This window comes from Octopus sinensis, unplaced genomic scaffold, assembly GCF_006345805.1.
Source record: "Octopus sinensis unplaced genomic scaffold, ASM634580v1 Contig13644, whole genome shotgun sequence".
Taxonomy (NCBI): domain Eukaryota; kingdom Metazoa; phylum Mollusca; class Cephalopoda; order Octopoda; family Octopodidae; genus Octopus; species Octopus sinensis.
This window is the reverse complement of record NW_021833024.1, coordinates 222,039-349,644: the sequence shown is the minus strand read 5'-3', so window position 1 is coordinate 349,644 and position 127,606 is coordinate 222,039. Positions and strand designations below refer to the sequence as shown.

At 35.5% G+C, this 127,606-nt stretch overlaps 7 protein-coding genes, 1 non-coding gene and 1 pseudogene across 8 annotated transcripts; 3 read left to right on the top strand and 6 right to left on the bottom strand.

Moving 5' to 3' along the window:
* Window positions 1-16,904: 16,904 nt before the first annotated feature.
* Trnar-ccg lies at window positions 16,905-16,977 on the bottom strand. Its single transcript has one exon. It is a non-coding gene; the product is annotated as a tRNA-Arg (tRNA).
* Window positions 16,978-21,659: 4,682 nt separating this feature from the next.
* On the top strand, window positions 21,660-37,938 carry LOC115229745 (spermatocyte protein spe-8-like). The gene is made up of 7 exons (XM_029800051.1): window positions 21,660-21,971; window positions 36,110-36,260; window positions 36,352-36,371; window positions 36,554-36,753; window positions 36,846-36,943; window positions 37,571-37,641; window positions 37,879-37,938. Exons 1-7 carry the CDS (start codon window positions 21,660-21,662, stop codon window positions 37,936-37,938), a joined length of 912 nt encoding a protein of 303 aa, XP_029655911.1.
* Window positions 37,939-56,999: 19,061 nt separating this feature from the next.
* Window positions 57,000-60,829, bottom strand: LOC115229744 (annotated as a pseudogene).
* Window positions 60,830-61,050: 221 nt separating this feature from the next.
* On the bottom strand, window positions 61,051-62,778 carry LOC115229743 (acetylcholinesterase-like). The gene has a single exon (XM_029800050.1). It carries the CDS (start codon window positions 62,776-62,778, stop codon window positions 61,051-61,053), a length of 1,728 nt encoding a protein of 575 aa, XP_029655910.1.
* Window positions 62,779-66,854: 4,076 nt separating this feature from the next.
* LOC115229742 lies at window positions 66,855-67,421 on the top strand. Its single transcript, XM_029800049.1, has one exon. The coding sequence runs from the start codon at window positions 66,855-66,857 to the stop codon at window positions 67,419-67,421; it is 567 nt and encodes a 188-aa protein (XP_029655909.1).
* Window positions 67,422-72,742: 5,321 nt separating this feature from the next.
* On the bottom strand, window positions 72,743-76,131 carry LOC118761444 (axonemal 84 kDa protein-like). Its single transcript, XM_036499328.1, has 5 exons — window positions 75,952-76,131; window positions 74,370-74,490; window positions 73,789-73,838; window positions 73,521-73,757; window positions 72,743-72,912 (listed from the first exon to the last, which is right to left on the bottom strand). Exons 1-5 carry the CDS (start codon window positions 76,129-76,131, stop codon window positions 72,784-72,786), a joined length of 717 nt encoding a protein of 238 aa, XP_036355221.1. The 3' UTR covers window positions 72,743-72,783.
* Window positions 76,132-88,082: 11,951 nt separating this feature from the next.
* Window positions 88,083-96,721, top strand: LOC115229741 (acid sphingomyelinase-like phosphodiesterase 3a). Its single transcript, XM_029800047.1, has 3 exons — window positions 88,083-88,421; window positions 88,523-88,579; window positions 95,997-96,721. The coding sequence occupies exons 1-3, from the start codon at window positions 88,145-88,147 to the stop codon at window positions 96,719-96,721; spliced, it is 1,059 nt and encodes a 352-aa protein (XP_029655907.1). The 5' UTR covers window positions 88,083-88,144.
* Window positions 96,722-109,830: 13,109 nt separating this feature from the next.
* On the bottom strand, window positions 109,831-110,503 carry LOC115229740 (ribosome maturation protein SBDS-like). Its single transcript, XM_029800046.2, is given in 3 exon segments — window positions 109,831-110,216; window positions 110,252-110,373; window positions 110,375-110,503. Coding segments are annotated over 3 exon segments (585 nt in total). The 3' UTR covers window positions 109,831-109,882.
* A 4,144-nt stretch (window positions 110,504-114,647) lies between these two features.
* LOC115229739 (probable calcium-binding protein CML34) lies at window positions 114,648-115,371 on the bottom strand. Its single transcript, XM_029800045.1, has 2 exons — window positions 115,060-115,371; window positions 114,648-114,725 (listed from the first exon to the last, which is right to left on the bottom strand). The coding sequence occupies exons 1-2, from the start codon at window positions 115,369-115,371 to the stop codon at window positions 114,648-114,650; spliced, it is 390 nt and encodes a 129-aa protein (XP_029655905.1).
* Window positions 115,372-127,606: the final 12,235 nt, after the last annotated feature.

The window sequence follows — 127,606 nt, the reverse complement described above, 5'->3', positions numbered from 1 at the left end:
AGTATCTGTTGATTATACTCAAAAAAATAACCCAGGAATTATTTTCATTTTTGCAGAATATCGCCTAAAATCGACAAGATCTACGATATATCGGTCTCTTGATCCATAAGCCATGATAGGTAAAATTACAGGTTTAGTCGCAAACATTCGTTTAGAGTAAACTTGTTAAACCAATGATTAACCTGACAATAAACGCATTTAGATACCACAGTACCGACTTCACTACGTATTGCATCATAAATCGTAAGTGACAATTGTGTTGAGCCTAATTTACATCACTGAATATCAAATTTCAATATATTTTAGCTTTAATTCAGCTTCCTCAATACAAAAGAATCCCAACTCTAAACCATTTTTAGTAATATAGCCTGCGGATTCTTTGAAAGTAAAAATTTGGACATATCGTTTGATTTTTTCCTTTCCCTCCAGTCAATAAATTCGTCGAGTAGTCCGGATTTCGTGAATTTTTTATTATTAATAATTTTTTCCAATGAAAAGTTGTCTGCAAAAAATTTTTTTGGTATTTTAAGCATTGACATCACCGCCCTGGCGTCTTGCCGCTCTGGACTGTGACATTAAATGTCACCGGTTTTTGCTGGGACCCGGCATCTGCTGGGACCGCAAGCGTATTTTCAAATAAAAAATATAGAAAATAGTTTATTAACAGTCATAAATACATATTTATTAATTATTTTTAAAAAGAATATTACTTTTATAAAATTAAATTGGCACGTGAAAAATGGGTTTACTGGTTTTGACTAGAAAAACTTTGTCAAAAATCAAAAAATACAAAGAATCCCAGAATTTGGATGAAGTTTTGGATAAGAAGGAGAGATATAAAGTCAAACAACATGCAGAAACCTTTTCTTTTGCTGATGGAAATGTTTATATACGAAGAAATGGCCTAAAACTACGATTTTTTTGTATTTAAGACGCGAAATTTTGGCTTCTGTAAAGATATTATAAGGAATTGTTTACGACTATAATCGTTCACGACATGCAACAACAAAGCATATTCCTTTCAATATCTTTATGGGAGTAAGAGGCATTTATGCACCAAGTGATGAAGAAATGGAAGCTCTCTGCGCGTTTAATGGAGAAGATGCTGATGCTGAAATTCAATTTGTTGAAAATTAAGTAACTGATGATGAAAATATTGCAAAAAAAATTTGTTATCAACATACGAGAATCTAACGAAAGCAGGAGAACAAATGAAAAACAAGCGGAAATGGAAATTCGACGAAAACGACATTAAGGTTGTATATCACGATACAACCTTAATGTCGTAAAGTTGGAGATAGATTATGGTTGGGGCTTGTGTTGGGGTTAGGGATAAGATTAGGGTTAGGGATAAAGTTAGGGATAGGATAAAGTTAGGGATAGGGATAAAGTTAGGGTTAGGGATAGGGATTAAAGTTGGGGTTAGGGATAGGGATAAAGTTAGGGTTACGGGTTAGGGGTTAGGCATAGGGATAGGGTTAGGGTTAGTGGTCAGAATAGGGATAAGGTTAGGGTTAGGGATAGGGTTAGTGGTTAGGGAGAGGGATAAGGTTGAAGTTAGGTTAGCTTTTAGGATAAAGTTCAAATTTTATCACGGGACAAAAATAAAAATGTATTTTATCACGGATTAATACTTTTTGTGTTTTTTAATTTAATTTTTATTAAAAAAAATATAAATAGTTCTAATTTTTTTCGACTGGTAACCCAAATATTATTTAAATATTTAAAGTTCAACGATGTTAATAACGAATGTTTGAGTATGTTGGTTTTGTACAAGAAAGAAATTTCAGTAAATTGGAATCTATCATCATTTTAAGGTTAAATTTTAACTATTTAATAATTTTAGATATAAATAAAGAGATTTAGTCGATTTTAGGGCGGTCCAAGGAGATGCCGGGTCCCAGCAAAAACCGGTGACATTAAATTTTAATTTGTCCCATTAAAATAAAAAATCCAATTAATTATGGTCAATCGAATCGACATAGTGATTATATTCCTCAGAACGTTGTCCTTTGCACCCCTCACTACGCTTTAGAATGGACAATGCTTTGTAAACCCGTCTTAATTCATCTACATGGAGAATTTCCGATACCGAACTATGGAATCTGACTTTTTCACAGAAAACAACTTCGTGCCCTAAATGGCGTACTCAGAAAATCAATAACTCATTCTCTACAGGCTCAGCAACTCAGCGCAAATCACCCGTGACATTATAAACGGCTGCTGGAGCTATTTGGGCACATCCTAAGAATGGACTCAACTGCACCTGCCTACAAGACCATGGAAGAATACTTCCTGTCAGATGGACCAAAATTTCGTGGACAACGCCGAATAACTCTGCCGGCCGTCTTGTAACAAGACCTAACTTGAACGGGGAAAACCCTAAACAACTGCGATGACCTGAAAGAACTGTGCAGGCAGAGCCAAAACCGCGGAGAGTGGAAACAATGGTTAAAAAGATCGTATCGTGTGTGTGACGTGTAGGAATATGACTTATTCTGTTCATGTTCTAATGGGAAGTGTTATAATAATTTTGAAGGAAACCAAAGCTCAATTTCTGACAGAAAAGTGTTATTTTTATTCTGATCTTAAAAATTGTTTTTCGTAAAAAATGAATATTGTGGGTTTTGAAAGAAGATAGTAAAAAATATAAACGCGCACGGGTTAATCAGTTCTCAGAAATAAATGTAAACAAAAAATTACAAACATATATGAGTAAAAAATCAATAAACTCAATTTTCATAACATCATAATAGTACTTATGAACGTGGGAATTGCATCCAAAGAACTCCTTAAGTCAGTAAATGTAAAAAAACTGCACAAGTACGGTTTAGTTTTTGGAAAAATGCGCAGATCCACAATGAAAAAGTCAGATATCTCTATTTTATTGACATTGAATGTGACCGGCTTGGCCGAGATAGACTTAGTAGTTTTTTTATTTAACCCAAGAATCACCAACAGTTAATTAGGGTAAATACTTAGGTGATTTCAACAATCATCAAGATCAGCGGTTCTCAAATGCGGCCCCCAGGATTTTTTTGCGGCCCCTCTAGAGTAACTAACTTTTTTAATTTTTACCAAAGACAAAGTAATTTTCGATGAACTTTACGATGAAAGATGGATTGCCGATTTGGCTTTTTATGTTAATTTAACCACGCATTTGTCGGATCTCAATGTTGAATTACAAGGAAAACTCAAACTCTGTTATCAGTTATATGAATATATTTCTTCGTTTATCGAAAAATTATATTTATGGATGACTTCACTTAAAGACAGAGATACATCTCATTTTTATTCACTATCTGAAAACAACGAAGGCGCTGCTTATGAAAAATACATATCCATAATTGGTGATTTAATTAATCAATTTGAAGCACGTTTTGGGGTACATTTATATAAATTTAATTTTTAGAATTTTAAAGAATTCCTTCCTTAATGAAAATATTCGCAACTCCATTCGTCCTTCCTTTTGGCGATCTGTTTTTGTTGGTTTGTTTTGTTGTCTATCTGTTTTTTAGAAGTCATTAAAACCATTAAAAATAGATTTCAAATTGGACTTAGAAAAAAGTAAGATACTTTTTATATAGACGTAATTGATATTAATGAGATTTTGATGCAGTCCATTAATATGCCGAATTCATTAATGAGCCGGTGAAATGAATAATGTGATGAACAATATCCAGTCAATTCTACAAACGAGAAAAAATAAGAAAGTATGGCAATTAAACACAGGAATGGCTTGAAATAGAAAATTATGACGATCAAGTTGTCGCGACAATGAATAATCTTATCACTAAACAAGAACTACAAATGTTAGTTGATTTACCTAAAAAGTCATAATCCTTCATGAAGAAAAAACGAAAAACTACGAAAAATGACTAATACCGAATGATCACTATAATTCTACAATTTAAAGATGTAGTCTCTTTAAGTATAAATACTTGTCAAATTATAACATAGAAAAAGTACATCAGTGCGGAGACTGGAAAAAAAATAAGGAATGTCCAGAAGACAGTGCAAAACAATCCTCATGTGGATGCCATGCACAATTCAGAATTTTTGACTCAACTTTAAATTCGTCAAAGGCATCCTCCCTTTTCTTCCGGAATGGGAAATTTATGGTTTTTACCGGCCTAATTAAAACGGGACGTCCACGGGGTGGATTTCCGTTTATATTCGTCTGGTAAACATGGTCTTTATTATTTCGCCTGTCAAATATACGGAAGTAATTATTGTAAGAACCCGTCAGCACAAATCTGAATAAAAAATGCACATTTTATCAACCTGTCATTGTGGCTGCTCACGACTTGGAACTTGTCATAAATCGAATCATTTTGATAAAGAAAATTCAACTTGCCCTTCAAATTATCACTCACTCGGAAGGTCTCCACTGGCCGACTTTCCATGGAAAGGTCCCAAATTTTGATGGAGAGATAATCCCGGGAAATCACAAACTTCCCACATCTACTAAACTTGATGTCCGATATGGTCCCCGTTATCTCGTCGTAGATCGAACTCGTCCTTAGTGAAGGATTATCTCCAAATACTACAAACTTCAAAGCAAAAAAGCCACGTTTAGAATGATGGTCGCAAAGCGCGTTTTGTCTCATGTCACATAAACGAATCAGTCCTTTGGTACTTCCGTAGATAAAAGAATGTGAGAAGAAATGGTGGAATTGAGCACATGTTATCACTTCCGACACATTTTCTGAATATTGCGGCTTCTTGTCCACCACATCTAAATATTTCGTCATTGTGGACTACTCAAAGCTCGATTGGGATATTCAATGTTCCAAATATTTATTCTCAGGTCATCTCCCGATAGAAATGTCTCCATGTCACAATTCGGACTGAGAGAATTTATTTGGAACATATGAGCCCCCACATATGACCTCTTTGGACTATTCTCCACGACCCTCTCCCCCAAAGTGACCTTCGGAAACCGCAAACACCCCCCTTGAGGCCCATCGTGATCAATATCAAACAATTTGACATTTTTTTCACTCATTTTCCATAATTTAATACATTTGTCTGTTTATATGAACAGTTGGAGATAACCATTGGTGGACAATAAAAAACGTGAGTGATTCGGTTGTGGTAGCCAACAAATCGTGACTATTTTGGGGTCAATCACCACACTTTTGAGGCAATCAAATTCATTAATATGACTCTGGAAGCCACTGTAGAGCGAATATTGGACATCTCCTGACTAAAAGAATTAGATTATTCAAATTAATAACGTTTGCCTCATTAAAGACAACGATTTGTCCTCGTTTGTTTCCCACAGCCAGCATATCTCCATTCTTACTGTATTCCAGGGTAGTGATTTGATCGCCTGGAATTTGATTAATATGGGATACTCTCACAGCTGCTATCGTCCCTCAGTTCATTTATTTGGGAAGATACCAATTCATCAAATCTACTAAAATCCGGATTATATAATCCAAAATAACTAAATATGTTATTTATTTAAAATTTAAATAAAAGGTTAACTATGATTTATATAATCAGAATCCTACCACACCTAAAGTATATATCTTACGCGAATTTATTATACTGAAAAATTGTAAATAATTTATTATTAAAAAAATAAGTTTTTTCAAGTTTCTATGCAAATTTTAGTAAAAAGATAATTGAACTATAAACCGATAGCATGGTACGTTTTAAGTATTTATCAAACCACTTGTTTTCAATTCTGGTAGATATTATTAAAAAAATTAAATAACTGTTAAATCTAGTTAGAGTTTTTAATTTAGTAAATATTAAATGTGGAGGTTTCAATATGTCATTATTTCGAGTCAAGTCGGCAATTAAGGTGTCAATCTGTCACATATAATGTGGTTTAAAGCGTGATTAATAAATTTGTACTATATTTCTCACAATTTTAATAAGAAACTCTTATTAGATTAAAATAAACGTTTTGAAATGTACCATTTTAGAACCAAAGTCGATCACATAACAACCCCTGTATTTTGTTTTTAAATTTTTTTCTCAGATTTGATGGCTTTACAATCGGTTGGTTTTTCTTCCACTCTAGAGCGAGTCGGCCTTTTCTGGAGCGACAGTAAGCATCCCGACGGATGCGACTCTTTCCTATGCTTTCTAGAGTCCTATGCTTTCTAAAGTCCTTTATAGAACAACAGACTAAATGTAGTTCTTGTGGCTTTATCAATCGATAATTTGTCCATATAGTTTTTTAAGTATCTCGAAACAACGCCACCCAACGTCAAGACCAACTGGGATAATCTTTACCTTTGCATCATAAGTATCGAAAGTTCGTTTGCGAGCAGATCATATTTGTGAATTTCTCGATTTTGATTTGTTATAGTAATAGTTTATAAAATAAATTTAGTCTCTGAAAGCATAATACATGTCACAGGCTTGAAGGGACCCCCAGGCTTGAAGGGACCCAGTTTGAATAAAAAAGGCAAAAGTAAATAGCAGACATAAATTATATGTAAAAAATTGTATTTTAATGTTTTAGCAGAGATAGACTTGAATTAATATTTACATATAATTTAGCAAAATTGGCAATTACTGTTTAAACAAAACTTGATCTTTCAGGTAAAACTTAATGATTTAAACTTACCTCACATCGGTGGGACCTTCACTTTATTGCTAAAAAAGCAAAATCGATGTAACCGCCTTAACATTTATGGTCAGAAAAAAAATTATATTAATCCCCAAAATCGTTATCGTCTAAATGAGATAAAATTAGCCTGCATACTGATTTTATCCGCGGGCTTGACTCCCATTTGACTTTTTTTGTTGAAGAATTTACTTATCCAGACTCGACAATCTCGTCCAAAAATTTTTAATATACCATCTCAATTCGAGGTTCACTAATGACAGTTTTACCCACGGCAGCGTACCTACACGTCTTTGAGAATTGGGATTCGCTTTTGTGAAGTCCAGCGTCTGAGTTTGTTTTTCAGGCGATTTTTCTCATTGAGCATTGGCGTTTGGACTAGTCTTCCACATATGGCAAACACGTGGCTTGGTTTTGTAGGAGATCCATAAATTTGTTTAGCTTATCATTCAGGGAGTTGATATCAAGAACAGAGCTGTAGCCGTCAAAGTGACAGTTGTCGTGCAGGAATGCATTCAAGTAGTGCAGCCAATTGATCTTTTAAGAGGCTGTATTGAGTGGATTGGCGTTCTTGTTATTCAATGTCCGTGTAGATTTTATCCGTGTACCGTCACTCCCAATTTCATCGAGCACTGTGGACTTTTACCATAAGATTCGCGACAGTGTGCGAGCAGACGCTCAAACACAAGTTGTCCCAGCCGTTGGGCGAGTGTTAGTTTGGAAATTCAGAGATCCTGAAAGAGCTTTTTTAGTGATCTTCTTCAGTGTAAGACGTCATAATTGGTCATCCGACAGTCAATGCAGCTTTATGTCTGTGTTGTCCCACAGAGAGTTTTAAAAGGAAACAGGGGATATAATATGTCGCGTCTCATACGAGGTAACCATCCCGTGGTTGCTAAATGTCGACTGAATCTATCATAATGCCTGTCACAGTGATTGTCAAAATTAATTCATTGGTTTCTAATCATAACTGTTTCAACAATAAAGAATTCATTAAAATTCGGCGTTTATGTTTTTTTTATTTCCCCGAACTGAAAGCCCGAACCTATCAATTATTCACTAACATACTTTATTTTAATTGAAAAATCGTATTTCGATTGATGAACGTTTATTTTTTTATTCATCCGTTTAAAATACGGTGAATTAAATTCGATGGAGATTTATTTTTAACTGCTTTACAGATTGCATACTTACTGTAAACATCAATGACGGTGAATATCCATTGTAGCCATCATTTGGATCATTAAATATTTTAAAATCTATAAGGTCTGTTGAAATCGTTCATTTGGTCTTTTGACTATCACATGGAATGAAGGTCGGAACCTGCATTAATTTTTTAATTTTATACTTTAAGTGGAATAGAAAACTTCAAATTGAGCATTCTTTGACAAATAGTTATATAACTTTTTGCTTAATTGTAAAATAAAAGTGTAAACATTCCTTTTGGAGTTTACAAATTCCAGAAAGGCTATTTCGATGAATAGAATCTGCAATAGTTTGCATTTTATTCTCATTATTCATGAAAATGACTAGTTTGTGCTTTTAAAATCTTTTGTCTTTGAGGTATAAGCAGTCATCAATAACAATAACTTTGTTAGATTTTTAGTTATATATTTTATTTGCTCTGAGGATGTCTATACAGGTTCTCCGTTTAAAATACTCAGGATAGATTGAGCTATTGATATTTTGAGATATTTTTCACAAAACCTATTATTGTATTTACAGGGAAAAACATTTTAATGAGGACACTTGAAAATTCTGAATCGATGGGCACACTCATCCATCTCGCAGGGCTGGCCTCTTTTCTGGTCGTTCTCAAGTTCGACTCAATGGTTTTACTCGGAAAAGGTTCCTCAGTTGTTCTATTTGTAAACCGAGTCCTGCGCGATCATTCCAAACTTATGTTCTGCACGCATACTTTCCAATGTTTTCAGAATAACTTAAGCTCGTATGGGTTCTTTGAGATTAACTGAGCCGGAATGATGTTTATAGAATTTACTCACATTATCGTCCCATATTAGTATCAATGTTACTGTCGTTATTATGGTTTTATGGATTAGTTCCAATTAATTGGCAAGTAGGTCATACTTATGGCGTTTTTCCACCTCAACTTGTTTCAGGCCTTTTGAGAAGTGATCCGATCTCTATGATTGTAATTTTGTTCTTCATTTTGTCAAGTAAGAGATGCCCGGTTCGTTACTTTTGACTTTCGTGAGAAGTATCGGTTCACTTTTATGGAAAGTGGATACAAGTCCTCTCCCGTGTTGGCCACTTGGAAAGTAGAGTCTTTTTTTGTTTGCAAGTTTCAGATGAATTCGATGGTGTACGCGGATATTGCGTACATTTTTGTCAATTTGTTAAAATTCGGGCTGTTCAATATCGACGAGCCCAGTTTTGACCTTTTTTCCAATCTGGCGGTTATGCAAATATTTATAGGTCATGCATAAAAATAAGTGATTTGTCGTATATGTGATACAAACATGATCTTGGGATATAAAAAATAATTTTCAAAAAATATAAATTTTTGAAAATAAAGACTTTAGATCTTAAAAATAATTTTATGAAACGCGGCATGCACAGAAAATTGTGAATAAGCATGATCATAAACATCCCAGACTGTATTATTAGTTCAGTATAAATTTTAACTTTTATCTCAAATCAAAAATTCAAATATTGAGGATCACGAAAATATTATGAAAATTGGCGAACTTCTTAGAAAATTAAACAAAAAAGATAAAATCTACGATTTCTTTGAAAAAAATAATTCTATTATATTTATTATTTATATAAATGAAATTTTAAAGATTTTATAGATTTTAAAGATCTTAACTTTTAATTAGAATTAATTATTTAAAATTTAAATTGTCTCTCGAATCCGCCGATTTTTGAACATACCATTACTTTTGAATACACTTTCTTTGTAACATTTGATTGCAGAAATCAGCAAAACTTTATTTTTGTTTTCAATATTTTCTAGCGAATCATTTTCAATCACATGTAGCCTGAAGGCGATCTCATTTGTGGTTTTTGACATCAAATATTCTATTTCTTCATTGTTATTTTCCAAAGTTTTATCTTGAGAATTTTTACACGTTTGCATTTTTTGATTGCATTATTTCTGCAAGTTTATAAAAAAATCCAGTTTCTATTTTTTGGATGTTTCATGAATTGTATGAGAAGTGAGTTTTTATTTCTTGTCAGTTTTTATTTCTCCATATAATTGCTACAATCCGAATCAATGCCGTTTTTCGAATTTATGAGGGAACTATTCAAATTTTAAAATCATGGAGCTGTATATCATTTACAAATACACTTGACCCTCGAAAATTGGCTTAGAATTTTGTGATCAATTTGAAAAATGAAATAAATAATTAAAAAAACAATGAGCAAATAATTTTTTAAATGGCCTAAATTAATCAAAAAAGTATTTAAGTTTTATTAAAATGAAATTTGATTCCTAATTGTTTTTTTTATTTCTTTCAATAATACTCGCTTTGTACTTTCTTATTAAAAAACTTAGGGAAGTTTCATGTTCATTCTCAACATTGGCTAAGAGTGTCTTCTCTATTCCAGTTAATCTAGTTGCAATATTTATTTTGCCCAAATACTTTGTTTTCTGAGATTTTTGTTTACTATGTCACGAGCTGAATAAGCTACCGAGCCGGACGCGTTACACCTGTGGACTTAGAAAAAAATTGACCATAAAATTCTCAGGTGATTTTGTCAATAAAAAATGTATAAATTGACAAATAGAGACAAGACAAGTTTTATTTCCCAACAAACCCATAAATTAAAGTTAGGGAGAAAGCCAAGAGCAGAACAAGAAACTAATTAACGTGGGTTTGATTTCATTGTATAGGGTCATTTTATGAGACACCACATGTCTCTTCTTCGCATATACCCAAAAGAATTACATCATAATTTCCATAAGTGACGTAACAAATCTTCTATCTTTTTGACTTTAGCGTCATAAGCATCTTCGATTTTTGAATTTAAGTTCAATCCAAATGCCAATTTAATAGCAAATCTTCTGGTCTTTTCCAACTTTTTCACAAAAATGCTACTTTCTTCGGACCTATACCATCCTTGATAGCCATATATCAAGAATGGCTCAATACATGTAGAATACACAAAAAGGAAAATTTCAGGCTCCAAATGAAATCGAGTTAAGGATTTCAACATTCCTGTAGCTTTCTCTCTTCGTGTTTTGATATGATCTTTAAAAGATCCTCTTCGGTCTATCGATACTCCGAGATACTCCAATTTTCCAGAATCTGATAAAAATAAATTTTAAAATTTTCTACCTCCTTAGATCTATCAAATCTATCTGATATCTTTTATTTGGAAGATTTGCAACAATATGATTTTGCTCATCGCCAACTTTTAATGGTGTGGAAAAACGACACACTGCACAATCTGACACTACTTTCCGAATAATTTCCCTTTTTATTCCGAAGTAACTTCGCATGCAATGGTATTCCAAGCTATTGTGTCCACAATGCGATATGTTGTGGATCTGCTTCGCGACCAAATACATCTCTTGAGTGTTGTCTGTGGAAATAACCAGCTTATGATCTCCATACGGTTGTCTCAGATAAAGTCGTCCATTAATAAGAATAAATTTTTCCGCCTTCTTTCTCAATCGGTAATTACGCTGTCTAGATTTATGAGAACATGTTTCAGAATCCAAAATTCGACACAAAAAGTCGTATTCTTCGGAATTTTTGATGAATGAACGAGACATTAACAAGATAAATACACGCTTATTTTCTTTATTCATTCTTGGATTATAGGCTAGCCAAATAAATAATATAATTTATTTGATTTATTAAAATTAGTTATAGTATTTGACAAGAAATTAACAAATTAAAGATTAAAAAAAAATTTTAACAGAAAAAAACACAGGTGTAAAGCGTCCGGCTCGGTAACGCGCCGGGCTCGTGACATACTATTTTCTTAATCTTCAAAGAATTTTGATTTTCAATAAATGTTTCATTTTCCGTGTATTGAATGCTTAAAAAATTTTCAACTTTGAAAAGATCGAGAATGCCTGTTTTTCTGATTGTTGTATTATTAATATTGATTTCAAGTTGTCAATCAATAGTACAATTCTTTTTTTTCTTTTTGAGCTGAATATTAAAAATTGATCAACTAATCCATAAATATAGAATTAGCCATTCAAGCTCATTGTGAATTATAATACTAAATTCCCGTTTGAGTTCGGCAAGTCTCTGTTATGGGATGCGACGTGTTCAGACACTTTCTCGGAGCTCAACTTCCTTCTTCAGCTGTCGAGCCTGGCTCAGTCTCTCGCAAAACCGAGAAGATGAAGATTGGAAAGTACAAGGAGCTCTCTGAACGGTATCTGTTCACTCCCATCGCCGTCGAGACTTCCGGCGTCATCGGCGAAAAGTCTCTTTCCTTTCTAAAAAAGCTTGGCCGCATGATCTCCATAAACGGGGAGACCCACGCGAGTCCAAGTGGCTTTTCGGAAGGATTTCCTTGGCCATAGTACGTGGAAACTGTGTTTCCATTTACGATGCCGGGAATTTAGTTAGTTAATAACTATTTGTTAATTACATATAAAAAAAAAAAAAATACTAAATGAAGCATTTATAGTCATAATGTCAAAAACATCACGGCATTTTTGATCTGAAATCACAACTGATTTCAACTTATGGATTCCGCTTATATTTGAGGACAAAATCCGAACTCTTTTGAGTTCGTCCCCACCTTGTCTTTGAAACCTCAGGAATTGTCGGCAAGACCGCGATTCAACTTTTCACTGACATTGGTAGAAGAACTGACTCTTTTAGCGAATCTCGGTTTCCCTAGTTTGCGGAAACTCCTACTCAATACGCATTGCGGTGTCGTTGAGCTGACCCTTAGGCTCTCGACTATTCTTTTAACTCTAGCTAGCATCTAATCTTTTCTATTTATCATTATTTAATTTAAAAAAATTCGTAAATGAAATAATACTTTAGTTGCGTATTTTCATGTCATATTTTTTTCTAAGTCAAGAAAAGAACTATTGACTCAGTGTTGATAAAAAATTTGAACGACTAGTCATTAGAAATGAGGAAAAGATTAGATTTTACATTGGATTAAAACTTGAAAAAAATTATTTTATAGATTGATTTTTTAAGTAAAAAATATAGTAAATATAAGACGATGTTTCAAATTGTTTTATCCATTTAAATCGTACATTTAAACAACATTTTTCTAATTGATGTCTACTGGACTCACTCAGTCAGTCACTTTTCAGTCTCAGTCACTTTTCAGTCTACTGCTTCAAAGAAAGACAAATATCAACAAATTGTTTCTATTTCAGGTTGGCTCTGTAGCTACTGCATTACAATACAAAAAGCTTTAAAATGAGCTATGGTCTTTTTTTGTGACATTTTGTTTTGAAGACAATTTTCAAGAACCGCGTCAACAGATAATCATTAAATGAAAAATATGAATAAAAATTATTTAAATTAAAGGTAGTTTTTAAAGAATTGAAATCATAACAGTTTTCAGAGCTGCCAGGGTCTCCATATTTTTTTTGTTTCTCGTTTTACACATGTTTGCAAGTTTTCCACAGTTCTATGCATAGCAGGCTAATGATTACGTAATGTTGTTGGGATATTTATGCAAATCTCGAATAAACCTCATGTATGTTACAGCGTGCTCTAACAGAACTGCTTTTTCGATTTTCCCACGATATTTTTGCTAAAATAAAATATTCATTTATACACGATAAGGACAAAGGTCTGACAATATTCTTCCCAGTTCAACGATGCTGCGATTAACCCGTGCCCTTCTTTTTCTCTCTACCAAATATTTTTCGACTTTGACTTTGTCGGATTCCATCGAAGAATTGAAATTATTTCCCATAAATATTCGGCAAAAAACGTCAAAATAAAACAAAACACTTTATTGGTTATTAATTGCTCATTGGCACGTTCATTTCATGGGAAAACAGTAATCAGTTAATTATCGGCAATTTATTGACTAATTAATAGAACAGTTCCCGTATTTCCCATAAATAATTATAAATTTACGTTAACAAGCATTAAATTTTTAGTAAGAGTGCTTTTGTTAAAATACTTTTTGTTATAAATTTTCTCCGATGGAAGTTGGGTAAAAATATTCATTTATAAATTGGACTTCAAAAAATACGCTAAAATTTTAGTTTAAAAACGACAATTTCATGTTATAGTAAATTATTCTTGGTTTATAATAAGTAAAAAATGTACAAACGTCAATCACTGTGCCGCTAGATGTTAAAAGATGTTACATGTAGATCATATTAAGAGACACGATAAAGTAGTTAGATGAATTCACTTTCTTTTGCGTCAAGAATTTGGACTCAAGTTGGGATAAAATCTTCCCAAAATTTACAGCAAATGGAGATTGAAAAATGAGAAAATATCACATTTTATCTAAAGAGCCAGAATTGATTTATCATGCAAGAGTAAAGTACGTATTGTATTAACATGAAATGGACTTGTAACTCAAAAATTCCGACAATATGCACGATCGCTTGACATCGATAAGAAAACATAATTTTTCTTATTAAAACAGAGTTAAATCGTGAGAAAGAACTTTTGAATCGGACAAAAGTATACAAAGTAAACAAATGCAAACTCTATATATATCAAATAAAGTCTTGATGTGGTTCTAAGGCACATTTGAGTTTGAATATCCCCTTCACTAACAAGATAGAAGAAAATTTTCACGAACCATTTCACAAAATTTGATGACAAAGAAATAGATGTTGAAAAAAATTGTAATAGTACAATCGAGTAAATTCTTTGAATATGAGAATTGTATCTTATTCTTTATTAATTCCCGTTGTTCCAAAAAATTACAATCATGATTTTGATTTGTCTGTATTTTATAATTACAAAATATTATTTTTGAACAGAGTGCATATTTATGCAATGCAATGTCTCGCTACAATATCTGGAAAATATTTCTTAATAAGAGTACAAATTCGGAATGAAATGACCAATCAGTGAATTTAAAGTCTGTCCTTCAGGCTCCAAACAAAATAAAAACTTGTCAGCAATATTTTCTTTAGGAATTCAACTGAATCGCTCTTGAACATTCACTTCGACGAACATGGTTGGCTCCACGCATTTGGTACGCTTATGGACGACAATTGTGTGAAAATCGGTGTTGCACAACGTTTGGGTTTGACGTTTGTAAGGAACACAGATGCCGGTGCATTACAAGCATTCCACAACTAACTATGCACCGTTCAAATTGATGTTTGGTGCATCTGTTGAAGAAACTATAAACGATCATTATACGAATTAGAAATAAATGAGCTTTTTAAAGAAATAGATATTTGGAACGAAGAAGAGCTAACAGATATCGACAATTATCTTGAGTGGTTTTGGGGATCATATGATACAGCGATACAAATAAAAAACGGAACACTCATTTTCTCGATTTGTTTCTATTGAATGATTGATTTATTTTAACAAAAATAGAATTTTTAGAAGACAAACATAACTTTAGCCTTTAAAAAAATAAAAACAACTTATATTTCGGACCGTAATTAAATCCAGTTTTGTCCAAACAAAATAAAAAAGAGAACAAAATAAAATTCTCTATTTTTACAGTTTTTTAAACCATTTTTTATTTTATTACACGTGTTGATTCTTGTTACATGGTTTTACAACTTACATTACAACAAAAAGCAGAAATTATTACGTATTATAAAGTCGGAAAGTCATATAGGAAATAAGAAATTTTACCGGAAGATCTCTGAGTGCCATCTCGAGAGTCATTCGAAACTTCACCATGAATGATTCCTTCCAGAGAAAAAAAGGCTCAGGACGAAGATTTAAACTTAACTCTGATGATCTCGGAATAATTCAACGTGAACAAAAAACTGACGTTGATTTCAATTCCGTAAAATGTTCGGATCCAAAGCACACATGCAAAGTGGCTAAAGATTTTTTTAATGAACACCGAATTGAGTTATTACAATGGCCTCCTCAAAGTCCCGATTTGAATCCAATCGAGCACATGTGGGCCTTCATGAAACATAAAATAAAAGAGTGACCTATTTGAGGAATTAAAAAATATTTGGAATGATCTTTCAATAGAATATGCGACATCCCTTGTTGGAACAATGCGGAACAGAATTTTAGACGCAATTAATGCTCAGGGGGGTCATACTAAATTTTGAACTACCATTGTTCTCTTTTTTATTTTGTTTGAAAAAAATTTGGTTTAAATACATATTAAAATCTTTGACGTTTGGATTTTTATAAAAGGCAAAAGTTAAGATTATTTGAAATTCGATTTTTTATTAAAAGAAATTAAGCATTATATAGAAAGAAATTGAGAAATTGGCTGTTCCGTTTTTTATTTGTATCGCTGTATAACAAAAGAAAATGGCATTGCATACCAAACAAAAAATGTCGCCGAACAAAAAATGTTAAAAAAGCGAATGTTCTTTAATGTAAAAGTATGATGTGGACATTGTTTTGGTGAAAGAAACGAAGCTCTCATTTAAAAACTGTTTGCCCGTTTTCCCCGGTTACTCATACATCCGGAAAGACAGACCAGACTCTGTAAATGGCGGCGATCTTTTAACTCTTATCAAAAAACTAATCCTTTTCACTAACTCTACTTCACGAGCCTAGTCGCTAATCAATAATGACCCAGTGATTGAGCTGACAGCTATAACGGTCTCAACTAGAAGACTGATCAATATTTACATGAACTCGAAAAGCTCGATTGGACTAAATTAAAAAGGATTTCTTCTACTTGATCAACTTGATGGCCTAGTCATTGTCAAGAATTCCAAGTTCCTCAAAGTTCCTCTTATCCTGAAAAATTACGGATGGTATTATTCCATTTTTTAAAAAAATTATTAAGTCATTTTTTTCAAGAGTCAGTAAAACAACTTTATAACTACGAATTAATATAACTGAAGCGGCAGTATCAAAAATTATTTTTCTCGGATACAATCATGCGTAGGAACGCGCAAGCTATCATTTTGAAGAGGATCTAACCCTTCTCTGGTAAAGCTCGCAGATCGAGATCGTCTTTCATCATAAATCTTATGAATAAATTTTTTCAAAATTCTAGAAAACTTTAAAGTTTCTAAGAACGCGGTTTAACGACCGGAGGGAGACGAGCTGGCTCTTCCAGCGAATCTCGGTCGCGGTGCTCCGCGGAAACTGCCACTCGATACGCAGTGCGGCGACTTTAAGCTGACCTCCAGGCTCTTTATAAAAGAACGCGGTTGAGAAACGCAAAGTGAGAGCAAATAGTTCAAATAATGAGTTTTATATAAAAATGCATAAAGCGACTCTAGTGGGACTCGAACCCACAACCTTCGGCTCCGGAGGCCGACGCCTTATCCATTAGGCCATAGAGCCTGTTTTTAAAAACTATTATTTTCTGGAAATGCAGCGAAGCGTGTGAAAATTAAATAACAAGTTCTTTCGAACCATCAACTTTTTCTGCCAGTCATATTCAAATCTCAGGGTCTCTGGGAATCTCAAGACGGCCTTCACCTACAATATTAAGAGAAGGGTAGCTTCTCTTGAAATGAGCGACAGTAATCATCATAACTCTGGAAAAGAATTTCGATTTCTATTCTCCACTGGAACAGTCAAACAATTCTTTTTTCAGCTTGGAGATTAAAAAACTAAATAAGGTGAGTAAAAATGTTTATTGTTTTACTAATTTGGACAAAATATATTTTTATAAGCCTATTAGTTTTGATAAAATGTATCAGATGATCATATATCAGATAAGATTTATTAGACCACCAAAATTCCATTATTATTGTCCATCCTAAAACATTTAAAGAAATTTGCTTTTTAAAAAAATTACTATAAATATAAAAGATCTCGCACCACGGTTAGGAATTGTTACTTTAAATTACTTGAAACAGAATTTAGTATTTTTTCTCAATAAAAAAATTATAAAATTTTGATTAGTAAGAGAAATTTTTTATTTATAATTTTAAAAATATTTTGTGGTTAATTTTGACGGTTTTAGTGACTTTATGCTGAATGAAAGTGATTTAATCGATTTGAGTATCCGGGAGTTTAACGAAATGCTGAAATCTATCCCACCAGAAACTGCTGATCACCTGAGGTACCGACGGAGAGTCCTCAAAAATAGAAAATATGCATCAGATTCTCGTTCGAGAAAATCCGAATTCATTATCGGCCTTGAAGCACAAAAATATTCTCTTTTAAATGACATTTTAAAGTTGGAACAACAAATTGAAATGCAAAAAATGAAAATTAATTTTTTAAAGGGAATTTTAGATAAAAATAAATATTAATTCTTTTTTATATACAAAATTTGTTAATTTCGCTGTCAATTAAATATGAGATAAAAATCTCGTGTTAATAAATAATATATAGTCATCATCCATTTTCATTGATAAATAAAAATTAGTTTTTATTTTTGAAAGATGGAATGATTAGTCAACTGTCAGAAAAAATTACGGTCTACTCGAAATGATATTTTAGAATAATATTTCTTATTTTTTAATCCAAATAATTGATCCCATCAAGATTTACTATCAATTCTTAAGTATTTGCCAATTTCATAGACATAAAAATTAGAATGATTTCAATCAATGTTGCTGATATTATAACCAAAAAATACATCCTCAGTGAAAACTGTAACTGTTCGTAATTTTATCGTTTGTGGAAGATGGTGACTTCCCAAGTCATTTTCAACATAAAGCCGGTCACACAAATCACTTAAAGAATTTGCAACAATAAGCAATCCTAATAGATCACCATTTTGATGCTGAAAGTCGTTAAGCTCCTCAGACATTCAAATTTGAAGATTTTTTAATCTCTAATAAGCAATTTCCATCATGATTTGACTTCCCCACACATAAGCAGTATGCTTTGCATTTAAGTCTCCAACAAGAATTAGATTTTCATTTCCTTTCATAAAATTTTCGACAATCGACAAATAGTCTTTCAAACCTTTTGGTTATCTGTCCAATATAAGTTTTTAATTAATTAATGGCAATTCACAATTATCCTGTTGTCCATCGAACACTGGAGTCTCTCGTAGAGGCAAATGGGGGGGATCGTGGAAATGGACCACAAACCATTCATCGTACATACAGAAAGTGTGTGGGGTCACGGTCTGAACATCGTGAAAAGATGGCTCGACTGTTGAGAAGTGTCGGAATCACCTGAACACGTTAGTTAATGGTTAAGACGGTGATTTTGTTTGGCTTAAATAATAATAATAACAATCATCCTGTTCAATTATTCTCGGAATTAGAATATCAATAGACTTTTTGTAAAATATTGATGTTCCTGTGCAAGTGTTAGCACCAGGATGAGATACAGTTTCTAATTCGACTTTGAAATTCAGTAGAAAATCGTGCCTTCTTGATCAATTTCATGTTGCATAATGTGTTGAAATCTTAATAGATCTAGTCGAAGGATTATTAGCTTTAAGCACAACAGTAATTTTCATGTGGTGCTATTTTGTACCACATATTTGTCAAATCCGTATAAATGTTAAATTTGGCCTAGATCTTGAAGTCGTTTTCGACAAACCACATTGTGTTCACCTAAATTATAAATGAAATAAAAACCAGATAGTTCATGAATCACAGTGTTAAAAAAGTTTTGTCTAATTTTTAGTTCTTTCTTTTTCCATCAGCCACACCACTTGTCAATGCTTGATTATATAAAAATCTAACGAATTATGATGTTGTGAAAAAAGGAAACACCAGACTACAAAACAAACGCCTTTTGATTTCTTATTCGGCATAGATTTAGGGGAACGAAATAAAAATCTAACAAATTCCGAAGTTGTGAAAAAGGAAAATAACCATGCAAATATTAGAAAATCGGGAGAAAAGATGAAAAAGCAGAGAAAATGGAGATATGACGAAGTTGAAAGTGGCGATAAAGTTTTAATACGCCATGATGTGGATTCAAACTTGAGTTATAGAAAATATTCATTATACGGCGAGATATTTGCACAAAAATATATTGTGAAAGATAGGGATCAAAAACTCGTAACGATAATTGATGAAGAAGATAAGAAAAATAAATATTTCAAAGTGAAATTAGGAGGAATGCGCCACGAAGAAAATTGACAGACCTGTTAAGGTCACACCATAAGTTAAGGAGGGGATTAATCTTATATGATCTTCTTATAACGGTGGGGTTTTTTCAATCCAGGACGACGTGCGTTACTGTGTGTCGTTCGTCATGCCAGATTGGACATGACGGATTAATTCCCTTATCCAGTTTGTTTTGATGGTAGAGGAGTAAAGGGTGATGCCCACAGCGAAATTTTGCAAGTTCGACCCGATCTTTGTGGCTGAGATCTTTTTCAGCTGAATTTATTTTTAAGGGTGATTGATGAGGATTTTGTTTGCGGTTAGTGCGTTCAAAGAGGATTTTGTTATTAGTTCTTTTTTGATAAAGAATGAGTTTAGGATAAGGCAGTATTGGCGTGTTGGTGTGTTTTTGATTTTTTCTGTCAGGGGTTTGTGTTGTCGTGAGATTGTGACTTGGTGGTTTTTGATCATACCAAATATAAGAGCTATTTATCTGGTCAATCTAAGCGCTCTAATGGAGTCGCCAGATCGTATCTACAGAAGAATTTCCCCACAATAGTCCCTCGGGGTAAGACTTCCAGCAGCGACGGCTAAAAGCCGGCAGATCTACAAGGATCACACCATGTATGCATATGTTATCTCACTTATGTTAATCGAACGTGCAAATGTAGTTATTTTTGAGTTACAAGTCCATCCCATGTTAATAAAATGTATATTATTTTTACCCTTGCATGATAAATTAATTCTAGCTCTTTAGATCAAAGGTCATATTCTCAATTTTTACTTGCTGTAAATTTTGGGAAGACTTTAACTCAAATTCATCCGAAAAAATTTGATTCCTTATTTTTCGAAAACAAAAAATAGGGTTTGTTATGTTATAAAATGTCAGACAATAAACGTGCTCACTCTGATTTCAACTTTCTCATTTGCAGATTCTACCGAATGTGTTTTGAGCTTTTTATCTTTCTTGAGTCCAAATTCTCGACACAAATGAAAGTGAATTTCAGAATTCTATGCCTACGTCACCTTGCACTCGGCCAGAATCGCATCTCCTTTCCACATTGTTATTTTGTCTAGCCATGCTCTTTACTTGGCATAAACTGAGCACCTTGCAGCAAGTTAGTTTAAACAGCATCACTGACAATATATTTTTAACTCCATTAGCTCTCGTGGCATTATGAGGTCCCATAGAACACGGTTCTCTCTTTTTTAAACTATATTTATTTGGAAGAAGACTCATAGGTTTCGCTTTCCTTAAGTGTTTGAAAACGTACATGCACACACACCAAAACAAGTAAAACTTTCTTAGGTTTTTTAAGCTGCTGCTGACTAATTGTACTAAAAACTAACCACAAATTTATTCGCCTCAATACTCTCTCCTTAAATGAATAATTTACCGAAAACAATATTTCTGCTTGAAAATGGGGAATTCCAAATCAAAAACGCAGAACAGTATTCGAACAAGTATTTATATTTACTTATTCTTAAGATAGTGAAGATTTCTTTCAAAATATTGATAGACTTGAGACTGAGTTAAGAATGGGGCTTTCAGATCACAGTGAAGGAGTGTTTGTGGTTAGACCATCTTCAGGTTGATTATACTTCATTGGTGATTTAAGACGGGGAAATGGCCCTTTCTGTAAAGACAAACCAGTCTACGGTAGAACACTATAAAATAAAAAGCAAACAAAAAGAAGGGAAAAATGTATTCTTTATCAGCCAGTCTGTGGTTTTTGAATCAGTGGATGAACTTGTAAATAATTATAAAAGTTTCCAATCTTATTTAATTTAAGAAATTGCCAATCTTGGATGCAAACTAACAAAACCTTTAGAACAGATCGTTAAGTCACCTCTTGCAAAAAATTTAATAATTGATTATTCTGAATTTGAGTCTCCCACAGAAATTGGGAAAGGGAATTTTGGAATAATTTTTAAGGGTTTTTAATATGAGTAAAACATATTTTAGCACAATGGAAAACTTCCACAGTAGCTTTAAAGATGGTCAAAAATCAGACTGTCGACAAAAAACTATTTCTCCAGGAGGCAAAATTAATGTATCGACTTGACCATAAAAACCTGGTGAAACTACTTGGAATTTCATTCAATGATGACTCGGTCGTCCTTGTATTAGAGTTTATGGAAAGAGGACAACTCAGGAACCTACTCAGAGCTGACAATGGGAAAAATATTTCTGCTGATTTGTTGGCTCGAATTGCTTTACAAGTCACATTCGGAATGATTTACTTGGAGGAGATGAATTTAGTACACAGGGACTTGCGTGGAGAAAATATACTAATTTCAGATAAGTTTGTTTGTAAAATTGGGGACTTTGGGCTGGCAAAAAAACGTGATCAAGATTCTAACAGTGTGTTTTATCAGTAGTATCATATTTAGATATTAAATTTCCAATAAAATGGACTGCCTTAGAAGCACTGACAAAAATGGAGTTTACTATAAAATCAGATGTCTGGTCATTTGGAGTTCTCTTGTGGGAAATGGTCACTTTCGGTGATACACCGTATCGAGGTTGTTTGTAGGCTTATTTAGATAGGAATGGACAAAGCCAAGATTATTACATTTCTAAAGTCTGGAGATCGACTTACTATCCCCCAAAATATCCCCTGTCCACTTCCAGGAGGGTGGTATGACAGAATAATGTTGAGGTGCTGGCGTGAGAATCCAAATCTGAGACCCTCTTTTAGAGTGATTGAAAAATATTTTCTGGAATGGATTGAAGAAACGCGTTTTTATTTTTAGTAGTTGTAAATATACTGAAAAAAGTTATACTGCTTATTAATTTTTTTATTTAATTTGGTTATTTCCAATCTCAATTTGGATTAATCGTCTTTATTTATTAATAAAAGGACAAGAGAAAAATCGTCATTGGCAGATAGCCAGAGTATTGCCTCTGACTATGGCTATAGATTTTCGTTCGGTTAAATACCGGTGCTCACACGGGTCACCGCGGTCATCCAATTTGAATTAATCTATAAAAAGCAAAACTAAATATTGAAAATTTGTTTCATACAAAAAATAAATACGCATTATCACTATATAATTATTATATTAGATTGATTGACATAAAACCTTTTGACTTTGAAAATATTAAGCTGCAAATCAGGATGATGGTCTCCTTTCATAATACAATTTAAGCCGGGAAATGGACTCTATTTATGCAAAACAGATCTTATGAGACACAAAAAGAACCATTGTGTAACCACTCTTAAGATGCAGGAAAAATGTTGGCGGATAACGAGTAAAGTAATTAGTTAGTAATTATAAATGGAATATCACTTTTATAAATGTATAAGAGCATTTATTTAAATATTTTAGTGTTCACTATTAAAGAATAATGAACACATCAAATTTGTGTGAACATACAAATATTAAATTCAATATTGAAGGCAAGTGAGCAGGGTTGTTAAAAATCATGATTTTTATTAAAAAAATTTAAAAAAACAGTTTTTTTATTTAAACTAGATTTTTTTGATTTAAATCAAATTTTTGTGAAATAAATGATTTTTATTCAAAAACAAAAATAAATAAAAATAAAAACAATAGAAATCGTATTTATTTAAAAGCCTGATTTTATAAATTTTATTATGAGAAAGAAACTAATTAACTAAGTAATTTTACTAAGTCCAGAGCCTTCGAAGTGAGCAGAAGGCGGCACTCCACGCACCTCCTCCCCTTCTTCCTCTTCTTCTCTGGCACTGTAGACCTTCGAGAAGGTGCAGTCCAGCGCCTCTTGCTGACTAAACGTCAGGAAGGGCTGGATCGGCGAGCATCAAACGAGACACTCTCCAGAGTCCTCTTAAGAACAGTTGACTGTATATAAGCCTGTAGAGACTTATCTACATCAACTGTCTTAAGTACCGCTTGTGGTATTTGGTGACCAGTCCATCCCATGTCATCACACACGGGATGACATGGACTTTGCACTGGTGCATCAGTCCTAGCTCGTTTGCAAGGAGGTCATACTTCCTCTTTTCTCCACTTCCACTATCTGCAAACGGTCTAGGCACGTGATGCCCACCTCCACGATAACAATCTCCCCGGTGACCTTATCGTGGACCACAATGTCGGGTCTGTTGTGCTGGACAACAATCGAGGTGCGTATGGGGGTATCCACCTTAATGCACACCGCGAGTTCTCACACACCGATTGAACTCGATGGGTTCGCAACTTTCTGGACCGCCTCAAGCCGTACTTATTGCAGAGCAAAAGATGGAGGGACCTCACCACCTCGTTATGCCTCCATGTGTAATCATGGTAAAGCATACTCCCGCACTTCGTGGCTAAATGGTCAACGGTCATTGCCTTACTCTTTAAAAAAGGAAATGTGTAAGATAAAGAAGATGAATTCAAACTCTTCAAAGAGATCGGTCCCTTAGGAACATGAAATCAATAAAGAGGTTAAATATGATGAGATAATGAAGGTGATTCGACCTCTTCACGAGATCGGTCCCTTAGGAACATGAAATCAATAAAGAGCTTAAAAAAGATATTCATGAGATAATGAAGGTGATTTGACCTCATGATGAGGTCCCCCAAAACCTTCAAGCCAAAAATTAAAAAAAAATTATTTCTGCGTTTTTGTTAAAATGAACAACAAGAAAGTCCTCGACTCACATGATGAGGTCCCCCAAAACCTTCAAGCCAAAAAATTAAAAAAAATTATTTTCAGGTGATTCGACCTCTTCACGAGATCGGTCCCTTAGGAACATTAAATCAATAAAGAGCTTAAATAGGATATTCATGAGATAATGAAGGTGATTCGACCTCTTCACGAGATCGGTCCCTTAGGAACATTAAATCAATAAAAAGCTTAAATAGGATATTCATGAGATAATGAAGGTGATTCGACCTCTTCACGAGATCGGTCCCTTAGGAACATTAAATCAATAAAGAGCTTAAATAGGATATTTCATGAGATAATGAAGGTGATTCGACCTCTTCACGAGATCGGTCCCTTAGGAACATTAAATCAATAAAGAGCTTAAATAGGATATTTCATGAGATAATGAAGGTGATTCGACCTCATGATGAGGTCCCCAAAACCTTCAAGTCAAAAAATTAAAAAAATTTATTTTCTGCGTTTTTGTTAAAATGAACAACAAGAAAGTCCTCGACTCACATGATGAGGTCCCCCAAAACCTTCAAGCAAAAAATTAAAAAAAATTATTTTCAGGTGATTCGACCTTTCCACGAGATTGGTCCCTTAGGAACATTAAATCAATAAAAAGCTTAAATAGGATATTCATGAGATAATGAAGGTGATTCGACCTTTCCACGAGATCGGTCCCTTAGGAACATAAATCATAAAGAGCTTAAATAGGATATTCATGAGATAATGAAGGTGATTCGACCTCTTCACGAGATCGGTCCCTAGGAACATTAAATCAATAAAGAGCTAAATAGGATATTCATGAGATAATGAAGGTGATTCGACCTCATGATGAGGCCCCAAAACCTTCAAGTCAAAAAATTAAAAAAAATTTATTTTCTGCGTTTTTGTTAAAATGAACAACAAGAAAGTCCTCGACTCACATGATGAGGTCCCCCAAACCTTCAAGCCAAAAATTAAAAAAATTATTTTCAGGTGATTCGACCTCTTCACGAGATCGGTCCCTTAGGAACATTAAATCAATAAAGAGCTTAAATAGGATATTCATGAGATAATGAAGGTGATTCGACCTCTTCACGAGATCGGTCCCTTAGGAACATGAAATCAATAAAGAGCTTAAAAAAGATATTCATGAGATAATGAAGGTGATTTGACCTCATGATGAGGTCCCCCAAAACCTTCAAGCCAAAAAATTAAAAAAAATTATTTTCAGGTGATTCGACTTTCCACGAGATTGGTCCCTTAGGAACATTAAATCAATAAAAAGCTTAAATAGGATATTCATGAGATAATGAAGGTGATTCGACCTTTCCACGAGATCGGTCCCTTAGGAACATTAAATCAATAATAAAGAGCTTAAATAGGATATTCATGAGATAATGAAGGTGATTCGACCTCTTCACGAGATCGGTCCCTTAGGAACATTAAATCAATAAAAAGCTTAAATAGGATATTCATGAGATAATGAAGGTGATTCGACCTCTTCACGAGATCGGTCCCTTAGGAACATTAAATCAATAAAGAGCTTAAATAGGATATTCATGAGATAATGAAGGTGATTCGACCTCTTCACGAGATCGGTCCCTTAGGAACATTAAATCAATAAAGAGCTTAAATAGGATATTCATGAGATAATGAAGGTGATTCGACCTCATGATGAGGTCCCCCAAAACCTTCAAGTCAAAAAATTAAAAAAATTTATTTTCTGCGTTTTTGTTAAAATGAACAACAAGAAAGTCCTCGACTCACATGATGAGGTCCCCCAAACCTTCAAGCCAAAAAATAAAAAAAAAATTATTTTCAGGTGATTCGACCTTTCACGAGATTGGTCCCTTAGGAACATTAAATCAATAAAAAGCTTAAATAGGATATTCATGAGATAATGAAGGTGATTCGACCCCTTTCCACGAGATCGGTCCCTTAGGAACATTAAATCAATAAAGAGCTTAAATAGGATATTCATGAGATAATGAAGGTGATTCGACCTCTTCACGAGATCGGTCCCTTAGGAACATAAATCAATAAAGAGCTTAAATAGGATATTCATGAGATAATGAAGGTGATTCGACCTCTTCACGAGATCGGTCCCTTAGAAAATTATAATTTTTAAAAGTCAAAAAGATACTCATAATAATATATAAAATTTCACTGTCATCTTGCCTCATTATCCGCCTATTTTTAGCCATGTTGGCAGGATTGTCTGTCACAAGACTCCCGATTTTACATCCAAACCGTTGCTCGGCAGACTTGGCAAAATCTAGTGCAACGGATTGAAGATTCAAGTAAACAAATTCGAGATTTTCTACAGCAGCAAAAGGAGTGTTAGTGGATATACGCACCTGGAGAATTTCACATCTATCAAATTTTGTCGATAACGTCATCGCAGTAACGAAATTGATTAATGATTGGTCTCTCATCCTCAAGGGCAATTTGCTGATTAAACCACTTTCAACTTTTGGACGGATTTTCAAGGATATCAAATTTAGTTCTGCATAACAAATAATGCTGCTTATCCAAGATACGAGACCTTGTACCTCCTTCCCGCAATTACTGCATCTGTCTCGACTGCCAGTTTATCTAGGAATAATATGTTTATCGAAGTGAACCCACAAGAAATCATGCCTTCTACCAGACGTTTAGTCGTGCCCCCATCATAGTGAACTCAACTCGATCATACAGAGAGCCCTTGCTTCCGCCGACGTCCCGTCAATCCTCGAACCTGTTGGACTAGATAGAAGGGACGGAAACGCCTACCTTCCCATACGAGCAGGGGAAATCCCTTATTTAGGATTCTACCTCGGAAATCGCTCGGAATCTCGTTCTGTCCGCGAAAAAAAAATTTAGTCAATTTAAACAATTTTAAATGATTTTTTAATGATTTAAATTATAGATTTTTTTGATTAAAATCAAATAATCCAAACAACCCTGCAAGTGAGCTAATGGATAACTCCTTTTACAAGTTGATAGATGACATTGTTCGATTTTTTCCACCGAACTGCGTAGAAAAAACTAAGTTAATTTTTCAATAAATTTTTCCGCTAAGGGAATGATTATAAGCATCTATAATATAGATTCTATATGAAGCCCATAACGGTTTCTTCTTAAGTAGTGGTTAATAGCTTAGCTTTCATTTTTGTGGTATCGTTTTAACACCACTAAGTCGTTAAAATTTATATTTTTTAATTTTGGATCTAATATTCGAAAAAATATCAATTTATTTAGGGTACCATTCAAGGATTTCAAGCATCAATAAGAATTTTAAAAATCGATATTGCATTGCTCCTCATTCTTTATGCGAGGAAAATCAATTTTTTGAAACATATGTGATTGAAAATAGAAAATTGGAACAATATTGTTCAAACTAATATTTTTAATTTAGACGAACTGGATTGTTTTTTAAACTTTTGTTGAACAGAAGCTGTAGACTCGGACAAAAATCTGTCTAATAAACCGACAACCCATTCGTTATTGGAAAAGCCAAAATACACGCTGATTTAAAGTAAGAAAAGAATTAATTAATAATTTACAAATGAAATAAAAATCAAATAAAAAAGCGAGAATTATATATGCTTATTTCTGAACAAAAAATGATTTTGCAAAAAGAAAAGTCTAATTGATAATGCTACTGTATACTCACATGATTTAAAGTTCAGTAACATGAAACTCTTTTTTCCCTTCAAATACATCAAAGTTACAAATTTTTGATCAAGGAATAATAAAATCAAAGATAACTCCTATGTGCACACTTGATTGAATTTTATACTAATGATGGTAATATATATCACGAAAAAGTTGAAGAAATTCAACCTATTAAATTGCTCGATATTCATAAATCAAGGTCGGTTAGAAGTATCAAAATTGATAATTACAAAATGTTTCAAGAAAGCATTTGAAAATGCGTTAATACAGAACCTGACAGAAATAGATAATGAAATTTTTTTGATTCATGAAAATGATCAAATTGATAAAGAAAACTTTATACAGGACTTTTCGAGAAAACTAATCAGCGAGACCAAGTTGAAGAGGAAGATGACAAAATTCATGTTCCGACACTATATAAAACTAGTGAATACGCAAATGTGCTTGAATTGTGGTTTCTTGAGAACGATTATGAACAATAAGGAAAAGTATAAAAATACAAAAAATATTAAGAAATTTCAAATTAATCATTCTCAAAAAAGCATCGATTACATAAATAAAAACTCTAAATAATCTTTGTAATTATACTTTAATATTGTTTATTGTTATTTTGATTGCTTGTTTAACCATTTGGTTTATTATAATTGGGTTTCCGAGCTTTAACATCAAAAGCTCAAGCACTAGTGTTGACTCTTGAAGCATTAGTGTTAATGAATCATGCATTAATGTCGAGGTCTAAAAATAAGCTTTTAAGCAGAATATAAATATACATTAACGTTTTGACGGAAATCAAAACAACATTTTTTTAAGAATCAAAATTATATTCATTAATTTTTTACTTTCTGCTCTGCAAAGGGAACATACATGTATCTTAGCAGTTTTCTCATTCAAAAAAAATTGATAATTTCATGGAAAATGATTCCATATTTGTCCAGTCCGCAAAACTGATACTTACTTTTGTATGTTTCTGCGTTTTACATTTTCACATAGGGTCTTTTATTTTGATTTCAATTTTTAAACATCGAAAATTATCTGCATATTTTTTCTTAATTTAATTGTAGTATCAATATCTTGCCCCAATAGTATTTTCGACCAAACCAAGAATGTATCGATTGTGTAAATAATCAATTTAAAAAAAATAATCGCCACCACAAGGTTTGCTCTAAATATCTCCGAATTTAGTATTCGACTTGAAGGATGGAAACATATTTTGATTATCACTTATTTCTCTGTTAGATTTTCCAATTGCACATACTCTTACACAGAATATTCCCGAAAAACGTTAATGCTTGCTATATGCAGTTAAAAGCTAATGTTTGAAACTCTGACATAAATGCTCAAAGCGTGAACACTAATGCTTGAAGAGTCAGAATTAATAATTGCGCTTTCGACTTTAAAGCTATGAATTTCTAAATCATATTCATACGACAGAAATTTGAAAATATGATATCACACTGTCACATTACCACTGCCTAGATAATGCATGAAAGGCGACCTCTCCATCGTTCTTCACAACGTAGGATGTGATATGATCCACAGCATCATCCATTGCTTTATTTAAATCTATCAATGAATATTCACACCAACCATTTTCAATCTCCTCCACAATACAACCCACCAATATCTCCGTTTCGGCTGCAACAGAGCGAGAAATAGCCATCTGACATCAAACAGACCATTCAACCTCCATCGGAGCACTCGTAAGACCAATACACAAAGATCTAGACGTCCTGCACAAACATGCGAATAGTCTGTAAATAAAAACAGTCATTTTTGAAATTCTGTCCAAAAACAGTTGCTGTTCCCCCGCGATATTCAAATTTCGTCGAATCACACAAAAAACCGCCCCATTGAGCTGAAGAATACACTTTTCGAGTACATCAGCTTGCTCCTAGGGGGTCAATACGTCGTGATGCCTTCAATGATTGATGAAAGTATCCCTCCATTCGTAACTTGATAGACTGCTTTCCTTTCAAATAGGGAACTCTCTCCATTCGCAAATGGACACGAAGTCTAAGCCACACATTCTCAAACGGATTGATCAACTGTCTGTCATTAATAGCAATAAAACTTGTTCAGACACTCCACCAAAACGTTCCTGACCTTCCTGAATACCGTGGAGAGACATGGAAAGACTTGCTAGATTATTGCTTCCTTGCATAACACACAACTCCCTTGCCAACCCACACACCTCTCCCACATCAGGCAATATCTCCACCAGAGAGGAGAGCACATGGAGACATTGACGGGTTGAGTATATCTTCAGAGCCTGTGACTCCATCACAAAGTCGGAAATATTCCCAGCATGATAAAGCATACTCTCGATTGAGTAAACTGTACTACTCACATCCGAAATTGTCCTCTATTGATAAAATAATGTACACCAAACCTTAATTAGGGAGTGTTCGACTAGTCGTTTCCCAAAAGATGAATGTCCCCGAGAGTGCTTGACTAATATTTCTACAAACATGAATAACTAGACTACCCAATTGTCCTTTCAGAATACCGAGAACTACGGCGGATATGGCCAACCTTCCATAGCTATGCAATGTTTGTACAATCTATAATACCATACAATCAACCAACCCGAACTCCCTCCCCAATAATGTTACAAGGGGGGACCCTTACATCCTTAAAACGTACTTCAAACAAACCCCCATCCTTCTCCATTTCTACACCACAAAGGTCTTCCACTACAAACAGATTCTGACATTCCTTCAATTTGGCAGTGACTAATAACACATCTCCTTCACAAACCCACGACTTTTCTCCATTTAAAATGTAACAATCTTTCTCTGAATCGAACACAGCAACAGTCTTGTTGAGACTAAAATCCGAACCACTAACAATAGAAGGTCTCCTCTACCAGTGTTTTTCAGCATAAGCCAAAGATAGTTGTTTTGTAGAGGATATAAAACTCGGAATAAGTCTTTTCTTGTGTTCGTCTGACCCAAATGAGAGAATAGCCTTAATATTGTATATATCTTTACCAGCATAGCATTGGAAACCTGCAATGCCTCCGACAGGGCCAAACGTGGATTTTCTTTGGCCATTTCCTCAATAAAGCGTAAATACAGTCTTTTGTCCCAATCATGTCCCCCTTGTGTGCTGATATAAGCCTACCATATATTTTGGGCACACACAATCCTCTGATTCGATTATCTTTGATAAAGTCATGCATTGATAAGTTATGGGCCAATTGATCCTTCATTTGGTTAACCAGATTGTTGACTTTATCCAATTCTTCTATTGAAGATAGTTCGGGATATTCGAATATATTCTTAAATTGTCTATTAATAAAACAATTACTTGATTAAAATTTAATTTAAACATATTTCGAATAAATGAATCTCTTCCATTTGAAGCCGATCTACTGTTTGCTGTATAAAGTTTCTTAATGACACCACATCGTAACATTAACGCAACTTTTTTAAATATTTTATTAAAAATCTTAATAATAAAATGGTATGGTGTGTGTCTGTCTGTCTGTCTGTCTGTGTGTGCACACCAACTTCAAATTGGCAATACGATGCCTCGACTTACATGATGAGGTCCTTAAAACCTTCCCCCCAAAAAAATTAAAAAAAAATTTTCTGCATTTTGGTTAAAATGAACAACTACAATGTCCTCGACTTACATGATGAAGTCCTTAAAACCTTCCCCCCAAACAAATTAAAAAAAAATTTTCTGCATTTTGGTTAAAATGAACAACTACAATGTCCTCGACTTACATGATGAAGTCCTTAAAACCTTCCCCCCAAAAAAAATTAAAAAAAAAATTTCTGCATTTTGGTTAAAATGAACAACTACAATGTCCTCGACTTACATGATGAAGTCCTTAAAACCTTCCCCCCAAACAAATTAAAAAAAAATTTCTGCATTTTGGTTAAAATGAACAACTACAATGTCCTCGACTTACATGATGAAGTCCTTAAAACCTTCCCCCCAAAAAAATTAAAAAAAAATTTTCTGTTTTGGTTAAAATGAACAACTACAATGTCCTCGACTTACATGATGAAGTCCTTAAAACCTTCCCCCCAAAAAAAATTAAAAAAAAAATTCTGCATTTTGGTTAAAATGAACAACTACAATGTCCTCGACTTACATGATGAAGTCCTTAAAACCTTCCCCCCAAAAAAATTAAAAAAAAATTTTCTGCATTTTGGTTAAAATGAACAACTACAATGTCCTCGACTTACATGATGAAGTCCTTAAAACCTTCCCCCCAAAAAAAATTAAAAAAAAATTTCTGCATTTTGGTTAAAATGAACAACTACAATGTCCTCAACTTACATGATGAAGTCCTTAAAACCTTTCCCCCAAAAAATCAAAAAATTATTTTCTGCATTTTGATTAAAATGAACAACTCGAATGTCCTCGACATTCATGATGAGGTCCATTAAAACCTTCAAGGCAAAAATCTCACGTATTAAGAATATCCTTGATGAAAACGACAGCGAGAATATTAACAATGATGAACTCCCAATTATTCGCGATAAAGAAATTCAATTCATCCTATGTTTTTCTTTTTAAAATTAAATGCATATATCATTATCGACCATGAATCAAAATTAAAGCTATTATCATATTTGACTTTGACAGAATGTGCAATCACAGATTGCACGACTTTGAATAGAGTGTGCAATTAACAGATTTTGAAAAACCACTTTGATAGTTGAAACCACATTAGCACAATCATTAACACAATTTACCACCAATTGACGCACGACCTTGAATAGAGTGTGCAATTAACAGATTTTTAAAAACACTTTGATAGTTGAAACCACATTAGCACAACCATTAACACAATTTACCACCAATTGACGCACGACCTTGAATAGAGTGTGCAATTAACAGATTTTTAAAAACACTTTGATAGTTGAAACCACATTAGCACAACCATAACACAATTTACCACCAATTGACAGCGCAATCAGAAGAATTTGCGTAAAAATATTAACTATTTACTTGAGTTTTTCGTAAAGATAGAATTTATTTTCGGTATGCCTCTTTTCCTAAACTTTTTTATTATTCAAAAATAATTTTTAAATAGATAACCGAAGGAGGAAAAACGAAGCTGAAGAAAAAACGGTCAGCTTAATAAGGTAATTAATTAAATCTTTTTTGTGTGTCGCTTTTTTGTGTGTCGCTTTCTTGCCTGCCGCATTTCCGCCTGCCGCATCTCCCCCTGCCCCATTTCCGCCAGTAAAAAACAAAAAAAGAAAAAAAAGGAAATTACAAAGGAAAAATGAAAAAATTAAATATAAAAAAAATAAACCACAAAAAATGAAAAAAAAAGTGTGCAATGACAATAAACAAGGCCCAGGGACAGTCATTAAAGGTAGTTGGGTTATTTTTAGAGAGTGAGTGCTTTTCACATGGACAGCTGTATGTGGGATGCTCGAGGGTAGGCAGAAGAGAAAATTTATTCATATATGCCAAGGAAGGACGGACGACAAACATCGTTTATCAACAGGCGATAGAATAGGGTTACATTAAACCAGGTAGTTTTATACATCTACATAAACTTATAGTTGTTTGATGAAACAGGCCCTCCGCAGGAGCTAGGTCGCGGTGAGCGAAGCGAGCTGCCGAGCTAGTAATTATATAATAATAAAATTCAAATAAAATATATTAATAATTTACTTCTTTCTAAACCAAAAACGTGCCAACATTAAACCGTCAAAAAATAGACTAAATAGATCTCAAAACACCAACAACTCCATTTACACAAAAAAGTAACAAAAATGTGTTTATAATTGATTAGGAGAAACTTTAAGAAGCTGTCTAATCACAAATAAAATTAAAAATATACGATTTTGTTGATCTTTTAGCAGGAGGCTCGCAGTCTGAGGCAGTCGACTCAATCAGAGGTCTCAGAAAGGAGTAGGAAGGGTTGGGCGAAAGAATATTCTTACTAACAAATATTAATCAATTTCTCACATGTCTTCCACTTTTATAGATCTTTTCAGGTCCAAATTATTACTATAAGTGCAGACTTTTTGTAGAATGTCCATAAAGACAAGCTCGAGCACGTATGCTAGGAGATGAATGAGAAAAAGAGTACACATCAGAAATGGCACAGGGGCTGTCATTTTGCCTACGTTTTCGTCATATTGCATTACTCGTTTTATTCTTTGCTAGAAATATTAAAAATGGTTTTACTGGTGAGAATTTTCCTTCAAATCTTGAACGTTTTCCAGGCATTAAAAAATAAGCGGAAGTGACCAACAACAAGGAAAAGGTTTTTAAATAATTATTATATAATTATATAATATATTAATATTTATAAATTTAATATAAAGATTATAAAATAAAAAAACAAAACATTAAAAAACCAGTAATTTTTTGCTTTATATTTGCTAAAGTATAATATATTGTTGATGGAGTATAGTCTTGATATCACGACTCGTGTTTGAGATCTCATTAACAATACTGTTGAAAGAATTTTATTAGTTCTAACGACTAAAAAATTTTTAAGTTAACCCACCAGTCCGCCTTTGCCTTCTACGGCTGTCGGCTGATTAGGATTGTTTTATTTTAAATCAATACAAAGAATAGTTAAATGTATAATTGTTGCATAAAAATAATACACTCAAACGTCTAAATTTCGCCATTTTTCGGGACCGACCAAATCTTGTTGAGATTTAAAATTTGTTTATTCAAAATATGTAAACAACAAGCGGTTTTTTAAATTCAACTTCTTATGTGAATTTACAGGATCAGTTTATTGTCAATTTAGTCTAACATCGCCTCAAGTTTAAATTAGTTAAAGTAGCTTTAAATGAACGGATGATTCCTTGATGTAAAATTGTGGTCGTTTTTGCAGAAAGCAGTTCGATTGTTTCCAAGTTAGAATAAATTTTATGTGAAAGGAATTGAACTACAAAAAGCAGAATTTTTGTTTTTTCTTTTGAAGATCACAATTCCATGAAAGAACCCTTTCGTTGGAAATTTTGCTACTCATCCACGACTTTTAAAAATTCTATAATAAATATATTTTTTTAACATTAAAATTCGTAAAGGCTTCTTAAATTTTCAAATCATCAATAAATTTTGTATCAGTTCCAGCTATATTTGCACACAGCAACAAAGAAAATTTAAAATATAAAAAACTTTTTCTGCTTTCAAAAGAATAGAATTGTCGTCCATGAATTTGCCACAAAGTTCGAAATGTTTCATCCGTGTCATAATTTCTGTATCAACAGTTAAAATGTTAAATTGATTAGGCATTTTTTGCTTAAAAAGAGGGTCACTACCAAATATTTTTTTTCTCTTTTTTTAAAATTGAATACAAACAGAGGCTATATATGTTCATTGTCATGTTTTTTATCACCGATTTAGGCTATTATGCGTCTTTTTAATTAAACCTAAGTCTTGTAAACTTAGGCCGAATCTCATGGGGCGGCTGATCAGGGCAAAACCGTCATTTGATATATAAGAGACTCATTTTGGTAGTATGTGTCGTAATCAATAGTGAAGACATTTCCACGGCACATAATTTGATAAATCATATATGCTAAGTTTAAATATCTATTAAATATTTAGAATTTAATAAAAAGATTTTTTTTATGTATAATATATAAAAAACGTACAAAATAGTCTTGTTGGGTACATAAAATGGATTCATGTTTCGACAGTTGCGAAGACTCGTCTGATTTGGTTGAATTATCAGCCAAATACGGACTGTTTCTTAAACCAATAAACAGAATAAGTATAACCGTAAAACTGCCAGACATGAGAAGCATCGGAAAGGCGATCACAAACTGGGAAGTCATGGAAAAACTAAAAGTATAAATTTACTAATAAAAAGAACTTATCCCGTCCATTTGAGCTAAACAATTTACATACAATCAAAACAAACGCACAATTCCTCCGTTTTGAGGCCGATATTGACTCACAGGACGGAATAAAATCAGTCCTACAAAGATTGGAAGGACGGTCAATCAAACTGAGTGGAATATCAGAAGGATTGGCTGTATTTCTGTTCTGAGACTGTTCAGGTCAAGTCGGCCCCAGCAAAACAGTGTTTCCCAACCCGACAGGAATGGGAGGCATGTTTAGACAAGTCAGGAAAGCCAGATACAGTTGTATTCCGACAGTTGCCGACCAAATGGTTCAGTCGTGGAGATGATTTTGACCTCGATATAATAAAATCGGTGCTTTCTGAACTTTATTGCAGGTTTTCCAGGTTTTTGGGAGAGTGAAAGCAGTCGAAGTGCCCAGAGATGTGCCCGAGGAAGACTTTAAGACGTTTAGTTATAATACTAAACTGTTTTTTGATTTGTATGTCCAGTTTGAGGAGTATTCGTCATTTGTCCGAGCAATGGAAGGTTTGAGGAATACAAAATTGCTGTACAAACATCCCGTCTCATTACAAATGTTGACAACTTCCCTAATCGTTGTTTTTCTTTCTTATTTTAGGTTTCCTTCGATCGGGATGGGTATATGAGTGAGGAGAGTATTGCCAGTCGTAGATCACTCACATTGTCTCACGAAGCTTCTCTGAAGAGAAAGATATTGCTGGATGAACGAAGAATTATTTTGTCTAAGCGTAAAGTGGAGTCAATTCGGATATTGTCTCACATTTTTTCTCGTATTGAGGTTATTGTGTTTTATATGGCAGAGTCGTGCCCAGGCTATTGCCAAGAGGGAGAGCGATATGCTTGAATTGCAGAGGGAGACTGTCCGCAAACTGGAGGAGGAGTCTTTAAGAATTGAACAAAGACGTGATAAGATGGATCGGATATCCAAGGAGGAGACTTTTCTACGTGAAAAGATTGTATCAGCAATGCTCGATAAGGAGCAGAGAAAGGAACAAATGGAGTTTGAACGACTAAGTAGGCGTGTCTGATTGTTTGTATCATTTATTGAATGTCGTTTTTATTTGTCTGATTTGGTGGATTATTTTTTTGTAGGATATCAGTAACTGTGGGTAACTCCTGGCGCAAAATGAAAATTTATAAATTCAAAACTTGTCTTGAGGTACTAAATGTGCAAATTGAGAAGTTGAAAGGTAATCTCAAAGAGTTTTCGAAACCAACATAAGATACAGGGGAAATTCCTTAAACTGGAAATAATCCAAATTCAGCGATTTATTATGTTATTAAGCCGTTCCCTCTCGGAGCGAATATTCTATCATCGTATCCTTTCTTAACGTATATAACAAGGATTAATTCTAATTGGGTTGAAATTACGGAAAAAATAAAACTTTAATGGATCAGCTTTTATAAATACTAAAATTTTGTTAAAAACTCATCTGATTGACTCTAAAAATGCCCCTAATCGGCTGCCCAATTACACAGAAAATCCCTTTTATAATATCAGAAATGTCAACTAGAGATTTTGAGTTTGCAATTTCAACTACACAAAATTTGGAGAAAGAGTCAATAAGTACGAAAATCTTTCTATAAATATATAGAAAGCTGAACCCATGAGAACGAATCGTTTATTTCAAGTTTCTTCGTAGATTCACGAGATCAACAATATTTGTCCTGTGGAGCATAAACAATTATAGGTGTAATAGGAGGTTTAGATGCCATTAACCGTTTAGTCTAAAAATTAAATTACTTAAATTGCCTCACAAAAACGCACTGTCCGATAACTTCTCAAACATCTGATCTTTTTATTCCATATATTTTAGATGATAATAAAGTAAAGAGCTTAAATATCAGCACAGAAATTCATACGGACATGACCGAAATGATGAATGAAGTTTTTACCCGTAGAATGTTTTGAAGGAGAAATAAATTTTTATAATGGACCTGAATCAACGGACATCATTGATCCACTGAGTGTTATTAATCAAATGGAGGAAAACATGTAAACTTTCTCCAGAACTATTAAATGATTTTTATTCCTTAAGGAAAAAATAATGTCTAATTTACGGGAAAAAATTTTTTTGCAAAAAAGATTAAACATTATTTTTAAAAATTATAATTTATCAATTAGGCAGGCCGGGAAGAGGATTCTGTTTATAATTGGGAAACTGATCAAAAAGAAGACGTTTGACCACCGGGAAACCAGCTGGCTGTATCAGAGAATACATTACGGTTCTCCGTCTAAACATTAATGGGATTTAAAAAATCCGGAACTGCGTTCACTTCTGACAAACCTGCATGGCTATGATGCAAGAGACTAAGCTATCTCTGAACGATCCTACGCCTTCATTTTCTGGTTACAAGGCTATCAGGTTGACCGCAAAGCGAAAGAAGGCGACTCCTTCTCACGCTAATCAGATCGTCGAATTTGATGTTTATGATGCGTTCGGTTGTTTTCCGGGAAAGGACATTAATAGAATGAAGTTGATCATTTTCTAAGAAGCAGGGTGACCCTCGTAACACATGATTTAATTTTTGGATGCCAAGGGCATTTTTGAGCAGGAAGAAGGCTGTATGTGGGTCCAACAAATTAAGACGAACAAAAGTCTTTTCCAGTAGCATTTCCTTAGTTTCAAGAACGTCCTTGATTTCACCATCTGTCAATGGGCAGCCTAATATCTCCAGACTGATACTGGGCGTGATGGACGCTCCGAAAATTATCTCACTGAAAGAGGAAACAATAACCTCGAATTCATCACGACGGAACCCAAAATTAATGATTTCACTTTTTGAAGTGTTCAATATAAGACCAACGCATTCAAGTCTCGGAATTAGGTCAACGAGCGTCTTGAAGACAGTTTCGGGATGACCTCCGAGGGTGCAGTCATCAAGGTACCAAACATTCAGCGGGGTTGAGCAGCTCTTAGCAATGTGATTAATTCCAAGGCAAAAGAGAACAGGACCCAATGGGTCTCCTTGTTGAACCCCCGAGGACGAAGAAATATGGTAAGGGCCATGGACGAGGGCGATCAGTTTCTTTTCTAGCGCGATCAGTTTTGCAGAGAAGAAAAAGTGACGGACTAGCTCTGGAAGATCTCCCGAAAGCATTCTGTTGATAAGAGAACAGATCGACGAAAGAAGCCGTGATCCCGAGTTTCCAGTGTCCGGCGAGATTAGGTCCTTAAGATGTCCTGGTCTAGCCCGTTTAGACCCGCCCCGCTGCTTGGAGCAAAGGATAAAATTCCGGCTTTAATGTCATCGTCCGAGACAGATAATGGCTAAAGAATCCCTAAGAGAGGTGGATTTCGTGAGTCGCTTGGAGCGGCCGGATGTCGATCCAGGAGAGCTTCATGAGTCTCAATTGAAGGCTTCAGGAATGAACTATCACTGGAGAGCACTCTCAAAGCCGAGCGTATTCCCTTTTCAAATAATTTAGAATGAATGGTCCTCCGTAAATGTATCTCTTCAGAAAGTGTATCCTCTGGTATCTTTCGAGGACTCTTCACAGTAGCCGGTTGTAATGGGGGATCAATCACTGTAAGTCCGGAATCGAACAGGCGTATGTTTTCTTTGACGAACGATGACAAAGATCTACCACGAATTGTAGAACCAGAAGGTAAACCCAAAACACAAGGGGCTAAACAAAGCAGGCGGATCCAGTAACTGATGTCGTTCGATGATAATGCGCTTTCAATGCTGGCTGAAAGGCAGTCGGCAAAGGTTAAACGAGCTCCTCTGGGGATCCTTGTGGGGATGTGTCTTGAGGATGACCATTTAGAAATCGTGTCAAGTAGGCGTTCGTGATCCAACGGCACAGTGCAAGCAGTTTGATTGAAGGGAGCAGTGCCAGCTGGAAGGCATAGATGACAGTGCCAATGGGAAATGTTAGTAAGGGCCTTCTTAGAAACTCCTACGCATGACATGTGAAAGAGCCTTGAGCACGCTGAACAAGTGATCTTTCTCTTTCTCGTGTTAATTATGTTGCATTTTTCGCACGGATGGCTGTTTTTCTTATTTACCTCATTAATCTTCATTGCACTGACTCTGTGTTAAAAATAGTGATTGCACCACACCAGAAATTTAGATAGGGATTTATTCACATGCAGGAATATAACCGGTTATTGTCTCTAGACAGGCTCTTCGGCGATAATATAGAAGAGTGTGTAATTTGGTGCGCAGAGAGGCGGTTGATCTCTAACACAATGAAATGCGTTCGCTGTAAAGTAAGACCTATATTCTCACAAATAGAGACGCTGTCGTTTATCTAAGTCAAGAAGAACGTGGACAACGCAATTTGGTTATGTATTCCATGCAATACTTCTCGAAGTAGAACAGCTGGTTTTGCAGTAAGTGATCCTTAAACTAATTTTAAAAAGTAATTACCGTTAACGTAAATTTTGATGCTTACGTATATGTGAGCATTAAATTACCAGGGAAATCTTATCTCGTACGAACTAGAAATTTCGCAAAATACGATTACAGATTAGACGAACTTTTACAGAGAACTTATTACGGTGTCTCTTGCAAATGCTCCTATTAAACTTGGGGGACTTGTGGTCAATGAAGATACATTACGTAATTCATTTAATTTTAATTTTTAGACGAGTCGATAGTGGAAATCGACGAGTGTAAATTTTTTCACAGAAAGTACCATCGAGGTTATTGGCGACCAGGCCATTGGGTATTGGGTGGAATAGACAGAGAAACTAGAAAGTGCTTTTTTGAAGAAGTTGCAGGTTCTTTTTTCCATTTATCCTTTAGACAGAACAGCGAAAACACTTAATGAAATTATCGTTCGACGCATACTTCCCGGCACCCATATCATTACTGATGGTTGGGCAGCCTATAATGGGATTGGGCAGATTGGAGGAGGGATTTATTCACATTCTGTGATAAATGTTGACCCTTTAAACCGCTCCATCCATACTCAAAATATTGTGAACACATGGATGCGAGCGAAGAGAAAGCTAAAAAGGCAATTTGGTAAAACTCGTAAATTTATTTTAGGAACATCGCGATCGTTATTTGAGTCTTATTTGGACGAATTCACGTGGCGGACCTCGTTAGTTGATAAAGAGAAGATATTCCAAGAATTTCTGCTTTGGACAAAAAATGGAACTTTGATTTTTCCTTTCTTTCCCCCGACCATCCAATGACCCTCATGGCACGTTCTCTGTCATATTTTCGATGCAAATACTTTGTTTCTATCTCAGACAGCATCAGGAATGGTCAATGACATGTGGATAATGTGAAATATCCAAAGTCAACAAGTATGAAGTGGGCAGAGTTGTTTCAACAATATTTATCAAAGCAGCAGGTCTCTCACCTGACGCTAAAATACAAATTCACCGCTTTATCTTAGCCATAACCCTTCTCGTTGATCCCTCTTCTTTACGAGAAACATTTCTTTGAGTTCGCGCAAGAACTCAGCACTTTTTGGGCCAACGGTTCCCGATGACTTGGCCGCTACAGGGGTAAATCTGTATCGGTCTCCAAGGGAGGAATATTTTTGATTATCAGATTTTGCGCGATTAAAGCACTTGCTCCATATGTCTGAACCGATTTAAGGAGGTTTGTGCTTGAATATGTGTCAACGCAAGTTGCGTCCCAGACCAAAGATCTTCAGGTCTCTTTCCATATCTTCGATCGAAACGCACTGGTTCTAGCTGTGCTGGGAACCCTGTAGCCTTCAGAGCTCTAACGATCACATGGTTCGGAGCACCGTGGCGTAATCCACTTGTAGCTGACACCAATCAAGCAAGACGATGTTGATGTGCTTCTTTTTTAAGGTCTTCCAAAATTTTGGAGCAGACAATGTTATCCCAGTTACTTTGCTTCGTTGTGTTTTCGGGGATTTTGAGTCCGGACTCGTTCCATTTCCGACACGCTTCGTCAAATGATTTATTCCAGTGAAGTCCAACAATTTGATGAAGGACTTGCCGTGAAAAATGGTTACAACTTGAGAGAGACGATAGATATGCCAGGTACAAGATCTCCAGCACCGACTAAGACCGACACCTCAAATCTAGGGGAAGCACTTCAAATCTTGCTTCCAATCAAGTTCGTCAAGCGGACGTTGATTAGTGACTTAAAAGTTTGTTTAAGAGATTTGTCTATCAAAAGTAGACTGTCGTATTGTTCGCAGCAGGGTGAAAATCGGTGTACAGTAAAACCTCTTGAATCCGCTTGTTTTCATCAAAAATTTGAAATTTCCTATACACCCCTCGACATAAATTTGGTGAATCTACAACTTACTTCATTCATACAAAGAATGATTTAATTTTTTCTTCAGATATATTTAAAATCTGATAAAATTGATAAAAAATTAATTTAATTATTTAAATTTTGAAATTTTGTCTAAGAAATTTGGAAAAAAACAACGACTTTCATGGCATAAAATTTGGTTATTGTGAGATAATATGTAGAATAACCTCCTTTGCCGAATAGATCTCCAACACCTTTTTTTCATTGACTCAACTAATTTTTCAAGTGTTTTTGATGGAATAGAATTCCAAATATCTAATAGATTTTCCTTCAGTGCCTTAATGTTCTCATGTTTTCTTTGCCTAATTTGAACCTTCATAAGCCCACAAATGCTTTATCGGGATTAAATCCGGAGATTGCGAAGGACATTCTAATGTTTTAATATGTTTTTCGCAAAAATATTGAATAATCATTTGATGGGATGGCTGGGGTGAAAAATATATAACAATCTTCATTTTTTGTGCAGAATATGGCAAATTATTGTCAAAATAGATGATATTTTGCAGCATTAAGCGTCTTGTCTATAAATACCAAATCGCCTACCCCATGATAGGAAAAAACAACCCCACACCATGATTTTCCTAATTTTGATTACATCACAATTACCTTTTTCAAATTTGACAGTTGAGTAATATTTTAGGATTAGGTTTTTAAATTTTTCTATACACAATTTTTCTTTTTTGGGTCGTTTAATAATTAAAAAATACATTCATCAGGAAAGGATTATTGATCCAAAATAATGGTCTGAATTTTAAAGATTTTTGGAATCTGGAAACCATGTGTTTTTTTGTTAGAAGTGGTTTTTTATTTGCAATTCTTCCGAAAATTCCATTTTTATTTAAATTTCGTATTATGGTTCGAGACGAGACACGTGTTGCCAGAAAACTTTTATATTTCATTAGAGAGTTCAGAAGCAGTAGTTAAAGATGAATTTTCCTCTGATGTGCGTACCAAATGATTAAATTTGCACATTATTCAAAATGATAGTCTTCCAGAACCATGTGGCGGTCATATGATCCAGTTTTATTGTATTTCTGATAAATTTACGACTGTGAATATGGAACACCGGTTTCTTTAGAAATTTTATATATGACATATTTAAGTCGTTTAGCGCAATTATTTTCCCTTTCATAAACGAATCGAGGAGTATTATCCTAAAAATATTTTTTATAAGATCAATCTCTAAATACTATGTCGCGAGCGCAGCGCGCGACCGAGCGCTAGACGCAACTTTGACACGTAACAAGCCTATCATCAACAAATATATTTATTAAATTATTTAAAATTTTAACATGATTAAAATTAAAATTGAAATAACTTAAGTTTTCCATTGAATCCCATAAAATAATTTATAAGTAGAACCTTAATAGAAAAAGTTAAAATCAATGAATACTGAACGCTAATTTGGTTTAGGTTGTGAGGGGGGTAATAATTTGACAGATCTCATTGCTATTTTTCGTTTTAATCTCTAAAATTAGGTCTTTAATCAAAAATGAACTGTGCAGACAGGCTTGCTCCTTCAGAAGATTCTTGTTTTGACATTTTATAAATTTGAAGCATTTAGATTTTTCTCATTATTCTAAAATATCAATTATAATTTTAAAATATATTTTTATTTATGAAATCGGTTGTTTTAAAGCTCATTCTGCTTTGGCATCGATTTTATTTTTGTTATCGAATATATTTAATCCCAAATAACAAGCCTGGGTATTTGTCAATTTATAGATTTTTTGATTGATCGGATCTAGAAATTGAGTGGTCGCTCGCTGCGCCGGTCGCTCGCTGCGCTCGCGACATACTAGCATAATTTGACGGTTAAAATTTATAAACCAATTTTTATGTCACTAACCTAATTGCCGACATGCTTTAAATTTCTTGCAATATTAAAATTTAAATCTATTTAATTATAAATACAAAATAATATTATTTTAGAAGATCTAAAGGATCTTAAAGATGAATTTATTCGTTTTAAATGAAAAAAAAAGCAGGAAGATTGCGTCGACTCCTTTTCAGATACTGTGCTCACAGAACAGCCAGTACCAGGCTACGCATGTGCGCTGGCAGACAGAAGAAGGAAAGTGACGAAGTACGCTGTGCTTCCGAACGTCGTTGAGTTTGTCACCCTAGTCTTTGAGACCTCCGGTGTGGTTGGAGAAAGAAGGTAGAAAATCTGTTACGGGTTGTGGGAGGAAGAATCTCACAGAATACAAATGACCGGAGGGAGACGAGCTGGCTTTTCCAGCGCATCTCGGTGCAATTCTTCGCGGGAACTGCCTCTCTATCCGCAGTGCTTCGTCGTCGGACTAACCCTCAAGTTCACGACATTTAATTATCTATAATTAATTTGACTGTATTAAAGTTTTTTTTCAAGAAGATTAAATAACCAAATTTTTTGTCGAGGGGTGTAAATAATTCTTGAATTCGCTTGTTTCGCGAATCTGCTCCTCAAGATTATAAAAAATAATTTTTATCTAATTGTAAGTTAAATTAATTACATTTTAAAATTTTCATTACGCGTTAAATTGTATTTTTGTGATGCGTCGTTCTGTTAGACTTTCTATCAACGAAAAAATTTCTATACTACATTATATTTCTGACAACCCATTCGTTATATTTCGCCAATTTTGGGACCGACCAAAAAATCGGCGTATTCGAGAGGTTTTACTGTACATATAAAAGCTTTGCTGGTCCGATGTTGTATCTCATCAGCAGGAAGAAAGATGTACAAGAGTCGAGATATATTTTCGCGAGCTTTGTTAATTCTTCATTTTTTAAAATAGATGGTTTTTGAGTTCTTCACTGACTGAAAATTCGAAAAATCCACAAAGTTTATTGTTATTGATGACCGCTTATACCTTAAAGATTTCAAAAGCAGAAACTAGTTATTTCATATATAACAAAAGTGAAATGCAAACTATTGCAGATTCTATTTACTGGAATAGCAATTCTGGAATTCGTATAATGTAACAGGAATGTTTACAATCTTATTTTACAATAAAGCAGAAAATTATGGAAAGAGTTCTCAGCGAAGGCCCAATTTGCAATTTTTCCATTCCAAAAAAGATAAACGCTAATTTTAATATGTCGCGAGCTGAGTGAGTGACTTTGACACTTGTCACACTTATAATCACGTGTCAGTCCAATTTAATCCATTTATGTTTTGCTGAAAAGCAGTAAAGTGTTTTCCACTTCTATGGGTCCGGAATTTTTTCCGGGAAGGTCAATTCTTACGCAAAGTGCATCGCTTTGGGACAAAAATGTCTTCAAGGGAAGGAAATCGAATGGTCCTTTTTTCGGTGGACATTAGGTTCCCCGTGAACGTTTCCAAATCCATTTGAATTGATAGATCTAACTTACTTGGTAAACCACAGGCAAATTATTAAGTCTTTAATTATAATTTTAATCAAAAAAGTAAATAACGTCAATTATGATAAACTCAAGATTTTTAGGAAGTTAGCCAAATTTAGCTACAATAAATGCCAATATAATTCCAAAAGACGGTAATAAATCTGAATGTATTATTTCTTCATATTAATTGCTCAGACTAAAGCTTTTTGTTTTCCTCCAGTAATGGAAATGTTGGAGACGAATTTTATTTTTATAAAAAAACACAACAGCATAACCTGCCCAATCAAATCATCATCTTCTGATAATTACAAGTATTTAAATACTATATGACACATTTAGGTGGACTAGAGACGGGGTTCCCATTAACTTTAATAATTCATTGTATCATACGGAGGGAAAAAATCTTGTTCTCTACAAAAAATCAGTCGACGCACAAGTGTTTGAATGCACTGTCGAGAATAAATGTGGAAAAGAAACATCTCTTCCGTTTAAAGTGAATTATTTAAATCTAGAAAACGGTATATTTGACGAGTTTAGATTGACGAGTTTAGATTTTTATACTCATCATCACCCGTTTGCAATTCTCAAGACTAAGGGCATTAATGATAACTGCACCTGGTTCAAAAAAGATTACATTTCGTCTGAATTCTTTAAACTTCTTCCACAAAGTGATAACCGAATATTTGAATTGGACAACGACTTGTACATCAGATATTTTCTTGAAACTGACTCGTTTTCTCAGTACATGTGCGATTTTAACCACGGAAAAATGTTATTCAATTTCAGATATGCTATTACAAGTTTTTTTTGATAATTTTAAACAAAAAAGAAACCAACTTTAAAGCAGTTCCCTTTTTTCCAAGAGGACAAAATATAAAACTTGAGTTTCGAAGTTTCCATAAAATTACTCCTTGTATATTTTTTGGATGGTTTTTTTTAAAATATATTTTTTAGGGGAGTTTATACAATACTGTATTATCAGGATGAACATTTTATGGGCTTCAACAAGATAACGTTGAGTCCACAGAAGAGAGAAGATACATATGAATTTTATGGGATCGCTTCGTTAAGCAATAATTTTTTATATAACTACGACCTTAATTTCACAGTTAGTTTTTACGGTTTGATTGTATAAAATATTCACAGAATTGCCTTCTATTTCCGACACATTTCATTCACTGAATGCTACTACTGGAGCAACAGCAATCTTTGAATGTTTTCCGAAATCAGGATACCCAAAGCCTAGAATAAAGTGGTACCTGGATTCTGAGGAATATCGTATTTTGTGTTTTTATTAGATTTAGAAACAAAATTGTATTCTTTTGAGGTGTCTTTGAATCATAATAGCACCATATTAACTTTCTACAATATAACTCAATCAATGAGTATTCGATGTCTTATAAAAAACGATTTCGGAAAAGCTGCAAGGACTGTTTACCTCAAAGTAACAGAAAAACCAACAATTTTCATGTCGCACTCATCACTAGTCGAAATAAGTCAATTCGACCAACATGCTATTAAATGCTGGGGAACTGTCGATCCAATTTATAAATTGCAGATAAACTGGTTATATAACAACGAATTGATAAAGAGTGATACAAGAAATCAAAACTATTTAACAATAAATTCCGAAGTCGAAAGTGAGTTTTTATTTACCCTGTCGTCCAAGCAGTTCCGAAAAATGAAACAGGAAGTAATATCTTTAACCTGTATCGTATCTGATGAAACATCACAAGTAAATCAAACAATAAAAGTTTTAATAAATTCTGGTGAGTATTTCTAGTGCCATAAATTTAGTTGAATCTGTATCAAAAGTAGCAGTATTTTTGGTCGTTTTTGGGATTGTTGGAATTTTTATATTTGGTGCATCTGTTTATATTTGGAGAAGGCGTTCAAATTTATTGGCGAATAACTGGTACTGTTTTAGTCATTGTTATTTTAGCTCTAATGACCCTACAAAACTAAAAGACTTCTGGGTTAGAGATTTGGAATGCTTTTCAAATTTTCAAAATGTTCCGCGCACTTTGGTTTATAAAAAAATAAACAAAAAATAATTAAAAGTTACTGTATATTTATATATTTTATTTCCGAATATTATACGTTATTCTTTTTTTATTCGCTTTATTCCCTTTTTCCGATTTTCCTCTTATTCGTATTCCTATTCTTAGCTATCCCTTTTTTGGCGTCCTCTATTTTATTTCATTGTTTGATCATCTTTTCTATTTCTGTGCCTGTGCTTTATGTAACAATATGAACCTCCTGAAACCAGGAAGCGTCTGTTTTCGCTGTGAAAGGTTTTTCAACATTTCATGCGTCAAACTTTTAGGGCTCTGAAAAGTTGCCTTTTTAGAAATGTGCTTGTTGTTCCTCTGTAAAACCGAGCGCCCTGTATCTATTCCTTTTGGGTACTTTAATATCGTTTGCTAGAATTTCTCTCATTTTTTTTGCTGTCCGTCTGAAAAAGTTTGCCCACGGTCGGAAAAAGTTTGTATAATGTATTGTTTTTCCGATATCGAACTTTTATTTAATGGGTCTAAGTAGAATATCATCCGCTTATCCGCTGATCAAGACTACTTAGAAACCTTCCTGTCATCACTAAGAAAAAAGATTTTCAGATTGAGATCTGGTTATTATTAAATTCCAGATTTGGGAAATAATTATGCCATTGCAAATTTTCCCCGGCCGAAAGGCCACATAGGAAAAAATATTCGAGAAATGTAACTTTTATTGGAAATTTCAAACGTGACCAATCTGACACTCCGACGTATCTGACGTTGATAGTCTATTTCATTTGTTTTGTTTTGAATTTTTTATATTTGGAGTATCGAATTAAATTAATACAGCAAAGGTTACAAAAAGGAGAGATTGAATCTTATATTTTTTGAGCGTAGTAATTTGATGAATGATGATGGCCAGAGCGGAAAAGAGCACAGAAAATAATAGTCAAGAAGCATTGCGAAGAGGTAAACATCCGGTGGAAGTTTATTGAGGACGGAGTTCGGCGTCAATTTTAGAATAGTCAACGTTGAAATGTAATCTTGAATTCATTTCAATGAATATGACCATTGGTTTAGGGCATTGCTTTTAGCAAGGATACGGGTGTATTTTTTTGCAGGAGTATTATTAAATAAACGACAATTGTCATTTGAACATTTAGAGCAGATCAAGGGTGGTAGGAATCTCGCAAAGCAAAAAGGAATTGTGTCAAATAGGAACTTATATTTAGATGTTTCTCTATTGCAAGAAAATTAGTTTTACAGTGTAGGAAATTGATGGATGTTGATTTCAGGCACTCGGATATTATTAGTGCAATTCTCACGAAATCAATAGGTTAATTAAGATTCCAATTTTCCCATGCGACTGAGGATATGCCCTGTTATTTGTTTCCACTCTTTCTTATTTTGTGGAAAATCTCTCAGATCGTCCAGATAATCGACCGATTTTAGTTTTCTTCTAATCGACTTGAGTTCATAGTCGAGCGTGGTGGGTAATGTTATTCTTTTGTTCGGTAAACAAAGTAAGATTTCATGGCCTGATTGGCTGGTGTTATTTGCAAGGCTGTTAGAATATGTCCAAAAAGCAGTCACTTCCTGGAAATCACTTTTTTGCGATCTCAGATGTATGAATAATTATGTAGAGTTCTTCGTTGCTCATCTTTTTTGGCCAGCGGATTCCTAGTAGTAGTATTAATTGTTTTCTGTAGAAAATTGAGCTGTTCTAGTTCTTTGGCAGTTAGACCCCAGGTCTTTGAGTTGTAGAACAGGATTGATTCAACAAAGAAGTTTTACAGTCGAATTCGAAGGCGGGGCTCGAACCATACCTTGCAAGGATAATGGAATGGACTCGTGCAAAGGTCTAACGCTGGCCCGTGACAAGAGCACAGTGTGCAGGCTGTCGAAGCGGAGGAACGAAACTGCTCGTGTCTTTGGAGTTAGGGAAATCATATCGATACCCAAAAGAAGAGAGCCGTTAAAATCCTACGAAGCCTGATCAGATTTTATCTGAGACCAGAAACATACATCTACATATACAAGACATGTGTACAACCGATTCTCACATACGGGTTTGAGGGCTGGTATGACACAAGTGAGAGGGTTTGTCTAATCAACAAACTCGAGAAAACGAGGCGTTACGCCATTAAGTTGGCCTACGGTCTCGATCTCAAAGAAAAATTGGATAACGCTTATGAATCCTGCGTCCCCAAAATACAGTCCGTCCTGGAGAAGGCGCGGTTGCTTTGTAGTGGACGTCAGATATCTAAAGTGTCTATCAGGGAAATATGCTGCTCAGTAGAGACACTCCGGTGCCTCATTCTTTTAAAAATTTCCCGTCGTCGATAATGGCTAGTATTTCCTGTCTTCCTAACTAGTAAAATAAATAAATTGTCTAAATTCGAATCTCTATAAAATAGCCTTATTCTTTTCCTTGAGCATTTAACATCACTCTAATTTGTTTCTATTGAAACAGAACGACTGTTTGTTAGTGTTTTTATGTGATACATTAACTAATTTGTCTTTGAGTGTTTCCAACAAGTGGGTTTTAAACTTGTAAAAGGTTTATATAAATTAATTGACCTACTTTTTATTTCAACAAGGATCTTGACTAATTTTTAACAGATAGTTGAAAATCTGAAAACAATTATGTTCATACGTTTATATATTAATCTTATTCTGGCTGGATAATGTTTTATATTCTGTTAAACATTTATGTATTATTATTATTTTGCAGTAACTAAAAATCAAAAGTTTTGAGTAGGTAGAGTGGCTCTGGGCTTTTTACGGAATGCGCCTTCGGATCAATTAAAATAGCTTTCTAGTGCGATATTTGGAGAAATGATACTGTCCAGTCTTAATACGTGGCCAAACACTCGCTATCTGGAATTCAGAATATTCACGTTGATCGGTCCTGAATGTCTGTTTGATATTTTTCTTGGTAATTTTATCTCTATAATTTTTCTCAGTTGGTTTTAAAGAAATTGATTCAATCTGTTCATTTCAGTTAAACATTTATAACAATAAAACTTTGAATTAATTTTTTAGCCCTATCAGAAAACAACTTAGTTGACATATTTGGAAATAAAATGAGTTCATGTTCCATCTATGAGACTAATATAGCAATAATTGATCCCATTAGTTAACCCTGACACAGTAAAACTAGCATTAGGCCGAGATATGGCTTATCTGAATGTGATAATGTAAGATATTGATTTTGACTAAACCTTGTTTTCTTTGCACCAAATATCGGAAAAGAATTTCCGCAAATATTTAACATAAAAAAGCCGATAATAAACATAAATGCTGCTTTATCTGTTCCTATTTTTTACTCTTACAGCGAATGTCTGTCTCCCTCCATATATGGACACGTCCGACACTACAATTCTTCTTAATGACACGTATTATCACATAGAATGTCCTATAAATACATTTCCTGAAAAAAACTACATGTTTGATATTATTATTTATAGTCAGGTGGACAATAGATGGTGTCTCCATTGATTTTAAGCAAATTGTACCTTTCCATATGGACGGAAGAAACCTCGTATTCAGTAAGCACTACATCCAGCCAGGAGTCTTTACCTGTTCTGTCGAAAACGAATGCGGTCGTGAAACATCTCTCGAAATGAATGTAACGTCATTCAATAATATGAATATTGGTATACCTGAGACAATTTATTATAGTTTTAAAACAAAATTCCCCTTATGCAGTCCTTAGAGGCAATGACTGTATTTGGATCAAACGTCAGAATTCTAAGATAATAGACAACAATGAAATAATGAGAAACGATCCAGAAGACATTATCTCGACGTCAATGAGTCACAGACTTGTGATTATAGATAACGATTTGTACATCAAATATTTGCTCAAAGAAGACTTAAAATATGTGTACAAGTGCATTAAACAAGCTGATCCAAATTACTACTTATCGTACACTTTTGAAAATCCAATTAATGGTATTATTATTTTCTTATAAAAGAAACTTTTTTTGATTTGGTCCATGTTTACCCAAGAGGACAGGACATAAAAATTGAGCTTGGAAAATCTGAAAAAATTTACCCTTGTTTGTTTTTTGGGAGGTTTCCTTCGAAAATTTTTTTTTAGAAATTATAATACTATTGGCATTTTTGAAGGAGACACGTTCATCGGAAATAACTTTATATCAATTAATGTGAGTGAAATAATTCCAAAAAAATTATATTCGTGTGTTCCCTTTTTTAAAAAGTATCTTCTTAAACACAAATATGAGTTCACTGTTTCTATTTATGGTTATATTTTGTTAAATATTGCCAGAAATGCCTATCATTTCCAGTTCATTAATTTCAGTGAATGCCACAAGAGGAGATAATGTGACATTTAAATGTGTCCCAAAAGCAGGCTACCCAATTCCTACCTTAACTTGGTATGTCGATTCGGTGGAATACGGTAGTTGTAGTAATTAATCGTTTCAGATTTAAATAAACATAATAATATGCATATCAAAAATGAAACAACTTTTGAAATTTCCAAGGCCACTCAATCGCTGAGTGTTAAATGTATTGCTCAAAATCAGTTTGGACGAAATGCGAAAACAGTTTACCTCAAAATTATAGAATATCCAACAATCTCTGTCCCCAACAACAAAGAAATAGTTTTGTTTAACCGACCAAGAATTACGTGCCAAGGAACTGTTGACCCAATTCGAGAAATAAAAATAAGCTGGTTATATGAAGGCAAACCTACTGAACTGAACAATTCAATCTATTTTATATTAGATGAAGGAAACAAGAGTAGTTTCATAATTACATTGCCGTCCGACAAACTGAAAAAAATGGAAAATGAGACAAAATCTTTCACGTGTATCTTATCCGACGGATTTATTAAATTAAACCGCACAGTTACAATTTCTTTAGCAAATTGTAAGTTTATGGTGTCTGATTATCCCAGTGAGAATCAAGTGGGAAGAAGGAATTTCCCTTGTCTACGTTTTATGGATTCCTTTAGCGCTGATTCTTGTGTTTGGGCTTTTATTGTTGGGGATATTCCTTTGGCTTCGAAAGACTCGCCACAGCTACAGTGGTTAAATTATGGCAATATATTTTTAGATTATAATGACTACTTTCCGTATGATTTTAGAAACTAATATTTCAGGATAAATTCGCTTCACCAGCCAAAAGTGTTTTCTTTTGAAAACTTTGAATGCTTATCAAGTCATCTCTCAGTAAACTCAAAAGTCGCTATAGATGAGGATGCGAATAGTTTACTTGAGAACCATTATTAAAACTTTATTCGTTTTTATCACTTTTTAATTAGGTTAGAATATTTATTTCTAAAATCATTATTGATTATCCGTTTGTTCGGTTTTTAGCGTGGTCTTGGTGATTTAATAAATAAATAAGTCATAATAGTTGTTGTGGTGTGTGCATGTACGTTTCCAAGCAGTTAAGGAAAACGAAACTTACGGGCCTTCCTGTAGACTTGGAAGGATGCCAAGAGGTGGCTGGAACCTTGTCCTGGAGAAGTTCAATGAGAATTACTCGGCAAAGTGCTCCATTTTATGTCAACTAAAGAGCATGGCTAGACGGAATAACAATGTGCAAGGGAGATGCGACTCTTCCAGAGTGCAAGATGATTGATATCCTGGCTGGATTAAACTCTGCAATTTATCATATTACAAAAGATGATCCGCCCCAAGATATTAATCAAATTACCGATATTCTCTGCACAGTGTGCTTATTTGGCCTTAACTACGAGAGCCAGACCACATGGTTGGAAAACATGGAAAGAAAAATCTCTAAATTAGCAGATGAAATTGACACAGTTCGTTCCTTCTTCAAACAAACCTTGCCTCAGGCAGAAAAGCAAAAGGCAATGAATGTTCTCTGCCGCTACGGATATAAGAAGTCTAAGAAGGGGGAGCTAACCAGAATGGAGACTCTATTGAATGATCTAATTAGAATAAAAAAGAAACAGATATCTATCCATTCCTTGAGGAAGGATTTCCGGAGAGGCATGCGTGTTTTGAATTAAACCGCAGAAGATTTTATCGAAATTTATTTTCGAGCAACGAAGCCACCCTATATGGGTTTGGTGATGGCGAATTGATGAGATTGACCAACAATACGCCGATTACTTACGATTCTCAGTTACACACCTGCAAATAAGGAGAGGTTATTTGGACCGCAAGACCTTGGAAGAGGACTTGCCTCAATTTCTTTCAAAACGAATAAATACTCTTCCAGTTTCTTAAAGTTTGGAAAAACAGTCGACTACCTGTCTGCGGAGGTCGGTATTCTGCGAGTAATAAAAGGAAAAAAATGGCACTTAGCCACAATCGCAGAATTCTTGTCTTCAAATATGCAGCTGTCGGCAGGGAAAATCTGATTATTGAGTTACTGAAGGACGCACAAAGGAAACTCTTGCTTAACCGAATTAACAGTAAATCACTACACTCGGTGATGTTCAAATGTATGGAGGAATCAGATGTCGACATATCTACTTCTTCGCAATGGCTATCGAAAGGGAACAATGGTCCATTAAATTTTTTGCATAATAAAATGCAGCAGTTAGCCAAGTACCCCATCTAGTTAAAACTACATAGGTGGAATTCCAATTTCATTAAATAGTCGTTTTCTCTGTTATTTTTTGTTATTGCCGCTTGAATTGATGCAATAAGAGAATCATTTCAGATAAATAGTCCTGATTTTCATTGAACAATTATGGCATCAGATGAGCAACACAAGTTACGTGAAATAACCTTGGATATAAAAGCTTAAGAACTTTTCCAGCTATAATTATATGTAAATTAAAACCTGCTAGCATATATTTAGCGGAATCTGTTATTAGGAGAAGGAAATTTTGTCTTCAATTAAACGCATTTAATCGTATCGTCAACAATTTGAATAATTGTTTCTTTGGTAGAAGTTTTATCAATTTTTACGAAAGAAATCAAATAAGTTTTATCGGATTTTTAAGTATCCCCTTAAAACGCAACAAATTTTTGACTACGAATAGTGACCTCGTCACTTATGGCGAATACAAGTTGATTCTAAAAATTATATATTCAAAACCTAAACTTTCTTGAAAATAATCAATATATTCAGTTTTCAATTGTTTAACGCACATTCTTGCTTTGTATTGGGAAGGAAGAGGCAAAGAAGTATTCTTGAATAAATTCTTTAGAGGAGGCATAGTCAATTTATGCAAGGGTAAATCGCATTGAATAAATGCTTAGTGACTTGCATTGACCAGTCATCATTGGTAACTCGTCCAACAAAGCTGATAGAAATTATTCTCTAAAAATTAAATTAATTGTAAAAACTTAATAAATTTGGTGCTTCTTCGATTCTCTCGGTGAGAATTCACAAAATGCTTTTCCCTCACACCTGACTGTGCATAAGCAAATTGACATTGCAACTCGCATTCTCTCGTAATAAAAACTCCAGCGATATTCAATAACAATTTTTTTGCCTTAAATACATTGTTTTTGCAGTTCTTGGCATACTAAACCCCCACGCGCTATTTAAATAAAGTTAAAATTTTTAACTTTATAAAATTTTTTTTTAACTTTTTAACTTTATTTTTTTCTTTAATAAGTAACTATTTCATTTAAAAAATACTTTATTTATTTTGTTTAAGCCAAAATACACATTTTCATATATTTTAACTTTTAACTTAAATTGCCCTAATTATGACTGAAACGAAAGTTCAATTCAATAAACCTGATATTTTCGTTTATGACAAGAGGAAAAGAGAATTCATTTAATCGAAGTGGAGTTACCTCGCAAGACCGTTTAAAGCAAATTAAATAATTCGATCTGGATTCTTAAATAATTTAAGATAGAATTTACATAATTAATTCAATTTACTATTAATCTGATTCGAATTTAAAAATGGTTGATTATGCATTTTGATTATTTATCAAGCTTTAACATACAAAAAATACAGTCCCTTGATCACATTACCAATGAAAAATTCTTCATTATGTAAAACCCTTCCGAAAACAAATGACGTGCGGTAAGCTACGGTAGGAGGCTGACAAATGAGAACTGGGCGAACCAGATATTCCCTACCTCTCTTTGGATCCGGAAGGCTGTATTAAAGATTTGAAGGCTAATGGTGATTGGCACAGACAGTTTCTTCTTCCTTAGCTTCTCCATTCGATTAGTTAGCTATGACTGTTTGTGCTGAGTTTGCTATGCTATGCAAGCTTGCGGGTTAATAATAATACAGTTCGACCCCGCCCTAAGAGAGAATCCAACTTTGGATCACGTTCACTTTGTGAGGAGTTGCTACGACACCACCATTTAGGCCCGAGCTACCAAAAATGATATTTTTCATTGTCACTAACAAATTTATAAAACCCGGATTACTATTATTAATAAGCACATAGGTCGGCAAAAGCTGGCTCGCGGGTCTTTGGTGGGTTTTTCAAGTCTCAAGTAAGTTTCATTTCAGTTATTTTTTACACGCAAGATCGGGAATAGTACAATACTGCTCCAGGATTGGTTGTGACATTGTAATTCTCGAACGACCTTGTTAGACTAATCATTTTAGTAGTGTCGTGTAATTTATTTAAGCACGGGCGAAACCGGGAGACAATAAAGGCCAGATTCGCCGCTGTAGTACAATGTTTAATGTTGTAATGGGAACTCCTGGCTCAACAATAATTGATTCAACTATTCAAGAGTGATTAATAATATTCGAGTAGAATCCATTAAAATCGAGATTAAACGAAACACACCTTCTCCACAAAACTCTAAAATACTACGTGCCACTCACCGACTCAATGAGTGCCAATTGATTGTCCATTATGCATCCCCGGCCTTCCTCACTTTCTCGACGAGAAAGGCCAGATCACAACAAAGAGAGAATATATCGCTTTACCAATTTCGTTGAATTTGAGTTTGGAATTTTAGTTATGTTTAATTTTTTGATATCAGTCCTAATCAAAAATCTTATTTTATTTAAAGTCGTTTATGGTTCTTGAAGAAATTTTCGCTCGTGAAGAAAGAATGCTGAAAATTTGAAGTGCAGAAACATATGGGTTGTCACAAATATATTTTGGTATAAAAATTTTTGTGCTGGTAGAAAGCTAACACAAAAACACATCATTAGCGTATATTGAAAATTTTAGAATTTTAATTAATTTAACTTACAATTAGGTAAAAAATAATTTTCATTAATACTTGAAGAGCAGATTCGAGAATTATTCATAGGAAATTTCAAATTTTTGACTAAAACAAGCGGATTCAAAATTCTCGAAATTATGGTAAAAAATTATGCCAATAATATTATGTTTTCCTACATTAAAATGCATATAGAGAGGATTCGGAACTCTGAATAGTATGATCGGAAGAAAAACAAACTAAACATTGAAGAAAGAGGAGACATTAGAATCACACTTACGAAAAGTAGTACTAATTTTGAAAAACTTGTCAATCTTCATCAACAATAAGGATCTCATTAAAAAATAAAGAAGCAATACAAAAACAAAAGTTGAGAACCACTGGTCTAAATAGTAAACAATCAATTCACCATTTTCACTGATGTAAAAAAAAGCAATTTCCGTGCCATTTTTATCAATCTCTACAATTATTTAAAACTCTAAATAAAAAATGTATTACTCTCAGACTTTATTAATAAACGGTTAAAAATGTTAGTGAATCACTTTCTGTACCACATTTGCAAATTCTTGGTATTTTTAATCTTTTTTTGAAGCTGCAAAACACCATATAAAAGCGCTTCAGCAGTGGGTGGACATCCGGGGACATAAATATCAACAGGCACAATTCGATCACACCCTCGAACGACAGAATACGAATAATGATAGTATCCCCCTCCATTTGCACACGAACCCATCGAAATTACCCATTTCGGATGAGGAATTTGATCGTATATCTACAACTTACTCAAAATCGCCACCTTTCGAAAGGCAGGAGCCATTTTATTAGTCAGAGTCCCAGCGACAATGATACAGTCGGCCTGGCGAGGACTAGCTCTGAAGACGACCCCGAATCTGTCCATGTCATACCGGGGAGCTGCCATGTGCATCATTTCGACAGCACAGCAAGCCAGTCCAAAAGTAAGTGGCCAGAGAGAATACTACAAATGAGTAACAAACTAACAGATCTCGCCCAGTTGATTATATCGTCTAATCTAGCCACTGTATATTCGGCCATGTTGTTGGCTTTGAAAGGGGAGTAGGGCGGTCTTTCCATTACTTTACTCGATTCTTTTCTTACAAGCATATATTATTATATAAACCTATTTTTGAGACTGAAATCCACGGATAGCTTGCTAGCCAACGCGGTGGTATTACTAAGAGGGCGCAAACCCCTACAGGACAACATCACTAATTATTTAAAAATTTATTATTATTAAATAAATAAACAGAGCAAAAAAAGTAATTAAACTAAAATATCTGAATTTTTTGAATAATTTAAAAACACGTGTCTTCGACTTACAACAAACTTTTTAATTTCAAATAAAATAAATATACTCGATGAAATTAATAAAATTTTGATTAAATCTATTAATTTTAATCAAATAATATAAACCATTTAATTTAAGTGCTTCAGTCTGGAAAACCTTTTTCAATGGAGGGAAATATATAACCAACAGCTGTCCAATTAACGAAAACACAACTGCCACAACAAAAGACTTATTTTTGAAAAAACCAACAGAGAAAATTGATTTGTCCTAAAAATATCTAAATAATACACAAAATACAGCAGATCTACAATTAAGTGCATTAAACATATCATAAAAGACAAAGCACGTGAATGCCTTTGTGGAATACTGGGAGCCCCCACGACTCAATTCCACCTTAAAAAGACCAAAAACCCCCGTCGTTATAATAAAGGCTGCAAAAATTATGTCAAAAAGCAATTTCCGAGTAATAATGGGTTCATTTGCACAGCGAGGTGGTCTATTCATCACATCACTGTCAAACGGTTCCATTGCGACACTAAAATAACACAAACAACACACCTCTGAGCCTGAGGCCCGTCCATAATAATGTTAATCCACAATATTTGCATTGCATTGAGTGGATTGGGCAGATTAGCGAGTGTAGCCAGCCCAGTCAGACTCAATGCAGCCAAACTAGTACTAAGCTGAAACTTGACAAAATTCCTGATATTATGAATTATACTTCTCCCCTCTGCGACAGCATTTCTGTTGATTTCAGCCAAATTAGTCAACCCAATAACTCTAAACTCATCTCGGGCTAAAATCAAGTCGGCTGCTTCACGACAGGTGTCAGTTCCAGTCATTCCCATGGCTATTCCCACATCTGCACACCTCAGTGCTGCTGCATCATTCACTCCATCTCCACTCATCATAACCACATTCCCCGTCGACTGCAGTCCCTTCACTATAATCAGCTTGTGCTTGGGACTCGTCCTATAAAACACAGTCGTCTCCATCAAGTCCATCTCTTCTATTTCATCCCCCGACAAATAACGGTCATTCGGCAATCGGATTCCCAAATTCCCAGCTGAATATACACTTAATAAAATAACCAATCGAGAGGGCTGTGTCTTGTGAATCTCCGGTTATCATTTTCACAGCTATGCCAGCCCTTTGTAGGACTTGTATGGACTCAACGACATCCTCTCTGGGTGGATCCATCAGTCCAATCGACCCCACATACGACATTCCATCATCCGAAAACCCACGTGCCACAGAAATGACTCGATTTATTTATTTTAGTCTTACTTCGGAGACCTTTGGATGCCAATTCTTTTACATGTGCCGAAAAACGACTCAAATCCTGGGCGGAAATTGGAAGAGAATATCCACGGATTGAATCAAAGTAAAAAGAACACCGAGAAATGATTATTTCATAAGCCCCCTTCAAGAAATAGACATTCCCGTTTTGTGATCCCTTTAGAATTTTAATGTAGGCAATACGTCGTTTATCGTGCACAAAACTCCCATCGTTTTTGACTCAGAACTAAACGGCCATTCTCTGATTCTGTAAAAACGTCTAAGCCGAGGATCCTCCATTCTGAACTAAAGAAATCCCCACAAGCAAATAAACCTTTTGGGCACATTTTAATATCGCCAGTTCCGTCGGCTGACCATTCACGCTTCCAGGTGTAGGAAAGTCAGCATTGCAACAAACACAGGCCGTCTAAACACACTTATAAAATACGGGCTACTTCTAGGAGGTAAGAAAGGGACAGTGCGGACTCCTGTACAACAGGATTTCCCGCCAAATACACAACTCCGTCCTCAAAATAGCCCGCACCACTCACATTGAAATGTTCCCCATCGGGGGTGATCATGTCAGTGACAGTCATCTCGTTTTTTGTGAGTGTCCCCGTCTTATCACAACAACAAACATTGACACAGGCTATATATTGTAAGTAGTACTACCCAATGTGTCCACTGTCGACATCCTTTTTATAATACAACGTAATTTGGCCACTCGAATGATAGCAATGGCCAACGTAACTGTCACCACGATTGGCAAACCCTCGGGAATTGCGGCCACTGCTAAACTACAAGTATTAAATGAGCCAATAACCTCACAGCAGTAGTAAAAACATGAAGGATCTCTCTGTGTTGGAAAAACGCCGTCACCATAATGAGTCCGATTATAGTCAGAGAGAAAATTGTGAGTTGTTTACCCAAAATATACATATTTATCTGCAAAGGACTTTTTGGTGGCTTTAAAATTAACATTTTTGGACAATCAACCTCTTCTGATTGCACAAGTTCAAACACTTCCCCAAACTGTGTGCTACTTCCGATTGCTACCACAAAACCCTAAAAAATAAACAAAAAACAAACAACCTTGCCGTGTCCTCCAACTATATAAGTTCCCATATAAACCAGGGACCGATTTGTAGTCCCACTGGCGTCTACAATCTTGTGCTGTGGCTCATTTTCTCCTGTAAAACCAGATTCATTTACAAACAAATCCACGGCCTAAAATAGCTAAAAATTATACTTCAAAAAGTCGAATATCAGCAGAAACTCGATCTCCTATTTCAAGAAGGACAACGTCTCCGGGAACAAGTTCTTTGGCTTCAATTAGTTCCACGTTTCCTTCCCTTAAACTTTAAAATATAAAAGTCGTCAAAAACCAGCGACACATCATCGGGACAAGTTTTTTTAGTGAATCGATCGATTTTTCAGATCGATATTCCTAATTGTGAGATTTTTTAAATATACTTGAATAAAGGAGACGCTCACAACGATGAAAATGGCAACAGCTATGCTCGTGGCGTCGTCGTAGTGGCCTATTATTAGACTGATTGCTGCGGAGATTATGAGGAGAAGTATCATAGGCTCGGTGAACTGGGAATAAGGGATTTTTTCACCTGTTGGAGATAGCGTATGTAGAGAGGAGTTGGTTTGTGTTTTTTCAATTCGTTGAACCCTGTTCTTTGCCTAATGGAAATTACTTCCGTTCGGGATAGGCCAATAGTAGGATCACAGTTTAAATAGTCAAATAAAGCTTGCGAAGACATATGGTCCTGCATTATGAGTTATAATATTATGTACACCACCACGCAAACAAGTGTGTATTTTAGTTTGAAAGTATCGATTGTAAATATATTTTATAATTCAACAAAAACTACTATTTTATAACCAGAAATTTATAAGCTGTAAAATAATAACCGAAAAATAGTAAAAACTTGACATTTTTTCATGTCCCTTGCAACTGGACCTTTCATATATATCTAACTTATTGAGCCAAAAATCAAATACTTGAAGCGAATTTAGGCATAAAAGAATTCCAAAATGCGCATTGATATGACCGTGGGTTTGTACCAATCATTTGTACCGTTGAGTCGGTTGTAGTCTTCAAAAAAATATATTTTTTATCCAACGATGTCTGTGGAGGCCAGTAAGAGAGCAGCTGATTTGAAACAATGTTATTTGGCTTATTTGGATCTCTAAAAAAGCCAAAAAATATTATCAACCCAGATCTTAGAAAGTTTCCCCAATATCGAAGCATTCGTTTTGAAAGTTCGACTTCTTCTAAAAGATATTTATCAATCTGAGTCAGAGGAACTCCAAAGGTATAAATAAGTTCATCTCCATGGATCACACCCATCCATTCAGGCCAGGTACTTGCAGAAGATCGGTGCCAAAATCTGTAGTAATAAACAGGTAGTCCTCTGTCGGAATATGCTTCCGAAATAATGTTCAAACCACAAATAAAATAGCAATCTCCCACTGCTGCATCAATGGCTGATCTGTAGTCGATGTTGGATGGCTGGGGATTATTCCACGGACTGTAAAAAAATTTGATCAAGTCAGTAATCAAAATTGATGACACAAATGGATAAATTGGATAGTAATAAAATAAATTTGACATTGTCCATGAGAAATTTGCCGCATCAAGGTCACTGCCATTTAAAATATTGTAAGTTTTTAGTGATTCGTAGACTATAAAGTAGTTTCCTTCGTTCTTGACAGTTCCCATCAGGAGCGGACAGTCTTTGAAGTCCCCCAAAGCGAATGATTTTGAAGGATGTTTTGTGAGGAAATGTCCGTCAATGACAGGAACAAACGGAAACTGAGAAATTCCATCGACGACATAAAATTCATATTTTGCAATAAGCATTGGATCTTTAATTCTGATCAGACAATTTAAAATGAGTTCAATTTGGTCGATCTTTGCAGGACAATTTAAATATTTTATCGCCACCAGCAATGAACGTCGTTTTATTTCGTCGTATGGAACCACAGCCCAACTGCTTGTTGATGCCCCACTTCCCAAAATGGCTCGAGAATAATAAGGACGACTCAGTTTTGACACCAAATGAATACTTACGGACGCTGCACCTGCACTCTCTCCGTAAATTGTTATTCTTGTTGGATCGCCACCAAAATTGGCAATGTTGTTCTTTACCCATTTCATAGCCAAAAGTTGATCGAATAAACCTCCGTTTCCGTCAGCTTGAGGGTGGCCAAGTGCGATAAATCCAAGCATTCCAATTCTGTAGTTGAATGTTACCACAACAATGTTTTCTGTTGCCGCCAACGTTGTTCCATCATAAACTTCAAGTGTAGATGTGCCACTGTAGAATCCTCCGCCGTATATCCAGACCATAACTGGAAGGGATTCCTTCGTTCCTTTCGGTCTCCAAATGTTGAGGTAAAGACAGTCTTCACTACGATTAGTGTTTGCATTCCACATTTCTACTCCCTGAAAACGTCCAAAATTTTTGTCAATGCCCTGAACACAAGAATTTGGAAGTTTTTTTGCTTCAAAAACCCCAGTCCAATTATCAGGAGGAATTGGTCGTTGAAATCTTAATTCGTTTATTGGTGGCTTGGCAAATGGTATTCCAAGAAATTTGTCAATTTCTTTATTTAAATGTAAAGTCGTCAATCCTTCTACTGTTCCGTTATCAGTCTCCACTCTGGGGAGTCCTTCATTTGTTCCGAAGATCAAATGGAGTAGAAAAAACGTCCCCATTACTACCCTTATTTTCATTCTTTACGTGGTTTTAGTCATATTAACTCATTCCCGTACACGTATAAACAAATGATAAGGACTCTGAGGTAAAATCAATCACATTTAATCGAATTCTTATATATTCATTAATCACTGCTCTTGTATTTTGATGGATTAGAGATAACGACTCTGATATTTTGACAGTAAATTTTCTTATATCCGGATAGTATTATTTGTTGAAATACATTTTTAGATAATCCATATTATAAGTAATTGGATTTTTTACACGAAAATATCTTATTTCGAACAAATTGAATAATTCACGAAGGGCTTTTAAGTGTTATCACAGTAGGAAATAGTCTTTAATATAAAAACATATGTATACAAATAAAATCGTTATACTTCTAGGAAATGAACCAAAATGGCATTCCTAAGAGAAATGCGAGTTAGAATAATTGCCATCAGACTTCAAAGGAAATTTCTCGGACAAATATCAGATGTTCTTTGAAACGAAATGACCGCTTGATCAACTTTCTGGACGAAAGAACCAAGGAAAAGTAACTAAATGCGCAGAATTACCAAAGCTGGTCATTACAGTCATATATACATTGGATTTAAAAAGAATTGCCTGCTTCAAAAATAGAGATACTCTGCCAATTCCCCATTCGATGTCGACACTCGACACAAAAATATCTGATTTTACTGCACTTATTTTTTTTCACTGACAAATACGCGTTAAAGTTCAAGGCCCAAGATGATTTACCTACACTTTTCGCAACAATCAACAACTCTTTAGTTTTTTTGTTTTGTTAGTCAATGATATTTCCTCAGTATCAGCACTGTCTTGTTTGAAGTAAGTGGAAATGGATGTGATGGTCGTTGTATTACTATCAAACACAAGATAACCTTTGTTATACTTGTAATATGGTATGACTAAGTCATTCCTCAATTTCAACTCTAAAAGTCCATTTAGTGAGGCAACTTTTTATTATGAGTGGACTGCTTTGGAGAATTAAAAAAAGAAACAATTTCATAAACCGTGTGTTCCTTATTATACAACTGTCCAGTTTCTTTTTTGAAGAAGCATGCTCTATTTGGGTCTCAACGATCCCTAAACAAATATTTATATATACATAAATGTAAGAAATTAAGTTTGTTTAGTGGTGTAAGGATGGTTGGTTTTTCTCAGTCTGGAAAAGTCATTTCCATGGACGCATCCACAGAATACCAAGTAAATGACGCTCAAGAAAATGTGGATTTGTCTGTTCATGGCTGTCTTAATGCCCCTGTCAAATACAATGAAACTCAGCAGCTCTCGTCAACTTTGTTATCCTTAAAAGCTATTTGTGAGTCTATTGATTCGTCCAACCCAGGAGAGTGGATGTCATCTCTTTTGAACTATGTCAAAGATCGTCTCAAGCGAGTACCTAGGGGAGGGTGGCCACTTATGGCCAGCTATTTTAATTCTAAATTTGGTAAGAAAAAATCGATATTCGAATTGAAAAAACTTGCTACTACTTTCCGCGGAAATAATGAAATCACCAAAACTGGACATAATATGAATAGAAAATTACCTGATTTGACACTGTACAACAAAATTTTTGAAGATTATTAATTCAAATTGATCAAAATAAATCAATACCAATCGAAGAAAGGAAGCAAACAAGAAAGATTCAATCTCAGCATGTAAATCATGAAGTGATTGAAATGATTAATAAAGCCCTAATTGAATACACGTCGAATAACATTCCTGCAAGTATTGAGGATATTTCGTCTTTGATATACTCAGCACAATGTGTATATCAACAGATATCAAGTAAATTGACATTCAAGTCGAATTGGAAACAAAAAATCCAAAATAAAATTGAATCTTTGATGGAGAATGATCGGTTAATATCAAAGCATTTTATGTCCACCACTAAAGATGAGGAACGGAAGAAAGCAGTAGACATTCTCTGCTCCTACAATTATAAGAAGTCTAAAAGGGGGGAGTTTGAGAGAATATCGTCTACAATAAATGATCAAATCAAAATTCTAAACAAAAAGTTATCAGTTTCAGATTCAAGAAGGCAATATGGAATAGATAATAGAAACTTCGAGTTGAACAGAAGATCGTTCTACAGAAAGCTGAATCCCAATTCTGATAACAAACAAATTGCTGGTTTTGACTCGTCTGAGTGTCTCAAGTTTTGGGGTGATGTTTGGAAGAAAAGGGATAAAACTGATTGGGCCTTGGAGTGAACAAAAGAGTAACTGGAGTGGAAGATAATGCACCTGACGTTAGCGACGAGTTTATATCAAACTTAATTGAGTACCTTCCTAATTGGAAGGCTCCGGGATGTGATGCTGTGTACAATTTCTTTATCAAAAAGCTGGACTCTCTTCACAAATTTCTTTTCCAAGAGATCAGAAATATTATTAATGGTGTCAGTCAACCACAAGGATGGTTTTACACTGGAATTACATTTTTAATCCCAAAGAAAGCAAACTCTGTTGATCCGAAGGACCTTAGACCAATTACATGCATGCCGTGCTTATATAAATTGGTCACAAAATGTGTGAACGAAAAAATCGCTGTATATGCTGATACTTACGATCTGATAACGGAGTTCCAGTTGGGATCTAAACGCCATTGCCAAGGAGCAAAGGAATTAGCGCTTCTAAATAGACGCGTTAATGAAGTTTATGGAAACAAATTATTATGTGCATGGATCGACGTAAAGAAAGCTTTTGACTCAGTGAGTCACGAATTTCTTTTTGAAGTTTTGGAAAACTCAGGACTACCTAAATGGATAACGAAATTTATGATGTCAATAATTCCTAACTGGAGAGTGTCGTTAAGATTAGGAAAAGAGCTGCTTGGAACAGTTAATATTGATCGTGGTATACTCCAAGGTGACTCACTGTCACCACAGTTATTTGTATTGGTCTTGGATCCATTAAGCAGGATTTTATTTTAAAATATCCGAGTATGTCAATCAATACTGGTGAAGACAAGTCCTTAACCTTTTCTACCAATCATTTTCTATTCATCGATGATTTGAAGCTTTTTGCTCAGAAGGAGAGACACTGGCACGCATGATGGAGGATGTGAACATTTACTTTAAACTGGCTGGTTTGGAGAAGAATTTTGAGAAATCAGCGACAAATTGTTATTTGTTGAGGAATGAAGCTACATTAATGGATGGACTAGATAGCTATCGCTATCTGGGGGTGCTAGAAGACAGATGCAGTAATGTTCTTAAAGAGGATGTACTCAAAATATTAAAGAAGAATGCAAAAGCGTATTGGAAGACTATCGGAAACTAAACTAAATGCAGTCAATCTATTTAGAGCAATTAATGAGCATGCTCTATCGCTGATTAACTATTATATCGGTCTACTCGATCTGGAACCATCTTGTTTCGAAGAAATGGACAAGTTTGTCAGAAAGCTGTTGGCTGATTTGAAAATTCACATGAAGCCAGCCTGTAAAGAAAGACTGTATCTGCCAAGAGATACACTTGGAAGGGGACTTGTATCAGTTGCCTTAAGGCGGAAAAAATGCTGTTGGACTTCAAAACCAATTTGGAAAGGCGAAAGTTAATCTCCTTGAGAAAAGCAGCAATTTTGTGGGCCGAACAGAAAAGGAAAACCCATATGGCCACAATCACAGAATTCCTGCATTGTAAATATGGAACAACCACACTCGATGAGATTGCTAAATCACTACGTGACTTGCAGATAGAGTCACTGTTGCTTAGTATTAAAAAGAAAAGGTTGCATTCGAAGCTATTTGAGTCGCTTGAGAATAATACTTTTGATATCCCAACATCTTCAACATGGCTAAAGAAAGGGAATATATCTCCTAAATCTGAGGCAATGTTCTCTTTTCTTCAAGACAGAAACGTCTTTTTCAGAAACTCTGATGAAAATGCCCACATTGTAAATCCTCGCCTAAAACCGTGGACCATCTTGCGACGCGATGCAGTAGAATGCTAAATTCAGATTATACCAGAAGGCATAACGAGATTGTGAGGTGTGTTCACATGCACTTGTGTCGGAGATTTGGAATGAAGAAGTCCAAGAGACTGAAAAACCACTCCGTGCAGTGTATAATGTCGAATAGCTCTGCGGAAATTCGGGTCGATACTACAATTCCAACTGAACTAAAAATACAATATAACAAGCCTGATATATTCCTGTATGACAAGAAGGAAAATTTGATATGGATCATTGAAGTGGGTGTTACCTCGATAGATAATTTGAAATCGGTGGAAGTGGAAAAAATGCATAAATACGACATTCTAGCCAGTGAATTACAATTAATTCACAAGGCTAAGGTAAAGATTGTACCGATTGTCCTCACGTGGGATGGGATAGTCTCTACATTCTTCAGAAAATATATGGACCTTCTTAAAATCAAAGAAAGTGTGCAAGCATACATCCAGACTGTTGGTTTGAAAAAAACAATGGAAAGCATGATAGTAGAACACAAATTTGGCTTCGAAAATATGTCTACCTCAGGTAACTCATTTGACGAAGGACGGAAATCGGTGAAGAGACGGCGAGATTCTGTAGTTTCCGCCGATGAAGGAAACAACTCCGAAGTGGGAACAGATAGCGGGAAGAGGATTCCGAGAGTAAACTTGGCGGAGCAAACTAATATGGAAAAGGAAAGTTAATTAGTTAATTAATTAAATTTCAAAATTGTGGACAATTTAAAAATGACATAAATGTTTATATTATATTTAATACGTAAAAATCAAAATATAGTTCATACTAATGAGGATATTCGCCGCCAGTGAAAAGATTGGCTTAACAACACGTCGTAAAGTGTGCGGACTCGGGACATTTTTATCAATTTATTTTATTGATAAAAATAACAAAACAATCGATTTAGGGAATTTTTTAGTGTTTGTAACAATTAATTGAATATCTTTGATCCGTTTTTGTCATATTTATTTATTTTTATTTTCCAAATGGAACACGAAAAACGGAAAAAATTAAGGTCTCGGAAGTGTACCTTGATTCCCGCAATTGCATTATATTTTTTGTTCGTAGGACTGCAAGAGGACTTCTATGTTTGTAGGAGCTGAGAACTTTCTACTAAACCAGCGCCGTTTTATTTCGACTTGTGTTTTGGCCAACGTCTCCGACTTTGAAGGTCAAGACCTATAATTTGCAACCAATCTCAGAACTCCTGTCCAGTGGTTTCGAAGAATTCTTGATAGTTATATTTGCACGCGTGTCTTCTCTATTCTTGAAATCTGGCTAAAAAACTTCCTGCGCATCTCTATAATTAGGGTACTAAAAAGTCTAAAATAGATTTGGAAGAGATTTTTAAGAAATTTTGTATAAATAGGAATTAAGATTATTTAAGACTCTTTTATCATACAGAAGTTTATTTGTGTTTTTTATATTCTTCAGGTTTCCATGGTTGATCAAAGAAACTGCTTTACAAATATTTGTAAATCTAGATTGCAAAAAATATAGCTTTTACAGTATTTCTATATCCAGTAGATGAAGCAGGACTTCATCAGCAGCAGTAGAGTATCCACCAAGTCATTTTTTCTAGGACAAGGTTTTTCTAATGAATCCAATTTTGTGTCATGTTTGAGAAATTGATAAGAATTTATAACAACAAATTTATCACAAAAAGTAAAAAGTAGTAAGAAAAAACAGAATTAATCCTTGAGAGAAGAAAAGGCAAAATAAACATTAAGAATACGTTCATCCAAATCATCCGTAAACACCTCCAACTTGAGATCCTTCAAAAAATAAAATGTATATTCCTGATACTACACAAAATACATCAACAAATATACATCAAATAAAATCTCCTTAAGCCTGTCAATAATCGCATTAAACATCAACTGATCTGTGGCAACGTTATTCTCTTCAAAACGCATTATATATTCACTCAACGTAGCAACAAGTCGCTTATTCAATTAGATAGTAGAAATACTCGCAACATCAAAAATAGCGTCTTCTTTTGCAGGCTTTGACACCGGACTATATTTTCTTCCATTTGGCGAAGTGAGTCGAGAGTTGGTCTTTCACGATCGTCATCATAACTTAAAGTGTCACTCTGAAGGATTAGTCCATCAAGAATACATATTTGCGAAGATTGAGATCATAAACGTCCCTGGAATTCTCCAATTTGATCTTTAGTGATTCTAATTTTGCAGAAACAGATCTAATCGTCCGATGAATGATCTCCCAGACGTAAAAACAAGACAAATCTTTGGACATTTCCTCACCAAAAATCCAATTTATGACTGCCGCATGTTCAACCAACTCCATTCTGACCATCTTGTCCACCAAAACCACCATCATCTAGTCAAAGTCGACTAGATTACGTAACCTGTTCGTTCCTTCTCCAACAACTCCTCAATGAATTGAGAAGGACGACCATTTGTCTATTCCCCTCCACCATCTGTCGAAGTAAATTCGAATATCTCGGTAAACTATTCGAAAATACTTTGTGAGGGCAGCAAATGTGAAGCTCATTGCACTCGACCCCAAATAACACAAAGTCGTGAAAAAAACTTGTATTTTCGCATCTCCCGTTTCCATATCGTCTAAATAAATTGAGAAAACAAGCCAACTGGACGAGTCTGGGAACAATTGGTCGAGGAGATTTGCCATTTCTCCAACAGTGCATTTATTTTTGATAGCCTGGGTGATTTTTGAGGCGGATTCCGTGTTTTTAGAGTCCACAGAAGTGGTTTGGTGATATTGATATGTGCATTCGGGGGGATGAGGCCACATGGAGGACATTTCACTCAACACTGTCGACGTTATTTTCTCGTAGTACGACAGTCTGATCATTCACCACAAATACCTCATCGACAAACGCAATGTCTCGGAGACAAATTTAGCCTTTGGGTGCTCTTTGTGGACGAGCAGACAATCACGCCAATCTTCCCAATTCCACCGAAAATGGAAATTACTGAGAGCATGAGAAAACCATCGAGCCAGTCTGAATATTCAACCAAAATCAACCTATTGATACAAGCCATGTTCATATTTTCCATATTCCGGTAAAGCAGGGAAATTGACTGGGCCATCTAAAATATATATTTGACTATCAACAATTTGTGGCATTTCCACGGGGTTTATTTTTATTAAACTTATCCAAATCGCACCAAAAAACATTTCTGGCAGTTTTTTGGTCGTCATTGACAGAAGCTTCCCAAAAAGCACCTTTAATGAACAAATTCGCGACTTACTTCTGAAATTATGTAATTATATGCCACTTGACGTAAAGTAGAGAACTCCAACAACTTTTCAGCACTGAAATCAAACAGTTAGAAAATACCAGGCTTTCACATCTTGGTGATAACTGTCGACTATCCCAGATATGGTAGAATCCACGAAATATCTATCAATCGAGTGACTCCCAGGAATTGTTAGTCCCTGAAATCAATTCTCGGTGGATTACCTCTGGGACATCGTTGTAGTCAAACAAACGGAAGACCACAGAAGGGAGGGGATATATACATGACTCCTTATGTGGAGGGGGGACAACATCGGGCAGGATGTGGCAGGATCCTTGCGACAGAATACCCTCCAGTTCTAAATATGGTCTGATTATTCCATTTTCAGTCCAATTGTCTTTGTGGAGATCTTGGATCTGAAACCACGTGACTTGGAGCAACTGGACTGATTGGTTACAAAAATACCTCTTCTTGTGGCAGGTGTGGCTGAGAGGACCACACTGAGAGGAAATCGGTGCCAAGTTTCCTCCGTTTTGACATGTATCTGTCAATTGTGTCTAAAAGACGGATAAAATCAGAATTTCTTTTTTCATAAAAATTTTTCCCAACCTAAAATAAAAAAGAAAATCAACCCAAGGAAGGGAAGACATGACGACATAGCAATACCAGTCAGACCGACTCTGAAATATATAACCTACCATAAACTTGAGGAATATCGTCATCGTAGGTGACTTCAAGAAAGTTGTCGAGTAGATTCAAAACAGAGTTTTCAGTGAGAATATTACAATTCACAAAATCGCAAATTGAACGGATTATTATGAGAGCGTTGTCATATTCACCTTTTTTTAACAAACTTTTTAAATGTCGAGCATAAAAATCGATGAACTAATAATGTCAGACTGTACCAACCATAGTCCCAAAGTGGCAATCGTGGACGTTCATTATGCCGATAAGAGTTGAATAAATTGTTAGTTTTTCTGGCATGTTTATTATACTTGGATTAGAATATGTATTACCAGTCACTGATGATAGAAATGACAGATTCGATGTTATTGGGGAGGTCGGACATTAGTAATTTTGCAAGACTTTCAATCGTGCTTTCCAATGAACCGGAAGACTGTTAAAATGTTGGTTTGGGCATACTTTAAAGCTTATGTGGGCAATCAAAGATTCGAGACGTTCTTCGGAATCGGCTTCATCCCTCTTTTTCCGTTTGGGAGAATTGTCTGTTTTATATTTATATAATACCTCGATTATAATTTTTAAATTCTGACTGTTCATAAATTCTCTTTTCTTTCTAATAAATGACAATATTAACACCAGCCATGCACCACTAGAGTTGATGTATACTATTTTAAAATAAATTAAATAAATAAATAGTTAGTAAATATAGTAATTCTAAAACCAACGATTTTTAAACATCAAAAATCAATTTTAGAAAAATAATTAGTTATTTTATCGCAGTTTTCCTGTTACTTTTTAAATTTTTCATAAAATTAAGTCGAGGATCTTAAAATTCTTTTAGCAATTTAAAGATAAGTTAAAATTTTTCTTCGTTTTGAAATCTTTCGTTTTCAATTGTTTCAATTTCATCGTTTTCTAAATCTTTGTTATAAATATTCGTTACTTTCTACATTCAATGTTTTGTTCAAGAAATTGTTTTTGTTTTTCTGTAATGATATCTTTGAAATTTAAGAAATCAGAATTTTTTCAATTTGATTCCAATAGTTCAATATTAAAATTGGATCCGGTTTATCTCAGTTTTTAGAAATTAGCATGATTGAAATTTTTGAAGGTTTTTAAATTTTTCAACAATCAATGGCCTAAGTTTTTCTTCCATAGAATTGCAACATAAAAGTGAACTATTTTTTCGTAAAGAATTTAAAAAACTTATTGGTATTAGTCAAATCATTTATTTTTATTAGAAAAAGTACAATTGTTTTTTATTCGCGAAATCATGCCTGTATTATAAGGCAAAATTTTAATTGTTCCTGATTTGTTTGTAGTTGTATTGCCCATATACAAGGAAATGTAGTAGCTTTAGAAAACATGAAATTTTAATAAATGATTTTTTACAGTTTTAAAAGTTATTGACGTTTTTCCATCTAGCTTGAAACTATAATCATTTAGCATAGAAAATGATATAGTCTTGTATTTTTAATTATCTGTCTTTCAGATTTGTATTTCAATATCAATTTAGAAATCAAACCCTACCCGTATACTATAGAAGCACTAAGTTTGCCAATAAACAATTGTGAAGCATTTGAGACAATCAAAAACTGAAAACCGGCGGATCTGGGGACCAGATAATATCCCTTTTGAACTAGTAAAGTACGTGCCAATGAAGCTTGCGAAACCCAATAGAAAAAAGAATAGCAATTTTGTGTTATTTCATATTAGCATCAGGGTTAAACACTATAATTCAAAAAATCCACTTTTTGGAGAAACGATTCCAATGTGTTGTATAATTTCCAATTATCTGCAAACGAGACATCCAATTTTTCTTCTCCGTATAAATCACACGCAACGTGATAAAGTGTAGCGTGGAACTGTTAGAGTCAAAAATCAAACCAAACCTCAGCTTCTTCGTTCATTTGTTCACTGCTAAAATTTGGTTCAAATTCTAATATTTTCAGACATTCAACGTATTTATTCGAAGCCTTAACCACTACCCAGTCGACCTAAGAATAAATGACTCAATTCTACTTCATTGATTGTGCCTTCTCTGCTGGGCTTTGCCATTTGTAATATGACAGTCTCCTTGTCGACTTGTCCGTTGAAATGTGAATAAGCAAATCCTACCATCGGTGCTGCAACCGAAATGTTAAAATATAGTTTGTCGGTTATTTTTTTTCTCTTTAAATTTTGATAAAAATTCAACTTTTTTATTCATTTGTAAAAAGTAGTTTGAATCTTCGCTGGGAAAGATATTGATTCCAAAATCATATAATGCCTATATTTAAATACTTTAAAAAACCTGAACAAAGCATTCTAAAGACATCCAATTGCCAATCATGTGATCCAATTCGCGATATCCTTGCATTGACGACAAACAAAGTTTGTCATCCTTAAAATAAACATTTATGTGCTGTACTCTGATTTCTATTTCAAATTCCACTATTGAAGTGATTACGTTGATGAACACGTGATTGACGGACTTTGGTCTTATTTCCCACGACTGGTATGGCATGTGAATATATCGGTCTTGCATCATCGCGAACGGACTTATTTTTTTCAAATAAAATGTCAGCATTCGATTATCAAAAAAATAACACCAAAACAAAACCCTCTTCGAATGTTACATTTGACGTCCAGTCTGTTCTCCAATTAAGTTCTTTCTCGTCCCAACATGCTATTTCAGGCTGTTCAGTTATAAGAACGTTATTTGGTAGTCTACGTTTAAGCTAAAATAATATAACTTGAAATTTATTCGAATTGAGGTTCCGTTCATAACTTTATTTTTTTCAGTTTGAGGAATATCGTCCACAGCATACATTATCTTTTGTAAGTAACAATCTTCAGCCACTTTAAAATATCATTATTGACCATACATATTTTCATTTTCAGATTTTGATTAATTATTATTGGTTGAGGGGGAAGACTTAGCAATTCCAAATGGTACAGTCCTCCTATAGTTCGATAACAACGCATATCCATAATTTCAGAGTCTAAGTCAAATTCTCCAAATTCCCATAAATCTAAAATAATCTCAAATAAACAACCTTCTGGGTCTTCACAGTCACTTTCGACTATTTCTTGGTTGCCATTAATGTTGCTTTCTAATTCTTTTTCTTTGGTCTTATTAAAATCATTTTAGTTATTTTAATACAATTAAATTGCCTACTTGGTCCGATTCAAGTTCGGAATCGTTTTTTGTGACTGATATAAGTCAATAATAATTAAACTGTCAGAATTTGTGCAATTTGTCACGATTCGTATTGAATTTTGATTTTTCGGATGTTTTCTGATTTTATAACTTTGGGAAGTGCAGGTTAGCATGTCATAACTCTCCCATAGTAGTCTAATCGCCACATCTGATGATTGTATGCTCCGAGATATTTCAAATGTTAAATTTATAAGAGGAAAGTGGTGACTTGTGACCCTTTAAGAGTTTATCATCGACAAGACTTTAAAGTTTTACTTAAATTTCCCCAAAGGTTAAAAACAATGTCCCTATTCCGCGAAACAATGTTTAAATTTCCAGTATCTACATCCAAGTCCTGACCAATTGCATTTTCAAGTATTTTAAATGTCCCTTTATCGATTTTTTCTTGCATTGAAAACCAAAGTAAATATTTTACTTGTTCATATGTCTCATAATCAATCGAATCTTTAAATTTGGAAATAAATGTGATTTCATTTAACATCTAAAGCTTAGAATAGAGTTATGTACATTAATCACTTTCGAACATGCATCTAATATTTCTTTTATATCATCTGACCCATGTTCCAGCCATAACGAGATAAATGTATTTACTTCCTTAATGTCCAATGGGTCAACACTTCCGTCACAACGAGTAAACCGATTCCACTAAGTTAGAGAATTTTGTTAACTTTGTAGTTTTCGTACTCTTTGAGTTTTTCTATTTGGCTTTGGTTGTATATTATTGAACGCATTTCATCGAGTTGGTTTGTTTCAAATATTGACTGAGTTGTTTTCTGTTTTATAGATTGAAAAGATTACAGCTTTGATTTTGTTTTCTCGTTCAATTTCAATTTGACGGTTGTATTCTTCTAATTTTCTTTGTTCGGCTTCTTCTTGAAGTTCTGAGAATTAATTTTGTTACGCAATACTTATTTGAGTCAAACGTTCAAGTTCAGTTGATTTTTTGATCGAATTTGTTTTCTCAAAATTAAAGAATAAAATAGTTTACTTTTTTGCCCATTTGTACTAATTCGTTACCAGGAAACTATAAATTAACAAACAATTAAATTCTGTTCAATAAAAACAGAACAAATTTAATAAGAACCACAATTTTAAAAATAAATAATCGCATCATTACTAAAAATGTGCCAATTATTTATTGAATGACAAAATTTTATTTGGGTCAGACAAAAAATCTTACATTTTCAAAAAGTGAATTGAGTTTTTAACAAAAATCTAAGTTAATCTTGCTAGTTGCTAAAAGTAATATATTATTGAGATGCAAATTAGTCATTCCCGTTCTTAAACAATTTTTTACATTATTAATTTTGGAGAATAAGTGTATACATAAAATTAAATGTCATTTTCTTTGCATTGTCGATTAAATGTGGATATTTTTTGGCATACAAATTTTTTGTGGAACTAAAAATATCCAATCCAGAAAATATTTTCATTTAAGTGGAGTGTCGCATTGAATTTCAAATAATTCCATTTGATGTGGAATTGCAGTATCAAATTGTCACACATCTCACATTAGAAAAGTATAAGAGATCTCCATATTCTGCCTCAGTATCCATTACAAATAGTCTGAAATGCCGATTATTTAAGCCATGGGATAAAATAAAATTAAAAGCAGCATCCACTGCCATTGAATGATTTAGCAACCGCCTCTTAATGAATAACACAGTGAATCTTAATCAAAGTGTGCTGAATACCAAGATTCTACATTTCTTTTTGGAGTAATATAATTGTGCTCTTTAGTTCGCAAGCATAGAAGGAGCCCCATTTGTCGTAATTCCAACAAATTTCAAAAATGGGAGATTAACTTTATTCATTTTTCAATTATCTTTGAAATTTCAAAAAGTTATTTGATTTTATAAGTGTGCTACAGTCTAGAAATTTATAGAATGCGTGATTCTCTGTAAGTGCATACATCTGCATTTATGCAGGAAGTATGTACAGTAGACTATTCATTTAACGAAAATGAAAATTGAGCATTCGTTAAATGAATTTAACGAAAAAAATTGTTTAATTAAAAATGTGTCATGTAATCGGTAATTTTAGGTTCCTTCTTTTTAATTTTTGCCAATATATTTCTCAAATTTGTAACTAGGTGAATATGTTCACCAGATTCTTGCAAAAAATATTTTCAATATTTTCCAAATATTTAAGTGCATCTGCATAACCAATGGGATTGTCATTTGTGCTATCTATTTCTTCATGCTCATTTTCTTCCTCACATTGTATTGTATCAAGATACGCGTTTTCTTCGCAGACGACAGGTGCACAGACAGGAAACTCAATCATAATTTCACTTTTATTATCTTTAATTGTAAGGTGATTTAAATTTAATACTTTTTTTGTAACAGCAGGATTATTCTTCTTGAAATCAATAACTTCCAGTTTTTTTTTTCTTCATATTGTTCACCCTTGCACACATGGTTTACTACAAAGAAATAGCGAGGAAAAATTATTTTAAAATTTTATCAAAATTTTAATTTTCGTTATTTAAATATTCGTTAAATATTTAAATATTCACTAATACAAAGAAAAAAAAATTTTATTTTTGAATTTATCTAAGGAAAAACGTAAAAAAATATTTTGACTTTCGTAAAATGAATATTTTCGTTAAATTTTTTTTCGTTAAATGGATAGTCTACTGTAATTATGAACTTCATAAGGTTGAAAACTCATTGTGTTCAGTCAGTAACTGCGAATAACTCTGTGGAGATTTGTGTTGACAGGACAATAAATACGGATACAAAAGGCGAAAATAACAAGCTGGACATTTTCATACTTCGACAAAATGACGAACAATATCACGCTTATAGAATTGGGATCACCTCCCAAAAAACCTCAAGCAAGTTGAGATAAAAAACTCAATAAATACAAGTTTCTTGCCAGTGAACTGGGAGTAATCCACAACGCAAAGGTAACTATAGTACCATTGGTACTAACATGGGGCGGTCTTATAAGTGAATTCTATAAACATGACTCCAAGTCAATCGGTCTCGAAAGACCAGGAAACATTGGAATGTATGCGTACAGAATATAAGTTTGGAATGATCCTGCCTGAAAAATGCCAAAAGACTGGGTTTAAAAGTGAAACAACGGAGGAAGCTTTGCAGAGTGAGGCCATTGAATCGGAATTGAGAACGCCCACAGAAGAAGTCGGCCCTCCAAGATGAATAAGTGTGCCCATCAAAGAGATTGGCTCTGCCTCAAAGGGAAGCAGAATCGACTGTGAGCAGATTATTAATAAAAAAATTAATCATTGCTTGTTTTATTTTCATAATTGTTGTTCTATTAAAATTCTCTCGGATTAATTAGTAATAACAAAATCGATAATTAATTTCTCAATAGGATTATGTTTATGGCAGATATGTAGCCTGGCGGATTGCCAAACTGTTTCCCCGGATGATGGCAATCGAGAACCGTTGCATTAGCCAGTTCGCCTCCCGAGGATCATGGGTGCGCATTGAGATTTTGGCTCCGAGCTTGCGAAGAAACTTTTCTGTTTTTGGACCGAGAGCACCCGACGTCTCCCCCGCGATCGGCACCACGGAAAACTTCTCCGAGAGGGCAGAATATTTTAAAAGCTTTAAATCTTCAGCCTTCTTAGCTGCAGATTTGGCCTCCAGAGCACACGAAGTTAAGTGAGAAGCAGAAAGGTGTCGCAGCAGGTTGCGTCCCAGGCGAGGCCTTAGTAATAACTGTTCTTTCTTTAAAAAAATAAAGTGTGTTGTCCTGCACAAGCAAAACTAAAATGTCTAGGATTATTACTGAGAAAGCAAAAGCCTTTGCATTGAATCTCGGGATTACTGAATTCAAAGGAAGCAAAGGGTGGCTAGTTAATTTTAAAAAAAGGAATGGTTTGAAGTTACGTAATATGCATGGAGAATCTGCAACTCCAAATTTTTACCCTAATTTAGTATCAGATTTCATTGAATTAATCAAAAATAAGATCAGTCTTGAATATATTGAAAACATTGGATCTTCAATGATCCAAACTCGAAAAAGAAACAAGGCAAAACTTACTGATTATTTTGGTTTTAATTAATTTTTTTTGGCTTAATTTAAATTTTTAATTGATTAAAAAATCGAGAATTCTTTCAAATTCGCCAGATTTTGCCAATCCCCGAAATTGGCGAATCTGGCCGGAAAGAATCCGCCGTGTTGGGGATCGTCACTGTGATTTTCTGAAAAAGCCCAAATGTTTCTCTTCTCTCCAAAGTGGGTTCTAAAATATTTAATTTTTAAATGATTTTTAATGATTATTATTTTAAATTCCTAATTATCACTATTTGTAATCCAGACAAGTACAAAGTTCCAATAAGAAACTACTTAGTAATGTTATCGAACATTTTCAATTATTAGTAAAAATAGAATAACCTCTTTGAATTTCAATCATTTTACAACTTATATGGGACTAAAAATATTTTTAAAATAAAAATTGTTTTATACATAATTTATTTCTCCTTTAATATTTTTTAAATTTTGATCTCTTTGGCTAAAAAAGAATTTCATATGACTAAATCTAACTAAATAAATAGCATCTATATAAAAATTGTGTTACAAAAATTGATTAAATAATCAAATAAAACACTGAGTAATTTATTAAACAAACTACTTACAATTAAATTGTGTTTCAAATAACAGGGCGCCCGCCAATTCAAAACAATCAAGCGTATACTATAAATACACCGTGCGCCAGGATTTACTATAATTGAGACTTTTCCGCGGAATCGTAATGGATTGGTCACTTCATTTTGGCTTTCCGATAAAGGAGGAACCCAGAAATACTTATGATGAAACCTTTGTGCCTCGATAGTTAGAATTCTGATATAGATTATAGTGAACTTGAACCACGTAAAGATGATCGGGTGTTCGATCCATTTAATGGGTTTGGACTAGACATTCCGAAGAAAAAGAAAAAAAAAGTTTTAGAAGAGATAATAGAAGAAAAAATCTCAGAAGAGTCGGACGGGGTTATTATTGAACAAGAAAACAATGGAATTTGTAGCTCATGTAGCCGTATTTACGACGAATGCAAAAGAATACCAGAAATTCTCACAAAATGTCAACATACAATGTGCCACCGATGTATTATCAAACAACTCTCCAAGACTGGATGGACGATAAAATGCAGTTTGTGTAATAAAAATACTGAACTCCCACTACGTAATCGGATGTCTGTACTCAAGTGTGATAAAAAGGCACTTTTGAAGGCTAATTCATTGCAGTAAATGTAACGTTTTCTATTTTAAATGTTCGATTTTTGTGTTTATTATTAATATTGGCTGCAATAATTTGTTGTGTCTAGCAATTTAATTGATAAGCTTTAAATTTATATTCAAATGGTGGATCAGACATGTTACTTGATGACTATTTTAATAATTGACCGGCACTTAACAAATTATTGACTACTTTTTCATCAACTAGGATTAGCCCCCTTATTTTTATTAAAAATAGACTTATCTTTGTTGATCAGATACTCCTGCCGCACTTCAAATTTTAGAAACTACTTTAAAAAGATTATCAAAATGACTCCACAAGTAGAGTCCTATTTATCCTTGTATATAAGTCATCTATATTCCACCTCTTGCTCATATTGTTATGATTTAATTTGAAGTCTACCGCCATAAAATCAATTTATGTCCAATCAAATTTTGTTATTTTTTAAATAATATTTTTATTCTAAACGACCGAAACCAATACAATAAGGATGTCTCTTGTCAAAAACAAAAATAACATTTCCTTCCTTCGCTCGCACCTCACTTTTTTTCAAAATGTTTTGCGACCTCATCATAGGAATAGAAAAAAACGCCAGCATATATTGTTTCCAACAAAAAAGAACTCAAAAATGGCTATCATAGCTTAGGGCAAACCCTCTTAGAGCTACATGAAAAAGCTCTTAACAGCTCACTATTAGTTGAATTTCAAGTTTCCTGCAGTAGCATATTCTAAATCTTCAATATATTTTTTAATATCAATAAAACTGATAAATTTTCCAACTAATAAACTCATTACTTCCTGTTTATTTATTTGTTGAAATCAATATTTTACTTAATTAAGTAAATTAAGTATTCAAAGCAATTAAATTCTCACTTCCTGTCTACACGTTTGATATTTATGTAGTGATAGAAACAAGAATTGAGTGGATTGAAGATTGTCTTTTATGTTCATTTAGTAAATCCATGGATTAAGCTTCAAAGCTTGTTTAACGGCTAAACTTTAACAGATACTTAGAAATTAACAATCAAAGACTTTTATTTAGTCACTGAAAAGGTAGTTTCTGAATAACATGAAATGTGATAATATGAATGAATGAATGAATGAATTTTTATTAACGGAAAAGCCGAAAAAAGAGGAGAAAGTTAATGAGACAACGTATGCCTCTTCTTCGTTGTTTCCCTCTTTTTTTTTTTTTTTTTAATATTTAATTCGAGAAGAAAAGGCTCTCTCAAGAACACTTCCAACCGTTTCCGTCGCGTCTTCCATCACTTGAGGGATGGGTTGGTCCAACTGGAGTCCATTTGCCAATTTGATGGCATATCGCCTCGTCTTTTCGAGCTTAGCGATAATGCCATCCCTTTCAGCAGTAGGATACCATCCATCGAACCCGTAGGTAAGCAATGGTTCGACGCACGTTTTATAAACATATAAAAACGTTTCCGGGGAAAGGTGGAAGTGAATTATGCTCCTGAGAATTTGAGCGCATTTCCTTCTCCTCGAGTCGATGTATCTGAAGTAAGAACCCTGGATCCAACTTCAACCCCAAGGTATTTCAGGTTCTCCGTTACTGTAAACCCATAGAGGTTTCTCGGCGGTTTTCGTTTTGCTCCCTGTTTTGCAATCCAAGTGGCGGTGCACTTTTCTTTTGCAAGCGTCAGTCCTTTTGATATGCACCATTCTTCCACTCTTGTCACGTATCCTTTTAACTTCCTCCACGAGATGTCTTTTCTCCACGAAGCATCCGTTATTAATATGTCGTCCGCGTAGATCATGAGACGACTGGTAGGATCTTTCGGTTTTGGAATATCAGCAACGTAAATATTAAAAAGCAAAGGGCTCAAGACCGAGCCTTGAGGTACCCCTCTTTTGAGATCGACAGATTCCGACAAACGGTTTCCGCATCGTATGTATGACCTTCTCATTGATAAATAGCTCTTCAGCCAATTGACCGTTTTAGACCCGGGTTGCTCTTGGCGACACTTTCCAAGAGGCCCAGGTGCCATACGCTGTCAAAAGCTTTTGAGACATCGAGGCAGATAGCAATAGTCGCTGTATTATTAGCAAGACTAAGCGAGATGACTTTCTCGAGTTCTCCGAAACAATCACCACAGGATCTTTTTCGTCGGAATCCCCACTGCTCTACTGCAAGTGCACCTGATTCCTCTACGAAGTTCGAAAGTCTTGTGAAGACAATCCGTTCCATAATTTTAGAGACGGAGCATATTAGGCTTATCGGCCTATAGTTCTCTGCATGGTCCTTTATTTTTCCAGGCTTGGAATCATACGTACGATTGACTTTTTCCAAGAGTCCGGTACGTATCCAAGTCTCCAGCTTGCATTGTATAGTGCGGTCAAGTATCGTAGGAGAATATTTGGAGCATGTTGAATACAGAAATTGGAATGTAGTCATGGCCGGGTGCATTATTCTTGCAGCTCATAATTGCGGCATACGTTTCTTCCAACGTTATGTCTCTGCACAGTGGTCCCGTATGACTCAAATTAGCTCTTAGACTTCTCTGAGCCTCACATATAACTTCTTTCGGAACCATGTCGATCGGATCCACCTCTTGAACTTTTGCCAGTTGACTTCGCAGATGTGAGGGAACTTCATCGAGCGGGATATCTATTCCTTCAGTTGTTTTTAGTCGGATCTCTTCTCCTTTGTTCTCCATATTACTCAGTCTGTTGAAAACCTTCCAAAAATGAGGGTTTTTCTTATTCAGTTTCGAGCATTGACTCTTCCAAGCAAGGTCTGAATGTTTTTTTGCGACATCATTTATCTCTATTTTCACGGTACGAATCTTATCCCGAAGACGAATACGATCTATGGGGTCACTGCATCGTCTTAGCTTCTTTTCAAGGTTTCCCTTCCATTTTATAAGTTTCCCAAAGATTCGTCAATCCGGGTTTTTCTGTTAGTATTTGACATGATGTATTTCCTGATTGAAGATTTTCGGAGAAAGTCCAGTATAGCTTCTCTGAGAATTTTATCAAGTTTTTCAATTTGTATATTCGAAGAGATGTTTTGTATTGGATAAGGTGTCAAATGCTTTTTCATTGATACCTCAAGGTCCGACCAGATTGTCCGAGACGTATCGTATCCGATAAACAGATCTTCGCATATCGTAGATGATGTTCGCATACACAAGGATTGAGGTAGGTGATCACTACCAATGTTTATCTCAATCCGTGGTATGCTGCATTGATGAACAAGATCTGCCGATACGAGGAAAACTCCAATACAATCCTCTCCATAACAAGAGAAGTGGTTTGGTTCTCGTGAGGTCAAAACACTAAAACCGCAGTTCTATAATCTGAGGAGTATATTACCGTCCGAATTTGTGTTGGCACATCCGTACGATGTGTGTTTTGCGTTAAGGTCTCCTATTAGAATTCCTCTATCATTGTTCTGGAAAAATTCTTCAATAAGATTTTGATAATTCTTCATTGCTTTGGAGTACATAGCTCCGACAGATATCCATCCAAGGGATGTTAGTAGTTTCAATGTAATCAGTTCGCACAAAATGTGATAATATGTCGCCTCCCATGCTGGCTACATGTCACCTGTCAACAGATCATTTTTACAAGGTCATTGGCTATCAGATGTCGTAGTTTTTTATACTTCAATATATTATGTCACGAGCCTAGGGTGTTACAGAGCTTAGGAGGTTACACTTATGGACTTGGAAAATTCTATTTGCAAAGTGATTCAGGTAGGCAAGCCCGCCTCTTTCCCTTCGAAGTACTGACAGGCAGAAGCGATGTTGAATACACACTCATTTGGTGATAAATCTCGCTTATTCTTTTGTCCAGTTCAAGTGCTCTTTCCCACGGCTCAATTCTGTTTCTATAAGAAACAATCATGCTCTCAAGGGTTTTTTTTATAGTGATGCGTGCGTTTTTTCATTAAATAGTAAGAATAATTTTATTAGGTATCGAAGTTTGGTCTTCCCGTGGCTTCGACATTCCTTGCTATCCCTGCTATACAAAGGCGTGGACGGAAACAATGTTTCTTCAGTTATACAATTCGCTATTATCCTCCTGTGATCAACACCGGCGCGCTTGTCTTTTGGCCGCATCCTCCGAATGGAGTGGCGCTTGGCTCAACGCATACCCTTCCGGAAATACGGGAACCCTGCTGGACCCAAAAAGTGTGCAGATTGGCATTTCTCTTAGACTTGGTCTGGACATCTGCTTTCCACACACTTGCCGCTGTGGTTCTGTCGTAGATCGGAAAGGTCTCCATCCACTTTCCTGTCGCAAAAGCCCTGGCCGGATTCCCAGGCATTCTGAATTAAATTCCGTAGTAAAACATGCACTTGAAGCTGCCGGATTTCCCTGTCAGCTGGAGCCTCCTGGCCTTCTAAGGGAGGATGGTAAGAGACCTGACGGGGTCTCACTCTTTCCCTACAAGAACGGGAAAGCAATCGTCTGGGATGCGACATGCTCTGATACTTTCGCATCATCATGTCTTTCCTTGTCGGCGGTCGAGGCTGGCTCAGCAGCCAAGAGGGCGGAGACGAAGAAGGCATCTAAGTACGCCTCCCTGATGGACCGTTTCATCTTCGAACCGGTGTCAGTGGAAACTTCCGGTGTACTTGGCCCGTCTACTCTCCGTTTCCTCTCGAAGATCGGAAGGTCATTGGGAAGGGCAAGGAACGACCCCCGTGAACTGATGTGGCTTTTTGAGCGCATCTCTCTCGCAGTTCTAAGGGGGAACTGTTCCTCGATCCTCCTCTCGGCTGCGGTTCCGCCTCTTAATTAGTGATTTCTTTACCTTATAAACTGTCAATTCTCTTAAAAAAAAAAAATTTTATTAGGATTAGCGATAAATTAATCTTTTTTGAAAAATAAGCAAAATGTAACCACCTAGGCTTGGTAACGATCTGTCGATCGGAGACCGGCAACCTTCTCAGAAAATGATCCGAAGGCCTGATTAAATAGAGAATCGTCGGGGGAAGCAGAGTGAACTCCGACTTGGAACCATTTTGGGATAGACCGATTTGGCCAAAGCCCAAAATAATATCAACTACATCGTTATGTATGGATTCAAACGAACCACTTATTGTAATATCGTCAAGATACCAGCAATTGAGCTGGCTTGATAGTTTTAAGGCAATATAGTCCACTGCAAGGGCAAATAGGAGATGTTTTAAGAAATAATTCTGCCGCACAAGGATGCAATTGATTTCAGGAGATATGTATTAGATTCCCCTGTCAGGGGAGGGACAAGATTCTTTAGGTGTATCGGTTTTAGGCCATCCACTCCACCACTGCTACTCAACGGGAATAAGCCAAGAGAAGCTAGCACGTCTTTAAGGAAAACGATGCGACCAGATTTACTCACTTTAGGAAGTTCTCAAATGTCAGCTAGGGCGGAAGGATGTTTCAATCGGAGAGAATTCAAAACGGACTCTTTAAGAGAAGAAACGGATGCCGTGGATGAGATCAAGTGAACAGCAGCCGAGACATTTTTTTGCATTAGTTTGCTGTTAACTGACCGGGCAAGATGTAACGTGTCATTGCGATTGTGAAGCCCGTGAGACTTTTCGATTATTAGGCAATCTGGCACAACCAGCGATAAGTCGAAAGTTGCCGTTAGGAAGGTGCTATATCGGTATTTAATTTGGGGATCCTGGCAGGAATTATCGTAATAACGAATTTCATAATATTCTTTGATGTTATAAAGTTTTTGAACCGCAGCTTTATGGAAGCATGTCAAACATAAGGGTTTTCCAATATCTTCAATAAAGAAATAGTTATGAGTCAAATCTGCATTAAATGTACAAGTTTGAAAATCTTTTATTCTTTTCACCTCATCTCTTGTAATCTGAATTTAATATTCTATTACTTACAATTGAAATATAGTCTAGCGTGTTAGTCTAACATTTAAAAAGATGAAAAGAAAATCGAAGACACGCTCCTACCTAATGGGGTCCACCAAGGCTCTCGTCTATCTCCAACATTATTCAAATTATATGTACACGACATGCCAGAGCGAACTAACGACAACTGTCTCCTCCTTTCTTATGCTGACGATATTGTCATTGCTGCTAAAGACAGACTTAATGAAAACGCATCCCAAAAGGTACAAGGAATACTTAATTTATTAAATGTTTGACTTAAACAACTATGACTGGAAGTATCGCCTACAAAGTCTTTTGTAACCTTATTCACTTGCAAAAAACCTTATTCGAGAAAATCTATAATCACAATTAACAACGAGACAATACCTTTTACGGCCACGCAAACGATCCTTGGAGTGACCTTCGATCAAGGACTCAACTTTGCAAAAAATGTCGAAAACCGGGTCACTGGGGGGCTCATAAAAATGAGGATCCTCAAGTTGATCTCAGAACCCCTCGGCAGGAACACGAAGACCATATCAATCGTATATAATCAATTCATACAACCGACTCTAAGCTACGCAAACAAATCGCGGTCGATTCCGCTTCTCCCTAATGAAATTATCCACAATTAATAAAGCCGTCAAAAGATTGATTGGCTGGAACCTTTTATTTAACATCCTGAAGGCAGTTTTTATCAAAAGGCAACAAAAATGGTAAGGACAGCCTCTATTTTTGCGACTCCCCTCTACGAACTCTTGTTAAACTATTTAAAAATCCTCCCCGTTTCGAGCTATTGACGAGCTATCCAGAACTCTCGTCCACGTCGGAGAAAAACTCCATTGTTATGGCCTGGGATCACTTAGTTAGCTATGACTTTTTTCTTTTTCCTTATAACCCTGTGATTGGGGTAACAATAAATAAATAAAGATGTTTATGCCTTGTAGAAGAGAACATAGCTTCAGATTTAGGAGATTCCGTTTCTTTAGCCATTTTAAATTATTTGGATATCAAAAGTATATTTAAATAGCTTAGAGCGCAATATTTTTTGTTAATACTGGTCACAATGACTCTATTTGCAAGTCGCATAGTGATTAGCAATTTCCTTGAAAAAATCTTTGTACACCTTTATTTATACCATTGCGGTTTATAATTTTTACGCAATCTGAGATTTTTGTATATTTTAAATTCATTTATAATAATTATGAATAATGCCAAACCAAAATAACACCTCCCGACAACTTGTTTTTTGGAATGAAATTCCTTATCTTATTTTTTGGTAAAAATATCTAACTTTAATGATTAAATTTTGCTAGAAAAATTAAATTCTATTCATTAAGAAATTCAATATTCACTTTATAATTAATTTATGTTAATATATGTCCGAAATATAGAATTCAAGAATTATTTTTTAAATTAAGAAATAATATGTTTATATTTTATTAAAATCTATATAATTTAAATATAGTTTTAACTAATTTAAACACGAACATTCGGTTGACGTCTATTAATTAGAACGTACGAATTTCCTTCATATTTGTTAAAATAATTGATGGAAAATCTAACAAGATCGCAGTCTGCAGAGAACATATCAGTGATCGAAAAAGGATTCCGATGGCTAAAGGCGACCAATGAACAGATTCAAGAGAGACGATTCCTCAAAAATCAAACCAAAGTTCTCATCACTGGACTTCCACTTTCTGGAAAAAGTTGTTTACTCAATCAACTGAGAAATCAAACCTTAACTCCCTTTCCATCCCAAGTGACCGAAAGGGCTCGTCAAGCAATCACGTCTATGCTCTTCGATACGGTGGATAAATTGGTGGATATACTTTCTAACAATTCGGATACCACAATGCCACATTTTTCAGAACTTTTAAAACGCTACCGAGAAGACCGACAAGACGACTTGGACAAAATAAAGACCACGATTGTCCAAATAATGCTCTACCCTATTGTCGAGGATGTCATTGCCCAACATTATTTTGAATTTGTTAGTAAAAAACCTGTAATTATTAGCCTCCTAATTTCCGGTACTTTCTGGACTCGGTGGAGCGAATTTTGAGCAAAGTTTTTATTTCCGATCAGCTTTTAGAACTACCAGCCATCAGCCGATGACATTTTGAGGGTCCCTGTGCCTTCGGACGAAGTGGAGAACGCACTTTTGATCATTCGGAGACACGCATATTCTCTCACAATCTTAAAAGGCTCGAGATTGGTATCTTCTAGAAGATCGGTGGGATTTTTTTCGGATTCCTTCTGCATTTTGTTTGTTGTATTTCTCGACAGATTCGACGTGGATTTGGAATCCTCGTTTTCCGTATTTAAGGAAATGGCTCAACTGAATTTTTTAAAAAAGTCTGCTTTCATCTGTATTTTGAACAAAAGCAAAGATTTTGCCAAAAAGATTGAAAAAGTCGACTTTTCTGGTCATTTTCCTGAAGTGAAAAATTGTTGTGCGGGAATGCAGTTGTCGATGAGTCAGAGAGTCGAAAGGTTTGTGGGAGATGTCCTAAAAAATTCAATTCTGCCGTCGCAAGTGCAGTATACACACGTGACGAACTTGATATCCACTTTTAATGCAAGTTTGTTCCAAAACTGCGTTAAATCGTGTGCCTTATCCTATAATCTGGCCAATTATTACTTTATATGAATATTCTAAAAGTATTTAACATAATAAAGAATTTTGATTTTAGTTTTTGAGAGAATTTTTTAGAGATTATTTAAATTGTGGATTTTATTTTTGGGGATTTTAATTGATTATTTGATTATTGGGACATGAATTTAATTTTATGTTTATGTAAAATTTACGTCAGTGGAATAATTGATATTAATTAGTTTATTCATCTGTGGTTAATAATATTTGGTTAATATTCAAATTTTTTGGTTGATGTGGTGCTTTCTTTTCGTTCAATGAACCATTTAAAATCAGATACTTATATTCCAATTAAAAAACAAATAAGTTGGCATTCTACGAAAATTAAGTCAACCCAGACTGTCCGGAATAGGGCAAGAAACTCAAGCTCACCATGCCATATCAGTCTAGAGTAAATTTGATCATTTATTTTCATTTGTTTATAAATTAATATAAAAATGACACAATCTGTATTTTTGTTAAACTAAAAATGTAATAAATTAATATAAAACACTCAGTGTTGTGGTGATGGTGGACTTTGTTGTCTTGTTTGAAGTAAGCCCATCCTGGCTCTGCAGAGCATCAAACCAAGACGTAGATTTCGATGAAGTATTTGCATCACATAAATATTAAAAAGACATCAATCATGGAATATTTCGCTGCTATTCTTCGCTTTATTGAGTTTTACTATTCCATGGCCAACAATCCATCCATTGCTGCGATTGCCTACGGCTGTTCTGGAAAGTCTGAGTTCGTTGTCTCCTCGCTTGAGTTAATGAACATTGCCACAACCTCCTCTCTATACTGTTCTGGACAGCTAGAAATCCTCAATGCCCTGGAACAGGCCTTCACATCAAAGATAGCGCGAATACTACAAAACAGTAAATTAAATTTAAATATTTATTATTAAATATTTTAATTTAATAAATAAAAATATTTATAAGTAATATTAAACATATTTCATTTATAGTTATTATTTAAGATTATGACTGTTCATCGGGAGTAAACCTATTGAACGGACTGACCTGTGCTCTGTGCTGTATGTTTATTAATCAGCCATTTTAGACATAAACAAAGTCAGAAACAGACAAACATCTACCCACTGCCGGATTTTGGTTAAAATTGGTCAATTTTATGATCAGATAATCCAAGGAAGTCCCGATGATCCAAAACAGTTCATGAAACTCTCAGCACTCTCTTATAAAACAACTTCTCTTGTATATTTCTATTTTTATTTTCGTTTTTAGAATTTTACGATCGATTCCGTCAGTCTGGGGAAGTCAGAGTCCTCCATACTTTCTCAGTTGTCTTCTATATCTGGCGGGGTCTATCATCGGGTTGAAGAAGTTGGCAAGCTTTTTGGATTCTTGACAGTTTTTGAGTGTTTTTTGATTTGAAGTGCTTTTTTTGTGACAAAAATGGAGAATCATGTCCAACTTTCCCGGCTGATATGCGATCTGTGTGTTTTTGTCATGGAAAGAAGATTACTAATGGATTTGTATGTTCTGTGTGCCTTGCAGGTTGTTGAATTTGAGTTGTTCTTTTAGTTTTTTGTCATTATACTCCCGTTTGCCTTGTTTGCAAGTATATTTGTGTTTTTTGTTTAGGTCTGGCTACGATGTGTTGTCCATGAATCGGTGGATTACTTCTAAAAAAGGGAAATGACTTTTTGTGAATATTTTTTTTTATTTTTGTGGTATGTGTATAGACCAATGGTAATAAGGATGTGTAGAGGGTACTAAATAAATGAATTGTTGAGGTTTTGGGCAATACCAGTCTGCTAATACAATAAAACCTTTCGAATTTGCCGATTTTTTGGTCATTAATAACTAAACTATGGAGAAATAAACAACATGGAAATAAATCAAACACTTTAAATAGTGTCAAAAAATTTGCACAAAATTAAATTTTATTGATAAGTTATGTAGCACAAGAAAAACAGATACCAAAACACGTGTAAAGAATAAAAGGAATAAACAAGTGGTTTTGTATTGTTCTACTTGACCTTTCTAACTAATTAGAATACCTGGACTACAGCGCCAAAAATAAAATTGAAGCTATCACAAGTAACGTGAAACAGCTTGTCAAGGTACATTCTGAATTTGAAAGGTTAAGAACTCTTCATGACGCAAACTAGAAAGTAACGCAAACTTCTATAAAAACAATTATTTTTTTACTGCAGCGTTTCTCAACTGGGTCCCCAGAAAAAATAGGGGGTTCCCGGAATTTTATATTTGCAATATATTTTTAAATGTAGTTTTTGTTTCTTTTTCATGCAGATCCTCTAAATATAAAAAATAAATTTTCTCTACACTTTAATCACGTGTTTTAATCTCGGATAGGAAACGATTCTGCTGTGAATCTTATATTCAATATGGATTCATAAAATATCGGTCTTCTGATAATAATCATGATAAAGCCATTGCATTCTTTACAATACTTCATTTAAACTGGCAAAGTTAAAAAGACATCTGGAGTCTGTTCATTAATATTCAAAACTTGGCCTTGGGGTGTTCTCCGCTAAGTGAAAAAGTTATTATTTCACGCCTAAATAACCTATTTTAGATTGATTGAATTGTAAATCCTTTCCTTTCTTCCATGAATCTAAATGACGATCTCAAAATTCAAGAATCCCTTATTGAATTAAAAAGTTCCCAATTCTTTGATGTCGTTTAAAAATAGTATATTATTGGAATTATGGTGTGAACTAGGAACTGTATATACATTACTCCGTTCAATAGCACTAGAGAAGTAATTACATTTCACACAACATATCTGTGTGAAGTGGCAATATCACATCTTGCATATTTAAAGTCAAAGTATCGAAATCGTCTTAAAGTAGATGATTTGCGTATTGCCCTATCTGAGATAAAGCCGAACATTGATATTTTAATCCTAAATTCAAGAACAAAAGTCTCATTAGGCAGTTTAATTTTTTTTTTTTTTTTTTTTTAATTTTTTTTTTTTTTATAGAAATAAAACAAGACAAAAATTACAGATAGCTAAGTTAGTTAAAGGCCTCACGAGACACCCGACCAGCCGCGCGAATGGCGAAGACGTTCCCTCGGATCACAGCAATCGACAGACGTTCCAGGAGCCAAGAAAACTCTCTTGGATCGTGACTAGTCCTTGAAATCCGTCGACCGAGCGAGCGAAGGAAGCGGAGTGTCTTGGGACCGAAGATCCCGGAGGACTCCAAGGCAATTGGAGTAAAGAGCAGCGAGTTGGACAGGTGGCCGTACTTGAGAATCTTTCGCTCCTCGGCCTGCCTGGAAGCGTGCCCAGGATTGGCGGCGGACAGCGCGAGATTTCCCAGCGAGAACGTGTCCGAGCAGGTAGAATCCCAAATAAGGGATTTCCCCTGCTCGTAGGGGAAGGTGGACATGCCGTCAGGGCGTTTGCCATCCCCTCTATCCAATCCAACAGGTTCAAGGATAGACGGGATGCCTGCTGAGGCGAGGGCTCTCTGTACGACTGAGTTGAGTTCACTGTGACGGGGGGCACGACCGGCACTCCGCCGGCAAGCGAGGGGATGCAAACCGTACTCGTCAACAGTTCCCCCACAACGGCATTTGTGCGACTGGCAGATTTTCAGCCCGACACGGAGGGAGATTGCAATTCTTAGGCATTCCTTGTCCAACAGGTTCCCGATGGAAGGGAGAGGGAGAGCCTTTAACCAGACACCGCTGCTTTCACAGCGACCTGCACGGAGGCAAGCGACACGGTGTTGATTGGAGACAGGAAGCAGGCCTTCGAAGATTGCCTGACAAGAGATTTCGTCCCATTGGCGCTGTACAGATTGAGAGTTGGGCAGCTTCGAACCAAACCGAGCCTCCCACCGACCACGGGCTGCAGAGTAAACTTCAGACAATTTCCGTTCGGGGAGGTTTCTAAGAACGATGTCTGAGAGAGTACGAGAAGCGTGATGAGCGGATAGGAATGCCGGGAGGGCAAGATCGGAATAGGATCTCAAGCCAAGGCCACCCCAGCGCACAGGCAGGGATGCCTGAGTCCAGCCTGGATCGTCGAAAGCCAGATTGCAAAGAGAGCTCGTACCGAGCCTGAGGATATTGTCAAGGTCGGAAAGAAGGTCGCCTCTTTGAAAGCAGGGTGCACATCTTAGGGTGTAAAGGATCTTAGGGACGGAGAAGTGGTTTCGGAGGAGGAAAAAAGCCACATGAGGCTCGATGACTTTAAGCTTGTCGATCATTTTGGATAAGTGGGAAATTTTTCCAGCGAGTGAGCATTCGAGGGCAGAAGGCCCCATGGGGGCACCGAGAATCGTAAGATTTGATTTGTCCGTAATCCGGACGTCTGAGAGAATGCCTCGGCACGTGGAAATTGAAGCAGTGAAGTCACTCGGATTTAAGGCAATGTTCACGATTTCGGATTTATTGGCGTTTATAGATAGGCCGATGTCCGAGAGGGAAGGGAGGATAGAACGAAGGTCGTCGAAAACAGCGTCGGGGGGACCGCAAATGGTTGCGTCATCCAGATACCATATGTTAACTGGGGATCGAACAGAGTGAGCGATACTGTTAACGCCCAAGGCAAAAAGGACAGGACCCAGGGGATCTCCCTGTTGGACCCCGGTGGCCGAAGATGGGAACATCGTCGAACATGAGGATACTCGGAGAAGCGTATGAGAGATGTACAAGGGGATAAGCGAACGGAACCAGTTCGCGACAGCACTCCAGCAGGTGGTCACGTCTGATGGAGTTGAAAGCGTTTGAGACGTCTAGTTTGACCATGATAGCCGACTGGGAAGATTCGATGAGTTCACGGAGAGAATGAACGGCCGCTTCGCAGCCGTTTGGGACACCGACCCCGAGTTGGGCGGGGAGAAACACTTGAGACAAAAAGGGGACAATTGCGTGGCACAGAAGTTTGGCAGAGAGCCTCCGAAAGATATTCCCAACGGCAATGGGTCTCACGCCGTTGTCCTTTTTCCCAAGGGCAGTAAGGTTGGCGGAAAAGAAAATATCACGAGCAAAATCGGGGAGGGAACCGGAGATGAAGCGGTTGCACAGGTTGGTAATTGAGCGTAGGAGTTTTCGACCAGCTTCGGCGGTAGTGGGAGACGTCAGGTCTTTCAGATGACCTGGTCTCAGACCATCTACACCACCACTGCTTCCAGGTGAAAAGTCCCTCAGGGCTTTCAGTACAAGAGTTTCCGAGACAGCAAAAGGATTGAGAGCGAGGGTGTCAGGGGACGGCTGAGGCCTGAAGTCGTTTGGCTGAGGGGGATGTTTTTCCCTGAGGGAATTCAAAACAGCAGGGGTCGTGGGCAAAAGGGGACTTGTCGAGGCAACCAGCCTAACTGCACCACGAACGTCGCCGTCCAAGAGTTTACTATTAATCTTTCTGTTGAGGTAGTCGACGTCATTCGCGTGAGAGGACACATTATGGGATGGTGAACCAGAGGGAAATTCGGAGCTAGCGAGGTGGTCCCGCAGCCAGCGGATGGAAAAAGAGTTCTTATCGTACAAGGCCAATTCTTGTTTGACGGTTGTAGCCAGCGAAATGGAGGAGGTTTTCACACGGGCTCTTAATGGGGCAAAACCGAGACCAAAGAGGCGAAGCAAAACAGCTTAAGCCAATCGGAATGGCCATCAGATGCCAAAGCCTTATCGATTGCGGCGGACAGGGAGGAGGCTGCAAAGATACGCGCAGCTTTTGGGATTCTGGATGGGATTTTCCGGAGACGACGGAAGAGCTTGATAGATTTGAGAACTTCCTCGGCAGACGGGGATGTTGCGAATGGCGGTTTTTCGGGGAGTTCTTGCGGGCTGGAACACTGAACCGGCTGGCAAGAGCGGCAGGAAGGACAGTCCCAAATTAAGAGAGAGGCAGAAACGCGCCTGGAAAGACGCACGCAAGAAAGGTGGAAGAATCTGTCGCAACTAGAACAGACTCTCCCTTTCTTGCGGTTGTTACTAACTTCGCAAGTAGAGCATAGAACAGAAGTGGGTTGGAAACAGAAAGACATAGAAAGAGAGCAAGATAGAAACAATGAAAAAATGGATGACAGAGAGAAATGGAAAGAGAGAGATTATTAGATAGATGACAATTACAAAAATGGATTATAGAATAAGAAATGAACAAATGAAAAGAAAGAATGAAAACACATGAAAGAAAGAAATGACAGTTTAATTACATTATAAATTTGTATTAATAAGATTTGATTTAATTCTTGATTAAGATAAAATCGATACTAGGGGGTCCCTTAAATTTTTTTAAAGCACTTTGGAGGTCTCCATAAAAAAAGTTGAGGCTGCTCTACTGTAAAAAACGAAAAGGGAAATGAACGCCATCGATATTAGAAAGTGTTCACTCAAAGCTACGGTAAGTCCCTGGAGTAGGTTATAAAATTTTACTGGGGTATGTTATAGGCAAATTTAAGAAAGTGATATTTGTGTACAAAAATAAAAAGCTCATATTAATTAAAAAGCAACATATGCCATTAGATTTGTAAAAATAGTAAAAACATTTATTCATAACATGAAATTATTATTATTATTTAAAGACCAAACACGGGCAAAGCCAGTTAATTATAGTTATTCCCGTGATCGCCGATCCAAACGAGGGAGATCCTTCTGAAAGGTTCAATCCTTCCCGCAAGATCGGCCTGAGACGACGATGTCCCAGGGTCTGAGAAGCTAAGAGTCCTTTTTCGGTAGGCATTAAGTGCCTCCTGAGCGTTGCCATATCCGAAGGAATTTCCAACTGACATGGTGGACCCCGTAACGCCACGCTAAGCCCGGAAGGTAAGAGATCCCCATTTCCAACTGTGTCGTGCCAGAAGTACTCGTTGCCTCACGGGCAGGGAAACGATAACGAGAATTAGCCCCAGGATGAAAAACTGGCCTCCTTCGGAATCGAACTCACGACCGTCCAAATCCATTATCCATAGCTTAGTCTTCAGCCAAGGGGGCTTACAGTAAAAACTTACAGTAAAACCTCACGATTTTTTGATTAAAATAAGAATCAAAGTTTTCCCTTATTATTTAAACGGATTAACGTGCCGATGAAAGATTATCTTTAACCTAGATCAAGGCCGAAATTATACAATAATCTGATTTTACAATAATGAAGAATAACCGTCCTCAACCACCACTTCCAATCCTTCCAACAAATAGACAACAGCTCAAGTCTAAGGTCCAAAATAATAGTTCAACTCCTTCGCGTACAAGGAAACAGCCTCCTATTCCTCCAAAGACAAATTTCGCAGATTCATTGGCTCAAACACTCAATTCTCCCGGACGCGGTCTGACAAAATGTCCTCCTACTTCTGATCGACCATCATCGACTTATTCAAAGGTGCCTTGCTCTCCTACTTCTGATCAACCATCATCGACTTATTCAAAGTTGCCTTGCCCTTCTCAATTAACTGATCAACCATCATCGACTTATTCAAGGTTGCCTTGCCCTCCTCCATTAACTGATCAACCATCATCGACTTATTCAAGGCTGCCTTGCCCTCCTCCATTAACTGGTTTTATGTTTTAATTATCTAGTTAATTCTGCCCCTTTGCCGAATTTACCAAGCTCGGGACCTCCTGTTCCAAACCACGCCCCACCATCTTGCAGACAAACAACATATGAATACGAATCTATTCAAGTGACAGGTTATATTACTTTTTTATGTTTGTAGACCTCGAGAAATTCTCATTCAATCCGTTTAGTTCTTTACCGTCTCCTCCTACATTTACAAACGCATATGCCAGATATAAAGGCACTAATCCTTAAAATAAAATTCTACTAATAAACATAATCAAAGTTTTAACGTCTGTTTTACTAAAATAAGAGTTTTTGCATAGTCGCATAAAAAATTATATTATTTAATTTAATAAATATTAACATTCGGTATTTATGTTGTGGATAACCCAAATATAATAAATGATTTCAGATCAATAAAAACAAATGCATTTAATTTTGAGTCTGCTGTTTTGTCTAGTCTTTAATAGTAACTTAAAACAATTTATTTCTAATCTAGAGAAAAACGAATATGGAACATTTTGGCAGATTACAGACATGCACATCCAAACTTCTAAAGGAAAAATCGACGAATATAGTCCACATTTCCAACTGGTTAAATCAGCACTAAAATTCATGTCCAGCCAAATGCGCAATCCCGATTTTATTGCATGGACTGGGTAAAAATATTTAAGGGTAATTAATCAAGTGATACAATTTCCCATTCGGCTTGTGAACCAGACAGTTCTGGGCCTTTGCCAATAATCAACTGGGCCTCGAATCAGATTAGGAAATACTTTCCTGGGACTCCCGTCGTGCCTGTTCTCGGAAACCACGACTTTTGTCCTGCAAACGAATGGCCAGTCAATAACCCACAGTTCTATCAGAATTTTCTTACCAAAACTGAATGGTTTCAGTTTATTTCTCCTCATGGACAGCGTGAATTTTTGAATGGTTTTTTGAACTGTTTTGACTGTTAGGTGGTTATTACTCACAGTCAATTTCTGCGGAATTGGAAATTGTCGTTCTTAATTCTGTTCATTGGATATATCCTAACACCAAATCTGTTTATCGCACGGACCCAGCGGACCAATTCGATTGGCTTAAACAGAAACTGCTCAACTTAAAAAAGAGAGGAAAAAAAGTATTGATTTTGTCCCACGTGCCTCCTGGACATGAGCCCAACGTGACAAGAATGTACAACGTCCCCAAATTCAACACCCGATTGACAAATCTACTCGGACAATACGAAAACATTATTGTGGGAGTGTTGTGTGGACATCTTCACCACGATGCTATTTTTGCAGATCCACTTGTTTTAACGAAGGCAATATACGCAGCTCCCTCACTGTCGAGGCTAACAGGGGACCCTGGTGTGCGTCTTTATTCGTATAATCGGAATACTGGGGAAATTGTCAACTATCAGCAATTTTATATGACTGAGGAACGTGGATGGGTTGTGCACACACAAAATTCAGTTTATGGTGTTTTGGGGAACAGTGCTGAAATTCTCAGGCAGGCTGTAAAAGAAAATATATGCACTTACATAAGATTTTTCACTTATTTAGAAGATAAGACAGAAATGTGCGATAAAATGTGCATTCAATCGATTTACTGCGCAAGTCTGTCTCTTTCCCCCGAGAAATACAACGCCTGCATGAAATATGACTTTTACTATAAATTCCTGGAAGATATTAAATGCTGATTTATTTGTTCTGATTCTTTTATTGATTCGATTTGAGTGTTTAATTAGTTTACATAATTGGAATTGTATTCTAAGCAACTTTTCAAGCATCATTAAAATACTTAATCAACTTACAGAAGACGTGATGAGGTCAATAAAGTGAAGCTAGAAAGTGGACTGGAATACTCTCAACTCCAATTATATGTCATTATTAGTTTTCGGAAAGAAAATTTGAAAGTTGAGAATTCCATTTTTTATTAATTTGATATACTTTTTTTTTTCAAAATCAATATTTTCATTATTAATAATGTCAGTTAATAAATTCAGCTTGTTGAACTGGTGTGCTGTGGTGTGATTAACGGAAACCTCAGATGGTAAATAAAGAACGAAGCGAAGACGAAGCACGAGGAACAAAGCCACTGAGGACAACTCGGGCATGTCTCTTTTGTGGGCAGTCGAATATCAGGAAATTTGGAATTAACTGCACGCCATGTGAATCATTCGCCCATTTGGGCTGCATAAAAATGAGCAAAGCCTGCGCCGAGACGCTGTCAAGCTGGCAGTGCCCCCCTTGTATTGGAAACGAGGTCCCCAGGCGGGAAACAACAGCCCAGCCAAACTTTACATCACCACATACTGACCACATTCTCTTGAAGATCTCGAACCTCCGGAAAGCCAGGAAAATCCCAAAAGGAGCACGTATTGCCGCAGCAACGTGCCTCTCAGACCTCATTGACAACGCACTGTCCTCTGACAGCTGGGAATCCTGGCTAAAACTTATATGCTTCGCACCTGTTGCACTCGGAACACCTACAACGGAATCTGATAACCAGAGTAAAGAAACAAACCCCCGGCTAAACTTAACCGGGAAACTGAAAGGAAGAATATTGAATTACGGCAGTCATAGCATACACGCAATACTTGAACAGCCACTTATTGCCAATGCGGTCAAAACCAGAGGAGCATTCACCAAAGATGCCCCCAACAAACTGAAGGAGCGAGTGAATCGGAAACTTCTGGAGGGCGATGTGCGGGCAGCCCTACGGGTTATCACGTCCGATGACACCGTGCTGTCTAGCACCCCCGAGGTCCTGAATACCTTAATTCAGAAGCACCCAAGTGCACCGAGTGATTATGTAAAGTTCTCGAATCCTGAAGGAACCCAAGAGATTATGATTACCGAATCAGAAGTGCGGCGCGGAATCGCTTCCTTTGCCGCTAGCAGCAGCGGAGGCTTGGATGGGTTACGCCCCGGCCATATCAAGGACCTAACGTCCACCTACACCTCGGAAGCAGGACGCTGTCTTGTTAAATCGATCACGGACCTAATAAGGAAAATGGTGAATGGCGACATCCCGGAGTATGCCAGAGAATTGCTCTTCTCCGCAAGGCTACTCGCGTTCAAAAAACCCAACGGAGGAATCCGCCCCATTGCGGTCGGAAACTATTTCAGAAGACTCGCAGCGAAGATTGCTTCGACCCTCGTGAGCCGCCCACTCGGTGCGGAGTTCTTCCCAGAACAAATGGGTGTTAGTATCCAGAACGGATGTGAGGCAGCGGTTCATGCGGCAAGGCGTTTCTTCACACAGAAGAATACTGCAAACGAATGCATTGGAATCAAATTGGACATAACCAATGCATTCAATTCTCTCAGAAGAGACTCCATTATGGAAACGTGTTGGAAGAGGGCTCCCATGCTTTTCCCTCTTGTTAAATTGTCATACGGAGAAGATACGTCTCTGGTTTTTGATGATGAAATCATCAAATCAAAAACTGGTGTCCAGCAGGGAGATCCGCTCGGACCCCTCTTATTTGCCCTGACAATTGATGATGTTGTGAGATCAATTGACGCACAACTAAATCTCTGGTATCTCGACGATGCCACAATTGGAGGATCATTCGAGGAAACATACAATTCTTTACGTCAAGCACTTCCCGCATTAAAACACTTGGGATTGGACATCAATATTAACAAATCAGAGTTAATAAATGTCTCATACTCAAACACCGACTTTCTCTCTATCAAGGAGTTTTTCAACGAACTGCTTCCCGGGATCCCGACTGTGCCAGTTGATAAACTATATTTCCTTGGATGTCCACTCAGTGAAGACGAACTCAGGAACCATCTACTTTCTAAAAATGAAGAATTGTCTCGCCTCGCAAAAAGATTGTCATGCCTCGACTCTCACACATCCTTCTTCCTGATGAGAAACAACATCGGACTACCCAAGCTTTTATACCTACTGCGAAGTTCACCCTGCCACGAACATTACGACAGTCTACTTTCGATAGACAAATCTCTCAAACAAACTGTTGAGTCACTAATCAACGTCCGCTTCGACGAACTCGGTTGGAAGCAATGTAAGCTTCCCTCTGGATTTGGGGGTGTCGGTCTAAGATCGGCGCTGGAGGTCGCGTACCCGGCATATCTTTCGTCTCTCTCAAGCTGCAACCATTTGACACGGCAAGTCCTTCGTCACACTATTGGACTTCGCTGGAATGAGTCATTTGATGAAGCTTGCCGGGATTGGAACGGGTCAGGACTCAAAATCCCCGAAGACACAACGAAACAAAGGAACTGGGATAACATTGTCTGCTCCAAAATTTCAGAAGGGCTTAAAAAAGAAGCAAATCAACATCGCCTTGCTTGCCTGGTGTCAGCCTCAAGTGGAGGGAGCGGAGCATGGCTTGGTGCAATCCCTTGCCCAAATCTCGGGACTTTTTTGGACGACGATTCTTTGAGGATTGGAATCGGACAAAGACTTGGACTAGACGTTTGCCAGGAGCACCGATGCCGCTGCGGGAAAACGGTCGATGCGAAGGGATTGCACCCGCTATCCTGCAGGAGATCCGCCGGAAGAGGACCACGTCACGCCGCTCTGAACGACGTGATCGTCAGAGCTCTGAAGGCTGCAGGCTTCCCAGCACAGCTTGAACCAGTGGGTCTCGATCGAGGTGATGGAAAGAGACCTGACGGGATGACTCTTTTCCCTTTCAACTCCGGACGATCTTTGGTCTGGGACGCAACTTGCGTCGATACTTACTCAAGCACGAATCTCCTTAAATCGGTTCAGACACCTGGAGCAGCTGCCTCAATCGCGGAAAACCTTAAAACCAAAAAATATTCCTTCCTCGGGGACCGCTACAGATTCACCCCTGTTGCGGCTGAGTCATCAGGAGCTGTTGGCCCAGCGACTGCCGAGTTCTTGCGCGAACTCGGAAGAATGCTCGCCACAAAGAAAAATGATCCTCGTGAAGGAGTATGGCTAAGACAAAGGATCGGAATAGCCATACTCCGAGGGAACTCGCTTTCCATACAGGCAGCGGGCTTCCTCAATTGATTTCTCAAATCAATCTCTTCTCTGAATTTATTTGATATACTTTATTTGATATCAACACTTCATTTATTACATAATTATTACATAATCTATTGATTCAAATTAATAAATAATCAAAATATTGTTTAGACATGAACATCTATTTGAGAAAAAGCGAATAAACATGCCCTAATTTAAATAAGCCTGTCGAAAAATTTTTTCAAAAACTTAACTTTCGACTACAAAGAAACCACAAAAAAAGAAACAATCAAAAATAAGGGTTATATATTCCTTTATGACAGACACTTACATCGACTTTCCCGTTTGAGTTCGGCAAGTCTCTGTTATGGGATGCGACGTGTTCAGACACTTTCTCGGAGCTCAACCTTCCTTCTTCAGCTGTCGAGCCTGGCTCAGTCTCTCGCCAAAACCGAGAAGATGAAGATTGGAAAGTACAAGGAGCTCTCTGAACGGTATCTGTTCACTCCCATCGCCGTCGAGACTTCCGGCGTCATCGGCGAAAAGTCTCTTTCCTTTCTAAAAAAGCTTGGCCGCATGATCTCCATAAACGGGGAGACCCACGCGAGTCCAAGTGGCTTTTCGAAAGGATTTCCTTGGCCATAGTACGTGGAAACTGTGTTTCCATTTACGATGCCGGAATTTAGTTAGTTAATAACTATTTGTCAATTTATAGATTTTTTGATTGAAAAAAAAAAAAAAGAAAAAAAAAAGACACTTACATTATTTTACCTTGTTAAATAATGGAATAATTAATCTCAAGGTTTCCGTTTAACAAGGACGGTCAACTAACTACAAGGTCGCGGAAATTTTCCAGGTTTTTAACCTTCTGATAAAATAAAGTCAAAATCTCATCTCTGGTTAAGCAATCGGTAGTACTCTGATAAACTGCATATTTTTACATCAATTTTAATTTTTTTAAACATACAATTCTAATTTTTCTATAAATATGGACTTTTATTTACAATATTTAAACTATAGTAAATGATGCACATTTTATTGTTTAAACATGTCGACGTTGCGAATGTAGTTTTAAAATCTCTTACCAATCAGTCTAATATCTGGAAACGTCGACGGTTTATTTGAACGACTTTTTAGCCGAATTGAAACAATTCAAAAAAAGGCAGGCAATTTTGACGTTTTATTTGCCTAATTTATCATAGCTACTTTTCTGCGTGGGCGACTTTTTTGCCACAGAATACAATTGGAGTGGATTTGATCCTTCCCAAAGTATCACTCCCATTTATATAATCCAGTCAACATCCCAACATATATTTTCACTCCCCAGACACCGACTGACCACAACAATTACCCCAAAATTAAATTTATCAGTATAAATACACAAATCACAAACCCAGGTGACTCTGAGTTACTCGAACTACCCAACGGATTGGTGGTGGCCTACCAAGGAATGTCCCCAGTCGACATCCCCTCAGTCGACGTGGACATTTTCCTCTCCCTTGACTGGCCAGATAAGACAGGGACCACTCCTAGCCTTGTCAGACCAAGATATCACTTCACATCCTCCAAACCAGTCTTCTACGAACAATCCCCATTCAGATGGACCAATAAAAATGGGAAAGAAATTGTTTCTCGTTTTATTTCTATCGCTAATGTGGGTAATGTGGACAATAAAGTAGTTTTCTGTCTAATTTCCAGTGGCTGTATGCTTTTTCTCTAAAACCCACGAAATACTGCACTTTTGAGGAGTTGAAGGCACCTAATATTAGATGTGTGGATAACCCTTACGTTGAGACATCCAATCAGTCCTTCAAAAGGGAGGAAACACAGTTCTTCTTTGACAAAACTGAGAAAAGACAGCAAAAAATGGTCTACGATAACCAAAAACGATTCAAATCGGAAAGTTCTGAATGTTGGTTTTGTCTTGGCTCTTCAGATGTGGAAAAAAGTCTGATTATTAGTGTTTCCGAACATGTAGTCGGTCTATTTATTCGTGTAGTCTTATTTGGCATTGGCGAAGGGGGGGATCGACAGTCAGCACGTGCTTATAATCCCAATAAACCACGTGCAGTCTTGTGTGTGTCTGGATGACTCAGTTAGACAGGATATGGAGTGGTATTTCTTTATTTTTTCATTTCTAGTTATAAAAAAGCTCTTCGTGATATTTATTTGAAGTTTTCTCGTGTTTATGTTGTTTTTGAACGGAATTTCAAAAGTCGGCACGCCCAACTGCAAGTTTGATTTATTTTTTGTATTTTTAGGTTGTGAGTGTTCCAATTGACTGTGCAGACAAAGTGGAGGACTGTTTGTATGCCCACGCCCGTTCTCTGGGTCTGAAGGTCTCTAAAATGTCTTCGGAGACCCCCCTGAATCAGGTCGGGGTCATTTTTTAGTTATGTAGATGGTGGGTGTCGGACAGACGTATTTCTGGATGGAAGTGGACGGGAGAGGAGGGTATTTTATATCACTGGCCAACAGTAAGAGTTTTCCTGTCAATTTTGGGAGGTTGTTTGTTTTGGGTGAGTGGATAGGCAGGTGGTGTGTGAGGTGATGGAATGTGGGGAACGGGCAGATTGGAGGGGCTGTATTCTCTCAGAGGAGGATGAAAAAGTGGACACTGATGAATTTAAAAAATTGTTTGTTTTACATGATTTTACTGAATAATTGTTTTTGATTTAATTAATTTTTAATTATTTATTTGAATTGATTGTTTAGTCTTGTGGTTAGGATATGTCCTCTCAAGAATATGATTACTGTTATGATATATTAAAGTTGTCGGTTCTAAGAATATGTGAAACGTGTGGATTCAAGTCCGTAAATTCCCGCCCCCTCAATGTCATGGCCGACCTGCTGGAATCCTTCATCTACACGATTGGGACCAATCTCGTCCAAACAGACCCCAAAACAGAAGATCCAGACTTTTTAGAGCGACTTTTTGAAGGCACAGACTTGAATCTGTCAGACGATTTTAACGTGGTTAACCCAAAACCACTCGACAGGATAAATTTTCCTTTCAAAAGCGCGGGAACTGAATATTGCCACGAGACTGAACTCGATTTAAAAATTAAAGGCAAAAATATAACAATAAATATTTTTAGAAATGAAAATAGAAAACTCAACCAAAACACAAAAATCACCCCCAGTCCCCGAATGTCCCATCCACGTGATTCCCGACCCTCCCCAAATTAATATTCCCGCCAAAAAACATATAAATTGTGACAAATTTAAACATGTGACCGGATTGACTGAACCATTTGAATTCACGGTGGATTTACGTTCATTTGACGTGCCCGCGGTATATAACCCAATCGAGTTCAAACACGAGTTGGTGGAGGAACCCATCAAGGACTGTCCTCTCGACATTGAGGCCTTCTTGTCCCCTCAAAATATTGTCAAGCCCACTTCCAAACCCTCGAAGGTTGTCGATGTCTTTTATTTTTAGTCCCGCAAGTCTCTGAGGGGGACAAAGAGGGCAGTCGAGGACATCATCACTACGCCGAATAAAAAAAATCCTTGTGAAGTAAGAATTAAATTAAGTAGTCTTTCTCAAATGGAGATTTCACCTCAAGTTAGTTGTTGGTTGAATTGTAGGTTGCTCCTTTTTTGCCTAAGAAAGTGTGTGTTGTGTTTGGCTCTGACAGTTTTAGTCGTGAATTGGAGGAGACTCCGTTGCTTATTCGGGTGCCTGCGTAATACATTTGTGTCACAATAGGGGACTTGTGGAGTCTCCTGTTCAGTCAGAAGGCATGGTGATATGTCCTAAATGTTCGAAAGTTGAGGGAAAGATGGAGATGATTGGGTGTGATAGTTGTCCTGACTGGTATCACTGGAAGTGTGTGGGAATCACATCTCTGCCTGACTCTGGATTGGGCTATTTTTGTCCCAACTGCTCTACTAAGGTGGCTGGCACGTTTCATGAGTTTGGGTTGCTGCTTCCATCTTTGTGATATTTAATACATTTTATAGTGTATTGGTAGACTAATTAGGCTATTAGGCTCGAACATAACATTTTGATTGGGCTATGTATGACTTTTTTAATATATCATTTATAAAATTGTAATTTTGTAGCTTTTTGATTTCAGTTTTTGTAATGTGGTTGATTTCATAATTGGTTGTTTTTTGAGTCAAATTTGTTTTGGCGACCATTGTATTCGATTTAATATATTTGTATTGTGATAGGCATTTTTAGTCGATTTCAAAATTTCAATGTGAGAAAATTGACTGAATAGTTCTTTTTCCTATTCATGCATATTATTTACGACGATATTTATTCTCCAATGAACTTATATTAAAATTTCCATTTTGATACAAAATTATTTTTGTCGAAATTAACAAGAGAACTTTTTTCTTGAGTTCTTCATTCTCAACCTCAATGATGAGAGAATCAGAGTTATTGTTTTGGAAGTAAACATAGAACTTTTCAAACAAACTTTTATTGAGTAAAAAATTCATAGTTATTTTTAATTTTGTTTTCGTAATTTGTAGTATTTTGTTACATCAACTTCATTTTTATAGGGGATAATTTGTCCTTGTGTCGGCTTGTATGGTCTCTAAGGTCTTTCCCAATACTAGTGCAAATTAGCTCCCAACCCAAAGTTAGAATTATCATTGTATCTTGATGGGAAAATATTTTTGTCATCTATGAAGAGAAGATGGTTGTTGTATATTTAATAAAATCATGATTTTGGTTAACATCATAACTGTTGGGTATTTTGCGTTCAGAATTCTACTGAGGGGGTCTATTATAAGTGCAAACAAGGAATCGTCCTGGGGTATGTATCTTTCTATTTGATCTCTCCTATCACGTCCTGGTTCAGGATTAGCTCCATTTTGCGACAAGGTTCTTCCAAAAATGTTTTATCTAGTGAAGAAGTCCAGAGTTTTCAAGTCCTGATATCAAGGTGAATGAATCAAAAGCTTTCTTCCACAAAGTGGTCATGAATTAAAGTTATTATTTTTAGAAAGTTGAATACCCCGTTGCATTCACTAACTCTCCAGTTTAGGGGTTGTTTGTTCACATCGAGGATTTTTTTTGCTAGTGTCTGCAAATGTGCCTTCTGCCACGATAACTCTTTTCTTAATTGGCCCTGTACTACCATCCCTTCCGTGTTTGCGACATATTTTTTCTCAATAAAAAACGCATTCAGTTTGTTAAACATCAGCTTTTAACGTATTTAATTATTTTTTGGTTTATTGAATTGTTATTGTTTTTGGAAAGTAAATATAAGACTCATCAAATGAACTTTATTTATATATTCTAAAAGTCAAACAATAATAAATTAATAGTTAATCAGAAAATAAGAAGATCTCACTCCAGCTCGCTGATATCCACTCTCCTTCTCTTGGAAGAAGAGCCTACTTCCAGCTGCCTCTTACTCTCCATTACCACATCTGATTTAACCATTACATCTTCATTAGCATTCATTGGGTCGTCTTCATTTTTGCATGCCATTTCCACATACCGGTTGGAAGCAGAAGCGTATTCTTCACCAGATACCTTCATTTCGTGCTTGTGTTCGATCATCATACTCTCGAGCGTTCTTTTCAGTACAACGGATTGGATGTACACCCCTCGACAAAAAATTTGGTTATTTAATCTTTCCTGCTTTTTTTCATTTAAAAACGAATAAATTCATACTTTAAGATCCTTTAGATCTTCTAAAATAATATTTATTTTGTATTTATAATTAAAATAGATTTAAATTTTAATATTGCAAGAAATTTAAAGCATGTCGGCAATTAGGTTAGTGACAAAAATTGGTTATAAAATTTAAACCGTCAAATTATGCTAGTATTTAGAGATTGATCTTAATAAAAAATATTTTTAGATATAATACTCTCGATTCGTTTATGAAAGGGAAAATAATTGCGCTATACGACTTAAATATGTCATATATTAAAATTTCTAAAGAAACCGGTGTTCCATATTCAACAGTCGTAAATTTTATCAAGAAATACAATAAAACTGGATCATATGACCGCCAACATGGTTTTGGAAGACTATCAATTTTGAATAATGTGCAAATTAATCATTTGGTACGCACATCAGAGGAAAATTCATCTTTAACTGCTTCTGAACTCTCTAATGAAATAGAAAAGTTTTCTGGAACACGTGTCTCGTCTCGAACCATAATACGAAATTTAAATAAAAATGGAATTTTCGGAAGAATTGCAAAGAAAAAACCACTTCTAACAAAAAACACATGGTTTCCAGATTCCAAAAATTTCTTCAAATTTCAGACCATGATTTTAGATCAATAATCTTTTCTGCTGAATGTATTTTTGAATTATTACCGATCCAAAAAAGAAAAATTGTGTATAGAAAAAAATTTGAAATGAATAAATTCGAAAATATTACTCCAACTGTCAAATTTGGAAAAGGTAAATTATGATGTAATAAAAAATTAGGGAAAGTCATGGTGTGGGGTTGTTTTTCCTATCATGGGGTAGGCGATTTGGTATTTATAGACAAAACGCTTAATTCTGCAAAATATCAATCTATTTTGACCAATAATTTGCCATTTTCTGTACAAAAAATGGGGATTGTTGACTATATTTTTCAACAAGACAACGCTCCCTGCCATACATCAAAAATGATTATTCAATATTTTCGCGAAAAAAATATTAAAAAATTAAAATGGCCTTCGCAATCTCCGGATTTAAATCCGATAGAGCATTTGTGGGCTTATATGAAGGTTCAAATTAGGCAAAGAAAAAATGAGAACATTCAGGCACTGAAGGAAAATCTATTAGATATTTGAAATTCTATTCCATCAAAAACACTTGAAAAATTAGTTGAGTCAATGAAAAAAAGGTGTTGGGAGATCTATTCGGCAAAAGGAGGTTATTCTACATATTAATCTCACAATAACCAAATTTTATGCCAATGAAAGTCGTTGTTTTTTCCAAATTTCTTAGACAAAATTTCAAAATTTAAATAATTAAATTAATTTTTATCAATTTTATCAGATTTTAAAATATATCTGAAGAAAAAATTAAATCATTCTTTGTATGAATGAAGTAAGTTGAAGATTCACCAATATTTATGTCGAGGGGTGTATGTCCTCATTCCTGCTTCAATAGATAGTTTCTTCAACTTTATTTATATAATATAAATTATATTTAATACAGTTAGTGAAATATTTTTAATTGACATACCAATTATGTATATAAAATTACATTTTTGTTTTATTTGATGTGCGATAATTCAAATTCGATTACATTATCTGATTTAGCGGACTTTCCTTCATCAGTGTACGTGACCAACCTGCCCCAATCAATCTTTGAGGATGAGTCCACAAGAGTTTCCTTATTTGCTTTTGATCATGTAGATCGAATTTGAAAGAGTATTTGTATTTATCGATAATAATGTCAAATTCCAATATTTTCCTTTTTTGAAAAGAGTTCTCGTTTCTTTCACCTTTCCGGAAGCGGCTGTTTATGTCCGTCTTTCCCTTGAAGGAGCATTGTTTGGGAAAGACAAACTGAAATGTATTTTTGCCGACTTTAAAGACTGCGAAACTCAACTCTCAGTTCCAACAATGGAGAAATTGTTTCTCATATCTCCGCCTTGTTCTCCTCCCCCCGAATGGCAGTCCATATCCGAATCTCCCCCAGAAATAAACTACGATTTAGTAATTGATCGACTTCTTGAGGCCACTAATGTCGATACATTCGAACTCCATCCAGCCCGAAATGGTCACCCAGCCATTATTCTCCATCCCGCTCCCTCTGAGGAATCACATGTCGGGATGTCCTTTCCTAAGACGAGAAGACCAGAATTAAAATAATTATTTAACTCTTAAAACACTGTTTTATTAATTAAATTTTTCAAATCATTCTCTTTATTGATCTAATCGAATTTTTGTTCGATTACTTTACACTGATCAATATGCTATTTACTCTAATACTTTAAATATTATAAAAAAGTATTCACATTGCCCAGTTAGATCAGCGGTTCTGAATCTTTTTTAGATTAGGGACCACTTTTGTACTATAAAATTTTGTGGGGAACACTTTAAATTAAATAATTTTTTGTTACTTGGCCTTGTCAGATGCAGGTTTAGACATGTTCGACTATTTATTATATAAAAATAACATGAAAATTATCAAAATAACAGACAATTTAGCAGTCCGTCTTTCCCTTAACAATTTCCATTAATAAAAAAAATTTAGCAGTAATTGTTTACATGGATAGTAATTGTTTACATAGTTAGAAAAAATAGCAGTAATTCAGTGAGATTTCTGATCTTGTTTGTTCAGAATAATTTTTTAACCTACAAATAAGAAGTAATTATTAATGAGAATACCAAAAATCCAATAATGAAGTACATTTGAAAATAATCTGAACAGACTGATTACATTGAAGTTCAATCAAGCTCTGCTGAAAATTGAGTTCCTGATATTCTTTAAATGAGGTCAAGTTTGAATTGGATCTTCAACGAAAAACTAATCATCATATTTTGTCTTGAAATTTTCCAGACTTTTGATTATCAGACTTTAGTTAGTTAGTTATGTTACCCCGGCTTCACTAACACGTAGGAAGCCGGCTGCAATCAGGTAGCGAGACGCGAAGATCGGGCGCTCCCAGAGATCTCGAATCCCAATAGGCGGAGACAAGTGAGGCGGTCCAGGACAGGGGAAGAGGTCTTCAGGGGTGAAGGAGCGGCATGTTTCGAAAATGAGTGGATGATGTCCCGAGCGAATCTGAGCAAGCTGGACACGGAGATATCTGCCGAGTGATTTCTCTGAGGAGTGGACCGGCGGGGGGGGGGAGAGTTGAGAAGTTTGTTGTTTTTAAGCATTCTGATAGCACGGGAGGAGATGTAGTCATGGATTAGTTTATTCGCAGTTTTCCCATTGTTGGTTGAGAGAATTTTTGAAAGACATCTACATTAATCGGCCAGAGTAGAAATGATGTGTCTTTTGTTTTCTGGAATAGAGATTTTGGTACTTGGATGAGAAAAGTCTTGCATTTCCTGTAGGAATTGGAGTCCTCTCATCGTTAAATGGTCTTCGACCGGAAGGATACAAGATTCCCAATGAAGATGATCGATGGGAGTGGATGCAGGGCAGCCAGTTATTGTGCGTAGGCCTGAGTTTTGGATTCTTTGGAGTTTTTGGATTATCAGACTTTGAAGGAAATTATCAGGTGGATTGTGTCCGAGATGATATTCAAGCATTGGGAACATTGATGTTATTCTTTTTTTAATTTTATTATCAATAGTAACAACTTTTTCTTAAAAGCCATTATTATTTGATTAACTTCCACTATTGATATATAAATACCTTCTAATAAATTGATTAAAATTTCGTTTTTTGACTTTAAAATATTCATGTAAGTAACAATTTTCTGGGTGTACATACTCTTTGTGACTCCTAAGTTGTGAAGGTTTCAGTGAATTGTTTCCCAAAATTATATGACAAATCATGCCTGTATTTTATCATTTGAGGCAATGAATTTAGTAAATCCAAATTGAACATAGGAATCGGACCAAAGACAAAAATTCTTTTTAACCAATGATAAACCACGCTAAGAAAATCAGGTTAATTTTAATGTTTTTAAGTTATTTTATATATTTTCTGGGGACCACGGTTGAGAACCGTTGAGTTAGATGTTATAAAATCAGTTTAAAGTCTCGGTTGTCCTAAAATATTGCCTAGTTACAATCGAATTTTATTTAATAAAATTAGAATTAATAATTTCTAAATGAGCATTATCAGTAACTTCGATCAGTCCAGCAATATTTCGATACATTTCAGGCTCGACTACAAGTTCCTGCAAAAATGAATAAAGCACATACAATGTCCCTCAACCCCGTCTCCCTCAAATGATCATCCACCAATCTACTCGCATATCCCAATACAGCCTGAACGAGCTGATCATCTACAAATAAAAAAAGAGACTACCATTTGGACAAACGACTCTTATCACCATTCCGACCCTCTCAATAGGAATTAAATTCATTTCCTTTATTTTCCGTATTACTTGGACTGCCTGTTGTTTGGCGGTGATGTTCGGATTGACGGAAAAATGGAGTTTCGAGGTCATTATCTTCTCGATCGTGGAAACGGGGTACGGGGTGAGGGTCTCGGGATTGTAGCACTTTTCGCTCACCACTGTGGCCACAGCACGGAAGGTTGACTGATTTTTGTTGAGTCTCTCCTTTTCGTTGTCGTTGAAATCACCGGAGGCGAGGATCTGTGGTTGGTTGGAGGTGGTACTTGTTTGCATATTTCGAGTTCCTTCAGGTCCCCGAATGCCTTCTTCAAATCATCCTTTTTGGCAACTTCTCCTTTCGAAACGTTTGTAAATATCATTGTTGTTTGAAGAACGTTATTTATATCTTTCTCGCTATAATTTTTATTTTATAAATTACATTTTGTCTCTCCAAGCGTTCACTTTGTTAGGAAAACATGCAATTTCGAATCTTTTTCCACATTTTTTTATTTTAATTACTGCAACGTTAGTTAGGCGCTTTTGATTGGTGGGGGTATATATTGGCATACAAGAATAGAAAGTTATAAACACGCATTTTATTGATTTGAATTTTTAAAAATAAATATACACTAATTTAATTTTTAAATCCATAATTAGAGTTTTCTTTTCAAAAATAAGATCAACAAGCCAAACTTATACTAGACATGAATCACGTGAATAATAATGTACCAAATAAAAGTAAACGCAAAATCTATACAACACGAGAAAAAATGAAGGAATCAAATAAATGGGCTATTAAACACATGTTATTTATCAAGAAGTTTTGCCAGCTTATCCTCAAAAAAGTTTACTGATTTTACCCCTTCCACTAAGGCCTGCAATATTAAGGGATAATTTACTTTTTGTTTCTTTAAATTATCAATCAAACTGATTTGCTTGGTGTAGGCCTGTAGGATTTCCTTCTGCTGTTTTTTTAAAATTTTATTTTCTGCCTCAACATTGGCCAAATGTTGCTTATGTTCAGTTGATAAGTCCTTTTCAGTTTTAGAGATATTAAACCTTGGAAGCAAAACGTGATTTCTCAAGTTGTTCCTTGCACTTTTCTAACTCTTCTGCCATTCTGTTAAATCGTATTTGTAGGGTCTTGAAGTTGGAATTCTGAGTACGACCATCCAGCTGACTTGTCTCCAAGTCCTATTTTTATTTACAAAAATCATTCTTTTGATGTCGTGGATAACTGAGATTGGAGTTTTTCGATATTTGTCTTTGACTGTTCTGCTAAATTTTTGTATTTTGTAAGTTGTTGTTGATAGCATGCCGACTGTTTTTTTATTCGCTCGTTTTCATCGTTCAGTTTTTTGATTTGATTAATTGCTATTTTTGATTCTTCTTCCTGTTACTAAACAATAAAAGAGATGACCTTGTGGGCCATATCTCCGACCATTTTTTCGATTTCTTCATGGAGGGCGCAAACTTTGGCTTTGAGAAGTCGAATTTGAGCATCTTTGGACTAATCAGAATTTATTAACTAAACTGTCAATTTGAGAACTTTCAGGCTGACGAGTGTCTTGCTCGATATTTGAGAGAATTTTTTCAAATGTAAAATCCTGGTCTTGATTTGTGTCACTGTGACTAAATAAATATTTTTAATACATTTCTGTCCGATAATCTGACAAGGAGGGAACCTGAAGATGATAAATTTTTATTAGTTTACCAAGAAAGCATCTTCGCTTCTAAAATAAACAATTTTAAACTCAATACATGTCTGCCGATTCGTAGAGTGGCTCATTTAATAAATTTTGTTGTTTTTTCTTATTTTATCAAACACTTTTACCTAACCAAAAGCTCGTCCGCCTTTTCGAACAGTTTGGACGTTTTTTCTTCTATCTCGTCGTTTAGTAGTCTAAATTCATGTTCTTTTTTATCAAAATTCAAAGTTTCTTGGGACGACATGACTTTTATTATTGCTTAGAAACTATAATTCAATTAATTCCACAATATTTAATTCGTTGTCTAACTAATTAAAAATAAAAAGAAAATCTATTGTTCATTTAAAATTTAGAATTTGAATGTTCTGTAGAGTTTGATTTCATTATAAATCTGGGCTCCCATTGATTCCCGGAGTCACTGCTTAAAAGTTTAGGAAAGTAGGTGTTAGGTGAGTAAGCCATAAAGTGACTTTTTACGCTTGAAGGGCAAGGTTGTCATTCGGTAATCCAAAAAATCAAATAACATTTTTTATAACTCAAAAATCACAAAATCAATTCATCTTGTACAATCTTTGACGCTCAGCTACTTCATCGTTATTTTTATTCAAACATACTTTAAAAAAACAAGGAGAAACTGCTGGTACTGCTTACTGGAGACCTTGCCCATTGTCACCATCATTTCTATAGTCAATATGGGGAAGGCATTGGTGTTGGATCATTTCTAAAAAATATAGTTAAAGTCTATATGAAATAAAACTATCGTTGATAGCACATATTTTAAGTTCTTCAGTCAACATGAGATTATCTAAATATCTGTCTCCCATGATATAAGTGATGATAGAATAAACAGGAAGTTAAAGTAAAACTCATCAAAGTAAACTCGTATTTATTATTTTCTGCTCTGTTAATATGTTTGATTTTTTGAGACATTTACAAAAAAATCGCTGATAGATTGATACTCACTAAGTACATATCTGACAGTAGATGGCTTTAATTCAACGAATCCTTAAAATATTAATATTTTGAAGGCTATAAATTTTGTTGACAGCGATTATTTTGTGGGGAGTTATTATTAAATTGAGATTCTCCTCACTCAAAATCTACAATTTAGCCAAAAATCTTTTTTTAATTTCGAAAAAATTGATTATCCATAGCACTTATGATGTGGATAATAAGTTATGAACTTATGAAGTGGATACTACCAAACATTTTTGCCAACGTTGGTAATACAGTGAAGCAAAAATGTCATGGAACGCTTCATGTTTTTACTTAATTTGATAATTCTCCTCGAAAATAACATTAAATAATGTAGTTTAAAAAAGAAATTAGAAATATAAGACATTTTAGATTAATCATTCAAAAAACTATACTAACTCGAGTTATTTGTTTTGCAATAATTAGCGATTTTTTTGTAAAAGTTAATTTAATGAAGGAAAAAAGTCATGGAACGAAATCAAATTAATATTTAGTTCCATTCCCTTTTGCTAATAGTACTTCCAATCTTTTTTGGGAAGGATAAATAAGCTTCTGACATTCTCATTCTTTATAGCAAATTGTTTTTAATTCGTGAATGTTTTTCAGTTTCCTTAAACCAACTTTCATTTTTAAAATTTTCCATCAATGTTCGATTGGATTGAGGTCTGGTGATTGACTTGGCCATTCCAAAACATTTATTTTGTTTCTTAGTAACCATTTTTGATCTATGTAGTGGGTCGTTGTCATGCTGGAATGTCCATTGTTGTGTTAAATTTAATTTAGGGACCGAACTGTTGGAAAGTGTCGGAATCACCTGAACGTGTTAGTTAATGGTTAAGACGGTGATTTTGTTTGGCTTAAATAATAATAATAATAAACAAAACAGACATTCTTCCAGGATTTCGCAATATTTGAGCGAATTCATTATTCCATCTATTACAAATAATTCACCGACGCCTGTTGATGAAAAACAGCCCCATAGCATGATACTTCCTTCCTGTGCTTTATGGTAGGTATGGTGCATTTTGGTTAAGTTATAAAAGCTATCAAAAATAGTTATCATTATAAAACACGTCAAATTTAAAAAAAGAGGGGCGTTCCATTACTTATTTGCCCCACTGTAAATTGTCTTTTCGGCAGTCAAGGTGGTTATGATTGTCAAAAAATTTGTTTACCCTAAAAAACGTCCAATAATATACTTAAAAATCTGATTTTATTATGATTAAATTGATGAAATTATACTAGTGGTCTAGCGATAGGGGAAAGTCACGTTCGTACAGAATATTCTCTATTTGTTGAGAGAGCAGTTTATTTTGTTGAAAAAGCAAACTATAAACTCTTTTCTTACGATTAAACTCAGTTATGTATATTTTACAGATCATCATAGCCAAGTCTTTACAGAATGTTGACTACAGATTCAACATAGACACTAAAAAATTAAACCTTGAATTTAAATTATTGATTACTACAAAAATTGTGAACTTCGATCAGTTCAGTCAAGTGTGTTTATTGATCAGACGAAATCTTCTGTTTAAGTACCTAAAATATATTAATATGAAATCACCAATATAAATAATAACTGATAATTTTTAAATTCCGGCAAGCTCCGTGAAACAAAAATTACAGATATTAAATTATCTCCTCTTAATTGTCATTTTTCTGGCTAAAAATACTCCCCTCTCCATTTGCTTTATGGATCAAGTAGTCTTATCAATCGAGGTTAGATCGACCATAAGGGAGTATAAAATTTTGTGACTAGGACTATATAATAAATTCACGGAGGCAACATGCCTTATAAACAATACCTAAGAAAATTTGATTCCTTATCTTTTCATGCATCAAAAAATTAGGCTTAATTTGTTCAAGACTACATCTGTTTTTATAAATGTGTCAAATATGATTCTAATTTTCTCAATGGGGTCCTGGAATGCTTGATATTTTTGAAATAATTTTTATTCAACAGGAATTAAATAGGGGCTGAGTACTGACTACCTCAAAAACCAAACAAACTCTCGTTAAATAAATTATTATAATTCGTCCATGTACTCGTTCTCGACAGCCTGGCGAGATTTGTGTCTCAATTCCCGAACATCGATGAAACCATCCTAAAAAATAATCCGACAACATTAACTTTATTTTCGTCAATGTATTCTAATATTTCCCGCGCTCTGTCGTTGTGGAACTCTGCCCCAGGGAAGAGGTACTCGGCCAATTCGCCCACATCAGCAAATCCGTCCGAATTGAGGTCGATCTGTTCCTCGAATTGCTTTATAAGCAATTGTTTCTGTTCACTAATGTCCTCTTCTGTCCCTTTACTGATCTCACCTGTAAACATTGGTCATCTGAGGAGTACCTAGCTTCTCCGCCAGACTGATCTTTCCGTCGCCGTCCGTGTCCGAATGTTTAATGATTTGCTAGTGATATATTAGTGCGACAGACTTTAATATAAAACTCCTTCAGTCCACGTGTTTCCTGGGGGTTGAGGAGGATTAAATATTCCTCCCGACTGAGGTATCCGTCCCCGTCTACGTCCGCCAGTGAGAATTCTTCTTGTAAATAGTCCTCCTCAAATTCCTGTCCCCGAAATTGGAAATACTCGGCCGCGCTTATTCCTTCTTGAGCAGGGTTTATTTCTTCAAAGTCCAAGTCGACAAATTCGAGAGTTTCGTTTAAAGAAAGTTTGTTGAGCCACTCCACAAGTTCCTTGTGATCAATTAGACTGTCTGAATTGATGTCCGCATTCTCAATCATGCGGCTAATTCTTTACCACAAAGACAATACTCTATTCTTGTTTCAACCGACTCTTCGTCGCTTAGATCCACGTTTCCCAATAACGTTTTCATATCATCAACTTGGTTGCACAGAGTTTGAAAAGATAATGCTAAAAAAAGTAACAGACTTGACATTAGAGACGTGGAACATATTTTTCAGTCAAATAAATTCAGGGTTAGCCACCTAAAATTATTAAAGAAATTAATTATTAACAATATAAATTTAATTTCGAAAACAGGCTCCCTGTGACTGTTGACAAAAAAGGACTCCTTCAGACAACGTTATCAACTGGAGCGAGAAATAACCAGGACATTTATTTTCCGACACTTTTGCCAAAAAAACTACCAGACTTTCCCACATGAGGAAAAAACTTCTACATGTTTATAATGATAATTTATGAGTCATAAATTATTATTAAATGACGTGCGAAAGTTTATACATGAGAGGATAGCAAAAATTAAAGGACATCGCCACAAAGGACATAGGTATTTAACAAATATTAAAAGTAAGCCATCAAATTAGCAAACATTCGACTACACAGTGGCTATCATTACTTATCTAAAATTGTGTGCCCAGGTATAACCCGGATTTTTATGATTTCGTCAATCAGGACCTCTCGTGGACAACTGGCTAGGTAGTAGGCGAAGACACTCGCGACGAGGATTTCCGACTTGATCAACAACAGTCTTATGAAGCCGAAGAAAAATTACCTTTTCAGAAACTCTTTCGTAGAACGTTAACACTTTTACGTTTTGGAGATGCTACAGGTATAAAAATAAGGAATCGAATAAGTCCTTTATATGAAATGGTTGGTTTTTAATATTTTCAAATTAATACGTTCATTATTAAAATTCATAGTTGACATTATTCATAGTTGACATTATACACCACAAGAGTTACATTGGAGTTGATTGCCAGGTCCCTGCATATTTTATTTGGATAATTCTGATGCACCTTGGTTTTAAATCTCTTTAAACTTTAATTTCTTTCCCCTCATAATTATATTTAGTTAGTCTGCTATTATGTAGCGAGCGACGGCAATGCGGGGCGCATTATTGATTTTTATATACACCAAGCCGAAAATTTTTGTTAAAGTTTAAAAAATTTAGAAAATCTGTTCGTTTACCGGTACCTTTTGCATTAAGTATTTTTTAGCAGCTTCTGATACGACAGAGGCACGTATGTGTCTAAGCTTTGCTTGTGCCAGCTAAACAGTTTTTTAAGAGCAAAAAGTTAGTCTATTTTTTTTTAAGTGAATCAATTAGAAAGTTAGTTATTCTAATTAATTCGGAATCATGACGTCTATTAGTTTCTCTTTCTTGTAAGTTTTTTATTATAGGTCGGCTGATCAAACGCTAGAAAGTTTTTGACATTTTATTCAGAATCCGTATGAGGTATTTTTAATTTCAATATATTTTAAGATAGATCTATTTATTGAATTGTTTTTCATCGTCTTCTTAAACTTTCAGATTTCATTAGTAATGAATAAACCTTTAATCATTTCAAAATATTTGTTGATTAAATGAATGACTAGCTGACAAAAAATTGAAAAATATAAATCTCAAACAGACAATTGAATTAAAAAAATAAAAATGTTAAGGCTCAGATGTGATACGAAGAACATCTCCATTCTCCTCAGATTTTTTCTTCATCGTAGACAGCATCGAGTCTCTTTTCCAACTCACACACTTACACACTCTCTCAAATGATATTCAAAAATACCGACAGGCTTCCTTCGGATACTTTCCAAAACATTGAGTATATCCTTTCGAACAGCCCCTACACGAAAAATATCGCATTAAAGCCTCAGAACGAGAGACAGTGTGCCCCAATTTACGACACAAATTAGACTGACTCACTGCTGTGTAATCACACTGAGGGTTCGAGACACACAATCACCTTAGAACAGGAGACTACATTAAATTTCCTTTCTTTAATCGAAGACATTTTATCTTCCATACGCTCACGTTCCCCCAATCCGCGGAAAAGTGCATCCAATTGAATATTCTCAAACTAAACTCAAATTCTGAAAACTAACGCGCTGGGTTGATGATTTAGACAAAGGTTTGGCATCCTTCATGTTCTTCCACTCGTCTCCAAATACATCTGCCGCTGTCCTACTCTTTTCTAGAACAACCCGCCCTCCTGTGCGTCCTCCATTTAATAACGGAATTTCCTTCGCAGGTTCAACTTTGTCCACCACTTCTTTATTTTTTGTAAAAAAAGGAGACATCAACATGTTAGTCCGCTGGGAAACATTCTCGGAATATCCGCTCACCGCATTCTCACTTACTTAGTGAACACAACAAATATACAAACTAAGTCCGGCCTGCCTTTTGGGAGGTTTTTCAACTCTGGAAACCGTTTTTTGAGCTTTTTTGTGATCCCGAGCAATCCGACCACTCATTCTAGAGAAGAATATACATAGAACATACACACATTGTAATTCAGATCGGGAAGAAGACATTCGTTTGTACTGTTTTTGCACGTGATGAACACAGTACTGTCCATGTGACCTGATAACATAATCAACGTCAAATTACCGGTTGACCGCGTTTTGGCAATTTCCGCCATTTAAGGTCGTCCCCTTGCACTTGCTATAGTCAGAAGACATTCCAATATAAAGCACTTTTTTGTAGTTATTAATGGAAAATGTGGCATTTTGGTCGTCCTAGGATAAAAATCGTCCACAACTGAGTGTTTCTTAAAAGCCTCTGGATTCAAAATAGCCAGGACACTCCCCAGAGGTAGACCGAGTTGCTTTTTTGTAAAAGACCATAAAAATAAAGTCATATTGCTCTCCGAAGGTTCAAGATCGCTCAATTTCCAAATAGAGTAAGGTGTCCCCTAAAATAGTGAAATAAAATTACAGTGCTGGTAGTTTTATGGGCTGACTTGAATGTGAGGACTCCACTCACAATCCAATCCTCACTCAGGTTTGTCGACATTTTTAAATTTTTTAATAATATTGCTTGTTTTCCAGTAAATAACTGAGTTAATAGTTTGTGAGATACTCTCGAATTTCTTTAATTGATTTAAATTACATTTACTTTATGTTCAATTTTACTAATTTGCTGAGTAGGGTATCCTCGGTTTCCGAAGGGACTAAATATAAGGATATGTTAATATCACCTTTTTCTCCGTCTTCGTCGGATAGAACTGGAAAAAAATCTTTTTCTTCATTTTGTGGTGTCAAAGATGATAATTGGCTTGTGATTTCATTTTTTGATTCTTCGTTTGTCATCGACTTTTTTGTCTCATCTTCTGCGAGGAATTGTTGAATGTCGTCGAATGAACATTCATCCATTACTCCTAACAAGGAATGTGATAATTGTCAATTGATTTAAAAATTCGACTAATTTTTTTATTTGAAACTATAATAAAATAAATTTGCGATGAATAAACGCCGGCAGATAACTCGTTAATTTTGGAATTTTACTTTGAATTAAAATATATTGTTTGATTGAGGTTGGTGACGTGTCTCAAATTTTCACTTTTTTGAAACTTTCGATTTATGCTGGCTTTCTTCAACTTTAAAGTCTTCGGGGAAAAGAAGGTCACTTTTCAAGGATCTGGAACGATACCCATCGGACTGTCATCACTACGAGATTAGCTTGTAATTGTTTTCAGACTACAAGAATATTTTTATCTGTGCCGCAACAATGACATTAAAATTAAGAAAGTAAATACTGTCAACACAGATTGTTAAAATTAGAGTTGATACGTTTATTCTGACTTAAACAAAGGTCAGTTTAACAAACTCGACATTTTTGTTACAACAAGACTAAAATATGATAGCCTTAAATGAAATGGGAATAACTTACCACTATCGCCTAAATCATGTTGATGTTGTTAGTTAGTTAATGGCACTTCCGTATTGCCATAATCACGTAAGCGGCTAAGGTTTCGCTCATGCCGTACTCTCAACTATCTTCTCTCTTCCATCCCGCCTTGTTCCTCGCGCGTTTGCGAATGTCCTCAAGATCGTCACTAGTTTTAAGTCGGACGCCAATTCTCGCGTAATCATCCCTTCCATTCTCAAGACATGTCCGAAAAGTCTCCAACGTGAAGTAGTTACTTCCTTAATAATCGGCTTGCATTCACACAATTTGTAGAGAATGTCTTTTTTGATGGTCTGCGGCCATTTTATACCCGCGATTTTTCTCAATGAAAAGCGTCTAGAAAAGCGTCTAGTTTGTCAAAGTCCATTTTCGATGTTCCCCATGTTCCCGAGTTGTATACTAAGATTGGTTGTACGAACGCATAATACAAGCGTGTCCGAAGATCAGATACTCCAAATCTTTTTTAGTGCACATGAAGTTAAAATTTTTCTGCGGGCAATGTCCTCAGCATCGCCCAAAAGCAACCAGAGCCTTTTAGTAGACCTCCACTTCTCATCATTTTGAGTCGACAGGGATCACCTCTTCAAATCTGTTGTAGCCCTGTCTACTACAGCTCTTAGAATCTCCACATCATCGGATACAAAATCAATGTCGTCTGCATATATTAGTTCCACAAATTGAGATCGAAGATTATCAAGTAAAGATTATAAACTGTCTATTTAGGAGTTAACAAAAACTTTTATTCAATCAGTGTGGTGAAAAAGACTGTCGAAACCATAATGATTAAACTTAAATATAGCTGCAGGAAATAATCCACAAATATAGTCACAGTTTCTGACTTTCTAAATTGTTACTAAAAGTCAGTGATTAATGGTCTTTTATCTGTTTTTATTTTCAGACAGTCCGGAATGCTTTGTTCGAGCTCTGAAATGTTTTTTTGTACGTGGATATTAAATATTTTTGCGATCTAAGTTAAATTGTTTGCTGTAAATCATTCTCTGAACAAAAATTCAGAAAAATAACTAAGACTCGAATATCAAGTACTTAAATAATTATTCGACATTTATCACAATCTAAAAACATTTTTTTAAACTACAAATAGTTAATACTCTATTCCGATATTAAAAGACACTTCCATGCTCATACAATCCTCATTTTGAAACTTTCAACGAAATGAATAATCTTCTTCTCGTTGAGGACTTCAATGCACACAGCACATCCTAGTATAAATCAAACTCTAACAACTTTCGCAGCAACCTAATATGTAACAATTAAACAATCTATTCATCCTCAACAACCCCAAAAAATACACCCACCAACCATACCAATCAAACCACAACACCACCTCTCCGGATATCTCCTTCTGCTTTCCAAATCTAACATCAAATACCACATTGAACACAATCAATCAACTACCATTAGATAATACACCAATCATAATACAAGCTCATGCCCTAATTAACATTCCGAATAATAACACGTTCATAAACTACAAAAGAGCCAAATGGAGCCTCTATAAAACGAAACCGGAAAACTTTTCTTGGAAATTACCGGGGACAAACGCCTGTCAAATATACATAAATCCAACAAGCTTTTCACCAATATTATCTCGAAGGCATCGAAAAGATACATCCCGTTGGGGAACATAAGGAAATACAACCCGAACTACACCAAGGAAATACCAGATTTAATGAAAACTCGTGAAAACCTTAAACACAATACGTCTCGGTCAGGAATCACGGATATTGACTAAGGAAACTAAACAAGAAGATATCTAACAAACTCAAGGAAAGGAAAAAAGAAAACTGGCGTCAGTTCGCCAATACCCTCAAATAAAAAACAAAAACACTTTTCTAACAATAAACCGAATCGTTAACTTCAACAATGGAGAAACCCATAAGTCTATAAAATCCAAAAATGGTTTACTAACTGACAAAGAAGATGCCAATCTGTTGGTGAAACACTTAAGAACATCAGCTACCGAAAACGAGACTGTCACTCACACAAACCACGAGCACAGAAATACCCCCTTGACCACAATTCCAATCCATTCACCCAAAAAGAAGTAAAAAACGTAATTGCCAATCTCAAACAATTCCATCCAACTGGACCCAACAACATTAACAGTTTCCATCTCAAAGGTCTGGGTTATCATAGATCAAAATATCAAACACCATCCCACGTGAATTCCCGCTGCCGACCCATAATACAGACCAATCACACTTCTGTGCACCTCCTCAAAAATAATGGAACGTCTAATTTTAAACAGAATATCTCATAAACTTCCAATTGCCAAATCGCAACATGGCTTCAGACAACATCATTCAACGACAACTACTCACAAATATGACACAAACAATATCAAACGGATTCAACAAAAAACTTTCCCCTTCGGACAATATTAATCACTCTGGACCTAAGCAAAGCTTTTGACTCAATTCCGCGTCTCCCACTAATAAACAAAATCATCAACACAAATATCGATAACTAAAAACAATGGCTGTCCAGGAGGACAAGGTTATGTCCAACTCAACAAAAAACGCTCAAATACACGAATCCTCCCAATGGAGTACCTCAGGGCTCAGTCCTATCCCCCATACTTTTCAACACTTACCTAAGTGACATTCCTACACCACCCGAAAATGTATCTCTGCACCTGTCGCCAAGTTCAACCATTCATTGATACCCTGAATGGTTATTTGGACCGCTGTCAAATACACTCCTTCAGAAGTTACAATAAATCCAAAACTAGACACTCAAAATCGTTAAGGGCTGTATGAAGTCTACTCCGACCGACCATATGCATCAGGAAACTAACATGATCAAACTTGCAGACCATTTCGACATCTGTGGAACCCAATTCTTCGTCTCCGCAAATATAATCAAAAACCACCCAAGTCACAATCTCACAGAAACATCAAAAACACACCAACACTCCACTACTGCCGTATCCTAAACTAATTCTCCAACAAAAAGCCATCGGAAATAAAAGAACTAATAACTAAATTCTCAACAATCACCCCCCAAAATAAACTCAGCTGAAAAAAATCTCAGCCTCAAAGATCGGGTCGAACTAGCAAGATTTCGCTGTGGGCATCACCCTTTACTCCTCGACTATCAAAACAAACTAGATAAGGACGTTGATCCATCATGTCCAATCTGCCATGACGAACGACACACAGCACATTGTCCTGGATTGGAAAAACCCTACCGTTATAAGAAGATCATATAAAATTAACTCCTTCCTTAACTTATGATGTGACCCTAAGAGGTCTGTCGGTTTTCTTCGTGCCTCCAATTTCAAGTGGAAATGGGGTTAAATAAATACTCTATTTCGATATTAAAAGACATATATATCAGAAACATAATACTAACTAAATAAAGAAAAAACGATGAGGGCGAAGAAGAGAAAATATGAAGCGCTGCGAGACCGATTCGTGTTCTGTCCGATTGTGGTCGAGACAACTGGAGGAATAAGTGGGAAATCGCTTCACTTCCTAAAGAAGCTTGGACGCTTAGCCACATTAAAAAGCCACGACACACGTGAGACCCGGTGGCTTCTCCAGTTGATCTCCGTTGCTATCGTAAGAGGCAACGCAACGTCAATTATGTTGGCGGGGTCCACTTCGGATGGATGGCTTTATTAACTTCTAGTAAATTACAATTAATTAGCTAATTGTATTGCGTATTTATTATCGTAATAAATACGCCTTTATTAAAAAAGAAGCCACATATAATAAAACAAAGAAAAATTTCAGTAACGGTAAAAATAAGAACTAAGGCGGAGACAAGTAATAATGTTTCTGAAAAGCTTGCAAGAGCTGTGGAGGCAAACACATCGGTGGAGTTTCACACTGACCAACCATACGTCGAAAAATGGGTAGGTCTGCAATTCTCACTTCATTGGATAATAGTGCCAGATAATACTGAATAAAATCATTCTTCCCCATTTTATAAAAAGAACGAAGTTGTATATTACCCAGATTACAAATGGGGGACCTGTCTCCTGACATGAACTTCCATAAACTTTTCACAAACAGAGCTTCAAGACTTTTTTTGGCAGAAATGATTTTGAATGCCTGATATGCAGAGTCTTGATTTTTCAGTAGAAAGGACAAATAGAAAATATCATAAACTAATTCTGGACATTTGACCTTCAGCAAATAGTCAAGGGCATCATTTGGTCTCCCACATTTAAAAATAGTAATTCCCTGCAGTCGAAAACTGAAAGGATCACGGTGAAGTAAATTTAATATATTCAGTGCAGAAGTGTACTCCCCAATGTTGTACAAGCCAATAAATCCGTTTAATAATTCGCATTGATTAGTGCCCGGATATGAGACCAAAGAAGAAATATATTCTCCAGTCATTCTGACATCAACAAGGCTTCTCATTGCGTTAAGTATAACCGCACAATCAAGGCTGGATAGTTGTTCGGGGAGGAGAGAAAATACGTCGTTCTTTTCTGAGATGAGCTGTAAAGCAATTTTATGCCGATCATCTGATGTTTTGAAATCCAATAAATTCATGAACGACCCAAGTAGAGACTGAGCCATTGCATCGTTGGGTCGAGCCTCCAAATAATAAAAAAGACCTTCAATGGCCTTAGTGACTTGATCCTCTGGAGATGAATCCTTAGTGATATTACAGGACGGAATATATTTTTTTCCATTCTGAAAACAGGATATCGAACACAATTTTGTCGCCACGTGCACAGCAAAAAATCGATAGGTAAAAATTGATGGATTGAAGCCATTAATAGCTACCATCAAATGCTTGTCAATTCCATCAAAAATTTCCCAATGATCTGAAGTGCCCGCTTTCATTAGAAGAATTTTTAACATAATTTCACTATCCCGAGAAAATGAAACATTCTTGGACATTTCAATAACACGAAAGGAGTGCTCATAATCCTCACATGTGTAATAAAGTACAGCCAAATTGACAAATGCACGTTCGTTGTGTTGAGAAGCATCAATTGATTTGAAAAATGATTTTTCTGCGAGAACGTAATCTTTGAAAAAGTAAGCAACAGTCCCCAAAAGAAGCCACGAATCAGAACTCCCACCACTCTCACAAACAGAGGAGACTGCACAACCCACGGACAAATCACGGGCACTCTCATTTCCATTAATTCTCCAAAGAAATGAGGCAGCCAAAGCACAGTTATAAAACGCAGAACACAGCCTGGTCATGATGGCCAAATGACCAAAGGCCCAAATACTCAACTTGACGTATGTCTGAAGGGTTTCATGGCCAGGAGGAGAATCGGGATGGAAACATAACTGACAAAGACGAAACGCAGAATAACCAAACAAAAACAGAACTATTTTCTGATCTCTGCTTTCCTGGGATAAAAAACCACGGAGACTGTCGAAAGCAATTGTATAAATGTCAAAAGCTTCCAAAAAACGATTTTCTGATAACAAATCATCTCCCAAATAGCACATAATTTCAGCATAAAGGACTTTAAAAATCGTCAAATCTTCCGATTCTTCGTTGGTTGAATTCAGCAATTCTTCAAGGGTTGAGGCGATCTCTTCAAAGTCCCCGCTTTTAAGGGAAGAGATTGTAATAATCAGTTTTACTAAAAGCCTCCATTGGGGAATGTCCTGAGACTTTTCGAGAAAAGATTTGTGGTTAAAAGTCAGACTCATTCCACTGAGTCGAATCAGTTCTGTTCTCAACATTACAAAAATGAAGCAATCTTTGTCAATGTCGATTGCTAGGTCACAAATCCGCAGAGACTGGGAGTATTCGCCATTACACATGTAAAATATTGCCAGTCTGCGGAGTGCGGGGATCATTGCAGGAGTAAACTCACTTCGAATGAAATTTTGAAGGTATTTTTGACTTGAATCTTTGTTTAGTAGACCGAAACTACTTCCGTGGTAAGCAATGGCAATTTCTGGTACTAAGGAATCGAGAATGTAGGCTCTTTCATAGCAAGAATAAGCACGGTTTGAATCGTTCATGAAATATTGGAAAAAATCTCCAAATTTTAAGAAGATTTGAGCATTCTTTGGAACTAATTTGACTGCTTCTAAAAAACAGGAAAAAGCAGAATAGAGTCCTTCAGTTGTGTCCTTGTAGCAGTGTGAGTAGGCACGGGTTATGTACATTTCGGCATTTTTTAAATTCAATGTTTCAGAATCCATATTTGTAGCCAGCAAAAATATAAACAACAACAAGTTCTTTCGTTATTTATTTTATTTTATTTAGGATAATATGTTATGAAAATATAATCATAAATATGTAAAAAAATAATTAAATAGATTTTCCAATATTTTGATTAATAAAAATTAAATTTTGGCATAAAAACTACTTGTTTTAACAAATCTGACAATTTTGTAAAAATTTTAAGAATCTGTTTTTCCGAATTTACATTGAGAGGAGTTTTTAATAATTAGCAGACAACCTGAAAACCTACGAGAAGCCCTGAATTGCATACTTTGATGCAAAATAATTAGGGGCTATTGTTTATTATTCCTCCTTACTGAAATCATTTTTCAAGTCAATTGATGCTTCCCAACACAACGAACGTGCATTTGTCAATTTGGCTGTACTTTATTACACATGTGAGGATTATGAGCATACTGAAATGCTTTCCGTGTTTATTATTCCTCCTTTACAAATTCGTAAATGTTTTCCAAAATGCTTCATTAGGAAGAAATGTCTGAACAAATTAGATTGAAAACAAATAAAATTGACTTAGCTATCTTTAATTTCTTTTTTAAAAAAAATAAATAAATAAAATTGATATCAAATAATAAAATTTAATGAATTTCTTTATCGATTTTGTTAAAATTACACCCTCTTTCCTGCAGACGCAGTGCTGGGCGTGCCCCACGCCACGCTGCCCTAAATGACGTCGTCCTGAGGGAGCTCAAAGCTGCCGGAATCCCATCAATTCTCGAACCAGTTGGGCTTGCTAGGGGAGACGGAAAGAGGCCTGACGGTCTATCCACCTTCCCATTCGAGTTCGGAAAATCGCTGATATGGGATGCAACTTGCTCAGATACTTTTCTGAACTAAATCTTCCTCCTTCAGCTGTCGCAGCTGGCTCTGCTTCTCGCAGAGCAGAAGAATTAAAGATTTCAAAGTACACCAATCTCTCGGAACGCTATCTGTTTACCCCGATCGCCGTGGAGACCTCTGGCGTAATCGGTGACAGGTCACTCATTTTCCTCAAAAAGCTGGGTCGTCTGATTTCTCGCAAGAGAAACGACACGCGTGAGTGTGGATGGCTCCTTCAGAGGATTTCCCTTGCCATTGTACGTGGAAACTGTTTCTCCATCTACGAGGCGGGGAAGTCCTCTTGTTAACTCTCTTTTCTCTCTGTTTTCGTTTACAGTTATTATTTTCATTAAATTCATAGGTTTAAAAAAAAAAAAAAATCTATATATTTAATAAGATTCGTTATTAATTAATATCGATTAATCGAAAGGAAGCAGCCTGGCGGATCGCCAAACTGCTCAAAATTGTGTCAAATTTTTTTAAACTTCTGAGTTTTATTCTTAAAAATATTCTTAACAACGTTTATTTATAGCTAATAAACTTTGCACTAAACATATTAGTGTAAAACACAAAATACTATAGTTAAACTATATAAAGTGGATACAAAATTCTTTATTTAAAACTCCATTTAGTAGTTCTTGGTGATTCATAATTTCAAACCAATACTCATTTCCGATTCGACAAACAAACTGTCTTTTAATACGGAGACAAGTCGAACGGTATTTTTTGTTCATTCAGATAGATTTAATCAGTCAATAAAACGATGGATCTTATCCTCTAATGCAGGTGTTCTCAACCGGGGGCGAATCGCCCCCCTAGGGGCGAAAATTTTGTACAGGGGGGCGATAATATATTTAATAAAATATTCGAATTTTAATATAATACAAGTATTTATACATGTTAATTTAATAATGTTTCAGATTTATTAATATTTTTTCTATAGTGTTTATCCTTAAATTTTATATTTAAAATAGCACGCTGTTTTTACATTCTTGTTTGGTATCTAAGATGTCTTCTCGCTCAAATTAGAAAAGTCGTCATTATCAAAACGAATAATTAAAATATGGGTTTATTCAAAGTCCTGAAGATATGAACGAAACAATCCAAGAAGAGATAATTGAATTGAAATATAATGAAGAATATATTCACAGATTTCAACAGGATGGTATCTCTAAATTTTGGCAATCAAAAGATCTACAAATGAAATTTCCAAATTTATGGAAGGATATGAGTAATGTACTATTGACATTCCCTACCACTTATTTAGTTGAAAGTGGATTTAGTTTTGTCAATCATAATGTGAAAGAAATAGACTGGAAGTTTGTTATAGAGGCGATATACGCCTAAAGTTGAGC

Coding starts and splice junctions, on each gene's coding strand:
- LOC115229745 (XM_029800051.1), top strand. CDS start 21,660: ATGGTCAAAAATCAGACTGTCGACAAAAAACTATTTCTCCAGGAGGCA. Junction 36,944..37,570: donor GCAAATTGAGAAGTTGAAAG/GTAATCTCAAAG, acceptor CATATATTTTAG/ATGATAATAAAGTAAAGAGC. Junction 37,642..37,878: donor TGACCGAAATGATGAATGAA/GTTTTTACCCGT, acceptor TTTATCAATTAG/GCAGGCCGGGAAGAGGATTC.
- LOC115229743 (XM_029800050.1), bottom strand. CDS start 62,778: ATGGGGACGTTTTTTCTACTCCATTTGATCTTCGGAACAAATGAAGGA.
- LOC115229742 (XM_029800049.1), top strand. CDS start 66,855: ATGTCGAATAGCTCTGCGGAAATTCGGGTCGATACTACAATTCCAACT.
- LOC118761444 (XM_036499328.1), bottom strand. CDS start 76,131: ATGATTGAGTTTCCTGTCTGTGCACCTGTCGTCTGCGAAGAAAACGCG. Junction 73,839..74,369: donor AAAAGAAATATTAGATGCAT/GTTCGAAAGTGA, acceptor GACTTATATCAG/TCACAAAAAACGATTCCGAA. Junction 72,913..73,520: donor TAATTAATCAAAATCTGAAA/ATGAAAATATGT, acceptor ATTTAAATATAG/GCATTATATGATTTTGGAAT.
- LOC115229741 (XM_029800047.1), top strand. CDS start 88,145: ATGAAGTATTTGCATCACATAAATATTAAAAAGACATCAATCATGGAA. Junction 88,422..88,522: donor AGCGCGAATACTACAAAACA/GTAAATTAAATT, acceptor TTATTATTTAAG/ATTATGACTGTTCATCGGGA. Junction 88,580..95,996: donor ACTGACCTGTGCTCTGTGCT/GTATGTTTATTA, acceptor TTTGACTGTTAG/GTGGTTATTACTCACAGTCA.
- LOC115229739 (XM_029800045.1), bottom strand. CDS start 115,371: ATGATTGAGAATGCGGACATCAATTCAGACAGTCTAATTGATCACAAG. Junction 114,726..115,059: donor TGAAGGAGTTTTATATTAAA/GTCTGTCGCACT, acceptor ATTATTTTTTAG/GATGGTTTCATCGATGTTCG.